Source organism: Dromaius novaehollandiae, chromosome 10 (assembly GCF_036370855.1).
Source record: "Dromaius novaehollandiae isolate bDroNov1 chromosome 10, bDroNov1.hap1, whole genome shotgun sequence".
NCBI classification, from domain to species: domain Eukaryota; kingdom Metazoa; phylum Chordata; class Aves; order Casuariiformes; family Dromaiidae; genus Dromaius; species Dromaius novaehollandiae.
The window spans coordinates 7280492-7401741 of record NC_088107.1 but is presented as its reverse complement, the minus strand read 5'-3'; the positions used below and the strand labels follow the sequence as shown (position 1 = coordinate 7401741).

At 43.0% G+C, this 121250-nt stretch overlaps 1 protein-coding gene across 6 annotated transcripts; it reads left to right on the top strand.

The window, feature by feature from the left end:
• Positions 1-57433: 57433 nt before the first annotated feature.
• CHD2 (chromodomain helicase DNA binding protein 2) lies at positions 57434-119464 on the top strand. Of its 6 annotated transcripts, none has more exons than XM_064517198.1 (39): positions 57564-58154; positions 58487-58620; positions 72915-73134; positions 76383-76469; positions 83011-83072; positions 84452-84574; positions 84890-85039; positions 85967-86100; positions 86755-86980; positions 87708-87808; positions 88486-88530; positions 88685-88860; positions 89560-89684; positions 90342-90558; positions 91191-91280; positions 92176-92366; positions 93420-93608; positions 94129-94291; positions 94680-94832; positions 95990-96061; positions 97274-97423; positions 98036-98184; positions 98690-98786; positions 99556-99648; positions 100112-100285; positions 101222-101397; positions 103001-103042; positions 104137-104276; positions 105040-105178; positions 105321-105471; positions 106804-106926; positions 107789-107917; positions 108655-108795; positions 109983-110117; positions 111490-111668; positions 112860-112959; positions 113738-113957; positions 114410-114659; positions 115489-119464. In XM_064517198.1, the coding sequence occupies exons 2-39, from the start codon at positions 58559-58561 to the stop codon at positions 115820-115822; spliced, it is 5508 nt and encodes a 1835-aa protein (XP_064373268.1). In that variant the 5' UTR covers positions 57564-58154; positions 58487-58558; the 3' UTR covers positions 115823-119464. The 6 variants fall into 6 exon arrangements, with proteins under 6 accessions (XP_064373272.1, XP_064373268.1, XP_064373269.1 ...); XM_026104372.2 differs by having other exon boundaries at positions 57567-58154; positions 113741-113957; XM_064517199.1 differs by lacking the exon at positions 76383-76469 and having other exon boundaries at positions 57565-58154.
• The last annotated feature ends 1786 nt before the right edge of the window (positions 119465-121250 follow it).

The following is a 121250-nucleotide window of genomic DNA, read 5'->3' as shown; positions in this document are numbered from 1 at the left end:
TCAGGAAAACAAGAGATTTAGTTATATTTCCCTGAATAATCTACTCATGTCAACAAGGGTTGCTAATAGATGCTCTGCCTGGGCATTTGGATGGAAATTAATATATTAAGGAGACAAGGCTTTGTGCGGTTTGCAGACATAATAGTAGCTCAGTGAATGGAAATGATACAGAGTTTTATTATAGAAAATTCTTGGTCAGACATGTTTATTCTTGCCTGCTGGAAGTGCTAGAGGACTTCTCTGTTGTTTTCTTTCTGGATTGCTGCAACCCTTATCTCTAGGGCTTCAGACAAAGCATGCCCCCATACACTGCACCTTCCTAGGATTTTTCTCCCCACAGCACAATCTTAATGAACATCACTTTTAAAGCTGAAAGGCACTAGGAGATGTGAGACTTCCAGTCTGCCTGGCTCTGAAATTCATTGCATTGACTTATTTTCACTTTGAGTTTCTAACCTATCCAGGTTCCTTTGCATTATCTTTCTGGTTTCCCTAGTGTTTGTGATCTCTTTCAACTTCATGTCACTTTTGTGAATCCCTGTCATCCTTTTGTTCAGTCTTCTTTAGTGTCATCAATAAAAATGTCAAAAAAGACCAAAGACCTGATCTCTGTGATGCCCTAATAAATGTAATTCTATAACACAATACCTATCTATTTAGTATTCCTTCTTGTTTGCAGCCACTCAGCTGTGATTCAGTCCATGGACTATTACATTCAGATCATCCAGAGAGGTACATTTTATGACATGATATTAAATGATTTACCAAATCCAAACATGCTCACAGATTTTTAAGATCAGAAAGAAGCATGAGAGTATCAAATCTGCTCCTTTCAATTCTCAATTGAGCCTGCTAATATGTTTCATTAAAGCATCTCTTCCAGACTGTCTTGAGTTGAAGACCTCATGAGATGGGGAATCAAGTACTTTCCTTCATTAATCACACATATTGCTTTTTTATTTATACCTTATTGTTAAACTTAATCTGGCTTTGCCTGCTAGCTGTTGTTTCAGTGTCTTTCTTCTCTAGAGTAAAGATTGTCTAGTATCCAATCATTTTACCATGTGCTTATCAATGTTTCATGCAGCCATTTTATTTTTCTCACTGACATTGCTCTTGATTCTGCAAGCTCTTCTCTTCATGTGTACCTGTGCAGAGTCAGTCAATTGCTGTAGCGAAGAGGATCTGCTTTCATAGGGCAATTTGCAGAGTCAGAACTAAATTCTTTAATTCTACCCATAAACAGATATGTCAACTCTGGCAAAACTTATTTTCCTGCAATTCTCACTACTGCTTGTGGGTTTCCTGGTGTATTTCGATTTTCACCTCTCCATATCTGACCCGTTATTGATCATACTTGGGTAGGTTCAAAGATATCTGTAAACAGTGATCCTGATTCTCTCCTCATGGAGCAGTGTGCAAGTGCAGAATAACTGCTTTGAAGTCAGCAGAGTTACGCTGATCGAAAACATGTATAAATGCCAGGGGAGATGGACGCAATCTCTTTCAATATCTTTGGAGCGGGTCATGCAGAAATAGCATCCCAAACAATAGCTATAAACAGCTGTTCATCCTGTGCCTCCAGTCATTCTAAACACACCTCAGATGTCATCTCCCAGCTGACAAGAAACCCAACTAAAACAAAAATGGATTTACCTAACTTTCTTCCCCATTATGTGAGGCTCATAATAAAAATGCAAAATGACCAGCTGTATTTCAACAGTGGAACTGAAGATGCTAATTGACTCTCAGGTCTCAAATCTCACTACAGCATATTTCCATTTGCAAAGGTCAGGGTCAAACCTGGTGTCTTTTTGCTCTAGAAAAGCTCACTAGAGGTTACATGGATCTCTCTCTATATGTATGTATGTATGTGTATATGTATGTTTTGGATTCAAAGAGGGAAGGAAGGGGGGAAAAAAGCAAAGACAGAGCCACAGGATTTATTTAATCGACAAAGTCTAATTCTCAGGTGGTATAATTCAGCACAGTACAGGGTAGTTGTTCTGACATATCAGTTGAAGACTGGGAGTGCTCTGTCAGGATGATCTAGGCTCCACTTTGTCCTGTTATTTCAGTCAACAAGGACTGTGTCATTCCTTCCTCTGTGGGAAGGACAGTGACTCACCTGCCATGACATGGATCCAGGGATTCCCCTGGGCCATCAGTGAAAGAGAGACTGGCATGCCTCTCCTTACATCTGTATCTGTGATGAACAGTAATCCCACAGGCAGGGAACTGAGAGGAGGTAGAGATATTTAAACATTTTCTTTACTTGCTAAACATACCTCTGAGTCCAAAGATATGGGTCTCTAGGTCCAGGCTTAAGCTTGAGAGCTGTAAATAAGGACTTGTAAGCTACCTTAAGCTTGTAAATCTCCCCCGCATCCTGAGAAATCAACTGACTTAGTAAGTCCTAAGAGAACGCACTTCGTTATGCTGATTATTCAGAGTCAAAAGTAAACTCCACCACAGCCTGCAGAGATTGGCCTTGCAGAGCAAAAAGAAAATGGGGGAACAAGCAGCCCCAGTAAGGGGCCTTGGGCACCTGAGTCACCGCCAAGGCAGTCAGCAGACCTAAGATCCTTGTTCTCACGAAGTGTAGCATTAGATGAACGTGCCCAGGAGCAGCCTGCAACGCTGTGCAGAGCTGACTGTGACTTCAGTTTCCTGACATCGAGGTTGCCAAGGAACTAAAGTCACCGGATCACCTCGACGACCATCTGCGTTGTTTCATAATGCATCAAATATGTCATGGATATTTATCCCCGGGGCCTCGATCTCGACACTTGCTGCTGCATTTGACTTGTGTGGTAGTGAAATGCCACAAAGTTAAACTAATTATTCCAAAAGCAGAGAAGGTTAAAAGCACTGCTGTGAGCTCAATGCCACTGCTGTGGGAGATGATTTTGCTGTTGGTTTTGGGCTTGACAGTGTCAGAAAGGCTCATGTTTTATATCTGGGTGCCCAAAACTAGGCTTCTGCATACATACTCAGATGCCTAAATGAATGCCAGGCTGTGAATTCAGGCTGTAATGTGTTTGCTGGGGCTCCTGTTGCCCTGCCATGCCTTTTCATAACGTGCTGGCTCTCAGCTTGGCTCACCGATTGTGTGGTTTCCCATGAATGACACGCTCTATGGGCGTTCAGGTGACGGAGAGCACAGGACCTGCCTAAAGTTTAGTGAGGAGAGCGTTAAAGGCATCCTTCCTTCCGTAGACATCCTTTCAGAGCAGAGGCTGCTGTGGGCCTGTGGAAGTGCAGGTTTCCCCAGGGGAAATGAAGCCGGAGAGGTGAAAGGAAGCAGCTACTGTGGAGTGAGGAAGAGGGAGACTGGGTCAGGCAGCAGCACTGACCCATGTCCTGCACGGGGAAGCTGCTACACAGCACATCAGGGGCTGTTCGGAGGGAAAGGCCAAGTCCTGGCTGACAAAGTTACATCCTGATAGTTTCTGTGATGAATGGGAGGTAATTTATGCAGCAAATGTGCTACCATGATGGAAATCACTTTGCTGGAGAACTCATGATGCTCCACTTAGGTCAGCTCATGTCATGTCCCTATGCCTCTCCCCTAGCTCCTGCAGGACACAGACACCAGAGCTTGCCCTCCCCATGCCCCAGGTGTCGTTCAGGTTATAGGAGTGATGCAAGCATCTGCAGGGGGTTAGCGCTGTTGGAAATAAACGGTTGTACAGAGCTAGGGGGGAGAGGGGAGAGACAACAAGCTGATCTGCCTGTGATGATCCATTTGTGGGCAGCTGAGAGTTGTTAGGGAGTTTCAGCAAGTTCCTTTTGTTTAGGGACTAAGTTTCAGAGGAGACATCTCTATTGCTGTGCAGGACCACATGAGATGTTGAAAATGGGAGCCCCAGCTTGCTGGCTGACCTGATTTCACTGGACAGTCTGGGTAGAAACATGTTTGCAGCCCCCATCAAAAAGCTGCTCTGACTGGAGGGAGATTGCGATGACTTTATGCTGCAGCCTGTGCCGTCTGGAGTAGGTAATGAAACTGCTAGTGAGCAAAGGGATGTAGAAGAGGCTATTTTCTGGTTCAGATTGTGAATAATGGTGGAAATTGCAACAGAGCAAATCCTCAGTGGGAAACAGCAGGAAGAATAGAGGCTGGAGAGTTCTGTGTTAGGGTGTGAAAACATGTTTGGGACCTCAGGGATAACTGTCCTTGTGAGCTTTTACTTCATTCTCCATCATGGTGCTGTAAAGAAACAATATGTGAACACTGATATAACCTGGGGACAGGGCTCCAGTTCTCAGTGAAGAAGGGGTTAAATCCAAATAATTTTATACCCCCCCCCCCCCGACATATAAAGAAGGGACTTCAAATTCAGGAAACATTTCTTGGAGCATTTGGGGATCACAGAATGAAACTTCCCTCCTTGCCGAAAGCTTTGTTGCAGTGCCGTGCAGGCAGGCTGGAAAGACCCATAGAGCAGCCTGTGACGGAGGAACAATGCCAGGCTGTTTTGGAGATTGGTGTTGCTGCAGCTTTCACTCCTGCTATATTTCAAGAGGCTTTTAGTAACTCTTGGGTCCTCTTAAAACTGAGATTGTCTGAGTCTTGGCAGTATATTTTGAGCGCCCAATTTGTTTCCTGGCACAGAAGCATTTGTGGACCATGATGTTTCTATGTCAACATGTGCTTGAGGAGGTAATTTTTTCAGCAGAAGTGGCAGGTGTTAGAATCCAGATCAGAGCTGTCTCCCCATCATTATTTTTAGTAAAGGACTTTTTTAATAAGCCATGTTGATCTGTTTTCTCTATATGGGATTAAAGGCACTTTAGGCTCACACACAGAATTTCACTTTATAAATCTGTGGGAGTGCAGATTTTCTCCACTCTTGTCCACTCTTGTTATATTGCCTTTGTGAAATGGGAATAATAAAACTTGTCTGCCTCCTGAAGGGGCAGAGAGAATTAACTCTTTGAAGTTTGTAAAACCATATAAATGCCTTGCTATTATTAAAGTTACTACTACTCGAGGCTATTAAACAGCTGCCACATTTCACTTCAGAGGAGGTTGCCTTGAACTGGTAGGTGAAGCAAACTCAGTATATCACAGGACTGTATATCAGGATGTTATGTTGAAAAAAAAGCTTGGGGATCTGTTAGGTTGAAAGGCACTATATAAATATGAGTTATTTGTAGAGAAGGATTTTATAACTTTATCATTCTCTTCTGGTATATCTCTTAATCTAAGGGTTTCAGTATCCTTTATGAACATTTGCTATGACCTGTATTAAGCCTCAAGTGCCTTCAGTGAACATATTTTACATTTACATCATTTTACAGCTTGAGACAATGCAGCAGGGACCTGCATTTTTTGCCCAGATCACAGAGTAAGTCAACAATGGACCTGATTAGGCTGCTTTGCTAATCAGTAATTCCTAGTGATTTGCAGCACAGAAAATGGAGAGAAGGATGCTGCAGCTTTAGGAAGAGGTGGCCTCTCAAAGCAGTAATGTTTTTGGAACGTTCACAGCTTTTTCCATGTCCTTGAAGCTTTTCTAGGAAGTAACTGCAGACTGATGGACTCATTTAACAAATGCAGGCTCCTGCTAAGTGGTTTTGGATTAGAGGTACAAGGGCAAGTCCCTGAGCCTAGTTTCTCTGTGTTTGATCCAAATACACCTGCTCCCATACCTGCCGTATGTACTGCAACAGGAATAAAAAAATGAAAACTTGTGAGTTTCCCAATTAATACAGTTATGGAGACTCAATGAATAAATTATGCAGATTTGGAAACTGAGGCAATGAGCTGGTATTTCAGACACTTAATCCTGTATTCAGAGTGACAGACTCTTTTGATTACTAGATGTAGGATATAGGCCCAGATAAGCATTTCTGGAAGGAAGGTGCTGAGGACTTTACTGTTCCTAGTCTCTGCATTTCTAAACTGGGAACCTTTGAATCTGCTTTGAGTTGTCCTCAGCTGAGCAAAAAGATTTTTTCCAACCTTTGACTTGGTGTTTCTGCTTGGGAAAAGGTGGGATAAGAACCAAATCTTGATGTGTAATTCTTTGCCAGTGCAGAAGGAAATTCCTGAAAAGTGACTGTTTTAGACTCTGTCCAGTAACTCCATGAGCTTTCAAAGCTGCAGAGCAACAACACAGCAGTGTAACTTTATGGTTTCTTCTCAGACAAAGGCTTTTCTCATGATATCCTTAAGACAATGTGCATGGGAAGTTAACTGCGTGTTCACGTGGGGTGGAGGAAAGCCAAGATGTCAGTTGCTTGATTTCTCTAATACTGACTTGTGCCCAGTTCTTATGTAAGCCAATAAAGGCAGGAGGGATGCATGCACAAACCCATGGCACTTCTCTGGGCAAGAGGTTGCAAGGCAGGTCTGTTTGACTCAGTAATCCCCTCCCCACTCTGCAGGGAGCTTTGTCTGTGCTGCTTCATTGCATCTGTACCTCTGCCGAGATTCAGCCTTCCTTGCCTGTCCTTGAGCCTCCTCTGCCACATTTCAGCGTGGCACAACCTGACTGGCTAGGCAATGGCTGATGATGCCCCTCTTTCCAATTCCTAGTGCTGTAACAAGCTGTGTGTGTGTCTGGCAGGGGAAGGAAAGCAGCAGAATTAGAGTCCTTCCAATCAGCTCTGCAACCTGCTTTCACGCAACCAAACCTTGTCTTTATCTTTGTGATATTTAAAAAACAGCAAACATTACATTTCCCTAATCAAGTGTGTCCTTGGCCATACCAGATGGTAAATTTGTCCAGTCTAGCTCAGGTTTTCCATCAGCTGCATGAAGGCCACTAGCCAATACATCCAGAGGAGACTGTTATTGCAGGGAATGGACTCTAAACCTCCTTGCAATGAAGCTGCAAAGCAAGCAGTCTTGGAACAGCAGGTGGGTCCCCACACAAAGCAAGCTGCCAGCCGCATTGTAGGGCCTCTCCTCTTGCCTGTGTAAAACTACACTGAAGTATTTTGGAAGGTGCCACCCTGCTCATGTCGTCTCTTACTGAGTGGAAACTGCACAGGGAGCGGGAAAACTGCATCTTCCCTGCAGAGTTGTGCTTGGCTCCCTCAGCCTTGGCCTAAGGCGACTTCATCCAGGGCTGAAGGGGTAGTTCAGCTGACGATTCTGTTTAATCATGGACTGCTGTTTAGATTGCCAATGAAGTATGCGCTGGCTGATAAATTACACATCAGACATCTGCAGATTGGCTGACTCATACAGCAGCCTGCAGCCACCAGTTCTTATATGATGGCCAGATTTTGGCTTTAGCACTGGATGGCTGTTTCCTCTATCCGCTTACCAAGAGCCCAAGATACTCGGCCCTTCTCTCCCAGGTTTCTATTTTGGCTGTTAAAACTTTTCCCATTGTGCTGGCTCACCGTTGCTACATACTCTGTTCTCTACCTGAGAAGGAGAAACTGCTTGAGGCAGGGAGAATGAAAAGCCCACTTGGCCTCCTGGAGGGATCTGGCCATCCTTAGCAAATTCAGAGAGCTTCAGGGCCTGAGCAGTCTGATGATCCTCTTCCCTCATCTGGGAGAATTCCTGTTGTTTGTGAATTTTGATTCTGTGTAACAGAAGACTGTACCAACATGTCATTTCATCCTGCTGTAACAAGCAGCAGGCACATTTGCACAGGAGTGCCAGGGTATGTGTGTGAACATACGTGCTCTCTGCTATGGCTTGGAACTGGAACAGCTAAAGTAGGCATCCACGGCCCTATGTGGTTCCCTGTGGCCTGGGTCCATTCATTAGTTTCTTTGCCAAGTATCTATTGATTTCAGACACACAGAATGTAGCCCCTAAAATGCATCTGTTGCTTTATGTCTTCAGAGTACTCAACAAGCATTACCTAATTAATCTCCAGTGTGGCCTGTAAAATGGGTAAATATTATTCTTCTTTTATAGATGGAGAAGTGAAAACATGAAGATACACTGGCTCTGTCAAGCTAACCTAGCAAATTGTGTTAAGGCCAGGAGTAGTGAAGAGTCCTGCCTGTTGATGGCAGTCATCATCTGTGCTGCCATAGGCATATGTATGTGTGGTGTCCTTTTCTAGAGGAATTAACAGTAGAGACCTGAGACTATTCATTTCTCATTTGTCATCACAGTGATATGCTGAGATGCAGCATGAATTCTAATTTCTAGCCCTGGAATCCACATGGGCTTCACCAAGCACAGAGTTACCAGAAGGGACAAAGAGGAGTGTGGTCCCCTTCCTCAGCATCACTTTATGTTACCTGCTCAGCTATATCTGCTCAGCTGCATTTACAGATGCCACGTGAGTTAGAAGAGGAAATTCTGTGAAACAGCCTCTTCTTTTACATCCACTTCATTTACAGTTGCTAAATAAATCAGATTTTGAAGAGGTATCTGAATTTAGGATGTTTCTTTGCACCGAACAACTGAACTTCCCAGCACTGCCGAACATTGTAAGCAAGCTTCACACTGATAGTCTGAGGAGTTTTGGATCTTGTCACCCGAAATCCGGTTGGGGGAAAGGTGAACCGTGGAAGTATTAGGGTACCCTGGATTTCAAAAGCAAAGAAGCTTCCTATTACTGTTTTCAGTTTGTATTAAAATTTTTCAAAATTATCCATACAAACAATATGTAGCTGACAGCACTGAGGGTGGAAATTATTTGCTTTACTTTTGCATGCTTGCATTTTGGGTAACATGAGTCTTAATAGGAAAAAAATACAACCTAAGAGCTTGACATCATTTTGCCCAGTTTGATGATGAAAAGTTCTTTTGTTCCTTCCGCTGCTCCTGTTGTTTTACACAGAGAAGGCTTCAGTAAACAGAGAGTGAAGCTGCACAGGCAGCAGCAGAGAAGAGGATTAAACTCCAGGAGGGAGGCACAGATGATACCTGGAGGTGACGTGTTTTGTACTGAACATTTCATTAGCTCCCACAAAGCTGTCTAGCTGACGCCTGTTCATTAGCTGCATACATCCCAAACCAATTGCCCATGTAGCTCTGCAAGAGATCCCAGCGCTTTATCCCAACGGTGCTGCATACAAAGCAGGAAAGCTACAGATTTCAAGCTAGCCCCTCAGTAGGAGATATAATTAGGGAGTGTGCTCCATCAATATTTCACCACATTTCTGCTCCGTGAGGGGACCGGCTGTAGGATGTTTCTCTGTAGCTCTCGTGCTTCTCAAACTTATCTCCTTGACAACTCTTTAGTTTAAACAAAGGTTATTTTGGAACTGGAGCTGTCAGAAAACAGCAACTCCAGGAAGAGTTTTCTTGTTAAAAAATGTTGGCTCGGCAGCACCATCTTCTGTTCTGCCCTTTAAGCAGCCTTAGATGTCAGGCTTTACAAATGAATGTGTGTGTCTTGGTTAGCTGGGGGCAAAAGAACAGTTTGAATAAGATTGAGTGAATGTTTTCCATGCTGAGAATCTAAGCCATAAAATAGATATAGCACAACAGAGAGGAAGTGTGAGTACAGCTATGCAGACCAAGGGGGTGACAGTAGGGTTGTGGCGCACAGCAGGGAGTATCCTTGATTATAGATGAACCTTGGGAGCAGGGTCAAATTACTGAGAGCCTCATTTCTGGAGCAGTCTCCCAGACAGTGTACCTTCATTTTGGTTGTTGTACTCTTGCCTACAGGGACCCCTGATTTTTCAAAGGTGCTGAGTCTTGTGGTGGCTTCAGGGGATTTCAGTGCCTGCTTCGAAAAATCTGTCTTGCAATTTCTCTGAGCCTCACTTTTCCCAGATGTGTAAGAGGGACAATATGATGTAAAATTTGCTAGGGTTTGAGGGGAAAATGTTTTTCCTTGCCAGAAAAGTTCCTTGACAGTTGCTCTTTGCTGGTGCTGCATAAAAGCCAGGTATCACCACTACCAGGCAGAATTGAAAGAGAGATCCAGGGAAATAATAGGAGGAAGGGAGGTGGCAGAAGGAAGGCAGGACGCTACCAGAGGCCTGGAGGAGCCAAGTCAGATTGGTGAGTTATGGTACAACAGTGAAAAAGGAGAAACTGTTGCTTGTCCTAGTTCTTCAGAACACATTGGAATTCAGGCAGAGATCTGTGGTATGTAGTTTAAATTAGGGGGGCAGTTACAGTCATTTCTCGTATTTACTTCAGGCTGGCTGTTGTCTTCTCTCGATGTTCCTCAGCCTCTCTGAGGTGGCAGCTCACGTCTTTTCACCTCCAAATGCAGATCTGCCTTTTCCATTTCAGTCTATCACCCTCTTTCTGTCTGAAATCTAATCTTCGTGACTGAGGTTGATAACAGTGACGAACCTTTCCTTTGTTCCTCCAGTCACCTTCACTGACAGTCATAGCCTTGTAACGTCACTCCCTCCAGTGTTTAGAGCGCTCCAGTAGCACCCATCAATGTAGTCTAAGCACTCAAAAAAGCTCTGTTGACTTTGTCTTTGCAGAATCTGGCCTGATATTGCACTGTACGAATACATATATGTAACTCTGCACGTGTCACTAGGTTGTGTGTGCTCATGAGTGTTTGTGTTAGAGAGAGAGAGTATATATGTATATATATTTACCTTTTACTTTAGTGTATTGTTGCAGGCCCTAAGCAATTAGTATCTGGACAATGCAGATCCTTGCATGACAAGCCTCACCCAAGAACAAAGTGTTCTTATGAAAAATACAACAAAGCCCTTAAATCTGAAATACAACAGCTTCCTTGTAGGAGACGCTCTGTGGCAGGATTCTGTAACATAGCAATCAGTCTCTTTTTAATACCCAGACCAGGGTAATGTAAGAAATACTTGGAAAGCAGCCACATCTTTCATAGCAGCTGCTGCTACATTTTTGTCAGGATTAAGTTCATTTCAATTATAGAAAGGCTTGTGATCACCTGCTAGGAGGTTTTCAGCAGTTCAGGAGGCCGAGGGAGTGTATAGCTATATGTACAGCTATATTTAAATACCAAACACATAGCATATTCTAGCATCATACCATTTGCAGAGCACTCTGCAGACATTCCCTAATTAAGTGTTTAAGTATAGATTCCTATTTCCTTTATGGCTTGGTACAAGTGGATTTTTTAAAGATCCATATAAATCCTCATTTAATTTGGAGAAAATTTAAAGGAACTGAGGAGACTGAATAAAACGGACATCACGCCGTGCTCCCTTTGTTACTGCTGCATTGCCCAGACTATGCCAGAAGAGGGCTAAACATTATACCTTTCGGTGTTGCTTCAGCCCTAATTTGCTTCATACAGTGAAACACATGAAAAGCTCTGCCCCAGTGTAAATGACAGTGCACAGATGCCAATGCACATGGGTGCTAGCTACCACCTCAAAAGGGAGAATTTTGTTTTGCACTGGGGTTCATAGACTATGCAGGCAACAAAAAAGTCAAGGCTAAGAAACCCACTCGGAGCCTGGAGCCCTCCATGCAATGTGTGGGGAAGACTTTGAGGGAGAAAAAGAGGACTGAGAGCTGTTTGAAACAGATTAAAAAATGAACGTGCACAAAATGATCACATTTTCACATTTGCACATTTTCAAATGGCCCCTCTGCCAACCAGCGGCCCCAAAGGTCTCTTCCAAGATGTAATTTGGCCCAAGCAGCCAGGGCATAATTGGCTGCAGTGTAAAAGAGCAGAAGCTTATGGGGATCCATCAGGGTTTTAAGTGTGCGTAGTACTTATGGCCTGTGCCGTTTCCGTCCCTGCTCCAATCCAGATATGACCACAAACAGAGAACTCTGTGGCTCCCAAAGCTTAGTGATATTAAAATGTTGCCCTTCTGTGCCCTCATCTGTGAGAGGCTGGCACAATTAGCAGCAGATGGTCCCACAAGAAATACCAATATCCTCATTTGACTATAGGAGAAGCCATACATGAAGAGGGCCAGAGCCATTCACCCACAGCTGCACAACAAGGTGGGTTGCTAAAACCCTTTGGTCAGAGCATAGAGCAGCTGTGTCCTTGATGAGACAACCCGGGCTGCACTCACTGCAGGCCTCTAGCCCACACTTCCAAGTCAGGCTGGTGGGCAGGTTGCTGCCACAGGGGGACCTTGGCCTCCTGTTGTCCATCATACGTGTGAGGAGGATCTCACATTCCAGGGTTGAGCAGCTGGATCATCACTAATGCTGTAAGAGGAAGATACTCACCCTTCTTCCTATAGCTGTCTTGTGATCATCAGAGACCATAATCGCTGCAAAGGTGGCAAAACTGCTGGTGAGCCATGGCCTCAGTGTGTGTCTGCCCGCTGTTTTCGTTCACGCCTGCGTCTGCCTAGCGCAGCATGTGATCTGCTTGGGTGCTTTCGTTCTCATTTGTCTCCTTTCTTTCTGGGGTTACTTGAATCAGACAGTGAGGGATCACTAACATTCAAATGTCACAAACCAACTAGTGACATGTTGCCCACCAAAGAGATGTTTGCTTGTCATGTCCAATCAGCACCATGAAACCATCATGGAAAATGTGCTGCAGCTAAAAAGGACAGAAAATAGAGAGGGCAGAGGACTATGACAGCTCAAGCAGAAGGGAAGCCTTTCAGGGCAACAGTGGCAAGTAAAGACCTTGGCAGCTGTGGGAAAGGACTCCTAACAAAAAGGTCTGGCACCTCATCTTCTGATAGCATAGCTGGCAGGCAAGTCACAACTATCATTTGACCTGGGGAATGATGTGATTTGACTGTCCTTTTAAAAATAAATTAGAGAATGGCTAATGCCAATTTTTATGAAGTATCAGAATGACAAAAGCTTCCCACCACTTTCCAAAGTGCTGCCAGGAGGTTATTCTCAAAGCAATTAATTTTGTCTAGATAAATATCTCCAGCCTCCAAGCCCTCCAAGTATCAGCATCATCATGCAGCACTTCGCAGACTAATAGGCATCAGACAGGAAGATTGGCAATGTGCGCCAAAGAACAGAGACAGAGCTGATGGTCACGATAGAGGAGTGGGAAGACACGCCTTCATTTCCACCCCTGCCCCAACCAACTTGTGTCATGCCCTGCCTCAGTTTACCCATCTGTAAAATGCGTGTAGCATGGATTTACCCCAGAAGGCAAAGTGGCAATGGTCATTGAATGGTGAGGCAGCAGCTATGGGTGAGTTGAGAGCTTTGTCTTTTGGATGAGCTCCAGATGAGTGGGTGTACAAGCCCTGGTGGGAACTGGAGGATTACATCTCTACGCTACAGCAGGGTGACTCTCATTGCTTGTAAACCCTGGGTATTTGGTCCTGCCAAAGGCTGGCACCCAAATCTCTCTGTTCTGTTGCATGTTGCAGTACAGCTGACAGACCAGAGTGTGGAGCTGCGTCTGGAGCCAGAGGGCATTCACAGAATTCTGCTCTGGAGCATCTTCTTCTTAGATTTTTAGTTCAGAAAACATGTCAAGCATTTTTGCTTTCAGCCTCTTTCGGTTATTGTCACTGTCTCTCTTTTTCAAGTTCCTAGGCAGTGGAAATTCTGTGTTACAGTCAGCTCTGTTGCTGCTCCCAAGTTGTTCTTCTCAGCTCCTCCTCCTCTGGCTCTCTAGTGAAGAATAGCGTTAACATGCTTTGCCGTGTTTTTGCAAGCCACAGAGATTTTGGACACCTGGAAAACAGAGCTTTTTAAAGTATTTCTTACCTCAATGACTTTTGTTTTAGAAATCTTAGACTATTGCCTACAAATCAGGCTAAAAGAAAAGTGGGAAACAGCAAAGTCCTCATGAAAGTATGAATAGTTAGTTGAAATTTCATGTGCAGCCAATCTCTGCTGCTTGGTACGTTTTACAATACAGCCATTCAGTACAATTATTTCAATTATTTCTCAAACATGTTACCTTTTCTAGAAAGCCCGCTGGCTTAGGTACCTATTAAAAAATGAGCATTTACCCTATTTATAGGAGACATTTTTACATAATGAAAACTCTGGATCAGATTTGATATGGCAGCCTCCCTACACTGCTTGCCTAATGATTTTGAAAAGTCTCCCTTGAGTCAACTGCTGCAATCGGTAATGCAAACATGCTGCCCGTAGCACAGCGCTAGAACATCTGCCTGTCAGACATGTGGCTCTCACCCTGGTAAAAACTGTCAGATAACCATTCCCTTGCAGCAGACAGTAAAATTATTCTAGGTTTTGCGGGCTTTTTTAGTGGAGTGACAGACACTCAATTGAATTGTTTGCCTGCTTGATGATTTCCATTGACAAAGGATAATCTCGCTGCAATAGAAAAGAAACAAAAAATGAGCTTTTGTTTTGCAAAGCCGCTGAAAATCTTAAAGGGAATGAAAATAAAATATCAGTGCTGTATTTTTTATATCCATTTATAATTTTATATTTCTAGCATCTCATGTTGCTATGCGCTTGATCCCCATAGATGCCGAGTGTTAGCAGTAAGTCTCCCAAGGGTGGGTAGGGGCTAAAGATAATTTTTAACGGAAGAGGGAGCTCTCTCTGCAGCAACTGCTAGGAAAACACTGCTTGCTCCAGGCAGAAAAAATATTAAAGGAAAAGACGTGCTCACCATTTTGTTCCTCATGTATTTTCCCATGTGTTTGCAAGGAGAATTTACAGGCTGTTGAATTGCAGAGATTTGTTTTATATATATAACAATGCTACATAAATCTAATAGTAGTACAAGGTTTCATGCAAAGTATCCTTTCATTTGGTCTAAGAAGAAACAATAAAATACAGGCTTAGTTGAAAGGCCCAGTTTTTTTGAAGAAGTTTAGCACAGGAAGGGAAGAGTACTCTTGTCACATGCTTTAGAGGTCTGTAAGTGAGAACCTTTCTCTTAAACTTTCAAGAACGTTGCGGAATACTGAAAGCCCTGTAAGATACAGCCATATGAGATATCTGAAATTTCCTATCAAAAAAATTTCCCAAAACTCAGATTAGATAAAAGTAGTGTTGCCCTTTTGACTCAAGCTGATAAGAAAAAAATGAGGACTTACAAGGTATTTGATGAAAGAGGAGAAAGTACTGGAGCAGTCACATATTTCTTTGACTCAGGGTCATATATTTACATGGAATGTACAAAATCCTTGCTTTCTGAGTACAGGAAGAATCAAGCATCGGGGGCATTTCCTTGCTTAGAGCTTCTGGCCCAGATCTTGCTCAGTTTTTCTCAGCATTGCACAGGAGGGCCTTCTGGAACACCCTTATTTCTCGCTTTCAAGAATAGTGTTTCTTACTTTTCAATTTGTCTCTCCCCTGCACATATGAGCACAAATGACCATACGTGCCAACATACACACGCCCTTTCCCAAAAGAGCAGCCAGCACAATTCCACTGTCTAAATGGTCCGGCTTCCCAAACTGCCTTGCACTTGCCATTTTGATGGGCAGGGAGATGTCAGTAAGTCCTTTATCTACCTCAGACCAAAGCTAGAGCTCTGCGGTGGTCGTTTCAACCACACTGAAACCCAACCAACAATGCTATATTGGGCCCAGTTTGCTTCGGAGAAGCGGAGCGATCATTTATTTCTTGGGGAGTTTTTACTAAATTCCCAGATTTTTTAATTATTATTTTTCACTGACCCCCCCCCCCCCCCCCCGAGTGCTTCAGCTGGGAAAGCTCTCCTTTCTCAGGGCATGTGTGTGCTCGGAGGGGACAGAAGAGCCGGGGGGGGGGGGGGGGTCTTATGCCACTAGATGGCAGCAGCCCATTTCCATCAGGACCTCTCCTCCTCCTGTGGGGCTGGGGCACCCCACTGGGGTTTCTAGGGCCAGGGGCCCTGGTGCCTGTCAAAGCAGCAGTGGGGTACTGGGAGAGGAATTTTGTTAAAGATGCTTTTTCATTATTCCCCCCACCCCGACCTCAATATCCCATGTAAGGCCCTTTGTGGAGCGCTGTTGCTGGATGCGAATGGTGCAAGATCCAGGGAGAAACAACGGAGGGCACAGTAAAAGGCAGAGGGATGTTGCAGGAGAGATCGCTGTCACTTGACTGTTAAATGCAATATTATGAACAACTGGCGGTGTATTAGGGTGGTTTAGTGTTTGATTTATCACGCTCTGCGTTTAAGGACTCCTAGCTGCTCCTGCTGGGTGATAAAGTAGTTCTCTCCCACCTCTGTTCTCTGTGATCCGTAAATGAATCTGTGGGAATTCAGCTTTATTTTCTCTCCTATTTTGTGCCTCATTTCCTTCTGTCCATTCAAATATCAGATGTAGTTTAATTCTCCTGACTGTTAACACACTGAGCAAGTATGACAGACTAATGCCTTTCATCTGATTTCTTAATTACTATTTTTTTTCTTTGCAATGGAAATTTCTTAACCCATGAATAAGAATTACCTTCCAATTTATGGCAATGAGCAAAGCAGTGCATGGCAAAGACATGTTTACTTTTTGCACACTGTATTATTTTTGGTTAGATTGCAGTTGTAACCCATATATATGTATTACATGCCTAGGTGCTGTTGTGATTGGTGCAGGAGAGAAAGCATAGCCAGAAAAGCAGAAGTTCATTTTTCTTCTTTTGGAAGGGCCATATCCTCACCTCAGAAAAGGAGGGATTTAAGTCTGCTGGTATTAATCTGATAAAGAACACAGAACATTTTTCATTATTTCTTTTTTGTTTCTTCTCTGTTGGGGTATTCTTGAGCACTAGGAAATTATGCAGCCAACAACTCATAATTTCAGCAACCTTTGGAAGCAGCTTATGCCTGCCTGTTGGAATAGTTTTATTCACTGACAGAATATCTCTGTGTCTGGACAACACAAAAGACTCTGATACATACCCTTAAAGCTGTGACTTGTGCTTCAATCTTATAAACAGATGGGGAAAAATAACCTGTAAGTTTTGTTTCTTAGCCTGGGAGAGCCATATTCACCTCTCGGCTTTGGCGCCAAATCCCTATCAGTGTAATGGCAGTTCAGGGCTAATTGATTATGTGTATGTCATAGTTATGACCAAGAGGCACATGGAGGTCCTGAGCACTTCGCAGTGACAACAGGACTAAGACGTGGACCTGCCTGTGCAAATCTCCCTCAGCTGGCAGCAGAGGTTTAGGGGCTAGAACAGAGCAGCAGCAGGTCCATCTTGAAGGAAGGGGGGCCAGTGCACCAGGTATTAGCCAACTCCTGGCTCTCAAGAGAGCTCAGTACAACCCCTCTAGTTCCAGTTTCCAAAGGTGCATGTGCAAAACCTGCGTTTATACACACAGGGGAGATGGCAAGAGATACCACAAACGTTCAGATCAGATCGGAGGCCAGGCTCCAAACGTGTCAGGTAACACATCACTGAGTGAGTGCCTTTCTCTTTAATGGTAGCTTTAGCTGAAGCTGGAACAGCAGGGATTAAAATTGATGCAGCTCTCCCACCAGGTCAGTGCTCTCATTACGTACACATTTAACAGGCATAAATTCTAGTGCTGAGCCAAAAACCACAGCACTAGATGTGAAAACAGGGTCCCCAAGAGCACTGCTTTAGGCTCTAGCCTGCCTTTGGTATTTACATTCATTTGTCAGGGTTTTTTTTACCCATGTAATGTGACAGTCAGCTTCTCAGTGGAGCTCAGATTTTAGCCCAGGTGCAAGTCATGGCAGTGCACTGCCATTTCCTGATCAGCCAAATGACTTGGTGTGCTGTAGCTGAAGAAACAAGGAAAACTTCAGGTCCTTGGTGGACCAGTTTTGCAGAGGAGATGCAAGCCCTGGTGTCACTGCTACAGTTCTTTACCAGCACAGTCATGCTGATGGAAGGAAGCAGGGGTAAGGCAGGGATGACGATGTTTGACCTAGGCACTTGAGGGACCGTTCCCATCTTCTAATGTCCTTAGAATGGAAGGCATTAGCCAAAATAGCAGTTTCCACCTTTAAAGTGCTGTGAGGGGTGCTAGATAGGAATTATGTGTATCCTGGAACAGAAGCAGCTTCCTCTAATGTACTCCTCAGATTTAACACCATAAAGCAGACAATTAGGACAGGTTTCTTCATGAGCAACAGAACAAGTAAAACGTAGCTTCCTGCAGATTTGCGTCCTACATTACTACAGGCTCCGCTGCAGTAATCTCTGCTCCCTCCCCATGTCTCCCATCACACCCACGCTAGGCAGAGAATATGTGCTGTGATTATGTGCACACTAATTGGCAGGCTAAAATGCACGTGCAGCCTGGCTGGGCAGCTGCCACCAAAGAGAATGGCAGATGGCTGAGCTCTGAGCCTTCCTACCCAGAGCACAAGTGTTTGGAGGATGGAGGGGGAAGGGGTTTCCAGGAGACATGCAGAAACTTCTCTTTGGTTCTTCTAGCTGTCTCTCAAATGTAGTTGGAATCGGCAAAGGAGCTCAAAATGTTGTAAGGAGGCACTGGCAGATTGTGCAACACTGTTTCCATAGGAAACCAGGACTACAATGCTGACCTGAGCTGAACTGTTTTTTATGGTTCAATAAAAACCCTCCCTTCTGCATCTTCTAAACCTCTTCAACATGTCTGAAGTTACAAATGTTATCACCTTGGAACAAGCTCCTTTTCAGTGAAGGCTGGAGCAGTTTCCAAATTTTGCCCTTTCTGGGGTGACACATAAATACAGGCTGCAGTTAGAAAATGTGTAAATATTGAAACCAGAAGTGGTGAAACCTCTTTGTGTGAGTGAAAGAGTTGGTAGGATCCTTCCAGTTCCCCTGTATCTGCTTGACCTTTAGGTGGTCATGGTTTACTCTGGCATGAAGAAAATGCAGAGTAAGCAATAGGCTCCTTCTTCTCCCGGGCTGATTTCACAGTGCATTTGGTGGGTGCTGGCTGAGGAGAGGGGAAAGAGCCAAGCTTACAGCTGTGGCACTATGGGGGTTGTTTCATGGTCAGTGTAAGCCAACCCGACTCCCTGGTGCTGCTGAGAGAAGGCATCTTGCATCCCTTCGCCCTGGCCCATGTGGTTTTGGGGCTGTGTTGAACTGGCTCAGGGAACCGATCCAGCTGAAAAGTAGAGAAAAAAAAGGAAAAACCTGCTTTGAGGCTGGATCTGTTCCCTGGTCTGGCTGACTTGATAGCAAGCATCTGCGTGGGAGAAGGGGCCACTTTCTCTTTGAGCAGCAGCTGACACGTAGACCCATATAAGCCAGTTACGAGAGAGCAGCCTGAAGCTGTAGCTAGACAAGCGCTTCACTGGTGCCAAGAGCAGTCCTGCCTTCCCCACTGCCGGCCGCCGTTTCCTAACACGGCACCGCCCCGTCTCATGCCGATGCGGTGGTGTGTGCAGTCGTGCAGTGAGCTGGACTGGGAACTGAGCTGGCTGAAAGCTCTTGATTGGTTTTCAGCTAAATCAGTTCCCTGCTCCAGCAAGCTGTGCGGCCATGTGAGCTGGGGTGCCGGCCCATGAGAGAGGGGAGCCCCACGAAACGTGTGACAGGGCGCTGGGAGGAGGACAACCATCTCACCCTTTCAACAGTACCATGGAGTTGTGCCCGATTAAATGATCATGTAACGGTGCCCTTCATTAGTAGGATTGACAATGGCAACTTTTAATCAAGTATTTGGCTTGCAAAAGAGGTGGAGGAGGGATGGGATCACTTTTTCATTTACCACCAATACCTTAAAAAAAAAAAAACTAAACAAAATTCCAAACGAAATTTTTTGTTGAATGCAGTACAGCAGCATTTTAAAAATTAGTGTGTGGGAGGCATAAGATATTTCTTAAATCCCCACTTTCTCTCCCCACCCATATGAGTCTTAGCATGGATCAGTTAAGCTAGTGATTGTTTTCCATATTGGATCTTGTGTGTTTCTGCCAGAATTGAAGTTTTATGTGCTATTTATAACAGCATTGGAGTTGGTAGAAAGGTGTTGTAATGGAAATGCTGACATAACTTCACCCACATGGCAACCTTGCTAAAGATATACACAGATCTGGGGACATGACTTGGTAGTTTATACAAGACACTGGGCTGACTTGACAGGAGGCCGCTTCAAAAATAACTTATTGTTCCAAAAATAAACACAAAAAGGCTAACTACTGGGCAGCAAAACTGCTCTTGTCTTTATTGAAGTCCCAGGCCAAAGTCCAAGGCTTCTCCAGACAACGCTGTTATGGAACGGGGTTAATTACTTGAGGTGTGTCTGGAATTGTTGGGTGTGATTTATTAACACTTTTTATCTGATATATGGGGTACCTGAAAGAGAGGAAAAACTAGTTAAGCAAAAATAGCCCTGCTTTGCTGAAGGTGGAGGCAAAGAGAGCACTAGACTAAACATGCCTTATCAATGCAGTGCCCTGCTGTCCCTGTGTGATTTCAGAGCAGAGCTGCTGGCTGCCAAAAGTTCCCCTGAAGCGAGTACCTGAGCCCTTCTGGGGCTGCATCTGGCTTGTGTGGTCACACTCAGGGTTTCCTTTCATGTTTTTCATGCCTGTGATCCCTTTAGCTCATGTGGAGCAAAAAACTGTTCACAGGGAGGAGGAACAAAGGCTGGATGTTTTAAGCAACGATGCTGTGGTCTTCATGGAGTTTCTGATTACATATTTCGAGGGAGCTGCCTGTCTCTGTTTTCCCATTGAAACACACGTTGTGCCACAAACCACATGATGAACAATCAGCAGAGCAAACTGACTGCAGGTGTAGGCAGCAACCGTTTGGCTTGGTGAAGTGCGCCTGGCATCCGCAGGGTACAATCCAGAAGAGATGTTACTGTGGAAAATAATTTTATACTTAACAACATATGAAAGCACTTCAACTGTGGACGTCATTATCTTGATTTTTAAAGAAAGGAAGTCCAATCTGACCTTTGAACAAACCTGAGCTTAGTTGTTTGTAGCTGGGAGAACTGTGCAAAAATCAGGAAGTTCTGAGTCTCATTTAAGCAGAAGTCCTTGTTCAAACCACAAAATCTAAAGGGAAGTTTAAGCCTGGGGCTTGTAAGAAGAATTAGTTATTTCTACATAATGAAAGTTTCTCTTTGCAATGCACCAGTGTTTAAACATGGAGGTGACACCTAGCCAGCAGGACCCAGAGCACTGGAAATGCAACAGATACTCAGGAGTCTCCCTATGTAAGGCAGAGTCACATGGGAGAGCAATGGAAGCATCACCAGAGCTGGAAAAATAAATTCAGTATGTGCATTTCTATACAGTTTGGAAAAACTGCATGGGTTACTTGAAAAATAGGATATTATTTGAACATGAGATGTTTTAAACTCAGAAAACATTAGGGTGAAAAGCCCCCATGTAAGCATGCCCAGCTGACTGAAGCAGCTAGCACAGCATGGCATGTCTTTTAGCAATGGATAGCCTTACCTTGGAGGATATATTTAATTAGCTGCTCTGTTCCCTGGACAACAATCTCCAGAGAAAGGCTATATTGGGGTAGCTATGGCAGCATTTACCACATGTCTGAAGATACAGGGTTCAACAGATGGTCATGGCTGTGTTTACCTCTTTTCTTGTGACAACAGTGTCCATCCACTATGTGGAGACCCAGATTGCAGTAGTAAAGTTACAAAGCTAATAAAGCTGTGACATCTTTGTTTTCAACTCCCTTGTGCATGTTTACTGAATTCAAGCCCTTTTGCTTTCTTTTTCTGGGCACATGGCCTTGGAACTGAAGTAGAAACTTCCAGCAATTCCCTCCAGCTGCTTTCTCCCCATACAGGCGCTGCCACGTGGGCAGGTCTGCACTTGGCCACCAACTCTCTCCAACATCAGACGTAACTCCAGACTCTGAGATCAGCTTTCAGCTGGAAACACGTTGGCAGTTCTTTTAGGGATGCTTTGTAGAAGCCTTGTGTATTGTTGAAGGATTTCATTTCTCTGTACGGCTTGTAAAAGGTTCTTGGAAACCAGAAACCTTTGCATTTTATTTGAGTTTGCTTATCTGCCAGAAGCTGTTTCAGGTTACTCTTTCCAAGCCATGCTAAATTGAACCCTAGGTAAGAAGGACAGAGCAACTGAAAGTACTGTGTATCTTTGCTTAGAAGTCATTGCTTCTAGTTCTGTTCCCTCCTTATAAGCTTTAATATCAAGGACTACAAAATGAGGTCAACCTCTATTAAATGTAATGACTTTTCCCTGTGGAGTTTATAATGAAAGCAGCTTCAAAACAAAGGTTTCCATTTAAGGGGGAGGGGGGTCTCTGTAACAAAGAAGTCCCCTAACTCAGTGAAGTGGCTTTATTTTCATTTGCTGGCTACAAGAAAATGCAAAGGTTTGGGTTGAGACTTTAACCAGTGGTGATCCAAGCAGAACAGAGAAGCCTACAGAGGACAAATGAAGACATAAAGATCAGGGAACAGCAGAAGACTAGAAGGCATGTTGCTGCAGGACCTGACCTAGAACCAGTCTGGCAAGCAACACCCAAAATGCAGGCAGCTCCAGAGAGGGCAGAAAGCACAGCTACATCACTAAAACCCACCGAGGCCATCATGAGCAACAGCTGCATGCAGTAAGAAAAACATGACTGCAGCAGGAGGAGCAGGGTTTCTTGTTCTCATTTCCTTGTGGGCTAGGCACAGTTGGTTTCCCATAGGTGCCCCTGAGGAACAGGCAGCTTGGCTTGTTCTTTGAGGTGAAGTGAAAAGTGTAATGGATATAGGAACTAATTCTGAAAGGTGAAAAGAGCAGTGATCTCCTTGTTGGGCAATTCCTGTGTCCAAGCGTCTGTTAGGCAGAAGGAACCCTGTCCAAGTGGTAAGTCTGTAAATCTCTAAAGCCTGTTTTTCACTCAGCAAAAATGTACTGGCTTGAATGAGGTGTTTAGTGTTATTACAGTTATTTGTGGGGCTCTCTAGATTTGTTTTTTTAAGATGGGTGGGCACAGTGGTGTCTTAAGAAACAAGTCTCTCTTTCACTTGAAACTGGAGATAAACATGGCCGCACTTCTAAAAAGTAGCTCTTGCCCCTTATAGTCTAATGACTGGCAATCAGTCTGCTCTTTCTTTAAAGGTGTCTTTTCTTCCTGCAGCCTTAGCAGACAGAGATTTCCTAGGCAGTTGTTAAAACATCAAGCCTGCCAAGCGCAAGAGAATTACTTTGGCTTCAGCTCTCGACTAATATTAACTGCATCATGTTAAGGTCGCCATGTCTGAGGCGGTGTTGAAAGCTGTTTTGGGACGGCAGCAGCCAACTTGTTCACCTCCTGCCTCTGCTTGCTCGGCTCTCCCCTGCTGCTGTTTAGTTCTCTGTTCTACATTTTTATCACCGCAGTCAGCTGAAATATCATGCAAATGATATCTGCCTTTATTAGCGCCCTAGCGCGCTAGTGACTCACTGCAGACCTTCTCACAGGAAACAAAAATTACCGAGGGGTGTGCTAGGAAGCAGGATGCGGACCAGCTTTCTCCAACAAACGAGACTCTCGCCCTTTAAGAAAAAGCCAGCAGTAATTTTCCATTACCCTGCACAGTCTTGCCTACGTGGCAAGAATTGTTTGTGGAGCTGGAGCATCATGGGTGAGGCGCAAGCCCTGATCTCGCTGCTGTTGCCTGGCTACGGCTCTTGGTATGCAGGCAGCGCGCCAGGCTCCTGGGAAGCACCTTTGTTTCCAAGAAGGCATTTGAATTCTGTTTTCGTGCTGAAGGCAGAGGACAAACGATGCCTTTCCGAAGCTGTGCTGCAGATTGGGGTTGTGAAATATGACGAGCCTCTCAAAATACTCAGTAGTAATAATAATCTGCTTGGTGTCTATCTCCTGTGATGAATTTTTGGTCTTCATACAGGGAAATACCTAATTATAAGGAGGTCCTATTGTTTGTTTGCTATTATACCAATCACAATGGTCGCTTTTTCGAGGCTGTGTTTTGAATCACTGAGAAATCACGTCAGCAAAATCTCCCAAACTTCCCCCCAGTTCTGTTGCTTCCTAATAAACTAGACTCATATTTGTTGTTCTGTAAGTTGATAAATAGATTATGATACATAACCTTTGGAGTCCTGATGAGTAAGTCTCTGCTGTAGTCCATGTAGGGTAGTCTGAAATACTTGAAATGCTACCGGTGAAATCTGTAGGAGCATGGAGGATCAGTTTTACATGCTTTCTCTGCTTACTGAGGCTGGGCTCAAAGTACAGCACGTAGCATTAGCGTGACTGGCACTTTCTTGACGTGTCAGACATGGCTTCAGTTCAGGGATATATTATTTGCCTCCACTAATCAGCTTTGTATTCCTCTGTCAGCAGCCTGTGTTGTCAAGGGCTCTCCCTGTACCAGCAGCCAACCCTGCAACACCCAGCGATACCCATAAAGCAACCAAGCCCTCCCCGTGAGGTAATGTTGCCATTTCTGTTCTGCAGCATCTCCAGGCCCTCTGGAGAGCTGACCCGCAGGAGGGAAGAACATGTACTTTTGGGGTGTCCATCTAACACAGGAAAGCTGAGAATTGAAAATCTTAGTATAGGTGGAACAAACTGAGTGTCCTTGTAACTTTACTTCAGAGAATACAAAGCCAGAAGGGAATTTTATGCTCATGGTGTGGCATCCTACATTGCACAGGCTAAGGAACCTGACCTAGAAGAGCCCCAGCACTGCTGCGTAGGAGGAGCATCTACCCAGCCCTTGAGGAGCTCCAACTGAATGGCAGCTTTCTGAGATGTCTCTCCCTGGGCCCTGTCACCCAGGAGTGCTTGCCTTGTAACCGCAGCTTTTCTGAGGTTTATAATTTAAAGATGTGGGTTCCTGGAGTTTCTCTTGAGGAAAACCAGGAATGTTTTCTGCCATACTGAGCCCAGCTTTCTGTGCCTCCCTTTCTTTTTGGTTCCATTTCCCTGCTTCCAGCCTTTCCACCACCTCTGCCTTATCCCTGCTGCCAGTGGCTCTCTTGCTGGTGCTGTGGGCACCCAGAAGCTCAGCTGATTCTCCCTGCCAGTTGGGTATCTGCACAGCACTGCCTAGGCCCTGGAAAGCCATACAGAAAGGCTGGGGCTGGGCATGTTTATCTTGGCTATGTGCTGTCTCTCACCTGGGATATGCTTGTCCTTCATCAGTGAAGGAGCAGATGCTGAGGACAGTGAGTTTCCTTATGCCTAGATTGATTTCCCCACCCCCTTCCCCCCCCCATATTAATTACTGGACTGTTTACAATAGCACCTTATTCGCAGTATACGCTGCTTGGTTCCCTTTGTTCAGTTAACTTTTTGACTCGTCCTGTCTGTCCTTAAATTGTATTGTCAATTACTGCCTCTTAGCAATTTTAGAAAATCTCAGTACATAAGATGATAGAGTTTGGCTGTTAAAAAACCAATTGTTAGTAGTGGCCCTTTTTCTTTTCATTGTATTTTTAGACATGAAAAGCAAAGCTTCTGAACTCCTGAGGTTTTTCAAGAACAAAAGCCAATATCACAGGTTTGTGAAGGAGAGTCCCTCAGTGAAGCAGTTCTGGCTCTGCTTGACTTTTCTTGGAATTTGTTCGGGGTAATAAAACGCAGAGGTTCAGATCTGCCAGGATGAGGGTTTGCCTTCATTGTTTGAGCAGATAGGAATGTGAGTGAGTCACTGCCTTGTTTGAGGAATGAAACCTTAGATCTATGTTTCTTAAGATTTTGTTTGCTTTCATAAACTGTAGTGTTCTTAAAGGCAACTTGCACTCCAGTGGCTTCTCTGTGTCTTAGTCTTAGCATCTGAATTCATACTTTGTATGTCCTTACTTTTTAAAGATGCATAAATGAGAATACATCTTCTAACGTGTGCTCAGAAATCCACAGGATCTAGCAGATCTTGTAAGTTCAAAGTATGCAAAACCACTTGGATCTGCTTATCATGTATTTCCAGATACAATCCCTGTTCTTGCCTCTCATTCTCTGAAGCAGAGGCTGGATGATAGTGGTCCTGTTACCTTGATTCCCGAGGACAGAAGTTTCTCTTTCTGCACAACCAGTGCTGCAGAAGTTTTTCCGGGTGCAGCTCTTCTACATCAATGTCACTAATTAAAATAGCAGCAATTTCTAAATACAAAATTAGAATGTCTTTGACAATTTATTTCAGGGAGGCAAGAAAACCAGAGAAGGAAAGAATGTATAGGAAAGACATACAGCAAAACAGAGCACAATTTTCAAACTCTTTTAGCTTTCAACTGTTATTAAATTAGGGACCTGTGGTCATTTTGCAGCCATCTGAATGAATTATCTGATTTCAGAGATTTTAAAAACTCCAAATGATTTTACTGCTTTTGAAAATAAGGTTCTCATTTTATGCAGATGCTTAAATATGAATTTAGGTCCTTACTTTTTTTTTTTCCAAACTGAAAAAAAGATGACTTTCATACGTAACCTGTGCCATTTTCCTTTACTGAAGTTTGACATCTAAAGATGACTATTTTTTTTTTCTTGTCTTTCTGCAATAGATAGGCTCCATTCTCAGGTGTGGGGTTTTTTTCATTTTGTTTTCATTTTGTTTCTTTTATGTTTTGTGATACAAGTCTTATCAGTTATTTCCAAATATTCATTATTTATTCCACAGCAAAGATGTGACTCATGTGACTATGTAATTATATCCAAACAAATTTGGGTTTCTTTTGTTGCAAAATGTTCTGGGGCTACAGATCTGATTTGAATGCATGATAAGCTCTGAGCATTGAGATTACAAGAAAAACTATCTACAAAATCCTAAGGATTAAGGTCATGCATGAGATATTTAATTCTCCCTCCTGCAAGGCTTGATTGCAACATGTATTCAGCTCCCACTGACTTTATAAAATAGGATAGCTTGAAAAATAGACCAGATTCTGTCAAAATCACTTCACGGCTAGAGAAGCTGCAAGTGCAGAAGAAATAGGAAACTGTGAAGAAAGGAAGAAGCAGGGATCAGGAGGGTCAAAATCCCTGCTGGCTGGCAGCTTGAAAGAGAGGAAAATCACTAAGACTCCTTCTTTCTTCCAGAATTTGATCCGCTATAGAATTAACTAAATCAGAGTGGGCAGTTCTTCCTCTTTATTACTGAGACTGTGGTAGTGTTTAGAAGTCACTGTCGGGACTGAGGCTCTATTTTGCTGGGTTAGCCGAAGAACCTGTGTCCTCATAAGTAAAAGATGCAATGTGAAGGTATAGGAAACTTGGAGAGCAGAATAGACATGATGGGGGAAGCACTTTTGCCCTACGGAAATTCAGACATAATGTTTTCCCCCAGGACTATATATTTTACCAAGCTCCCCCTTCTATCCTAGCAGCCTCACTAGCCTGGCTGTCTGAAACCCTTACTACTTGCTCTGTGGCTGGATGTTGGGGATGGACAATTACATAGCAACAATAAAGGAATATCTCAAGGAGTTACGAGAACAATATCTGCAATAGCATCATTTTGTGTCCTACACAGAATGCTGCTGTCAGTCCTGCCGGACCCCTAACCCACTGGTTATATCCTTCAGCGTGAGCAATCGGATGTAGATACATGCTTGTCTATGGCTGTATGGAGAAAGGAAGCAGCAGGAGTGTGATAGAGTATCATGCACTTTTCTCCCCCACCCTTTGCTGTTATCTACATTTGGCTCATATTTGCATGTTTCCCTCCACTCCATGCAGCAGAGGGTAGCACTGGGCTCAAACTTAAAGTATTTTTTGCTTTTTGTATGCAAATGTAACACTTCTGAAAGGTGCCAAATTAATATCCCTCTAGTTCGTAGATCTTGATGTGTGTCCCAAACAGGTAGTACACAGTGCAGTATGCACCTCTGTGCTTGCTTCCTTCATGTCATGTCTTGAGACAACATGCCACAAAGCCCTGCCTTGAAAGAAGGTAAAATTGGAATTCCTCTCTGTGAGCCAGAGTCCCTGAAGCACTTAAGTCTGCCACTCATCTCCGGTGAATCTGACAGTGGCTGTGTTTTTTAAAGAGCTGATGATTCTTTCTCTGATTGAAGTTGCTCTGAGATCACCAATTCTCTTTCCATAAACTGTTGAAAATCATCTGAGGGGAATGACTTCTAGTAACTGATTCACAAATGGTGTGTATCCTTATCACGAGCAAAGCACCCTGTTTTTTAACAGTTAAGTATCAATCAGCTGTGCACATTGCCTCTTGAAATAACCTGTGGCCATAACAGGTTATTCTGCTGGAGACATCTCTTTAGCTGCTTCCATCCTTCATGATGTGTCTAACTAGGGCATCGCTGCTGTCTGACTGCATGTCCCAAGGGACCCTGATGTTTGTGAAAGCCTGATTGGCCTGAGAAAGGGGTGGAGAAATGCAGCTCTGCACAGGATATATTTAGTGAATGCAGCTGTGGGAGGCAACAGGAACAAGAGAGCTCTTGTACTGCCAGAGCTCTGGCAGCTCACAAACCTAAATAATCTGCTATTTTCTTGGAAATACACTTTTCCCCCTCTACAGGTTGTGTGTTTTTTTTTTTGTTTTGTTTTTTTTTTTTTTTGGTAAGGTAAACTTACACTTTGATACAGCCAGAATTCTTCCCTGAGCTTAGAAATGAGATGTGTTACAGTGCCAATCCTGCTACCCTTCAAAAGGAGCAGCATGCACCTTCCACAAGTGCTGTACCTTATCCATGGCAAGGAGGGAGATTTGATCTCATTTTCATCCTTGAGAGAAGCTAGTGTTGTAGGAATATGTCCTTCCTGTGCATTCCAGTGCTTGATCAGGGCTGGAAGTAGTCCTGCAGCACTAGTATGGTCTTTTCCCCAAGCTAATAAACTCTGCTTCTTGCTAGGGCTGATGAGCCCGGGTGGAGAGCCTGCTTTGGGTATGTTAGAGCACTTCATCGTTCCATATAAACACTCTGCTGATCTTGCTGGCTTCCATGAAAGTGTGATTCAACATCCTCTTGTACATCATGGAATACAAAAATGGGCTTACCAGCCTGCCGTGTTGAGTGGGAGCCTGCTTCTGTTGCTCTGCTTTAGGACCCCATTTGTCTGTACTCCCTGACCATATCAAGACTGGTCCCTGTAAAAAAGGGACCAAAGAAGGGGAATTCCCAATGCATCGTCTTGTTCAGCAGTGCACAAGCCATGATCTGGCCTGCCTCAGGCCTTAAACATTTAGGATGAATTAAACTGTGGAATATAGAAAAGAACTATTTTTTTCCCCTTACTCTAATGCAGTTAAGAGGTCAGAACATCAAAACTGGTGCAGGAAGGTCTGAAGTACACCTTTGTGCCTGGGTGCAGTCCAAGGATTATGAAGATGTACATGTTTGGAGGGAGATGGACCATGCCATCACTTTCTTAGGGTTTACCACATGTGCATTTTAACCTGGTAACGGAGATGCTGTAGCAGCCCTGCCAGGAGAGGCTGCAGGCAGGACATAGTGGAGCAGTCCAGAGCCCAGTTCCCGGTTCCCTCTGCCATGGCAGCACCCTGCCTGTTCCCACCCTTGTGGTGGTCTGCACCAGCTTCTCATTCCCAGGAAAAGGGAGCGTGGTATTGACTTGTACCCACCCAAACTTCTTACTGAAAATATTTCTCCCGAAGGTGGCTTTCACAGGTTCCACCACAAGCTGGGATAGATCCTAAAACACATGCAGCCTTTGTTGGAAGTGTGCATTCCTTCTGGAGCTAGCTGTCCTGCCTTTGCACACTGACCCAAGTTAATTTATCAAAAGAGTTCCAGTGGTCAGTTTTAATATTGAATAATAAAAATACTTTAAACAAAAGTGTGGAAAAACATCAGTGAACAAATCTGCAGTGAGAGCAAGAGGCACTAGATAGCCAGTCTTTTCTGTCCCTATTCTTACCGAGTCTGTGCTTGTGACTCGAGTTTTCCAGCAATTAAATGGTTAACTTCAGGACTAATTGGCTCTGAGAGCTCCAGTCCTTTGCAACAGATTATTGGCATGCTGTTTAAGAGCAGCTTCCCTTCCCCCATCATTATAAAAACATGTACTGTAGCGAGAAACCGAATACCACATGGTGCGCTATACCGATCCCGTCAGTACTGCAGCTCAGGGTTTAGCACAAAAGTCCCTTTATATTTGGGAACTAGAGGGAGAAAATTCTAGAACGCAAGATCGCAGCGATACCCACTGAATCAGCAGATATATTTTCCGAGCGATCCCTGTACATGGCGTCGTAGCACGAGCCCTGCTGCCGCTGTGTGCTAGCGCTGCGCTGCCCACACCGAGTCACCACGCTCCGCAGGACTTCAAAATCACCGGGTGTGGAAGAATTTGGGTGTTTCCCAAAAGCTGCAGCCTCTGAGGCAGATGTGAAAGGCTGGACAGCATGCGAGGAGGAGAGCCCTGCATGCCCCTTGTTGTTGCTGGCTTTGTCAGGTTATGGCTTGGAGAGGGCTCTCTGTCGAGCTTCCCTGAGGCTGAATGCAAGGAGAGGAAAAATGAAGGCAAAGGGAAACGAAAAAAAATCAAGTTGCGTTTCTGCTTTCCCTGGGGTGCGAGCGTTTTTAGGCAGCTGTCTGTAGAGGCAGTCGCCATTTTGTGAAACAGAACTAACGCAGCAGAGAGACATGTTGCAGTCACGGAAGTTTCTATTTTAAGTGTTCCCTCTTAGTTTTAATCGAGAGGTTGCTCCTCCTTCACCCTCTTTCAGTCCAAAGGCTTTTATTTTAATCCTAAGGTAAAACAGCAACAAGGACAAGAAAGAAAATGAGGAAAAGGGGCTAAGTTCTCCCAGGGAGGTTGAAATCAAGTCTGTCTCCAGGAGACTTGGAAAATGTTTAAGGTGTTACTTGACTCCAGAAATATCACTAAGTCCATGGTTAAGATAAACAGCGTTTTAACGTGGCTGCGCACCCAGTTTAACATAGATAAAACCATAGCCGAGATGTTCAGAGAAAATGTAGTTTTTCAGTTGAGGATTAGGTATGTTTTTAAGCAGAGTATTTGGTTCTAGTAGAAGAAAGTGGCTGACTGATCCAGGCACGCAAAATACCAATGTTTTTTAGCTTGCGGTGGCTGCCTTGACTTCCAGGTGGAATTCAAGGTATTAGTTTTGATCTAAGATCTCGGATCGCTTTCTCTCTAGTACCACAGAACCGTTCATTTGATCAAGTGAGAACATACAGATTGCTAGGAGCAGGAGTCAGACTGAATCCCCTTCAGTATCAAATTCCCAGCAAGTGTTACTGGGCATTTTTGTTAAGGGTCTTCAGTGCTGGAATTTACTTTCTCCGCTCTTTTGGCTCTTTTGCTTTCAAAGTACATTATAAGGCTCATTTATTTAACAAGTCTCTGAGAGGTGGGAGAGGGAACATTAATGCTGGTGTTTGGGAGTACAGGATTTTGGTTTTGTGTTATTTTTTCTGGTTTCAGAGTCAGGAAAAGCTGCTCATTTATTTTTCATGTAGTTATATTTTTATCCTGGCTTCTTAAGGAGGCAGGGCTCATGAAATTGTGCTGTTAGAGACCTCCCAGCAACTTTGCATCTGATGTTCAGTTTCAAACAAATCTGAGTTCTAGAGTTTGTGCGCTTTTGGAGAAGCTGCCGCTTAGAGAGAGACAAATTGGTGCTTCCACTAAAATAAGACAGCGTGAGTTCAAAGGTTATCTTCTTTGCTTTGCTTGCCGATCAGGCAATCGCTGTCTGTGCACTGGCAGACCAGTCAGCAATGTATAGCTTGGCGACGTCCCTGCCAATGCCACAGTCTCTGCAACCGTGGCCCGAATTGAGGGTGGAGAGCAGGGGCTCCCAGGCAAGAGGAAAGTTCCTGCAACTGTCGCAGGGAGGACACTGGGGAGTAAGGTAGGGTACTAACCGAGTACGTAGGCTGACACTTATTAGGAAGCTAGGCCTTGTTATTTCAATTGCTTGCAAAACATGTATTAACTTCCAAGCATGCTATTCAAATCCAAAATAGGATTTCAAAAAAACATTAGTCATAAACAATACCACGGGTAAGTCATGTTCCTCCGTATACAGAGACGGCTAGGTACGTCAGGTTCTGCTTCGTTATTGCCGCCTCATTAGCTGCAGTTTGATTTTGCAAGGTGTTTGATCCCCTCTCTCTGACAGGTCAAAAAAAAGTGTGTTTCCTTTTCAAAAGAATTTTCTGAGACAGTGACTCCTTCACCACAGAAAAACAACATAAAGAACCACTTTTGCCATCTCAAGATCATTATCTTCTTGACTGTCCTTTTTTACTCTGTTATGGTTGCATTAAATCCGTAGGTCAAATAAGCCTTGATCTACGTGAATGCAAAAAGCACTGGTGTTCACCAGCAATGCAGAATACAAGTATAGGGCTTTTCTGTGAACTTCATGGGCATCTTTGGTGTGCTCTTGTGAGACTGTGCATTATAACAATAATATTGAATTATTTTATGCTTTTTATATATATAAATTACTTTACCAGCATATACTAATGTGCCTTTCTGAACCTCTTAATTAGATTATGTTTTCTCCTAAGCTTAATTCTGTTTTATTAACATCACTTGAGTAGTCTTTTGCATTTAAGTAATTTTTCTTTGACTTCATTTTTGGTTCCAATTTTCATTATATTAAGTGTATGTGTGTATGTATATATATGTGTGTGTGCATTCATATATATATGTACATATAAAGATAATCCTTCTCTAATATTTTGAATAGAAGAGTTTTATACAGGAAAAATGCTTTCCCAAGTATTCATTATCAGCACCTGATAAGCTGGTGAGCAGTACAGCATTTTAATTACTGGAATTTAAGAAAACTATCAGTGATTAAAGTCCCAGTACCTCACTCTTGTTCATGTTACAATTCTAAATGAATTTATCTCCTACACATGTAAACTCATGTTGGCCATGAATTTCTCCCACCACTAGCAAAGGTTCTGTAGTCATCTTTATCTTACATACTAGGTCAGAGTGCTCAAATGTACTGTTTAATACTGTTAAAATGTGTGGTTTGTATTACAAGAAAATTCTAGATAGGGAAAAGTTGGAAAACTATTTGCTCCTACTTAAAAGCATGACATTTGGTCTCTTGATAATCAATATTGTGCTTTATGGAAAGGTTTTAAAGGTATACTGAAGGATGAAGAACTTAACACAACTTAATTTATATGTTATTCCTCTTGCCCTTATTAATAAGTGAGGAAAATAAATGTTGGGGAACATACAAAAAGTACTGACACAATTATACCTCTTTCCTTTCTATGGACCAGGTTAGTTCATGCCATTTGCATTTCCAAAGTACTGATGTACATGTTCATACCTAAACTCACTTCATATGCTTCCAAATCCTTAGGACAACATTCCATTTAGATACACCAAGAAAAATCTGGAGTGATTCCATTGACCTAAATATAATTACTTGGAGCAGAATTAAAGGCACAGACACATAATTTAAGGCCCATGTGTCTGGAATAACAAGGAGAGATCAAAATCTCAGCTTTCAATATTAAGTTAAATGTTTCTAGACCTTAAAACTAGGCACATTTGTAGAGAGAATAACTCTGTTAGATCCACTATTATATGTTGAAGAAAAGAAGTCAAATTTTGAGCTCACAGAACCTTTTTCAGATCTTCCCCTGAAACTGCAATGTGAGTTGCAATCAAAAGTTTCAGACAGTGACCAAGCACTGTAGATATCTAACCCAAGATATCTTCTTTGCCTTCATTCTAACACTTTAATTACAGCAAAAGACATTGACCTCATTTTGCAGCAGGACTGTACCAACAGTGTTTTCTTGGGCTGTTTGTGTTTTCTCACCAACTCACCTTCTAATATTAAGTTTGACTAAGTACAAAAAAAATTTACTATTAGTAATTTCAAGCTGAGACAGGACTGTCACAATTGATGGCTTTTTCAGAGAGAGAAAGAGTATGTTTTGGCATGCAGAATGGTTGCCTGCAAGTGTTACAGCTGCTGATTCTCAAGTTTGGATGGACAATGTTTGATATGCACAAAACTGTTCTAGTCCCTAGTCTGATGAGCACTCCTAGCTGGATAAGTGTGTCTCTGACATAATATCACTCCATCAAAAATTGATTTGATTCCACATCTAAATAAGAGTTAAAAATATAATATAGTTTTGTTTTGAACCACAAATGCAAGGGTTCTTCTCTAGTTTGTATACAATACACTCCAACAGGGTGATTCAGCACTTCATCACACTAAATGTCTCTAAAATAAAAAAGTATATGCTTGTTGTAAGATTTCAGAGAAAAGCACAGTTCCTTTTCACTGTATGTGGCAATTTGCTGAATAATATATCATTTTGTCAACTGTTATATAGCAATCAATAAAATACCCTGTGGTGCTACCTGTACACAAGAGACAAGAATGAAGATTGTTATGGAAACAGACTCTTACTAAATTGTTTGACTTGCTTGAAATAAAAATCTCAATTCTATACTTGCATTTTTACAGGCAGGGGTTGTTTTTCTTTTCAACCTAGTCGTAGTTGTAATTCATCCAGTTCAATCTGAGTGAAATTCATCACTTCTGCAAAGCTAGTATGAAGATCTTGTGCTTCTGAAACTCCAGATTTATCAAGAAAGCAGACCTACTTTTTGTTATCTTAGTCATCTAAACTTTCTAGTCTGCACCAGAAGTCAAACTGACATTTACCAGAAGTAAAAATTATAGTTGTCTTCTTTGAGTCCTTGATTTTGATTTTTCCACAAATATGTGTAAACACACACGTGTGTGAAATCTGTTCTCCCTTTTTTATCGTGTTCTACAAACATTTAAGCAATCAAGCTTTACTGGCTCATGTTTATAGAAAATAAATTTCAAGGTTGGACAGATAAGTGGTTTTGAAAAATTAATTTAAAATCTGCACAAGAAGTAAGCATGCTAGAATTGCAAATGATTAGAAAACATCCTTCATCTCATTATCTAGAATTCCTAAAAATATACTTTTCCCCAGTAGATTTATAAGCAAAATATTCTAAAGATTTTGCCTAAAAATTATAGAATGTTCTCTTCTTTCTAACTCTTCACCTAAGAACAGTGTGGTATTTTGGAGAATAATATTTTTGTTTTGAAACACAAGGTTGGGCATGGCTCTCTTAATCTTTCCAAGGCTTTTTTTTTTCTCCTCTTCTCCAGACTCTTGATAAAATGATGAATATTTCCTAGCTCAGTAGAGCACTTATATGACTCTTCTTTACAGCTAGAACGGTATGACAAAAAAAAAAAAGTTTGCATCTTCTACCTTGTAAACGTCTTTAAAGCCCTACTAATTTGTCTAATCTTCATGTTTCTAGTCCCACAAGTTTCCAAAACAGCATATTTCATCAGTGCAGAGAAATTAAAGCATGTAACTCAAGTCGTAGAACCTGCCTTTGCATGCTGCAGCTATGGGTGTTAAAGTTCCTCGGAAGGTGCACGTTAGTTTCTTGTATTTAATTTCAAAGGTGATTTCACTAATATGCAAAGTTGCATCATTCTTTTTCATGCAAGGAGAAATGTAATAGCTTGTTATCACTTGTTTAAATACTAGTGTCTAACTAGGTACAGGCAAAATGGTCAACTAATATTTGTTCTGCTGTGTCTCAGTCCTTTTATAAAAGTTTGTCAAGCCAGCACAGTAGATTAATAGTTACCTAAAAGCTGATCCTGACAAACCAGATCATTCTGTAAAAATAAGAGGTAAAAAAGGGGATAAAGAAACAGATTTGTTGTTTCAAGCACCGGCTGTGTATTTTAAGTAATGTAAACATATTATTAAACAATCATCCAAATTTTTTGAGTTTGAGTCAGTCTTGAGTTTAAAACTGCTTCATAAGAAATAAGGGCTACTGTACCTTTCCCAATTTGCTTACACCTCTAAGACTGACATTTAAGGCAATCAGTATATGTTAAGTCTGGATGAAATGTAGCGTAAGAACCTTGACTGAGATGATTATTTCGTATGATTGAGATGGCAACAAGAACTAATTAGAAAATGGTCATATTTAATAATAAAAAAAGAACTTCATATTTCAAAGCTCCTTAAAAAAAATGGGCTTGATTCCTCAAGAAAAATACAGGACATCCTTTAGTCAAGCTAATACAAAGCACAGTAATTAATCCTCTTACTAGATAAGAGTAACTGGTCTTTTTGCTTTACTGGATTCCATGCGAACCTGAAATAGTGAGGTGGGTGGGCTTTTCTGTAGGTCTTGAATCTAAAAACTGAGTTCACGCCTCTAGGTCACATCTACAGAAACAATACGAATTCTTTGATATCTTATGACCAACAAGCTAAAATTTGCTTAGGTAAGATTAAATCCCACACGATACATCGGTCCCATTTCTCACTTCTCTTACGTCTTTATACTTTTATTGATACCTTTTTTTTTCCCTTTTGAAAACAGGAATAAGAAGTCAGAGCTGAATCTTGGTTAAAAGAGCTTCATTTTGAATAAACTGAAAAAGCACTGGACTTTGGCTTAGCAGACTGAAAGATTTCTTTTCTTTACCATATGTTTATGACACTGATGAGACTGTTTTTAATTATTCCTAGTAATAAATCTTTTCCTTTCTGCTCCGAAGGTTCATCATTCTAAATATGAGCACCATAAAAGTGCTAGCAAAGCCACCATATTAACATAATCTTAGTTTTCAGTGTTAAATCATAGAAACAAAAAGGGCATATTTAAAAGTTCTGAGTATGCGTGTGTGTATAGATGTGTTTGCAATTATTCAACACAGGCTGAAACAAAAGCCTGGATGTGAATTCTAGTCTGAGCTTAACAGGATGAACGGGTTGCTAGCATTGTTATTATTGCTTGTCTTGTGATGGTACCAAAAGCTTTAGCTAGGATCAGTATACCAAAATAATTATTACCAGTCACATAGGGGAGTTGGATCTATGCTTAGAACTTTGTCTTTATTTACATTTGTCTCTATTGACGTTACTCTGTCAGATTTGAGTCAAATCAATATTAGCCACTCTGAAAAGTCCACCAATGAAGGTAGTATTGATGTAGCTATATTTTTACAGTGTCTTTGTTCAGCTTATTCCAAAATCTCAGTTTTTCAAAAGTAAGATAAAAAGTGGATTTGCCTAGAATACAAGGTAATTTGTATTTGCCTGGACAATTACTGTGATTTTAGTAGTGAATTACTGAGGAAGAAAACAGGGGGAAAAAAAAGAAAAGTAGATCTTGTTTGTTTGTTTGTTTTAGTAACATATTACATGCTATAAACAAAAAATAGAAAATATGATTATACTGTATTCAGGTCAAAGTAACAATTTCTGTGAACACCCAGTTTGGAGGATTTTAAATGTCTACCACCAAATAGCTTGCTATGTTCAAAGAGCATCTGTTGTTGTTGCTTGCATGTTCTCTAATAAAACATTTCAAACTATTGTGTGTGCTTAGGGCCTAGAAAATTGTTATTGATTTTTTCTGAAAAGTGATAGAGTTTTGGTTGATCAGAAGTTTGGTGATATTGCACATCTCTTAATCTTGTTTACACTCTCGTTTTCCACTTCAAAAGGCAAGTACAATACTCAATCATTTTGTCAAATACTGGTGTCAAATCTCTGGCCTTTCCATTATGTATGTGGCTCGAAAGACCTGTATTCTAAGTCTTCACCCTTTATATCTCAAAGAACTTTGGTTCTTCAGACTTTTCGCTGATCATTTGGTATCCTCTGGCAGAGAAAGCATGTTGGGGCAGAGAAAGGAGGGGACGTTGACCTGTGAAATTACAGTATCCTTTTGCATATTGTCTATAAGGAATAATAGCAATTTTCCTGGAAGTCGGGAGGGAAGGAACATAGGTTGTAGAAAAATAATTTGGATGAGTACTAGAAAGCAAAGTTATGTGCCTATATCTGGAATACTAGCCACAGATGCAGTCTCCAAAAATATTTCCCGATTTAGCAATGGAAACATTAAGTTGTCTAATTATTATCTGACACGTGGTTCAAAAAACATGGTTGAAGTATTTAGCCTAATGATACACAAAGCAAGAAAAAGAAAGTGTCATCTAAAATAGAAGAAATAAACTGTATGGAGGAATTTCCTGGGCATCTCGCAGATGCCCAGAAATGTTGAATTTAGAGAGGAAAAACCTGATACAACCACAGAGGAGGTAGGAACAAGAATCTTGTGTTTATACAGAGCTGACCACAGGAGATAAAAATGTGAAAAAAAGGGAAGCTAGCACTGTTTTACTACTTCATTAGGAAAAAAGAATGCAAACAGATACAGTATTATTGGTACATAAACAGCAAAGTTGTCTGATGAGTGATGTGATTCTGGAGAGAGTGACTGTGCTTACTTACACGTACATATAATTCACTTGAAAACAAGAAATAGGAGAGGTAATGGATACTTGTATAAGCTTTTAAGGATCTGCTTTAAGCCTTGGTGACCAGCAAGCAATAGAACAGCATTAAATATATTACATGATGATATTAGACTTCCACTAATTTTTTGGTTACACATAACAGCAATGCAGTAAATGACTTTTAAAAACATTTTTGTCTGTAAATGTACATGAATAAAAGTTTATAAACAGGAATAATCTATTTTCTTACACAATCTGGTGTAGTTGGAGAAAAAACAGGTAAGAGCTTGAGCATACACTTTAGGTCTTGAGTTATAATCTTAATCATGGCTCTAACAAGACTATTCTTACGATGTTCAGATAAAGTGTGCTTGATCTTTTTTCTCTCCTTCATCTGTTTATTGGAAGCCATCATAATTTTTACTTTTTTTCCCCCTAGAACTGTACCTGTATTCTGGGAACAAACAGTAGAAAGTCTGGAAATTGCACGTTGGAATTCTTGTCTTTATCCTTGCTGTGAAATTGTTTCTCCTTGCTGTGAAGTTGCATCTTTCAATGTCAGTTGAAAATACCTACGTCAGTAGAAATGTGTTGCTGTGCCCTACTTTTATCTAGTTCTTGCCTCATCCTCGGTTGCCTTTGCCCTTTCTTCATTGTTGGTATTTTTCCAGGGAGCCCAACATCTGAGTTCTGTCCATGCAAACACCTTTGCATAGCTATGCTGAGTAGTTCCACAAAGAGGATTAGTATTTGCAAGAACCTGAACTGGGAATAAAGTTGCAAAACACATACTGCCCTCCATATTCTCCACAGAACAGAACTTCAGTTCTTCTTGGGAGGAGGCCTTTTGCTCCCCGCTTCCAGTGAGAAACACATATCTGCTTCTCTGTCTTTGGCTGGAGGTTCCCATATTGTCGTACCTTGCATGTACTATGCAGGCCACCAATATCACTTCTTTTATTACTATAGGGACCCTACTGCCACTGTCCTTGCTGTCCCTTTGTCTGATATGAAGGGGTCTGCTTTTCTGTGTAATTCCAAAGGAAATGCATCTCTCAGTTCAAAATCTTTTATCTTCAAGGACATAAGTGAATGGTTCTTTCCAGCTGACCAGATTCTTCTAGCCTCTAGGCTTACAGGACCTCAGTTCAGGAAACTCCAGCTGAAGTCCAACTGCCCAATTTTAGATTAGCTCCTGAGACGTTCCATAATATTCTTATTAAGCATTGTTGGTTTTATTGCTGCCATAACTACTCATATTATTATCTAAAAGAAGAAATAATGAGCCATCTTTCCCTCTGTTTTTAATATCACAGCTTTTAATGGAGCATGCTGTGCACATGAAAAATGAAGAGGAGGAAGGCAGGGGTATCATTCAAAGTGGCTGCTGAAGTATATAAATATTCATTATGTCATTCTGTCACGCTTGCTGGGTGTGCCTCTTAGAGTGGAGCATCATAACTGACTGGCTGGGGACAAACATTTATGACACTGACCAAGAATGTGGAGGATGCCCTGATTGTGCTGGTATCTGAAATGGTTTCCATGGCAGTAGTCAAAACAGGAGACAGCGTCCTGGTGAGGTTGGCATACGAGCCAGTTTCTATGGTATTGGCTAAAAAAAGCATGATACTTAGATTTACTTGGATATTTGTGGTGTTTTTCTGAGGCACTAATCAGGAGGAAGTGATGCCTTGGGCTGGCAAAGTGTTTTTTGTGGCTTTATCCGTAGATGGAGATTATGAGCAGGTTGAAGGTGTAGAAAATGGAGAAAGTGCAAGATCATTGGCTAAACTCAGGTCAAGAGAGCAAATGTTTTTGTGACATGGATGCAGTTAGGTGTATTTTCAAGCTAGTTTCTGTGGTACTTGATGAGGTGGGGCTAATGGAGGCTGGAGGATGGGCTATGGCAGTTCCTTGGTCAGGCTGGCATATAGGTGGGACTACTGAGAACAGGTATGCTTTCTGGCAGTGCAGGGCATGATGCCACATTTGACTGTTAAGTGAGGGTGCTTTTTTTTTTCTTCTTCTTACAGGCCAAATTAGAGTGGATGAGTCTTAATACAAATCAATGTGTAAAGTTTTAGTGCAGTTTAGCAAGGGATGCCTTGGGCCGGCTAAAGCATGAGGGGATTTTTGAAGTGTGGGCTAAAACAGAAGGCAGTACTTGGACCAAGTGGCTTGTGGTTTCTGTTACTCTAAGTTGGGTGGCAATTTTCGTGTGAGGCAGCCACCCAAAGCGGAATGTGCCACTGACAGGAAGGAGCTTTCACATCTGGTCTGTGTGTGAGATTGTTTTTGTGGTCCTGGCTAGGACCAGAGTGGATGCTTATGCAAAACAACTTGTGGGGTGGCCTCTGATGCACGCCGGCAGTACCAGTTTGAACTGGCAGGCAAGACACTGTGCAGGCAAGGTGGAAGATGGGCCAAACCCGCAGGTCACCGTCCATCTGTGGCACTTGGTAAGGCAGGTCAAGGCTGAGATGAGGTTGGTTGTGTGCCCGGGGTGAGGCTGGGTGGAGCTGGAGATGCCCCAGGCAGGTGGGGCTGGGGAAGCCGGTGGCAGCCCAGGGCCTGGGGGCGCCGGTGGAGCAGTTGTTCAGCAGCGAGGCCGCCCCAGACCCGGCCCCCCGCCCCTGAGGGGAGGCTGGCGCGGACGGGGCGCGAGCCCGCCGCGGCGCGGGGGGCGGGGCGGGGCAGCCGGGAGGAGGGCAGGAGCCAATCGGGAGCGGCCGGCGCCGGTCGCCAATACTCGGTGGCGACCGTTGGTGCGGGTGGGGAGGGGGAGCGGCGAGGAGCGCGGCCAATGGGAGGCCGCGGCCGCGGTGCGCGCGGGCCCGGGGTGGGGAGGTCGAAGGAGGGTGCGGCGCGGCCAATGGCAGCGGCGCGCGCGCTCGGGCCCGGAGGGGAGGGCGCCGCGCGGCCAATGGGAAGCGGCGCGCGGCGCGCGCGCAGAGCGGGGAGGCGCGGGGGGAGGGGGCGCCGTGCGCGGCAGGCAGGGGGCAGGGGCGCAGGCCCGGCCCCTTCCCCGCCGCAGTGAGTAGTGAGCGGGCGGCCATGTTGTGCGGGGGGGAGGGGAGGAAGGAGTTGAGAGGAGACGGGAGCGACTCTCTCACACACACGGCACAAGATGGCCGGGGAAGCAGCCGCAGCCGGGCTCTCGGGCACCTTCGCCGCCGCTCGGAGCGGGGAGGTCCGGGGAGCGCCCCGGGTGCCGGGCTCGGGGGCCACGTCGGGCCCAGCACTCTGGGGGCTTCGGGGCGACAGAGTGCGAGCGAGCCGTGCCGCGCGGGGCTGCCGACGGGCGAAGGGCAATGGCGCCGGGCTGCGGAGCGCTGCCCGCGCCGCTCCCGCGCCGGGCGGGCGCGGAGCCGTCCTCCGCCGCGGGCAGGGCGAGGAGGGGAGCAGCGCCCCGCTCTCGGGGCCCCCATTGCCTGCCGGCGGGCTGCTCTTTGCCGGGTAAGTGCCTGAGTCTCCTCGCTTCTCATTGTCCTTTGTCCTTGGGAGGAAAAACAAAATGTCCTTGGAGCCGGGAGGGGGAGGGGGCGCCTGCCTCTCCCGCGCCCCCCTCCGCTCCCCGCGGGTGCCTGGGGGCCCCCGTTCCTCGCCGTGGCCCCTCTGGGGTGCGGGGGGCGCCGCGCTGTTCGGGGAGGGAGAGGTCGGCGGAGGGGAGCCGCGGAGGGAGCCCGACTTGGCGACCTCCCCGCTGACACCGAGCCGCGCTCGGTCCGCAGAGCGCTCCCCCCCCCGCCCCGGCTCATGCAGCACCGAGGGGGCTCCGCGCACCCTACTCCCCCAATGCAGCACGGAGGATGGGGGCAGCTGCAGGCGGGCTCCCCAATGCAGCAGTGAGAAGGGGGAGCTGCAGACCTGCTCCCCTCCAGTGCAGCGTGAAAGGGGGGCATCTGCAAACCAGCTTATAACTCCAATGCAGCAGTAAAGGGGGGGGGGGGGGTGTTGAAGGCTGTACTACATCATCAGTTAAATGTTTACCCCTAAGCCCGTATCTGTTTAAAGAGCATTTGTTGCCCATTGCTGCTCAAGTGGGGATATGTTTTCGTAGTTTGTAAGAACAAAGACGCCATGTCCTTTTCTCTAAAAAAATAAAACTTGGTGTTTTTTTGTGGGGTGTTGGCTTTTAACTCTTTCCAAACCAGTAAGAAAAAACAGGCTGCGGATGCGACAGCTCAGTACTTTACCTAAATAATAGATTAAAAAATCTACTTCACTTGAAAAACAGTAGTTCAAGAGTAGAACTTTAAAGAGAACTCTGAGAATTATGTACAATATGATTTTGCGATTAAAATGGCAATACAAGAACTTGCAAGTTTTTTAAAAAAACAAACTCGGTCATGCCAAGTCTACAGTTTAAAGTTAGCAAAATACTGCAGTTGTCATTTAGACTATACTACAAGAAGAAAAGATAGTTACTTAAATATGAATTACATGATATGGAAACTAATGGATTTGTGTGTGACCTATTAAAGCCTTTTAAAAAGCATTTTTTGGGTGTCAGTTGTGATTTTAGTATTCAGTTTATGTATTTTTCAGGGAGCTTGCAGTCATTTCTATTTGTATAGCATTTTTATCGTTGTTTGCTGGTTAATAATTTAGAAGTTGTACAACACGTATTGGAAGACTTTCTAAAAATGAAAGTTTAAATGGAACGCCTGATGTTTGTTTTGCATTGGCTCGCATTCAACAATTACTAGTTTAGGGGTAAAATTCAAATTCCAAATATTTATTTTAAAAGTCACTGTAGCATATCGGGAGGTAAATATAAAGTAATGAACTTTCTATTTAATTGGAGATTATGTATAGCCGTATTTGTTGCATTTCTCTGGTGTAGACTTGTACCAGATTATAAAACTCCGTGCAGGTTTTAAATATCAGAATTGGAGGTAAATCTACATTTTTCATTACAACAGTGAAAGTTGGCTTTTCTAGAAATATATTAAGTGTAAGCTTGAGCAACCATTGTAGATCTATCACCTTTATGCAAAGTGTTCGGCATCTTCGTTTTAGATTTGAATTAAAATGATTTTATAACCTGAGCAGTAGTTCTGCAGTGTAGAGCAGGTTCTGACATACATAGTTTGCTGAAAAGAAAGTTCTAGCTCTAGGTGGGTGTCATATTTTTTTTTTTAAAGTATATTAGGGAGTAAATTTTTTAAATAGCTTTGGCTTGTTTCAGCTCCTGAATCTAAAACAGCAGTTAAATGTTGCTGAAAATAAATTGCTCTTAATTCTGAATATATTCTATTTAAAGGTTCTGCATTTATATATATGTTAGTAGGTACTGGAATTTTAATTTATATTGGGATAACCTTTAATATAAAAATAGTTTTAAAATTATCTACATATTTATAGAATGATTTCATACTTCTTTTAGAGCATGAAATTGTGGTGATAGTTACAACTGCTGCAAAATTAAATATGTTAAGCCTTTTCACAAAGAGCAAAAAAAGTTGGCTAAAGGTAATGCAAATATGCTATTCCTTGTGTTAAAGAGCATAGTTTAGGATCTGATTAAAGGTCAAAGATGCCGAAGGTTTTAAAACTGCATTCTAAAGGGCAAAAAAGATATTTGGGGAGATCAAGTAACTTGTGACTTAAAATTCACAGAAGCCGATGACAGAAGCCATTTTAAAAGTACTTTGCTATCGCTGGAGGTATTATTTAATTTTGCATAGCCTACTCCTAAAGACTTTAATATGAAAAAAATACAAGGACTAAGGGATATTGTGTGATAAAGAAGTTACCCTTGAAAACAACTTAAATTGGCTAGATACTTGATCTTGTGGTCATTCAAAATTAAAGTAGTGAGAGATGGAAAAGCAGATCACAGCTATACATACAAAAATACAGATCATGCATGTTGTATGTCAGTCACTCTTCATCTCCAGTGTTTTTCTTCAGCCAAATATGTACAACCATCTATACTTTTATTTTTAGAGCTGAGTACCAAAGATATGGTTACTGCTGTCCCAAGTTTTTCCTAACTCGATAATTACCTAAAGATGAACAAAATTCAAGCATCTGACTTACTCTGCTGTTTTCAAGCTAAATGCCTAAAATGTGCATACTTTTTTTCCTTTTTTTTAGGTAGAATTCTGTGAATAATACCTTATTTCCTGACTGGCTTCCTGAAGAATCGTACCAGAAGAATCGTACATACCTTGCTTTCTTAGGTGAGAGTGGTTATTATAACTTGTGGCAGTATGTTCATGTCCATGTTTATTTTTTGATCTTGGGGTTTGCTTTTTTGCTGCTGTGCAGACAGAAAAAAACTTAACATTTTTAAATTGGAAGAGACACATTTTATAAAATTACCTTTTTTTTAAAGCCATTTGTGTGGTTTTTTTACAGATGTTGACAGCCTTATAAAAACTAATGTGACGTTTATGCTGCTACTTTTGTATCAATTTTACTTTTTTAAGGTTATTTAAAAAGTGGATTAGTGTATATACATTTGCCTTGCATTTGGTGCGAAATTGCTGTACATTCACATAAACCAAAATGTTTCATTTGCCTCTTTTCACAAATGAAAACATGCATTGAACTTTATAAATTGTTTATATTTAGTACTTAATGAGTTTTTAATGTTAACACTTGGGCATATTGTGGAGTTTATATGTGACAGTAAAACTCTAGACTCAGATGTATATGCATAAGAAGCTTTTGGGGGCCTTTTTCTCCTTCTGGAGACCTGAATGCTAATACTTGGCAAATAAGGCATTACTTTCATTTGTACTGTAAGTAAGATTTTTATCAATCATAAGACATCTTACATGTTTTCAAAAAAGTTTATTTTAGTTAGTAGCACTGCAGGTAGAATCTCTATGTACCTTTGTTCTCTGAAACTTTTTTCCTTTAAAGGCTGGCGCTGGATGTTGTTGATAAGTTACTTCTGAAGAATCAGATGGCTGATCGAGTAAAAGACCATGATCAGAATTCTGTGCTGTGCGTATCAGGTATGTTTGTTTAGATTTTGTTATCCTAGGAGGCATATTTGAGCAAAGTAAACATTGCACATTTAAACTACAAATTATTTTTTAACCTTGTTGAATTTTCTTTAAGCCTTAGCGTATTTGAAAACTTTTAGTATGTACTAAATACAGTAATGCTAATGTGCCTTTACACGTCTTAGGATTTTATGGTTGCTCATAAGTAAAACATACCATTTTAAGTATTTGAAATAACCCTACCACACAGTGTAAAAATAAAGGTGTGTTTATTAGGATTGCCATCCTACTAAGCATGTACAGTCTAATCAAACATTAGAAATAAATTTTCCTCAATTCAAGTCATTGGTTCAAAATATTGACTAAGTGACTTCCATAAGCTTTTCCTTTGTATTTTTACGTTAAACTGAAAACTCTTTTCTACCTAAATTTTACTCTTTAAAAAAAACCCAAACCCACACCTAGTCAGTATGAAATATCTTGCTGTCTGTCTTGCAGTACAAACAAATCAGCTTTCTGTTGTCTTTTGTCTTTTTTTTTTTTTTTTTTCCTTCTCTCGAGGCTTACTTTAGTGTTCTGTATTTAAGCAGACTTACAGGTTACATTTGAGTCATACTTTCATCACCATGTAATTAAAAGTTGGAAATCTTGTCTGTTTGTCTTAACTGGTTCCTTTTCGCAGGTTACCATGCTAATGTACTTCAAAATAAATTCAGGACATAAAAGTTTAAGGCATCTTGATGGAGACAAGAGTATAACGATTCTCAAGAATACTCTTGATAACTTTCTTCTGTAATTTATTTAGTTTATCATAACTTAAAAAAAAAAAAAACAGAACTTTTGATCCCCTACCTGAGTGTAGGTACTCTTTCTGGCTTTGGCTTCACATCTTCCTACGACAGAAGTCATAGACCTGTTTTGATTAAGCTTTTAAAAAACACATCTTTGGATTGTAACAAGCCTTTATCTGCAGTGAGTTACTTACTGTTAGAATGCAAGATAGAAAGCAGACAGTATTTACAAATAATAGACATGTAGCATATAGCATGGATGTCCTGCAACAAAACACAGCTAATGATGAATGAATGAGGTTGTTACGTACATTTTGGAACTTGGATTTGTAATCGTCTGATGTGAAATTTGAGAATTAGAATTCTGTATTAGAAGTGATTTGATATCTTTGAAAAGACCAGCAGAATGTGTTTGAGATCCCATACGATCCTTCAGTTTGGAGGGTCAGAATCACCAGATGTATTACAAAGTCTGTTATGATAAAGCCAAGAGTAGACTAATTCAAATAAAAGCATGTACTCAAACCCTGATAGTGATGGGACTAAATTTGTGAAATTCAAGATTTGTATTCCTAATGTTAAGTCCTTAAAGTTCTGAAATTACCAGTTCTAATTGACCTGCTCATTAAATATATATATATACATATATATGGTGCTCATGAGCTGAGTCATCTTGACTGAACTAAGTATTTTATGATGCATATGAAATGGAACACTTTGATCTTAATGGTCTTACCTGCTTCCTATGTCATCGTGACACTGTTTGTGCTGAACAGATACTATAATAAAAGCAATTTTAAATGTTCTTTGTTCCTTTTGTGTGCTTTTTAGAGCCTTTTCTTGTAGGAAGAACATCTTTTCATCTGCTAAATGGCTGCTTGCTCTTCAGGTTATGTAGACTTTGGTGGACTAGATGCACATTAATGCACCTAGCAAAAAGGGAGACTCAAAGGTTTAACTTTCTGATCACCCTACAGCATATTAATGTGACATAAAATCTGTAGGACTGATAACCTATGTGGAAAATCATTGGGGTGGTGATGCTTCATGTCATCTTTGCCCAAATAATTTATCCTGAGAAAGAATTCACTGTCAAGTAAATAGCTTTAGAGCAGCTGGCCTCACCTTGTGCTATAAAAAAGAGAGATGCTTTTCTGATTCTTAAAACTAGCAGTGCCAACTTCTAAGTGAAGGAGTCATGGACCTATGATGCAAGGCATATTTTCTGTGGAATGCATCGTTCTGTACTCATTTCTGAATTGGAGAATGAGTTGTCATAAATGTAAGGCCCAGCTCTAAGATTACTTGCAAAATCCATGTTTATTTTTAAGTATGGGATAGCTTTTTTTAATCGCATAGCTGCAAAAATTACTGCCAAGTAGCCTGAAAAAAAGATTTTAATTTGACCTATAAAAAATCAAATGTTAAACCAGAAGTTTAGATATTAACTTGAAAAGCTAAAATTGGTCAGCTGAAACTAGCATTTACTAGCTCCTTGTTTGTGGCTCTTGGCATAAGGTTCAGCATTTGTGATGCATTTTATAGTTCAGTAATAGATAAATGTGGTTTTGATATTATCATTTTATTACTTTGTCAATACTATTTTAACTTGGACACTAAAAATGCAATGGCATGTTTGAAAATGGTGGGGAAAATGATCACTGGTGTTCATATGCATGAAATGTAACAGGTTATTACTATCTTTGTACTGCTTTGACAAAATTCTTTTTTTGGTTCATCCATTCACTCCAGAGTAGAGAAGTTTTACTACTACTTAGCAATATAATTCTGACAAACATTAGATTTCTTTTTCAAAATTTTGCTGAGTTGAGACGAACACTCACTGATCATCTTAACAACTACTTCTTTTGGCAGAGGAAGCTGTTCCTCTGTGATGATGTAATATAATAATATATTAGGTATTCTCATTAAAGTTTCTGTGAAGTTATAATACCGGGATACTAAGTCTAAATTAAAAAAAACAGGAGCAAACTTGAACCTAGCTCAGGTATGCCCAGCTGTGCTTCCAAACACTAGAAATGGCTGAGAACTGTATGTTGAAAATCTTTCATCCATTAGCTTCACCTGGTCTTCATATATTGTAGTTTCTAACTCTCCTTTTCTTTTGAGTAAAGTGGTACATGTAGGAGAGAAGGGATGTAAGGGGCATGAGTAAACCTCTTTACCTGATTCATGTCTCAAGCTTTGTATATGTTCTATATGTATGACTGATAGATGGCTCCTGAATGATCAAAGTCCAGCAACCATGTTGTATTTCTGCTACAAAATGCCCAACCACCATTTTAAAGTACATCACTTTCCTTGCTTCCATTTAATAACTGTTGTTGGGTTGCATTTTAAAGGCATATTTTAAACCTGTAAATTTCATGTTCTTTTGGATAACTGACATGTTCATGCCAGTTTACTATCGTAAACTTTTATTTCGCCTTTCTGAAGGCGGCTTTTTCCGTTTTAATTATCTCATGTAAGTTAATGTCAACAAAGTAATTACCATTCTTTTCACAGCTTTGTCTTTGCACGTCTGAGTAACTATCAAATTAAAGAGTTTAGAAAATCATACAAGTATAATATCACTGAATATGTTAATTTTTACATATTTGAGGCTATATTTCTGTACATCAGCAGTTTCTGAGATTACAGGAGAAGCAGTTTGCTTATATGCTAGGTGGATAACTTGGACGGCTCATGATAGTGGGTTATTTAATGCAGATGAAATTTACAGTCAAAAAAGGAAGGGGTTTTGGTGAGTTGTTTTAGGTCTTATTTTAATCTTCTATTACTTGTGCTTGAGGTGATTTTGATTAAATGTTGATGTGACTCACCAATAAACACTTTCCAAGTTGAATTTTCAAATTTGGAGCTTGACCATATATTTATAATTATGGGCTTTAGAATAAATGACTTACGGCAATGCGTTAAACAGTTTTGTTGTGTCTAACTGGTATTATCTCTAAGCAAAATGACTATTTAATTTTTTTTTTTGGTGGAGTTCATATGAGTTATTTTCAGCATATTTTGTGTACTAGATGCCTGAGTGGTCTTTTCATCTGCTTTTTTGTTATTTGGTTTCCCAAGGGATTCAAATGCAGGGCTGGGTTTGGATTTTTGTGGTGTTTGCATAGGTTCTTTGATAACAGGTTGTTGAGTGGTATTTCATGTTCAAGTTTTTGATAAAAGTGTGTTCCATACCATGCTGTGATCTGTTGGGAATGTTTTCATTGGAGGGTAAAGGTTTTGTGCTAAACTCAGGCTAGCGTGCTGGTCTTCTAGATATTTAAGTTTTTTAAATTTCATTTTAATTCAAGTATTTTAATATATCGTTTTCCCTGCAGATGTGTTGAGGAGTTGATTTACTCAGTATAAACAAAATAACTGCTGTTGGTTGAAGCGCTGGTAAGTTGTTACTCCTAATAACATTTACTTTATAGCTTTTTAAAAAAAATATGGCTATAATGTGTAACTTGCTGAAGTTTTTGGCTGAATACATCGTGAAATTCCTTAAAAGTCTGTGTGCGCACATGTGCGTGTTCCTAAAAGGCTCGCTTCGAAGGACCACAGCAGTGTTCTTGCTGGGCTGCTAGGAAACAAAAGTTATACTTGGATAGTACTCTCAACCTGTCTTGCTTGAGAACAGCTTTCATATCTAGTTGTAGTACTCTGGTCGTCTTCTTCTGTGACTTGGCTCTATACTTTATGAGAACTACTAAATCATATATATTGCTTGTTCAGAAGGGTTTGGTATGCAAATATCTGTCACTGCAGAGAAGTACTACATACTTAAAATTTAGATAGCAAATGGTGTGGAAAGTCTCTTAGCAGCGTGAATTCGTTTCACAAGCATCTTGTGTTGTCTTTTTATGCTTTTGTCAGCATCAGAGAGGGTCTTTGAGCAGATAGTAACCTGTCTTCATAGAACTTTCTCTTCTGTGACTGTTCTCTGATATTTCAGTTTGTCTTGATTCGGTGTGTGTTAACTTTACAGAAGATGGTATGTAACACTGATACAGTTTGTCTTACTAAACTCCTAGCTTATATATCTCATTTAGGAATCATTCCCCGTATAGTCAAAATGCAAAGTAGGCAGGCTTGAGTGGCAAAATTCATTCAGTTCTACAGGATAAATATGGAGATAGGATTGTCCTGAGTTTCCTTTTCTAAAAGTAATTCAGTTTTGATAATCTTTTGCTGCCTCTAGCACATTCTGTGACTCTCTTGGGAGTTGTCCCTGGGAAGACTCAAGTTCTCTTGTCTTCCTATGTGTTTAAAATTCAGACTCCTTGATCCTACACCTTTAATTAGGGCATCCATTGCGTTTTGTATACATGAAGTGACTTTTTTCAGTGAAAGCTCTGTATTCCTGTAGAACTGTGCTTCAAAATATGTTTTTCTTTAAAAAAGACAGTTTCTTAGACAATCCTTTCAGTTTGATATGTAGCCTGATTGAGTAATGCCTTCCTTAGGCTTCAGACCGCTTGGAAAAAATGTTGGTCCAAGATTCACGTGTTCCATCATTTCAATCAATAGAAGTTAGTGCTTTTAACTGTTTTACAGCTATTATGGTAGTAGAGACCTCCAACAAACATGCTTAACTTGTAGTACAAAATGCCTTCTATGCTGCCTCAGGTGCTAGGAAAGCAGCTGCTCCCTGTTTGTAATTCAAAGTCCATTACTTTCTTCTGATTCACACACACAATATCAAGACTAATGTAGGGCTCTTTTTAAAAGGATAAAGGAGTGTACGTAGATAAGGTATAAACCATGCTAGAACGTGCTATCATAGCTTTGTACTGCTTTTTGTTGCTTTCCATTTTGAATCGGTGTATGAGTATCCAGTCTTCAAGCAAAACTGGAAATTACGAACTTTCAGGAATGAAGTTCTTGTTATTATGTGTACGTGTTCTCAGATTTGGCAGTCTTTGATTAGCATGGCTCATCCTTTCTCTTGTGTTCGAGAAGTTTTATTACTGTGCTCTTTTGGAGGTCTTGAGGTATTTTTTCCAGTGCAGTGTAGAACAGCCTATTTCTTACTACGTTACAAATAACCTTTACTCCTTCAAACTATTCCTCAAAACCCTTGCTATGCTATCCATTATAGGCCATTGTGTTGCCTTTCTTCCCTAATCCCCTTCCATAATCTCTGAACAATAGGAACTCATGTGACTGATTAATATGCTCCATTCTTGTATTATCTTTACCTGTTGTTTCCTACATCTTTTTGTGTGCTCTTTTCTCTCCTTGGATTGTAGATTAGCTGTGTCAGATTCAAGTTTCTTGAGCAGGAATTGATGACTTTTTGGTTACACATTCAGTAATTCTTCCATTCTTTTCTATTTTATGATCTTTACCTAAGAGATTGGGTGAATGTGAAACTCTGAATCCTCTTAGAGAGGAATAGTTGTCTTCAGAATGTCTGACTCCAAAATGCATTTGAAAAAACATCCGAATGTATGGGTCTTGAAAGATTCTAGTATTGACTTCTCTGGTTAACAGCATAGATCATGTTTAGTTGAAGTAGTGCTTTTTAACTATGAACTTTTGGGATGAGAAGGAGGAAATACTTGAAATCACCAGAAACTTTTTGAAGTTGGTGTATTTACTTGATGTGATGAAATTTACATGGAGATGTCTTAGTTTTGAGCCCAAGTCTTTAGGATTTAGAACTACTTGTTTGTGTTTTTTAAAACTCTGTCAGAAAGAGTGCATCTGTGAATAAAGTCCTTGGTCATACCTTACCTGAATTTAATTTCTAAATCTACAAAATCTGGTGAATACCCTTGCTTAGCTAAGAACACCTGATCTTTACATCAGCTGTTATGCCTTCTTTGCTGTGCTTAGTGAACACCCAGTAGCAGTGAAACTGGGTTTATGACTGCCCAGAATACTTGTCCATTTTTTAAAGTGCTAAGCAAAACCTGATTACTGACTTTTGACATCAATAAAGAACATAACTTAAACTAGAGGAAAAAGCAGGTATTAGATATCTCTCATTGAAAGTAAAATCTTAATTTAATAAAATTTGGGCAAACAAAACCTGAAGTTATATACTTCAGAACCTCATTCTGTCAAGTCAGCTCCCTCTGTTGGAATTCTTTGAAGTAGTTTTCCTTTACTAGCATATGTAATCTTGATTTTTTTTTTTTATTTTATTTTTTTGATATCTCCCCCCACCCTCAAGTTCAAGCTTCAAAGCATGAGAGACTTCAGTCTGGAAACCATTGTAAACGTAGTGGTGCCTTACGCACTTGTACTGATGCGTAGTTGTTTTACATGTTGTGATTGGCCTTCAGCCTCATACTTAAGAAATACAGGGTTTCAGTAGACACAAGATTCCTGAGGCCATGTTTTTGACCATAAGACATGTCTTTTGTTTCTGTGATGTCTTAATAGTTAGAGAAACAAACAAGTAATACAGAAACCTGAAGCAAAAGCTTTGTAAACTCAGATGTTTCAAAACCGTCCTCTGAAGTCTTTAGTCATGGTGGTGAATGGCTTCTGTCTGTTGATACATATTGTTGATATGTTAACAGTGTTTGGAAGGAAACTTACAAAGTATTATGTTGACTACCCAGGTCCCTTATTTATCATGGCCAAAATAATGTTTGGAAACAAATACAGTAAAGAGTAGATAATAGAAGCTTGAGGAATAGGGTGATGCCTAACTGATTTTTACAGAAGGAGTGAAATACTCATGTCATCTAGCAAAAAGAGGGATGTTCAATGTCATTGCTTAGATGTAGAATCATTGCCTATGTCTTGGTGGAGAAAGAGGTATGCTTTTGCCAACATATATTAAAACTTTTTCATAAAATGTGTCTTAAACACAATTCATAAGTAAACAAGTTCTGTGAAATCTTTAAATGCAAATGTAGATTTCACGTGAAAAAGTTTACTGATTGCTGTTAATACCTTGACCATTACTCTAGCATCTTTTTGATGTATGAAACACTTCTGTAACAAGGGCTGTGGTAGCATGCTCTCATTTATAATATATCACCAGTACTGTTTACTACTAATTATTTTACAAGGTCAAGAGAAGAGTTTAAAATGAATGCAACAGGGTTATTTGTAAAGTTTTTGGTACAACCAAATATAGGTGAACCTAGTAGAGAAACTTACCCTAAATTGTTTTTTAGCAGATCTCTTTAGAGACTTAAGACAGAAGGCTAACCCAAGAGAAATAGGCCTTTGAAGGTGGACTAACAAATAACTAAATTACATTTTTTGACAGCTGGGGAGGGTTCAAGCCAATAATTAAACTTCCTTATTTCTTAAAATAGCTATAAAAATGATCTTTAAAAGTATTATGTAGGGGTTTCTGCCACACCCTTGCCAATACTCTTGAATGTTTGATTGTGACAATAATGGACAACTATATGGTGGTTTATTACTCAAGTTTTGGTACCTCATTCAAGACCTTAGCATTGAAAAAAACCACCTCAAGTGTTGATTTATCTTCAAATGCTGTAACGGGTTTAAAATTAGGCCAGTGTATCCAGTAAGAACTAAATCATTTTTTCAGTTTAGTGTGTTTGGGGGGAATTCAAAATATTTAATTCCTACCTGAGGATGAGTTGAATGATTGAAACAAAAAAATCCCTGCAAAATTGAATATTCAGTTTCTGATTTTGAAAATGGAAAGATCCTATGATTGATTACTACTACTACTGCTTTACATGTTGCGCAGTGTAAAAGCAAAGTGAACTACCAGATCCTGCGTTTCGCTTATATATGCTGTATTTCTTTTCCAGTGTAGTTAAAACAAGGAAGAAATCTGTCTATAGAGGACTATAAAACATGACATATATGGCAGTTACGAAAGGCAGACTGAGGCTTTTTGCACAAGTTCCATTGCTGTTTTCCTGTATGTGACTGGTTGTTTTGAAAAGAGAATGGGTAAACTTGAATGATGAGAGAGAGACCACTAGATGGCTCCACTCATTTTTCCTGTGCTGTGGGTAGTTTCTGTATCACTCACTCACTGTGAGAATAAGCCCAGGTTATCATGGGAAAGAAATAGTGGTGGAGTTGGCAGACTAAAACGAGGTTGAAGCTTATAAAAATTCAAAAGAATAAATCATAAGTTAGAGTGCAGATACCCAAAATCATGAAGAAATATTTTTAAATCTTCTTTTGTATGTCAGTGTTGTCTCTTCTACAGTTAGTATTGGCTTTAAAGTAACTTTCTTACCATTTAGTAACTTACTGTACTTGATTCTTGCATGTTAGGAGGCATAGTATTTTGTTTGTATTCTTAGAAAAACATGAGCTTAACTTTGGAATTTTTAATTCTTGGAAGAAAATGTGAAGATGGGGACATATAATTTGTATTTCCCCATATGGAAGTCATTTGATCACTTCTGGTTTTGTCACTCACTTGTGGGCTTGGTTGCTGCTATGTGAAGAGTATAGTTGGACTATGTGATCAGTATTATGGTGGCCTTGCTAAAGGCAACTAGTCTAACTTGTTACCATTTTCAACTGACATCTGACATATCTTTTCCCACCAGTAACTAAGTTAGTCAGTTTGTTTATAAACATGTTTGCTATTACACTGTGTCTTTCATGAGGTAGAAACCTGAGTTAAGATGGTGGGAATCTCTTGTCTCCAGTTACCATCTTCATACAGGAAACCAGTTTTCATGTCTTTGCTTTGCTTTTAATGTATTTCTGTGGTTGAAGGAGAGCATGGACAGTAGTTAAAAACTTTGGCGTAATTATAATAAACTTGATTTTCCACCAAGAACTGAAGTGTCAGCTTTAGTAAATGGGTCAGTCCAATAAAGATGGTTGCCAGAGCAAATAGCCCATATTTCCCACTGTCGATTTCTCTGGTGTTCTTTCACTATGAAGAATTTTAAAATTGAGTTTATGGAGCCTGAAAGCGTTCTTGAACTTCTGATCATTCCTCCCCTACTTCTTTATAGTTTTGATTAAAGTTTGTGTTTTTGACTCCTGTACTGCTGATGTGACCTTGTTAGTTTGTGATAAAAGTAGGTGTTCTGGGATATGTAATACTTAATGAAGCATAGTTATATGCTTACAATACATCTTCAGGGTACAGTAGTTTAATGTCTTAGTTTAAGGATAAGATTATCTGTATTCCAACAGCATTTTTCTTTTAATTTTCCATAAAGAATCCAGTCAGATGAAGAGTGTCAAAAGGAGTCTACGAATGAGAGATCAAGATGGCAGTTCCACTGTTGATTGAGAGGTTGAGGAACTGGACTAATGCATGAGTGCTGTGATATAACTGTCCAAGAAAAGGACGTTAAAACATGGACTCCCGTGTTATTAAACCAGAGAAGATGTGGGTTCTGATCATCCTATCAAAATGGACTTTGCACTTGAATTAATCAGGGGACTGTATCAGTGACTATCCAGTGATGGATCTGTTTGAGGGTTGGGTGGCAAAACTTTGCTCTAAGGTGATGTATGCATAACAGGGAAATTAAATTGATAAGACATGTTGCTATCCCTTCGGAGAAAATGTAATGTTCTTTTTTTAAAAAAAAATACTTAATAAAAGGTTTTCGTTTCCTTTACGCTTTGTGTTTGTCCTTTCTGGCTGAATTTTTTAAATTGTTTTGATATTGGAGTGTATTACCTTCTTGGATGCTATTAAAGTAAATGTTTTAGCTGATAAGCTCTAAAGGCAAGGTAAATTTTATGAAATACTTGATTTAAAATGCTGTGGTTTTTATTTAAAAATTATCTTCACTTTGCTACAACTTCCAATGATTTTTTAAATTTCTGGCTGGTTCTTTCAGGTGCTCAATGTTAGTTTTTGGTTTTGGGTTTTTTTTTGTTTTTTTTTTCTTCAGTTTGCTCTGTTAGGGTATTTCTGCTGAACTTTCTGAAGTTTCTTTAAGATGGAATTGATACCAAGTGAAGGGTGGGCAAATATGACAATAAAAATGCATGTTCAGGGTCTTCTGGAGAAATTTTCCTTAATTATTGCTGGTATAGCAGAGGTTTTCTTAACCATTTTTTGTAACCTTTAGGTATATTCATTAGGTTGTGTATGTGTACATAAACTTTAAACAGATTTCCTGGACAACATACTTCCTAAACAGCCTGCTCTATCCTAAAATTGTTTTCTACAAGTGTCCAGTGTACTTCACAGCCATTTGATGTAGACTTAGCTGCATGATACTGTATCATGTGTTTGACAAGAAAAGTGGAGTAATTTTTGGTATTACTACAGATAACATGTTAACTTTTACAAATGAATTTTTAAATGGTTTTAATGTTCAAAAATTGGTTTCAAGCTTTTTGTGGGTCAAATTCTGTGGATCAAATAGTTGAAGTTATAGGCCTTCGTATGCCATTTTCACCTGGCATTCATAGTCTGTCCTCTTTGTCTTATGCTAGAAGATGAAGAAGACAAACCTGGTGCTTAGATAATCTAGATCTCAAGGAGGTTTCTTTTAAAAAGAAAAAGTAAGCATTGTGTGTGTTTAACCATTTGGCTTGCTCAGTTTTTATATATGCTCAAGTTTTACCGTAATTAATTGTTCATAACTGTTTAATCCAGCTGTTCTGATTATACACACTTGCCTACTCAGGCTTGTTTTTGCCACGTGTTATATGGTGGAATTGGATACTGGGACCAGCCTAAAGGGTTCCACATTCAAATGAGTGGATTTCCTTAGTGTTGTACAAAGTTGTTTGGAATTGTCTTACGTTGTGTTCTCAATTTTTGTAATTTGGGTGCAAGGGGTCTTCTATAAGTAGTCAATAAACTAAAATTCTTTAAAATAGACTCTGTCAATGTAGCACACCTACTTAAACCTCTTTTGATTTGGAAAGGTGATAGGTTGTTGGAGGGTATGGATGGCAAGCATGTGGAGTAGGAGTTGAAAGGGAGTATCTTGGTTCTGCTGGTCGAAGCCAATGTTCCCAAGTTGTTGGGACACTGTGCCATTGATGGTCCCTGTCGAAGTCCAAACTAGTGTGTTACCCCCTTCTTCCCCCAGCTTCCACTGTCTGCTTCCACTATTTTCTTGTGATGCTTACCAATATGCAAGAAGTCCTTGTACTTTTAAGTATTTTGTTGCTTGTGGGAAGACAAATGGTAGTCGAGATGCAAGAGGTATGGGGATGCTTGGATCTCCTTCATTTTCTCCATGATATGTCTTCTCGATGTTCGGATGTTGCATGTGAGAAATTGCTTGGTTTCGAAATCTGGATCTTGGCTATTACATGGCTTTAAAGAGTAATTTGTCATGTTAAAATCCGTTAACCAGCATTAATGGGTTAAGAATGAGAATTAGAAATAAGCCTTAATGGTGTCAAATTTCTTTTACGGTAGTGCCTTCCCTTAACTGATTAAAATTGTGCAGTTTTTGGATTTTTGTTCTCAAGCAAAACCACTAGGGAGGCGCTGTGGAGTTGAAAAGGGTTATTAGCAAATGTGGGGTTTTCTTAGGAGTGTGTGATGCTCTTGTTTCAAGCTTTAGCTCTAAGTATTGGGTGACAAATGGAAGAGCTATTGTCTGGTGATACTATCACTTAATTAAAAAAAAGCTACCCCTTGGGTGGGGTTCACACCCAAGGTGGGTTATTACTGATTGCATGGCGATTAGTTCCACTTCCATTCTTTCAAAATGGCTTGTAACAGCACCACTTCCTGTCCAGGGAGGAAGTAATTTTAGCCCAAGCCCTGAAATATTTAGCAAATCTTTAAAACAAAAAGAGCAAATTACATTTCTTTCTGGTTTCAAAAGGGTGTCTGAGCCACATGGGGTTAAGGTGTCCCCTCAGCTGGGGTAGCTGGAAGGAGCCAGGGCTGTGGGGGGTAGCAGGCACCCTTTAGGTGGAGGCTATCTCTTTTTTTGGTAGAAATGAAGGGGTGGGTCTATGGTACATCACCTGAGTTGTGGGGTAAATGTAGAGAGTGTCAATCAAAGGCAGAGCTCAGAGCTGGGAAGGAGCTCTAGATGGCGGCTGTGCCTTAGAGAGAGCGCGCTCAGCTCCGTGCCTTCCCCAACACTTTACGCAACTTTCCCTAACTTTCGGGCAGCCTCAGGGGGCCCCCACAGCCCCTTGCCTCTCCTAGGCACTAATCGGGGGCCGAGCGGACCTTTTTCGGGCAGAAAAGCAGCTTTTTAGGGCTCCCTTTTCGTGCCTTGCTGGAAAGAAGAAGCCGTGGAGAGAGCCCAGGTCGTTGTTTTTCCAGCTTAGAAGCCATGGCGTACCTCCATTTTTGTGCGCTCTCCTAATGAGCTTTTTCCCCCGGACATTTTTGTACTAATTATCGCTTCTTTTGCTTTATCGGCAGCGTATTTTTGGGATTAGAATATATATTTTTTGTCATTATCTGAAATTCGTATTTTATCATTCTGAGTCTAAATATTTTGGATCTAATGTTTTTCCACTACCCGAAACTAATATCGACTTGATCCTGGCGGCGGTGCATGGATCAGGTAGGTGGGCAATTAATATTAATAATTTTTAGATTTCTGCCGTTTTGAGTACTTTGATTTTCGACCGATTTGAGCTGTATTGGGATGACGCAATAAGATACAGATTATTTGCATCCAGTGTTACTTTGGGAAAGTTTGCAGGATGCTCTTCTACCGTGTTTATTCTCCGATTTTTCTTTTAAAAACGATTATTTGTTTTAAATCTCCGTTTTGCCGTGTTGATCAGTGTTGTGTATTGTTATAACAATATCATTGCAGCGTCAGGACTTTGTTCCTGATAATGAAAGGCAGTGAACGAACTGGGACCTTACCTTTCTTTCAACTTTTGACAGTAAATACCTGGGCACAGGACTTCAAAGCAAACAGACACCCCTGACCCCCTCTTAATATTTAAGAATAAAAAGATGATGAGAAATAAGGACAAAAGCCAAGGAGAGGAGGGTTCAGTCCACAGCAATGCATCGAGGTATGATCTATCAACTTACTTTTTTTTTTTTTGTAAAACCTGTGAATACCCTGTTTACTTTGACAGCCTTGGGTTACTGTCAGTGCTTAATACAAAACATTTTACTGATTTTGCTTCCTTTTTAAGGAATGACCTTGAGATTGTTAGCATGCCACACCCTAATTTTTTTGGTAGCAATTTCTGAAAGTTGTGTTGTGACTTAAGGGCCCATGTCATAGTCAAAAGGTAATGTACCTTTATTCGGGAGAGCCCTTTTCTCTGTATTATGTTTTTCCAGCTTTTGAATTTCAGTTTTTAGGTTTTTTGTGCTGTGAAAAATGACCTTGTCGGTTTAGCCATTGCTGCATTGCACCATTTTACATACAAGGCAAATTTTTCTTTGAAGAATCTCAGAAGTCTAAACTTTAACTGAGGGCCATACAGAAGCCTGGTGTAGTAGTAAATTATAGTAAATAGACACAAGAAAAAGTTACATGAATGAAAAAAAGCTCATTTTAAAATATAAACTGGAAAGTGCCTGTCTGTCTGATACCCCATACTTCAAATTTTATTTGAGCTTGTAGAACTTTGATACTGTTTTGGTATTTTGGAATATTTTGATACAATTTAACCAGACTTTCCCCTGCTGGTGATAGTATTTCATATTATAAAATATGAACTGGGATTGTTAACAAGAGGCTTGAAATGCTTTGCCTGCTTGTTTAATATATTTCTGCTCAGAGTGTTTTTATTTACTTTTGTCAAGTAATGGGATTCTTTACAGATTTTTATAAACTTAACCTTGATGTGGGAAAAGTACGAAATACTGAAAATGTTTACGTTTGTCAGGAATGCAGAAGTATAATTACGAAATTGCTCGTTTTGTATTTAGTGGATTGGTTTATTCAAAAATTGGAAATCTGAAAATATGCATTATTATTCTATAGTTTGTAAACATACTGAGTTTCTTATTTTGTTAATTTTAATTAAATCATGGCCTGTTTCTTTTTTCCTCTGGTGTTTTCTTCGGTTATTTCTAAGTAATATGAATAAAAAGAGTTCTAAACTGTCTGTATCAGATGTGCACTATATGAGGTCTGCAGGTGTTTGAATAGTATTCTTGATGTCCACCAATATTTAACCTTTCTTAAACACACTAACTTTAAATACTGTGGGAATATATACATTAATATATTATCAAATCTCTGGAACCTTCTAAAGTGAACTTGTATGATATTCTGGATATATTAAAACTGCAGTAAAATTTAAAATCTTAAAGTGGATGTGGGTAAGTTTGTTTAATGTGAAGTGTTTATTAACTAAATTAGCTCCAGGGACTTTTGAAACATTATATACAGCACCTGCACAGAGCTTGTATAATAATGCAGTTTAAAAAATGCATCACATTTTCAAACCTTTCTGGTTTTATATTACTGAAAGTAATGCACCTTAAATAGCTGCAAAAAAAGTCAAAACCTTTTTATTCAACGTTCGGCTTATTTAAGTCTTTATGCTTCTTTAAAATGTGGATTATCAGCGAAAAGCAACAAGAAGTACTGTTTGTTAAGGAAATCTGAATTAAGGGAGTTTATTGGTGTTAAAAACACTATACTAAATATGAGATGAAATTGGAGACATCTAGCAGTATTGCTACAGAAAAGACCTTTGATTTTTTTGTCCTAGTGGTGTTATATTTGCATAGTCTCACACGTGCAGTTTTACTGTTTTCTTTGAAAGGTTTTTAGCATAATTGATCATTTATGTATAACACCTGTTGTGTGAGGTGAAATGTTACCCTTTTCTTCCCCTCCCTTCACCATTTTTTCTCAAAATAAACTTGCTGTGAGTAACATCCACTCACCTGAAGTGTGGGAACAATTGAACACAGGATATTTATAAGTGAGCCCTGTCGAGCTTATTTCTGAGTTGTGAGTCAGCTGAATGTCGTAAAATGTGTTTTACTTCCTGAGGTTGACTTTAAGTTGTAGGGGAAATGATTTCTAGGAAGTAAAGCCACCAGTTTGCTTTACTGTAGCCCTGAAGTGCCTTGATGTCTGCACATAACATGCTGCTGGCCAGTTTTCTCCGCAGTTGTGGGACTAGCTCAGAATACATGTCAATATATGAAGTCACATTACATTATCTTTGATTGGAGGCTTGAGTGATGGAAATGGGTGGATGAGGTACATATGAGTGATGCCATTTATCTGAGCTGGAGAAGCAAAAGGTACAGGACTGAAACAATGTGTTAAAGTGGAAGAAGTACCATATCTGTATAGTACATAAGTACATTGGCTGGGGAATATGCTTGGAATTGACTCTTACATTTCCAGGCCTAAGAAAGCAAAAAAACAAAGCAAAACAAAAAACCCCCACACATGCTGAATAAGCAAACCATGTTTGAGAATTGTCTTGAAACAGACATTATTCTTGAGGGGAAAATGATGTTAACTCTCTACAGTAAGTTTAGGGGGTTATACTTTCTTATGGCCTTTCCAGTTGAGCAGCAACAGCTGTCTTTTGCTATATTGGTAGTACCCATAACAGTGAGTCTCCACAAACTTACAACCTGCTGATTTTGTGTATCACCACCTAGAATAAAAGTTGGGTGTTGCAATTACTAATAACCACCTGTGTATATGGGACTTCCATTAAATAATTGAACAAAATCCTGGTGTGTTTTCTAGCATCTTCTCTGTTGCATTTTTAAAAGGCAGATGATACAAAGAGCATTTAATACATCCTTAGTGCAACCCAACCTCGTGTAAACTTCAGAAATGCTTGAAATGCAGGTTAAGGTAACACTTCTGTAAGCCTAGGAGTAGAGCTTTTGCACAGGATAATAAGTAACACAAGGTAGATACATCTATGTATTTTCTCCTGGAGTCCATTGAGGGTCATTTGTTGCAGTTGCTCTCCTACAACTCCAAATCTGTTACAGAAGGTGCAGAGCTGAGCAAACCACTGTGTTTACGTCCAGCTCTCAGCCTCTGCAGCACTAAAACAGCGTTTGAGGAAAATGGTGCTGACGGAACAGATTTCGGGCGGTTTTCTGTAAAGGGAGCTGGAGGTTTGAGGTCTGAAGTCTGAAGCGGTGTTTTTTCTCTGGGCAGCTGCCGCAGCCTGCCAGGCAGCTCCGCAGCGAGTGCTGCAGCCGTCGCAGAGCGGAGCACGCTCGTTTTATGTGGCAGCCATTTTATGGAGATGCAGCTACACGCGAAAGGGCATTTTGCGCGTGTGTGCAGGGGGGGAACCACGGTGTTAAAACAAAACCTGCCATCTCCGGCTGCTGTTGAAAGCAGAGGGCATCTCTTTTCGCTGGTGGCAGCGCTCAGAAAGCAGCTATTCCCCGCGAAAGGAGGGAAAAAGCACTGCAGTGCCTGGCATTTTGGTGCGGGTCCAGTGCAGTCACAAAATGGCTGTTCCTTTGTGCCGCATAGCTGACAGACATACTGCATTGCACTGTGTGCACTCTAAAAACAGCAGGAAGTTGCTGGTGGGGAGTTCAAAGGCCACCTCGCGCTCGCGGGGCCGGCGATTGGCTGCGCGCTCGCTTGGCAGCAGCGGGGCCGGCGGCGGAGGCAGAGCCCTGCCTGCGCGTGATGTCAGCACACGCGCGGCCTCCCACTGCTGCCGCTGCGCTGCGGACACGCAGCCGCCCGGCGAGCCGCCACCAGCCTCCCTCGCCGCTCCTCGGGCGCTTCTCGCTCTGTTCTTGCTCTATTCTATTTTTCTTCTTTTTTTTTTTTTTTTTTCTTTTCATAGAGCAGCGGCTATTTTCAGAAGCAAGGTGGCAGCTTGCAAGTGATCAGGGTTATTTTTGGTGCTTTTTTTTTCTTCCCCCTGAGAAAGCTTTATTTTTTTTTTTCTGACTTTATAAGAAATCACAGAGTACCTAGCGTTCCTGCAACAACTGGCCAGTTTTATAGCGTTATGGCTTTCAGCATCGTTCAATCAGTTAAACTCACTCTTTTAATGGGAAACACGGTCTACTTTTTGCAGCTGATTTTATTTGAGCTGAATGGAAATGTTGAACATGATTATTGAAATGTCTCTAGCTACCGATTTCCCCTTTACATCCTCCAAGCTGGCAATCCGTGTGTGGGGTGTGGTGTTTTTTTGTTTGTTTGTTTTGTTTTGTTTTTGCTATTAGGGCTATCGTTCACATATCACACTTTGCAGTTTCATTTACACCAGCGGTGTCTTTGAAGAGTTTTTTTTTTTTCTTTTTAAGTTTTAACCCTTTAATTATCCTGAGGCTTTTTTGAAAAGGGAAAATTCTTGATCAGCGCAGCACAAAGGGAATAATGTACGAGGAATTCAGCGAATCATGATGTCATCTGTGTGGAACACAAAGGAGACTGTTGTTCTTGTTTTGCTTTGTTATTGCTGTTCCACATTACCCTTTCTAAGGAAATGTCGCATCTAATTACAAATACACAATTCTGAGACTTCAGAAACTTCTCTGTTTCCTGTTGCTATTGCTGCCAGAAATGTATGCAATGTATACAATGCTATTAAAAAAAAAAAGCAGGGAGGGGAGAAGGGAGCTAACCAACCTCAAGAAGCTAGATTTACTGAGATTTTTAAACTCTGCTGGATTGTGTCTTTTTAATTAAATTTTATGCTAATTAATCATTCTTTGTGTTCTCTAAACGCATGACTGTGTTTTACTGAATGAAAATGGGAATAAGGAGCTCACCTGGATAATTCTGTAACCCAGCAAAAATGCTTCTGTGTATCGTGGTGGCTGAAAGTATGCTTTTGCCTGGATATTATTGTACTTCTGTACACATGCGTGCACACATACTCCCACAGCACTCTTGCCTAAATTTATTACTGCCTTCAGCCAAGACAAACTGACATGGCTGAGATTATAGATTAGAGCTGGCGTTCTGCTTTCTGTTGGGTTGCTGTTTCACCTGCTGTACAGTGAGAGCAACAGTTGTCCTTATCGGAGCCTTACCCCGTTTCCTATATGAGCTGAAGCCAAATCCTCCCACAGTTCAGGGAGAGTATTTTGTGTTGCAGTGAGACAGGGGTCATATCCCAGCTGATTTTAGCAGTACATAGGGCACAGCACTTGGGAGAGCCCTGGTCCTCACGGCCTTTGGAGCAGTGCAGCTCTCAGCGTTTGGTCTAGAATAACCACATAGGTCCAAGAAACTTGCATTAAAGCAGACATCTCTACTGTTAACTTCAAGTTGAAGTGAGCTTCGAGAGTGCTTGGAGGGAGGGCGAGGAAGGTACTAGATGCTTAATACTGATCTTTCAAGCTCAGCGTGGGGGAAAAAATAGGTCCCAACCCTGTTGCTTCAGCGTTTCTCTCCTACTCTCTGAAAGCTATTCATACGGTTAACAGGTTACTAAATCGTGAATCTGTTGAGCAGGGATTTTTGCAACAGCATGTCTGACTGTTTATGCAGGCCCATTACTGCTAGTTTTAAGGAGCAGATTAGGGTACTAATAGCAGATGCAGTGTGACTAGCCATGTGGTTAAGCACCTGGGATTGAGAGCTGGCTTGTAGTGTCTGAACTGAAGCTCCTGATGCCATGGCCTTGCTCATTTTGATCTCAAGACAGCTAAAGCAAATCTAGTCTGGGAGGATATGGCAGCCTAGGCTGTTGAATCTCCTGATACATCCGGAGATGTGTATATATACCCACTATATCGTAGTGTCCCACTTTGTTGCAGACAAAGCAGTCCAGATAGGAATCGCACCATTAAAATAGTCTATCAAGTTTTTGGAGATCAAGGAACACTTCCAAATCTCCTGTTACCAGTAGCTGAAATCCAGCTCAGGAAGGTGGTAATAATGGATGAAGAAAGAGTCTCTGCTGTATTATTTTTCCTTCAAGGAAAAGAAATACAAGCAGAACAGCAACGGGGGGAGGGGAGAATGGCCTGGATTAGGAACATAATTAGGTATAAGCAGCCTTCTAGCAAAGGTTGTACTGGCCTACTGACATGGTGTCTGTCATAGGCTTTTCTGCTGTGTTTTCATTGAAAGATGTGTGCTGAAATGCCATTTGAAGATGCTCTTTCCACAGGTGGTGGTGTACTTGTAAAGACTGCCTTTAAATTCTCTAAAGCATCCTTGAGTTGACACCAAAAGAGACTAGATGAAAAACTCATGTCTTTAGTGACTTGTGGTGAAGCTTTTGTAGATGTCATGCTGTTAAAGTCTCCTTTTCTTGGAGCAGGGAGTGTCTTTAGGATCTATAAGCAGCAAAATATGGCTGAGTCTTTCCAAATGTGCAGTAGCTTTTATTACATCACTGCTTGTGCAGCACTGCTGCTAAATTATAATTTTCAGTATATGAGTTGCTTTAGTACTTACCTGTGGTTGAGATCATCCACATTATAGCATGTGTGTTCTTCTGGTCTTGGCCTGTAAGGTTTAAAAAAAAAACAAAAAAACTTGGATTCCCTTCTGGTGTTGTGCTGGTAACTTCTCACATGGGATTTCATCTTGGCAGGGCTTCTGTGAAGTATATTTGCCAAGTGCTGAATACTTCACAGCAGCGATACTGAATGCTTTATTGCTCATGAACCTTTACCCCAGCCATAAACAGGTCTGTTGCAACGTGAAGAATATGCTCATTCCAGCTCACCTAGTTCCTTAAAGATGTAATTAATTAGGTTTCTCACAGGTTTTATTGCTAGGTATGGATGGCTTAATATAATTGCTAATATATTAATTACAGAAACCATTTAGACTCTTTCCTGGTGAGGAACTACAGAGCTGATGCCAGTTGCAGGGCTTTGAATGCAATGTGATGTCTATAGAATGAAGGCTTAATGATCAATCTTAGATCTGTTGTTTAAAAACAGGTTTTAACAGTCACTTGGCATAAAATCCTCTGGCCAGGTCAAGTTCCCTTCTTCTGAATTTCAGGTAATTTGGAAGCAGGAAGGAATTTGTCTATCTTTGTGTTTTGTTAATGATTGTAGGTCCCAAATTTCCATGTTACTGTGTTTCTTTAATTTAACTGTTAAATCTCAGAAGAAATTTGCAAATGTTAAAAGAGAGGGAAAAACTCTTTCTGTGCTAAGTTAAACCTAGCTCATGAGTGCAGTCCAGTCTCTCCCTGAAGCATCTACTTGTTCTTTACAAGAAATCTGGTGCTGACTGTGTACAGAGTTCCCTTTGTGCTGGCCGTGGAGCTGTAGCCTGGCTGTGCTCCCATGTGACAAAGCAGAGGCTGTAGTTGGAATGGATGAGGGGCATGGTGAATTAATCCCTGCCCCGTTATCTCAGCCTTACGGAAATGTGTGTGCTATTCTCCTCCAAAGTGTGGACATGCTCCTTTCTTTATGCGGTTATTAGGATGTTCTCAGCAGTGGGTGCTGCCTGAGTGGGAACAGCAGCAGGAGCAAGCCTGAGTCGTCCTGCAGCGGTTTGTGAATGTAAAGCGTTGTAACACATGGCCACATTCCTGGGGAGAGAGAGATCTGCTCTTTTCAAAGTCCTGAGAACTGCAATTGTACTTTCCTTTCACTGGGAGGGAAGGGAAAGGGTGCTGCCTTTGGAGCTTCTCAATGGCACTCCTTAATCAAGCAGACAGGTTTTGACTCCTTTTGTCACTGTGCTGGATTTCTTTTATTTCTTTTTTCCTTCTCCTGCTAAACATCCCAGGCATTTTCAGCCTCTGGCTCAAAGATCAGAGAGTGAGAGAGCCCGCTCTCCCAATCTTGAATGAACTGCTAGTTTTGCTTTATTATGCAAGCATAGTGTGGTGTCTTTGTAGTGGAAAAAAAACTTGGAAAATGCTTGTCATTCAAGATAGGCCAGTGTGCTTTACAGGGAGCTGCAGCAGAGCAGTGAAGGATATATTTAGCTCACTCTATGCTCAGGATTTACTCTGCTTTTGGAATTTAGGAATTCTACGCTGGGGACAGCAGTGATGTTGGCCAGAATATCTGTGCAAATTTCCCTCCACCTCCTCCCCTTCCAGTCCTTTGAGTTTGACTTGAAACTGGCACAAACCAATTCAGATGGTTATTTAGATAGGATACCTGCTGAGTGCCTAATCCCTTGTTTGTTACAGTAGCACCGTGGCTCTACTGTTTCTGTTGCTGTATAAATGTAATTAACACACACAATTTGCAAGCAGAGTTTGTAATCTTGGGTGGAAAACGTGTATGTTCTCCATGGTAACTCTCTCTTCATTTGCCAATTTCAGAGAAAAAAAAAGTTACCTATCACAGAAAACGAGGTTGGGGAAATATTTTGCTGTCTCTGCCTGCCCCTTTTAATCTCTGTCCTTTGAAGGGCATGTTGGATATCTGGCAGGAGCAACCTTATAATCCTGGGGACCATTTCTGCCCCCTGTCAGCCAGCCCACATTTGGCCAAATACACGTTCAGAGTTTGAGGCTTGCTTCTAAACTGCATGAAGAGTCTGTCTGTGTCTAGCGTGTTCTAGTTTCTTAAATTCCTATTTTGAGCCAGCTCATTAATGCAAAGCTAGAAATGCATAGGGTGTAAGGGTACTGCTAGGTAGAAGAGCAAGATTTTTTTTTTTCTCCCCTCCCTTCCTCCATTTCCATTTTGCCTACAGGAAATAAGCTAGGGAAAGCTCTTTCATTAACTTAGCCTTCTCAACTATTACCACCAAGAAAATATTTGCCTTAGGAGACTGGCAAGCACCAGTTACTCTTTTTAATGGACTTTCGGGATAAAGTAGAAAGCTCAGAAAACTGGGAATGAAATTGTCTTCTGTATCACAGTTTGTACCATTCACTTAGCTCTCGTACAAGCCCAGAAGCTCCAATGGAGTTCTCATTCCTGTGTTGTCTGTGTATTACCCCTTTTTCATTGAATGATCTGTGGTCAGAATTGGTCTACTGTTCCTCTCAGTTGCTTGTTTAGCTTAGATGTGAGGTTTTCATGGTTTGGAAGTTTTTCATTTCTACTCTTATGTCTCAACTGCACACGTCAGCGTTAACTGATGATATTTGTTTATTTTCAGTAAATATAGATGTTGCATATGTGTTTATATGTAACAATAGGAAACACCACATTTATAGATCCACCAGACTGACTTCAAATGAAATGTTAAAGCTGCATGGGATCCAGCTGGGTCACTGGGTTAGCATCCTCTGGTTCCTCAGTGCCCCTTTACTTGTAGAGCAGTTCATGTGTAGGTCACTTTGGGAACATAAATCTGACTGAATAGTTTTAAATTGGTGGTCTGCATTGGCTGAGCGGATCCTTGCTTTGAAGTAAATCCAGGGCCGCTTCCATGAATAGTGCCACTGGCGGACGGGTGAGGCTGGTAGCCCTTGCTGGAGAGCTGTGGGGGATGAGAAACCTCTTTTATTCGTAGAGCTGGATCTGGCGGATACGTCTGGTCTGAAACATTTATGTCTGGATAAAATGAACTGTCCTGTTCAATTCAGGCAGTGTCAACTCAGCTGCCCACTGCTGCGCTCTTCATCAGTAATGAAATCATAATTATGAATGAGTAGTAAATCTGGTGGATTTACCTGCAATTTTAGAATGTTATTGCAGCTAGCAGGTGACCCCGTGCTTCTGCCAAAGGTTGTCATACAGCAGGAAAGGCTCCTCAGTCTGCAGCAGGTTTTTTGGCCCTGCCAGTGACAGCAGATTTCCCTGGTGCTGAGGACCCGAGGTGGCCAGGCTGGGCTCCTGGCTTGCTGCTTCCCCTTCCCCTCTGCAACTCCTCTGTTCTGCCAAACTTCCACTGCTGTGGTCTGAGCCTGGCCCTACTTCTACTCACTAAGCCAGCAAAAAACTCCCCTGCAGTTTTTCTGGGCTCTTCTGCTGATGTATTAGTAAGTTAAAGTGGCTTGTGGAGGAGTCCAGTGAGTGCTGAAGCTGGCAGAAGGTGTGTACTGTGAACATGGGTTGTGGAGGCAGGATGGATGGGAGCAGGCGCGGGTGCCTGCCAGGTACCTGCGTTTTGCCTTTTGGTGGCAGCAAGCTGAGATGCGGATGGGCAGCTGGGCATCAGTTTTCTGCAGGACATGGGAAGCTTTGTCTGCCGTGCATAAAGGTTAAGTGTATATTTGCCCAAGGGGAACAGTAAACTTGGATTCAGATACTGTCCAGCTCTAGGAGTCTACACCAAAGACCATTTTGAGTCTGCCCCGGGGGTTATTCCATCAATGGGGAATTCGAGCTAAGGCTGCAAAGCCCAGCAGAGCATTGCTGTTTGGATTCAAAATGGTGATGTGGTATATTAGTAGCGGTTTTTAAAGCTAGATTGGGCTTGGCTTGTGGGAAGATCTTGGGCCACTAATACTCCCTTACTCTACTGGCTGAAATCAAGATCTGTCCATCAAAAGCCAAATTTGTAAAGTTTCAAGCAGATTGCTCTCAGTAAGAGCCATTCCTTTGTCAGCTTTTAATTCCAGAAACACATTTCTGGTCATTTTCTGAGGGACTCCAGCTTCTCTGGCATCTCCTGAAAACATAATGACTGTTTGTGCTTGCTTGTTAAGAGCTTATAAAACGTTTTGTTAATGTTAGCCTGGAAGATCCCTTATAAAATGAAATCAGACTACTCAGATGTGAAATATTAAATGCTAATGCAGGAGGCTTCAGGCATGCTGTAATTGCCTTGTAAACTTAGGTGCCTGATGGTGAAGGGTCTTATCGCTGCCATTCAGCTAGTTATTTCTTGGAAGGAATGTTTCCTTCTTGGTAATTTCTTTTTTTTTTTTTTTTTTTTTTCCTCCCCTCAAGTCAGGAGCTGCTTCTTAATTAAAATAGAATTATAGCCTGAAGTACTTCTTAGAAACAATGGGAACATGTTTTGCTGAGTCTTAGTGGATCTGAATTTTTATAGGAGTTTCTCACTTTAATAAGGGAGTTACCAAAGGTCTAACCGTAGTCTTGTTGGTGTTCATAAGTGTTTTCCTCTACTGAGTCTGGAGGGTGTTGGGTTGATTGAACAGTGATTTTGAGACATGCTAGCTTAAAGCTTAGTTGAAAGTAGGTCTTTTTTAGATACTAGTGTCGTTAAAGCAGGGCATATTCCAGAAATAGATTTAGAAAGGAATTAAATCTCAGGTTATGTACAACGATAAGGATTGATTTGGCGTATAGCATTGCTAATCATTTCTACCTTACTGGCAGGTAGAAGAACTTCCTGTTTGTCTCAGTGATGTTTAGGAAGGACCTTTTGTGGAATTATGCTTTTTAATTCTTTTTCTCGTTCTGCGTTTCAGTGTAGAATTAAAGGCAAGCACATAGGCTTTTGTCTTGATAACAGGATTTCTAAGGTTTTAACAAAAGGAATTATTTGTAACAGTCTTCAAAAGGACGTACCGTTTCCCATCTACCGTTTCCTTCCCTAACAGGGCAAGTGCATGTATATGTATGTGTACATGCAGATGTGTGTGTGATCTGTCACTAGAGAAATCATCAGATGATGTAATTCACGTCTAGGAAAAAGAGTAATGGCAGTACCCAGATAGGCTGTGAATAATATGTATAAATAATGGATATTCATGTGTAGAAATTGTGCAATAAAGCTTAGGGCTGTGAGAAACAAAGAGCTCCAGAGTGGGAGGAGACCAATAATTACTGTCCAGCCTTTAAACAAATACTGCCAATACCGTCTGGCTTCAGTCTAGCCTGTGTTGTTATAATTTCTTCCAGCTATTGCTAATAAATCTGCTTGAAGAAAAAGTATTTTCTTCTTTTGCGTGTCCTTGGTGGAGAACTTCAGCTTTTGGATTATGAGACACCAACCCAATTCCACCAAAGCCTGATGTTGCCACTTTGTATCGTGACAGTAGAAGGTTGGATGTCTCCAGTTCTCATACTTTTGTGAAGGTCAGGTCCTCATCCTGATACACGATGGGAAGGCAGGCTGCTTATGGGAGCCTCCATAGGATGATGTGGAAACTGTTCTGCTTCCCATGGAAATGGAGTCCCCAAGAGCTATGGAAGTATAGTTTCCGGGAATGTTGTGGCAATATTTCCTAATAAAAATCCTTCAGTTTTCTTGAAAAACCCATAGAAGTTCTAAAATTTCCCAACAAAGAAGTTTCAGCACTTATTTTAAGTAGACTCAGTTGCAAAATGATGTGGTTGAGTGGCACTTTGAGAGCAAACGTCAGCAGATTCGTGGATGTATTGAGAGAGGAAACATCAAGAGAGACCTCTTTATGGGAGAGGTGGATGACTAGGAAGAAACGCAGCTGATGCTGGCAGAAGGCATAGCAAAACTGGTAGTAGAGAGCAGAGAGTAAGTCTGCAAAGGGCCTTGGTGGACAAGCATAAGGAGTGGGAGCTTGAGTGATAGAAATTGGAGAGAACGCGAAAGCCTGCAAGAGAGTGCAACGGGGCTGGAGTGACAGGCTGCAGCGCTGTGCACTGGACTGTGCCTTCAGTTTGTATGGTTAAGAGTGGGACAAACGTGAGATACCAGAAGGCCTGGAACAATGGTAGTTTAACTTGATTTTCCAGTTCTCCTAGGAGAGAGCAATATGATACCTCTATGTCTTTTGAAAGCAAACAGGGGCAATGAAAACAGCAAGCATCAGGGATAATTCATCCTCACCTCTTTACTGAAAAGGCATCACTTCTGTTGCTTCAGGTTTTGAAATTTTAACTCACAGCTGTTTTTCCCCTTCCCTGCAAATACGAAGTTCTTCCATTTTAGGACTTGCAGACAAACACAGCAACAGCCTCCACAGCAATGAAGCCATAAGATGGTGGAAGAGAGATTGCTGTGAAATGGCGGCTGGGAGCTTGGCTGCATGCCCTGCACTGAGGGATTTCTGGATCAGGCTCCCGCGCTCGGCTGCTGCCCTCTGCCCGCTCCGAGGAAAAGCGCAGCCACGAGCTCCCGCGGCTCTGCGGGAAGGCAGGGACCAGCTCGACTGAGGCACTCCCTCCTGGGGTATTTACTTCTGTAGGAAAGCCCTTTTAGATTTTAAAGGGATTTAAGAATGTTTATCTGGGAGTAGAATATTTCTTCCCATGGTGTACGTTAGTCCTGTTTGCACGTGGGTATATTTACAAGTACTGCTTGACTGTATCAGAGATGCCTACGCTACATACATTGATTTCTGCATTTTTTTGTTATGTAATTCATACTTTCACTTTTTTGTTTGTATTTTTTTCTTGAAGTGTGAAATCTGAGTGGAGCCTTTGCATTTTGTTACTATTGCAGTTGTATAAACGGCATAATATTAAAAATCTGTTTTCCTTCTATGAAGTTTTTCTGACTCTTCTTTTCATGATGTATTTGGGAGATAATATGAAAGCATCTAGCTGCAGAACAAGATCTCGCTTGAAAAGAAATGCTCCTTGTTCAAGACGTTTACAGTCTCATTATTGCTGCGCTCCTTTTTAATTTGTGACGCAGTGGGATTTGTAATGCTGCCTTCTGTTTTCCTTACTAGCATGTAGGGTGTATGTTGTAATGAGTTTTCCATTTTAACTGAATTTTAAATGGAAAAAGAATATATTCTGTTGGAGAGACTGGTGAGAGGTAACTGGCCACCTAAGAGAATAGTTCACTTCTAAGACAGTTTGGCCTCCCTTTGTTTTGTTTTGCTGAGAAGCTTGCATTTTGAGTATGTAAATATTCTGTGTATTAACCTATTTTAATGTAAATACGATGAACAGCAAAAATAAGAATATACCTATTTGACATTCAGCTCTCCTGTTGTTGCACACTGTAAGCAATGCAGTCTTCACAGCATTGGTGTAATCCTTTAAACAGAAACTCCCTCAGCCATGTACCTGTATAAGCTCCTTTCTGCTGCTGAATTCACTCTTTCTACAAGAAACGTGGTATTTACCAATATGTACCATCATGCATATGATATTTGGTGCTGGTCTCTTTCCAAAATATGATGATGGATTTTTTTGAACCACTCCTGTAGTACTCTCTAGGTAGTGAACAATCTCACCAGAGCAGTCCTCACCTTTACTGTGAAGGGGAGAGTCCCTGGGCACTCCAGCCCCAACCTACATTGCCCTTTCTTGAGCTGAGCAAGACAGCTCCTCCCAGGCAGACCTGTGCTGGCAGTGCTGTTAATGCTGCTCTTTATGGCCCTCCTTTTGTTCTGGTTGATGAGCAGGAGACACAGATGTGGAGCCTGTGCTCTCTCCCATGCATTAAACGCTTGTCCTGTCCTGGGAAGGAATTGCATCTGCTTCGATACGACAGTGCAGGGTATCTGCATTGGGCCGTGTGGTTGACACTTCCACGTAGGTTATTCCAAGCCTTCTGTTGTAGCTTGGGTGCAACGCAGGTTTGCTCGCTGCATATGTCAAAGCTGTGGCAGTACAGTTAAAATGTAATCTCTTCTCTCTCTACCATCAGTCACTCGGCATCCGAAGAAGCCTCTGGCTCTGACTCTGCGAGCCAGTCTGAAAGCGAGCAGGGCAGCGAGCAGGGCAGCGAGTCAAACAGCAGCTCGGAGTCCTCCGAAAGTCAGTCTGAATCCGAAAGTGAATCAACGGGTTCCAAATCCCAGCAGACCCCTCCTGAAACCAAAGAAAAACCGGCCTCTAAGAAGGAAAGGATAGCAGATGTTAAAAAGGTATTGCCCCTGCCGCTCTGCATAGACATGTGCTACTTACCTCTCTGCCCACAAGCAAAGGCAGATTAACAGAAGAAAAAAAAAAAAAAGCAGGTTAACAAAACCATTTTCGACTTTGTTACTATTTTGCTAGCCTTGTGAATGCACATGGACCAAGAGCCCCCTGCTCTGGCTTCCCCAGGTCACTCCCTGGTCCTTTGGTCCGTGTGTGCAGTGCTTTGTTGGTGTGGTTTTGTGAGCAGGCGCTCGTGTGTGTTTGCTGACCTGACAATCCTTTGGGTGCTAGATAGGTAGTGATGGGGCTGACTGGTGCGAATGAGAGGCAGGTGCCTCTCTGTCACCAGTAAATGGCCTTGTCATTTCACCTGTTCCCTCTTCCTCCATCTTTCCATTTGTGTCTCCTGTCTGTCCTCTCCTTTAAGAGTAGTAGAACTTCCTCATGGAATATAACCAAGAAAATACATGTCTAGGAATCAAGTCAGTTTGGTTTGTTTCCATCACTGCCAGTTGCTTCCAGGAAAAAGAAAAGTGATTTAACTTTTATTAATAATATCTAAAACAATGATTCTTAGTTGTGTTTTTTTCTTTCCTAGTCACCCTTAGCAGCCCCTCTCTCACATAGCTTGGTTCACCCTCCACATACTGTTATGGGAGGAGAAAGGATTGTAGCTGTCGAATGTGTGTGGTGTCCTCTTTGGTGTTGCACCTTCCAGAGCAGAAGTTGAGCCTTGGTTACCTGCTTTGCTTGAGCGATGGAGGCACCTGAGTAACACAGTGCAGTGCAGAGTGAGAAAGAAGAGCCCAAATGTCCATTTGGAAAGAGGAACTTGGTGAACTGAATTTAGGTGGAGGGGGGAAAATCAGATTAGGTCAGTTATGTTTTGTTCGTGATGTGTAACAATCCTGGTCTTCTCAGCTGTGGTTTGCAGCTTGTTCATGAATGAGTTTTTTGAGAAAGTTGCTATGTATGTTAAGACTGAGAAGAGCAGTGCTTTAAGCCTAGTTTCCCTGGAGATCTGCAAGGTCAAAACAAAGGATTTTGTTACTAGCAGCTATAGTTCTGCCCCGTAGAAATCTTTAGGCTGCCTGCTCAGGTCATGCTAAATCTCCCATGTTCAGGCCAGCGAGGAAGGATGCATTTGTCAGGGAGCTGTGGTAATGCAACATTCAAATTTGTTTTATTGTTAATAAGTGGGAACTGAAGGTAGTTGTCTCTTCCTCTGTGGGCTTCTAAGAGCACGTCCCTGAGAACAAAGATTAAAATTATCCCATGAGGGAATGCATCCACATACAGGATGATAATTAGTGTGAATGAAACATTTAAAGGTCAGCACACCCTCTAATCAGAAAGCCTCTGTCTTCCTTAATTTCTCTGTTATTGGGTGTTGCCCTTAATGAGGTCTAACCACTTAGGCATGTTGATACCTGTTCCCCTTGAATAACCAATGTAATTAATTGTTATATTGTTGTTTAGATTATATTTCTGTCTAGATACACCCATAAAGATGAGGTTAATTTGTGTTAGGTGCTGTTCAGATTCATCAGGGGAGTCCCTCATCCAAAACCCATACCATTTAAAAGACTTAAAAAACCAAGTCCTTAAATGGTTTGGGGAGCATTTAGGTTTATTTTCTTTGTTGGGGTGGAAAGTGAACAAGCTCTGAATTTATTTCTCTGTACTCGCATGCCCAACAGATACACACTTCAGGAGTCTGTCCATTGTAATGTTATCTCCTTACACCTTTAAAGGTAGCAGAAAAAACTGCAGCCTTGCATTCATCATGCTTTTAACCTCAAGTCACTGCTATATCTGGCAGTGGATTTTGGTTTCCTTCTCCTGCCAGTGGTCTGCAGAGACACTTGGGGACTAGAGGGAGGGGGAAGCAGAAGGAGAATGGATAGGTTTAGAAATCTCTAGAGGATAAACTCTCCTGAGGGACGAAGCAGAGGGTTTGTCAGTGTGGATGTGCAAGAGGCTTGTCAGTGGTTCATATTTGCCCTGTAGAGCTGCTGATGTCCTGTGCCACCAACGCAGCTCTGCATCCATATCCCTCAGTTCTCATCGGTTCTTGTCTCCTCCTCCTCCTCCTGTCCATCCAGAGAGAACAGATGCATGTTTTTGTATCCGTTGTAAACTATTACAGGCCTGGTTACAGCAAACATGGTTCTCAGAGCACAACCATTCCCAGTAACCGGCTCTGCACATCCATGTGTACCGCGCTGCCAAACCGCATTCGCATCAGTGCATTCAGGAGAAGAACCGGCAGCCACGCCGCCTTGCTGTGCCGGAGTACAGGGTGCCTGGGGTGGCAGGAGGCATCAATGGGGCAGTGATGTGCAAGGTGCCCTGTGTCCACAGGATATTGCAAAAAGGGACTGGTCCAGACTTTACCTATGTGTTGTTGGTGGTCCAGCTATGCAGCCGAAGCCAGTTTGAGGAGCTTCTTCCGGGAAACTAGCGTAGCAGTCTCTGCCTGTAACCAGGACAAAATACTGCTAAGTGCCATGGTATAGCACCTGTAGAGTGACTTCTACCCCTGGCACAGGGGAGCCAAATTAAAGCTGTGGAGTGGGTTGCAGGAGAGGCTATATTGCAAGTGCTGTGCTGCAGCGTGAGAGTAACGGAGTTCCCTTGCCTTCCCCCAGGCAATCAGAAATCCGGCTGCCCCCCTTATCACAGGCCGGAGGGGATTCCTGGCTCCTGCCTCTGCCCCCTGGGTCCATTTACCATCCAGGCTGGGGTACAGACTTTTGAAGTTGCTGCTAGTGACTATATGTCACTGTGCTCTTTGGGTAGCTGCTGGGGTTTTCCCTAAGGAGGGAGATCAGGGTGAAAGCTGTTGGTGACAGTGGATCGTCCTTTTGTGTTGGTGGGTCCGTTCTTTCTGTGTGCAGGGTGTTGCCTCCTTAACTTCTGCACTTACCTGTTGCCTGCAGAGACTGGGTGTTTCAGTACCCTGTCCTTCAGCCTAAATGAGCTGGGAAGTATTTCGTAGTTTGGGAGAAAGATGAGGCAGTATAAAGATAATGCTGAGATGAAACATGCTGCTTTAAAGCATTACCAAATAGTCCAAAATAATCATAATCCTTTTCAGTCAGGTTTCTTAAGTGCCCACCTGCTGGTCACTGCTACTAAAAGTCTGTAATGGTTCTACATTGATTTTTCAGAAACGCACCATCAAACCTCTCTAAAATGACAGAAATAATTGGGGTGAAGCAGGCCTTCTGATGGTCTGTTTATTTTGCAGATGTGGGAAGAATATCCTGATGTTTATGGGGTTAGGAGGTCAAACCGAAGCAGACAAGAACCATCGCGATTTAATATAAAAGATGAGGTAAGAAAAAAAAAAGATGAGGGATTACTGAACATATAAAAACAAACAAAAGCACCCAAAAGAACAAAGGCAGTTGTCATCTGTATCGCCTTGTAAACACTGAGTTCTAGCCTGGTTCACGGATGTTGGAGCTTACAATTAAGGTCCCAGTCTCCCAGTTGGATCCACTTGGCCTGAGACCTCTGGAGTCAGTGGGACCCTGCGTGGGCTATAAGATCTGCATGCACTGATCTGATTGCTGGAATGGGGCTTAATGCAAGTCATGCTCTGCTGTAGAAACACCTACTGGAGAGAACGAGTCTGTGTAAAAAATAAATAAATAAACCAACATGAATCCAACCAGGAATTAAGGAAACTTCCCAGAAACACCTCACAACAATAAAACGGTCATTGCTGTCCATCCCAGAATGGATCACAGTGATAAATGCATTTGTGTGTGCGTTCAGCTTTATGCACCGTCACTTTTCTTTGGTTGAATATTGGGAGTATTTTGTGATACAATTGAACGTGACAGTTGTTACAGCCTGGCAGATAAACCTTTAAATTATTCCATTTATCAGAACTTTTTTCTGAAAGTTTAGGGATTAGCTGCCTTCATTTACATCTTACAGACTTTGTGCATAGAACTTTTCATCTGCAGACCTTCAGGAAGGTTAAGTAGTTATAGAGGAGGGGAAGTAAACTAGAGAGGGGCTTAGCTTTTGCAGCTTGGGATTTAAAGGTAGGCGCAAAAATGTGCAGCTGGGAATCTGAAAATAAGTAGCCAGATTTTCAGAGGAGCTGGAGCCCAGTGGTGCTCCCTGAAGATCCGGCTATTTGTTCTTTGGTGCTGAAACACACATTTGGATGTCTCACAGTTGCACACACAGGTTTGTAGATCTGGACCTGACTCGGTGAGAGTCACGCGGCAAATCCAGGAGCAGAATCCCGGTTTCCGGCTCCTTGCTCCAGTGCTTTATCATTTAGACTTGTGTCACCCGCAGTGCCACCACCCAGGTCCCCCGTCCCAGACTCCTGTGCTGGATGTCCCGCATAGCAGCAGGCTAGGAAGGGGCTTGTAGCACATCATTGACTTAGCTTTTGTTTTCCTTTTCAAGTTCGGCAAAGCCCAGACTCGCTGGCCGCCTCTCTGTGCGATGCCCCAGCATGCACTGTGCTGGCGATGTCACACCCATCACAGACCTCCGCTGCAGACCCGAGTGCCCTGTAGCGGGCTCAGGTAAGTCCCGTCTTTTTTTGTTTTACAATATTACGTGGTTTTGCAAATGTTGTTTTCTTTTTCGATATCTTCATTTCCTACTACTTAAGGTATGATAAAGTAAAAAAAAAAAAAAAAATCCGAGATGTAAAAACTTTGCTATACCACAAAATATTGTAAAAAACAAAAAAAAATCCTTTGAACAAACCCAGTTCCACCATCATGCGAAGCAAAGCCAAAAATAAGGTCTCTGACAAAATTGGTCCCCTTTTCCTCTTTGCCCCCAACACAGCACTGACTGATCCCTGTAGGGCAACTCCCATCTGCAGCAGAGTCCGGTGGAGGGTGTGACGTGTCAGGAGCACAGTGCTGGGGCCTCGCAAAGAGCAGGAGATGGAAAGTCTTGATTTTAGAAGACCTAAATGCTCAGGGGAGGAAATAGCATAGCTCAGTCCTGCATGGTGCTGAGCACTCCTTGAACCTGCTGAAGTTGGCAGGAATTCACGGTGCTGGGCACCTCCTAAGAGTGCTTTTTACCTTTCAGCGTTATTAAGCCTATCATCAGTGGCGTGCTCTTGTCACTTGCCCTTTGGGACTTCCAGCACAGTGTCTAGGAGCTTTTAACTGCCTTCTTCCCTAATAATTCCCTTCCCTGCGGTATTGGTGAAAAGCATTGCTCAGGTGGCGTTGCAGCCTCAGAGCGAGAGTTACCCAGGTTTCGGCGTTTCCGACCTCCCCACGTGCTGCCCACTGACTTGCTCTGATCAGGAGAGAACGTTCATGTGCGTGTAGGTGGTGGTGGTTCATTTTTGGGGACTCTGTTGAGACCACCAGTTTGCGCAGGGTTATTTTTGTGTTTGAAATGATTGCCTTCTGGGAACTGCACTGAGGCCGTCAAATGCGTTGTGTAAGTCTCTGAACAGTAATCAGAGATGATGAAAATTTCTAATCAGTGCTGAGGTGTGGGCTTGGAGATGGGGAAGTGAAAGTGCAGTTTTGCATACGGGTAGAGAGTTTTTCAGAAGACCAGAGCTGTCTCCAGGAACTGGAGCACGTGAATTTTCAGTAAAAACAGTACTTGCCCTTGCCTTCCTTTTGCAGTTAATTAATCAGCTTCAGGTTTTAGTAAGGGGAAGTGAGATATTCAGAGCAGGTGCCTTTCAGAATATTCTGAGGCAGTCAAGAAATAAATGTGCACAAAGCAGATGTAATCTTTTTGCCATAAAAAGGATGGTTTGTGGTTAGAATAAGTAAGAAATTGCAAATTGCATCTCTTCTATGAAAGAAAGGCCACGTGTCAAATGCCAGAGGTGCTCGCAGAACACATTTGCTTTTATTAAGAGCAAAAAAAAACAGTTCTGCACATTTGCATTTTTATTAATGCTCTTTCTCACATCTTTGCTGAAAGTTCAAACGCTTCCAGTATTACCAGGGGAGAGAAGACATAAGAAGACTAACCTGGTGAGCTAAGATTCTGCAGCATTTCTGGAACAGTTCAGAACAGCACCCTCACGAAAACCAGACAGCTCTCAGAGTTAAAGAAACAGGAAAACAATTCAGGGACGTTCATTATTTCTCAGTGCTAACACTAGACTTTGGCCTCTGTTAAGCCTGAAACGAACGAATCCTTATTTTGACCTTAGTCTGAAATATGGTCTTGGCTCTGTTTTAGCAAGTTTTTCTGTCTCCTAGCATGCAGTGTTAGTGCAAGAGGCCTGTCTGGACCATGCCATGCTGCCTGAGTCTCCATTTCTCCTGCCTTGGGCTAGCAGGGAGAACACCTTTGGACAAGCTGTAGGACCAGAGTTTTAACGCTGCTGCTCTGTGTTTCTTAGCCAGGTGCTATATAAACAGCATTCTTATGTTTTGTATAGCATTGGTCCATGGCAAAATACAGCATAACTAATCTAGTAAAAGTGTATCCTCTTTAAATGCTAGGAGAGAAAAAGCATCAAGTTAGATGGCAGAAGGAATCAGGCAGGGAGAAGAAGACTAATCCCTGGGAAATTAATCATGACAGGCCAGTTCCTAGGCTAGCCGGAAGAGTGGCATAGGGATAAGTTGGGCATGTTTGTGGTGCCCCTCTTAAGGGGTACAGCATAGGAGGTTTAGTATGGGAAGTGGGAACTGGGGAAGGAAAGTCATCTTCCTCTTGGCTGTTCAGGCAGCAGAAGCACCCCCAGAGGTGCTCTCTGAGCCCTGCTCTGTGCTGCAGTTTTTCCAGCATTGATGTACAGGCTCCAAGAGTGAAAAATGTTCAGCTGACCTCTGTCACTGAGCTGACAAAACCCCTGGGTGGAGACCAGAGACAGTTTTCATCAGCTTAGTTCATGTCATGCAAGGAGGTGACGTTATTAAAATAGAAGGTGCACGTGCTGTCCCAACCAGTGTGCTTCCTCATGACCGTGGCAGGCTGGAGGGTAGACCAGACCTGTGGTGGGGCCTCGCCTGCTTGCAGCAGCTCTGGACCTGGCATGTTCCAAGCCTCTGGTTATCATCTTTACTTCCTTAACCGAGGAATTCACCACCAGCCAGAGCTTGTGGATTTATGCTGATAAAGGGGTGTTAAAAGCACAAGCTCTGTTTGTGCTGTAGAGTCCAGGGCGGAGGTGCAAATGCCACCCTGAGGCTGATTTGAGCAAGTCAGCAGAGAGTTCTGCAGCTGAGTCCTGAAATGTGGACTTAAGTGGAATTAAGAGGTTGCTAAAATGTGCTTATGCTTTTTTTTTAATTATTATTTATGTGTAAAATGGTAGGAAGCAGCTTTTCAACCTGGGCTGGAGCCCGGCAGCCCGAGGTCAGGATGCCAGAAGGAGCCAGCGAGGAGAAGCGAGCGTGTGGTAGGCGAGGACGAAGGCTGAGTCACCAGGCTCGTGTGCGCAGCGCCGCAGCTGCAGCGATTCCCGGCATCCACGCAGGAGGATGTGGGAGCACAAGGCAGGCAGATGACTCAGGCCGGGGACTGGCTGTGTCAGAGGAGATAGAGCTGGGCTTGACATGCGTCCAGACGACACAATGGTGTCTTTGAAAAACACAACTGAAGGCAGCTGAGCTGGAGTCACAAGTTAATTTTTTCAAGGCAGAAAGAATGAGGAAGGGATGATTAGACATTAAAAGATAAACATCAGCTATGTAGAAAGAGTGACTGAGCAAGAAGAATAAGATGGGTCAGGAAGGTGAACAGTAGAACCCCCAAAAGTGGGATTTTGGCAAAGAGGTGATGTCAGAGCTTCAGGAAGGTTGTATTCGATTTTCTCCGAATCTGATCTTCTCTGACGCAGAGCAGAAGAAATAATCCCTCTCTCATTACTCATGGTTTGCCAAAAGACAGCAAGAAGTAAATGTGTATTGAGGAACAGCTCTTGAAAAACATTCCAAAATTTGGGTGGCAAAGCAGCATGCTACAGAAAGTGGCTAAGAGATTAAAAGATGAAAAGAAAATTGAGGACTGCTAAATGTTGCAATTCAAAACTGAAATCTGTGGGAGGCTTCTCTTATGATGTAAAGGTGGGACTCTCAAAATTGTTAGCCAGTCATTTGCTTCCTGGAAACTTGGTCTAAGAGTGCAGAAAAATAGATGCATGAACAGACATTCACAATAAGGTACAGTGCAACAGGTGCAATTGTGCCACATGTAAATCTGACACTAAAACACAGTGAGATTCAGCAAAGATCTAACATGGCATCCATTACTTCAACTTATTTTAATGGAAACACTGACAGGGGCAAGAAGGGAATTTCCATTGGTGAAAGGGAAGTTGGGAAATGGAAATAAAGGATATAGGAGAAAGCAGAAGTGTAGGGGCTGTCTCTCCTGTGCATGGGCTTTTCTCGTTGTTAACGAGAGTAAGTTGCAGCTTACACCATTACACTAAATTGTTGTATTAACGACTCTAGGTTGTAAGTTCTGTTAGGTGTTTTGAGAAAGATGGGTGGATGTGCCAGAGGCGGAAACTGAAGTACCAGCATATGAATGATGGACACAGTCTCAGAGCTAAAAGCTAGGGTCACTTTTGGCTTTCTGAATAATGCAGCAAGAAGCCGTATTAAACAGAAGATTTCAAATGAGGAAGATGCCTAGAGCAAGCAGTCCTTGAAGCTACTCCTATCATTCTAATACTATTTTAGAAATCTCATGTTGGCTTCTTCAGCTTTCTCCCTGCTGGTTTGTGTTTTCTATGGCAAGTATATCAGGAGAAGTCATCTGTTCACATAGAAGTGTTGTATCTGTGATTACCTGTTTTCATGACTGACTAGTTTTTTTAATTAAAAAAAGGGGTTGTCTCCAAGATGTTTTAGTTATCTCAGCCTCTAGGAATTAATGACACCTACATTTAAAATACTACAGCAAGTAGTTTGAATATCTCTAGATATATTTAGCCAGAGGGACTTGATTTATGGAGGCTGGAGGATTAACAGGCGTGAAAACAGCAGAACACAGTTCTAAGTGAATTCATCAGTTATTTTTGCTGGGAGAGGAGAAAACAGGAAAGCAAGGACACTCTTGTGAAAGAGTAATGTCTTTTTATTAAAAAAAAAGGTCTTCCTTATGAGAAGTTTCTCTAACGAAAACAGAGATTATAATGCGTTTGTGTGACTGCAGAAGCTAGGCCTTCTGCAGTCACAGGAACCAAGCCTAAAAAAACCCTCAAATATTGCAGGAATCATATTGAAATGGCAGGTGTGGGTATTCATGAAAATGCATTCTGCCCCTGCACTTTCAGTTAAAAGCCTTGTAACATAGCTGAGCCTTAGCCTTACAGTGGTTCCAGAAAGTGTGAAAGTACTGAATATCCAAAAAGCACAAAGTCACACTGCCTTATTCTCAAGGGTAATGTAGAAATAATACTCGCGTTACATCGCAGGGCGAGTTAGGGGTGGCTGAGCCCCAGGACCCAAGTGTGCAAGGTTTGGTGGGTCAAATTCACCCTGCGGTTTTGTAATCCCTGGGGTGTTGCATGCACTGGAGAGAGGGCAAAATGCCTGCCTGGCCAGTGCCACCACTGCGGCGGCATCTGCCTGCTACCAGAGGTTGGTACTGAGATACGTGGGTCGTAGCCAAGCTCAGTGACTCCAGTACAGACGTTGTACATGAGCTTTTCAGCCTTTCTGTTGAGCTACCTTTTCTCACACTGAGAAAGCAGTCGCGTTCGTCCTGCAGCCGCTTGCTGGCCGCTCTCGTGGCTTGGTTGCACCAAAGCATCGTTCCAGCGTTGCAGGGAAAGAGCTGCCAGGCTGTTCCCGAGCTCAGACCGCGTGCATGCGTTGCAGCCACTTCCTTGAGGAGACAATCCAGAGTGAAGCCTACAACCTGATTTTTTTTTTTTGTCTTTTCAATTAAAGGCAAGTAGCGAATCTGAAAATGAGAGCCCAAAAAGAAGAGGCCAGAAACAAATGAAAAAAACGTAAGTTTCTAGGGAGAGGTTTTTGAGTGGTATCACTTTGTTTTATTTTATTTTGTAGAAAAGTAGTTTCCTGTTATTTGAGGGGCATTGTCAACATGGAAAGCTTGTAAAATAAATTATTTAATGTTTTCAGTAATATTCTGGATGATTAAAACTGAAGTATGAATGTAGATCTACAGATGGATATAACTTCCCAACTTTTCTGTTGCTTATTTCCCACTCTGCTTGTGATAGGGAATCCAGACAAGTCAGATTCAGTTTTTGTTGTCACTCTTCTACTTCCCCATCAGGTTATTTATCCTTCTTCAGAGATGCCTAAAGTAATTAAATCCCCACTTCTGCTCCCCACCCACCTTTTTTGATTAATAGAGATTAGAATGACAAAGTACTATCTTTTTTTATCTTTTATAATTCTCTGATAAAATAAAAGACCTCCATAAAGGATATTTTGAATGTTTATTTGCCATAACCCTGTTCACTTACAGTTGCATTCTACTGCCTTTTCCATCTGCTAAGTACCTTTTAGTTTTTCTAAACACTAAAGTGAACTAAAGAGAACTTCAGGCTGCCTGCTGGAGAAAACTTAAACACAACAACATGCCACATGCTCCAGCTGCCTTTCTCCTGTTTCTTGTCATTTGATTTTTTCATTCAGTTGTGTATACTAGTGCAAAACAGGGAAGGTAAAGGGCAGTGAGGGCTATGGTAGTACCGACCCCTTCTAGGCAAGGGGAATAATCACTGTGGATTCCCCCCATACCCCTTGGAGAGAAGGGCTCCTTCAAAGGGCATTTGGGAGCTGAAACTTTGCTCTGGATTGCCCACGTGGAACCTGCTTCCTTCCATTGATGATAAAGTGTGATTTGGCTTTGAACCTTGAAACTTTAATGGCGTAAAGTTAGATGGCATGAGGCTTCCTGCTCTGTTTTCAGCATCACAAGGCAATCACATAAGTGTGCATGTTATGGCTTGTCCTCCCCGAGTGAAAGCTTAGCACTTTACAGAAATATTGTCTGTTTATGTAGAAACCACCCTTAAGATTTTTCCAACTCATCTCAGAAATGCAAAAGTGGAAATGAAGAATAAATAAATAAGAGCACTCGCCCATCCAGTTGTAAGAAGTACAGCTCTGCCACATATACTGTTTTAAGAACCACACTCACTCAAGAAATAATGCAGCTATGCTAACTAAAACCTAGGTGATGGAGGCATACTCCTAAAAGCAGAGAATCACAAAATCCCTAATGTGTTATCCTCAACAAATAGATTGCAGTGTTGAACTTTATCCCATATTTATGGCCTGCTAGCATTAACTTAACTTGGATATCTACTTAGCCAAGCATTTGTGTTGAAGTATGATTGCCTATTTCTGACCATAGAAATAAATGGAAAAGAGAGGTCTCTGGTGAAGAAGAAGATGAAGATGGAGGGGAGCAAGGCACCAGTGCAGAGAGTGAGCCTGAACCAAAAAAAGTTAAAGCAAGAAGACCCGCCCAAAGGAGGTAAGGAGTGGTTGCTTCAATCTGTCTTTTACCGCATATGTCTTTTCTACCTGTGTTGGGGCAGAAAGGCAGTCTCTGCCTATGAATTTGCCTTTTCTTTGGTCTTACTCTTGATTATGAGTCAGTGGACCTTGTTGCTCTCTCGTTTACCCATTTCTTGCTCCAGTGAGTGATGCAGTGCTTTCCATGGTAGTTAGAGGAGACTAAATCTCTACGAACCTAGTATTTGAGATACATGCTTTCTTGAAGACTTGTTAAAATGTACCTTTATGTAAAATACACTCTATTATAGCTCTTTATTAATACTTATTTTAGAACAGTGGCCAAAACCAGTGTTAAAAAGCCTCACAAACCCCAACGTGGGAAGAAGAGAAAGAAACAAGACTCATCTGAAGATGATGATGATGATGAAGATGATGAGACTCCCAAGAGACAAACTCGACGAAGAGCAGCCAAAAATGTCAGGTATCAAGAAGTTTGGGGTTGCGTGCTGATGAGTGCTGGCAGGCTGGGGAAGAGGGCACTCGCTGAATTCCTTGCCGAACTCACTGATGCCCCATGTGACCCCAAAGAGAGACCCTCCTCTATCCCGTATCCACAGGCTGAGATGTGGTTCTTCTGACAGATTCACGCTACAAACATCTGACTTCCCTATACCTAGTTTTGCCATCTGTAAGGCGAGGAATATTTACCAGTCTCTCTTAGAGAAGTGTGAGGAGATTTGCTGAATGTTTCTGAAGTGCTCTGAAATGAAGTTAAGGATTGTAAACTTTTAGACTGAAATGAATGAGAAAGAGCAGCTGTGCCAGACTGGACCGAACATCTGAGAGTGGCTGATAAGTGATACCTTGGGACAGGGTATTGAGACATGGTAGAAGTAAAGCATTATCCATTTGCTAATATACCTTCCTACCTTTTGGCAGTCACTTGAAAAGGGATTTGCACAGAGCCACTTAAAGGATATTTTTTTGTGGCTACATGTTCATCAAAAGTGAGACATGCAGTTCCTAGGGCAGTGTAGGCACCTATGCAGTCTTTCAGTGCTCTGCAACCTTCACTGTTAAACAGAAAATAATCTTTCACTGGACAAAAGAGACTTTCTCTGTTGATGGTCTTATATTGCTTCTGCTGCAGGGATTGTTCCACCTCCTCGTGAAGCATCTGGTGTTGGCCGTTTTCAGAGGCAGTATATGGAGTAGATGGAATATTAGTCTGATATGGTGTAGCTATCTGTGTGTCTTGGGGACAAAGATTGAATGGCAAACTTAAGAAATTCGTGTGCTGAACATGCACTGCACCCTAGGATAAATGCTCCATCCCATGCCATTCTGTGTATTTCTGGGCTAGGAGAAGTCAAGAGCTTTTTATCAGTTTGGTTTTGATCTTGCTCAGTTACAAAGAAGATGATGATTTTGAGACGGATTCTGATGACCTGATAGAGATGACTGGGGAAGGAGCTGATGAACAGCAGGACAACAGTGAAACTATTGAGAAAGTCTTGGACATCAGGCTTGGAAAGAAAGGAGGTGCGTAGTTCTGGAAAAAGCCTTTATTTCTGATTTCAATCATGCACTCTCTGTTTCTCTTGAGCTGGTGCAATGCTTTTGCAACTTGGAATCCTCTGGTGGGGCCCAGGGTTATTTCAGTGCTCTTCAATCTTTCCGCTTTGCCGCTTGTTTATGTTTTCTACAAGCTTTTGTAAAATCTAGCATTGAAAAGCTTAAACGTCAAGTTTATGTGCTTGGCAGCTTTCCTTTAGCGTGCACGCGTTTTAAAGCTGCGTTCATTGTTCTGTGAGTTCTTGCTTTTCTTCTCTTTGAAAGATGAAATAGATCTTCCAGTAGAGTCAGTTTTCATAGCTCCATTGACAAAGCAGTAATGGAAATAAAGTGGATGTTTTGTTCTCATACCCTTACAAAAGTGTTTTTGTAAGACTGAATGATCTCGTACGTTTTCAAGGGTCCTTTGAGCGATATTTAAAGAAAAGGCATTTATGATAGATTAAAAAAGATTCTGTTGTATAGAAAACTTTTGTGTGCCTGTCTCAGAGAGTCGAAGAATCTGTAGGATATTCTTTGTGCTACCACAAAGGATATATTGGAAAATAACTCTGCTCTAATGCAGTTCATGTCCAGTGCTTGTTAACAAAGGTACCAACTGCAGCCTGATTTCTTTTGCAGCCACTGGTGCTTCCACCACAGTGTATGCAACTGAAGCCAATGGCAACCCGAGTGCTGACTTTGACCCTGAAAAGGATGAGGGAGAAGTTCAGTACCTGATCAAATGGAAAGGCTGGTCATACATCCATAGCACATGGGAAAGTGAAGAGTCCCTGCAGCAGCAGAAGGTGAAGGGCCTGAAAAAACTAGAAAACTTCAAGAAAAAAGAGGAGGAGATCAAGCAATGGTATGCTTCACTTCAGCCAGCGATTTGGCCTTGGGAGAATCTCTTTTAGCCAGAGCTTTGCATAGTCAGGACTGAAACCATTTGATTTCTCCTTGCACACAATATTTCATCCAAGGCAACTGTTTCAATAATTGAGGAAGCCGACAACAAATAAACGATGCATAGATTCACCTTGCCCAGGAGGTGGCATGAAGGCTCTCAGGCAGCAGTGAAACCTTGCATGCAGGACTAGGCAGCTGTGTCAGAAAATGGGGCTCATCGCAGGGCAGCCTGTTGAATTTTGCTTTGCAGGCTGCATTAAGGCAGCCTTGCTAAAAGGAATTATGGGCTATTCCACATGCAAGTTTTTGTATCAGTTTATTTTTGACTCCCCTGAGAACTGTAAAGGTAGTTAGAGCGTGTTTCCAAACCCATGAATTTAGAGTAGCAGCTTCTATCCCTGATTGCTTGATTCTGATTTTGAGACCGGTTCTTGCAGCAGAATAAAGAGCCATCTAACAGGGAGAGAATATGAACATCTATGACATTTGCTTCCCAGTAATGGGAAGAATTTATAGAGGCTTCAAGAAATATGTCAGATAAGCGGTAGACTGCTCCAGAGACTTGACTGACCCACAGAATGGTATAGCAAAGTAGAACTTCAATATGTGGTCTCAGTGAGCATTGTATGCCATTACAGAATTATATGTGCTTTTTGTTTTTGTTTTTGTTTTTTTTTTGTATCAAGGCTGGCCAAGGTATCACCTGAAGATGTGGAATATTTCAATTGCCAGCAAGAGCTAGCTTCAGAGTTGAACAAACAGTATCAAATAGTGGAGAGAATAATTGGTAAGTGAACAGAACACTTTCCCAAAGGGGTAAAGTAAAATTTGGGAATTTTAATCTCTGACAACAGCAGAATGGGTATATGGCTTCCTTTTCTTCCTTGTCCCCCAGTATCCCTGGGGAATGAAACTGATGTCACATATTGTAATGTGTGAAATTTGGGGATTAAACACTAGAAATCTGGGTTTACAGATTTGCATCTTCAAGCAGTATTAGTCAGTCACTTACCCTCGGCTTCCTTGGTGATCCCACCTGCCATATGGAATAATACATCCAATGGGACGTTGAACTTACAGCTGCTGCTGAAGTTCTTTGACTTCAGTCCTTTGGATGGAAAATGCTAGCAGAAGTACAGGCCTGGCTGCTGTGACGACCACTATCCGTGACATTGTGGTTAAGGATGTGGTTAGGCTACAGGGCTGCTCAGGGGTTAGAATTCATGATTACTTATTAAAAATAAAAATGGGACTTAGTGAGCACGCCAGTAATATCACAGTAATGTCAGAGGTGTTAGCATCCAGTTGCTTTGGGAATTGGGCTTGGAAAGTTGTTTGATCCATTTCCATAAAATTTTTATCAAAAATGTATGCGGTGTGTGGAGATGACAGGCTGTCTGCTCTGCTCCCCCTGCCGGCTGCCAGCACGCTAAACCCTTTCTTCCCTCGTGTCTCTAAATACAGCTGTGAAGACCAACAAGTCTGCAACAGGACATTCCGAGTTCCCAGGTAAGGGAGCCTTTTTTGGCCCCTCTGAACTTTTCCCATTAGCTGAGACCTGTGTTGTGGTTGTATGGGTGGTGCAGACTGCCCTTGTGAACCACGTGTGGTTCAGCCACAGAACCACATTGCTCAGGGTTGGGCTTTTGTGCATACTTTGCAGCGAACAGTCGCAAAACATCCTCAAATGACCCTGAATACCTCTGTAAGTGGATGGGGCTGCCCTATGCAGAATGCAGCTGGGAAGACGAGGCTCTGATAAGCAAGAAATTTCAGCACTGCATTGACAGCTTCAACAATCGTAACAACTCCAAAACTATTCCAACCCGGGACTGCAAGGTTTGCTCACTTCTCTCTTGTTGCTGGGTTTCTTCAGGCTGGGTAATGATGATACAGATAGTGGGAATGTGGAGTTTTGTCAGGATAAATTTCAGAGAACATCTTTCTCGTCCTTCCTCACCACTGTTGTTGTACAGTGCTTTAGGTAGAGGTGTGAACCCCTTTTATTTACACTGTCTGTTATGAGAACAATTATGTTCCCCTGGGGAGTGGGAGGCTTGATTAAGCCTTTCAGAGTGCTTCATGGTCCTCAGCAGGAGGTGCTGCAGAAATGCAAAGTTTTAATATTAGTTGAATGAAAAAAACAACACATCTATGAAAAGAAGAAACCTACAAGATGCTAATACAGTGCAGGAGAGGAATGGAGAAAATGGGAGAAAAAACAGAAGCAAAAAGAAAGCGAGGGCTGTTCTATCTAATGTGTGTTGTGTACAGCTTACTGCAGTCTTGGGGGGGACTCACAGCCCTGATCGTCAGAGCTGGGGGCAAGCAGACAAAACATGTCTGTGATCTGCTGTTGCTGATGGGGGTGGACTGGAGCACTGCCGAGTGGTTGTCTAAAATGCAGACACAAGCACTGACTGGAAAAATGTGGATGGACATTTATCGATAAATAGATATGCATGTTTTTTTCTTTGCTGAGTTTTCAGCCTTACCTTGTTTTTGTCTTCAGTGGGCTTAAGGAGTCGTCTTTTTCAGGTATTGAAGCAGAGACCTAGGTTTGTTGCCTTGAAGAAACAGCCTTCTTACATTGGTGGTGAGAACCTGGAGCTGCGAGATTACCAGCTGGAGGGCCTCAACTGGCTCGCTCATTCATGGTGCAAGTACGTACGGATGCTATGTGATGCTCTGGTCAACAGCATGAACAGGCCACGTTCGTTTTGTGTCTCCTGCTTTTGTCCCAGTAAGGTCTGGCGCTATTCTTCTCCAGTGAGGTCTTTACTAGCCTGCTTCTGCAGCTTGAAGGATTTTGAATGTTATCAGGTGCAGTTGCATTGCAGACATGCCAAGCAGGAACTATCTAAATCATGAACTTAAGAAATCCTGTGTGAAAACAAAAAGCATTTTTCCCATCTTGGCCTGGTTGCATTTTGTAATGGGCTGTTGTGTAGGCCTAGAATGTATCAACCCTGATCTTGCGCAGCCCTAACTGAACAAAAAGGCCCATTTCTGTCTCAGCGTTTTACATACTCCTTGAAGTCTTTGAAAGACGTCCTTCTAAATTAGGCCAGTGACTCCCCGCTCCCTTTGCCTTTGGTTGCTGGTTTGGAGTGTTCATAGTCTGTTCCTTTTTGCAAGCTGTTATGCCAGATATAGTCTGGATGTTTCTGGGATCCACTCAGCAGTGTTGGATGAATTTTTTTGCATTGCTCCATTTATGTCTCTGTCATTGGTTGTTATTCATGCTGGTGCACAGTAAATCAGTAGTGGCACAGACTTGTACACAAACAGGATCTATGTCTTTTTGTCTTCCTTCTCAGGAACAACAGCGTGATCCTGGCTGATGAAATGGGCCTGGGGAAGACTATTCAGACGATATCCTTTCTGTCATACCTCTTCCATCAGCATCAACTGTATGGTCCTTTCCTGGTGGTGGTGCCCTTATCAACTCTGACCTCATGGCAGAGAGAATTTGAAGTGTGGGCACCTGAGATAAATGTCGTCGTTTACATCGGAGACCTTATGAGCAGGAACATGGTACGTAATCAAGAAGCAAAGTGTGGGGGGTTTGGTAGAGCAGCTGGGTGCAAAGCAGTAACTTCTGTCTAATAGGCAGTGTATGTAATGTACCATCTACTAGAGAGGCCAACTGATAGCGCTGTGGGCAGGTCAAGCTGGTATAACTGAGCGCTTGGATTTAACTCACTACCACAGGGTCTTCTCTGCTTTAGCTTGTCCCTTAGAGGCAGCACAGGAGTACTGGCTTCCCTCAGAGAGTTTGGAAATCCACTGCTGCACTGGGCTGCAGTAAGGATTGCAGCAGTGCAAAAGCGTTTGCCTCATTTCTTTGTTCTGCGTGCTCAAACAATGAGGTCTACAAATGTGATTCTAATGGTGTCAGTACTGAGATGATGCATTCGTTTGACAGATGATGGGTAACATCACTAGAACAAGTTGTTTGAACTTTATTACTTGCTTAAGGGCAGTTGACCCATATATGCACTAAAGTGAGCTGCTCCTTGGGCACACTGAATTTCATCATACAGTACACTGAACAACAGGGTTTGATCTTGGTTGGAGTCTCTAGCTACAGCTTTACTGAAATAATGATAGTTAACTCTTTCCCTGGAATAATGTTGGTTGAAGTTAACATTTGTCTCCTCACACAGATACGTGAATATGAGTGGATTCACTCTCAGTCTAAAAGGTTGAAATTTAATGCACTTATCACAACATATGAGATCCTCCTCAAAGATAAGGTGGGTAATGGTCAAGGATGTTTTATTTAGACTTCCCTGGAAGTCTGGGCTTGCAAAGGGGGAAGCCAGCCTCCAACTGGTGGGTTTCACTTCTGTTTCCTCTGTGCTGATGGAGAGCATACAGCTCCTATTTGCTTTTGCTTGACAGTGATGTTGAGGGAATGCAGGACACCCCTCGTAGTGGTTTCACTGTGGTACCACAACAGTTGCATTGTTCTGTATACTTACAAGACACCAGGCAGGGCAGTAGCTGGGCTAGCAAAGAGAACAAGCACTGAACTACTGGCCACAAGGTGAGCAGGGTGAATTTGGATTTTTACACGTGGACAGGATAAATCTGTCTGTTTAGGAGGTGCTCGTCAGCCCTGTCAGTGCATCACTGAGTCCTAGTTGAAAACAGGGAGCTTACAAAAAAATAAATCACAACTCCCAGGTTGCCTTAACTTTACAGGCTTGTTCACCTGCTCTGCTAGTGCTGCTGTCCCCACCAGCCCGGTGGGGCTAGGCACGTAGCAGGATCCTGTGGGCGCAGAGAGAGGGCAGGCTCAGGGGCTGGAGGAGGACTGTACTTTCTAGAGAAAGAAATGGTCAATTAAAATAGACATTACTGCTGAAAGGCTATTCAGATATGCCAGGAGCATTACACAGCGTGGCTTTCCTTCAGAGGGAGACAAAACTGATGTGGGCATCCTGGTCCCAAAAGTTTGTTAGCAAGAAACTCTTGTGAGTCCAGCTTCTTTGGTGGTTGGTCCAGCGTTGGAGTTGGAGCAGGACACCCTGGAGCTTGCACCTTGCAATGCTTTCTGGCCACAAAGAGAGATCATATGCTATGCGGTGGGGCTCATCTGACCCAGCATCTCCTTGGGACCTGTTTTGTTTCTTCTTTTTCCTTCAGGCTGTTTTGGGAAGCATTAACTGGGCCTTTCTAGGCGTGGATGAAGCCCATCGGTTGAAAAACGATGACTCTTTGCTGTACAAAACTTTGATTGATTTCAAGTCTAACCACAGGCTGCTGATCACGGGCACCCCACTTCAAAATTCCCTCAAGGAGCTTTGGTCCCTGCTGCATTTCATCATGCCGGAGAAGTAAGTCTCCTTTCAGGTCCTTCAGAAGGTATCTCTGTGTGTCCGTTCTTGTCCATCAAATAGACCTGAGGAAGTTCAGAAGAGCAGAAATCCCTGAGTTAAATTCCTGAATTTAACTCAGTGGAGTCAGAGCAATGTAAGGGAGAACACAGTGGTGGGAAAAAACAAAGGTTAAGTGACTAATACAAGGCATATTTCTGGCAGCAAATTGAATGGGGAAACCCAATACATGCCTTTCAAATCTGTCTACTGTCTTAGAGCCATCTCCAAAGAGCTAAACTTTTGTTTTAAGCAATCTCAATCATTTCTGAGGTTTCCAGTACATTGCGGTTCAGCTATCCTCACCAGCCATTTTATGGCAGTCTCTAGGAAATGTTGCTCAAGGATAGCACTGTCTAGCTGATTGTGTGTTGACATTAAAACAAACGTTTTGTTTTCTTTAAAACAAAATGGACTATATGCCTTGCTAAGACTAAGATAGGCATGCCCCAAGACTTACCAAAATGATGTTTGACTGCAACCCCCCCCCACCAGTTTTTTTTTGTTGGATCATGAAAAGAAGGAAGGAAAGATTAAACTTCTGAGTAGAGGACAAAAGCAGATTTTCACATTTCAATGGGACTGTTAGAAAAAACAGCAGTTCCAAAATGAAGGAGCCTTCAGAGCAGTGTAAAACAAAATCTAGTTGTCAGAACTCTGCCTAGGGGAGGGTCTGTGGAAAATTCGGAAACTGCTGCTGTATAAACACTGGCTGGAAACAGCAAAGCAGAGTGCTGGATAACCTCTGATTTTTCCATCCTAGAACTCAGTGTAGAGCAGTAGAGCTCAAAAGATAAGACGCTTGGAAGGTACCTAAACCCAGAGAGTTTCTGCTTTGCCATGAGTATGTTCGATTAGCCAGAGCAAAGGGAACCTTTTATGCCCTGTATTATCTCCCACAAATTGATGATCTCTTACCTTGTTGTGCAGTGTGAGCTGATCTCTCAGATCCTGTTTAGTGCAGTAAGCCCAGAAATACTCTGATCCCTCTCTGCTCCTCATTTCTGTTGCTAGGTTTGAGTTCTGGGAGGATTTTGAAGAGGATCACGGGAAAGGTAGAGAGAATGGTTACCAGAGCCTTCACAAAGTCCTGGAGCCGTTTCTCCTACGCAGAGTGAAGAAGGATGTGGAGAAATCTTTGCCAGCCAAAGTGGAACAGATCCTTCGTGTGGAAATGTCTGCCTTGCAGAAGCAGTATTACAAGTGAGTTGTTTAAGTTGATGGCAGTGCCAGCAGAAATGGGCACGTCTTTCTGTGTGCCTTGGGAATATGGTTCAGTATCCTGTGTCCTTCCAAATGCAGTGTGACAGCCATCTCCTGTAGTATCAGGGACTTCCCAGTAGGAATTTAAGCTTGTATGGCATCTTGCCCTTGTGCTGCCCATCTGCAGGCCACTGGGCTTGTTTTTTAAGAGTGATACAATTTAGCTGGCCAGCTCTGCAGGACAGCAGCTTTGTATTTTTGCGGGGGAGTAAAGTTCCTCACAAGTAGTGGTGCTGATTAATGTTAAGAAGTAATAATATCAAGAAGAAAAGTAAGATCAGGGTTGTTTCTAGTGAGGAGAAGAAAGCAGTATCATATAGAAGAAATGAAGGGAGGTAGACGTGGTGGGATGGGGACTGATGCCTGAACAAGATGTTCCTGAAGTTTTTTTCCTCCCAGGCTCCAGTGTGCCCACTCTGCACTGTGAAATGATTTGAGCTTTTTATTTTCCTGCCTACAGGTGGATTTTGACAAGAAACTACAAGGCTCTTTCAAAGGGAACAAGGGGCAGCACATCTGGCTTCCTTAACATTGTGATGGAGTTGAAAAAGTGCTGCAACCACTGCTACCTTATCAAACCTCCTGAGGAAAATGAGAGAGAAAATGGCCTTGAGACCCTGCAGGTGGGCAATGCCTTTGGTTACCACTTTTTTCCTTAACTTTCCCCTTCCTCCGGTCCTCCCACCAAAATAAGATCTGGCAAAGCTTAGCTTCTGCTGCTTCTGTCCACTGGAAATAGTCCTCACAGCTGAGCTACTGAATCTCCCGCCCTCCCTTTCCACTGCAGGCAGCACGTTGTGGCCATCTAGAGTAGGAGGTGTATGCAGTGTAAGATCCATCTTGGATGATTTATTTTACGTGTGGCTTCTGCTGTGTAAATTCAGACGATTTGATTAGAGAGGTATGGGAGAAGCATGATCCCAAAAGAACCAGATCTCTGCAAGGTTTCTATGTAGTGTACATCCGGGTAAGGTTGGAAAGCATCAGCTGGAATGACTGTTACTTCTTCAGTCTCTGATCAGGAGCAGTGGAAAGCTAATTCTCTTGGACAAACTGCTGACCAGGCTGCGTGAGAGGGGCAACAGAGTGCTGATCTTCTCCCAGATGGTGAGGATGCTGGACATCTTGGCAGAATACCTGACTATCAAGCACTACCCCTTTCAGGTGAGAAATGTCAGTGGGGAAACCTGTGTGGCTGACTTGCAAGTTCAAGAAAATGCAGTGGGAGCCTGGGTAATGGCAGTCACTTGGTTTCCCAGAGGCTGATGGCTGGGATTGTAGGTGGCACTTACTGAAATACACTTGTGGGAACTAAGAAGTTCCTTCGTTTCAGTGTGGCACTTAAGGAAGGGAATGTATGAGAGGCAGAAACCAGATGAGAACGTGGGACCCCTCATTCTGTGTGTGATGCTGCCTCTTGGGCATGGCACTTCTCTCTTTGCAGATGTTTCTCCTTCTGTAAAGTGGGGATAATATGTCTTTTAAAAGTTATAGATGAAGACTGCTTTTATAACAGCTTGAGTACTGCTGTCAATAAAGTGAGAGTCTAAAGGAGGAGGAGAATCCTATACAACGGATGTAAATGTTTATTGATGGGTATTAATTATTAAACTGCCTTGTGATTTGGATCCTGCCTACCAGAAACACCTTGTACCCATGAGCCGTGTAGCTGAGATAACTGATGCACACATGCTAAAGGCCTTTGGGTGCAAATGTCTCTGCTTCTAAGAGCAGGCTGGTTTGTGCAGAGAGCTCTCAGCACTGGAACTGGCTTCCCCTTGTTGGCTCCCCAACACTCTTCGGGGCATGCTGATATCTGCATCTCTGGTTGGGGTGGCTAATGTGCTGTGCAGCTTGTTTCTGTCTGACTTATTGCTGCCTTGCCTGCTTTCTTGCTGTTTCTTTACTTGGTGCTAGTGCCTGAAGGTTGCTGTGAGGGATGCATTTCCAGCAAACAAGCTCAATCAGTGAAGCCCCATCTCTGCAAAACCCTTCCTCCAACAGGCCCCTGCTTTGGCCTCGGTCTGTTGATAAACCCTGAGGAGAGGATAGCAAATACGGAGATCCTGGCTGGGAGCCTGTAACGAGAGCTGCAGTGTCACCCACTGTGTGACTGTCGCCTGAACATACCTCCCCTCCTGCCCTCCCAACACAGCAGGTTAAAGCAGTGCAGTTATTTTTAATTGGCGGTTATTTTTAATGATTAAATGCTCCAGGCTACAGGCAGGGCAGGAGACTGTAGAGCTCCCAGAAGCTGGGTGCAACAGTTCCTCAGGGCCCCTTTACCTTCTCTCTTTGATCATTATTGTTGATTTTTCCAGCGCTTGGACGGCTCGATCAAAGGGGAGATCCGAAAGCAGGCACTGGACCACTTCAACGCCGACGGCTCTGAGGTACAGCAGCTGGGGCTTTCCTGTGCGTGGGCAGCGTCTGCCTCGGTGGGGGTCTGGGTGGGATGCCCAAGCAGTGGGCGTTTATGGCTGAGCTGCAGACTGTGACTGCCAAAAGGGGATTAGTTCAGTCCATTTCTTTTTACAGGGCCCCAGATACTTCTAAAGACACAGATGTAGAGGGTTTTGCAACTGTCCATGTTGCTTATTTAAAACCACCCCCATCCAAAGGACAGAGCTGAAAGTCAGCTCTCCAGAAAGCCCCAAAGAGCCTGGCAAGAGTCAGAATTTAGCAATTCTCTCCCCTTAATCTGGGGAATGAGACAGTTGCTTAAAGACTCCTCCGGCCTGAGGCTGGATTTGGATCTGAAATGGCAGAGGCAAAAGGGAAGTTTTACATGTGGGCAGGCAGCGTAGTCTGGTGTTGGAAAGTCTAGAGGACAAATAGGAGAGGGCATAGAAAGCTTCTCATCTGCACTTGCTTGCTGACTCACAGTGACTGGTGCAGGGCACTTGTTTTACACACAGCCCAATCATGATAACTATCCATCCTCACTCCATAAGTCTGGAGTGGGGGATTCCTGGCTGACAGAGGAGACACAGCCGGGTGCTTCATGGCAGCAGGAAGGGTAACAAGTAAAAGTGAAAAAGAGACAGCAGTGCAGGTGGCAGAGAAAGGGGCAGGTATGCAGGACTGTCTGTAGAAATGGCCCTTTCTCCTCTCCTGGAGGCATCCGCGAGGGCTCAGAAGTCCTGTCTCTCTCTTGTTCCCTTGGGCCATGGCTCCAACAGCCTGTGTTTGGAGCTGGTCTCACCTCCAGCAGGCTTCAGACAGCAAAAAGAGCATGTGTTTGCCTCCCGCCATTGTAGGTAGTGGGCAGCGTGGTCTGACCTTCAGAGGCACCTTCCAAGGTGCCCTTGCCCTGTTTGCATTCCCGTGCCCACAGCCACGTGCTCCAGGAGTAGCACACCTTTCATCCCTGTCACCAGCTCCTGCCTGACAGCACTGCCTCACCTTGTGCCTTGGCTTAAAGACCAGTGGTACTGTGCTGGCCTAAATGAACAGACTGTGTGGGAAGAAACTCCTTTCTTCTGCATCGTAAAGAAGTGCAAGTACAACGTAGCTTCCATCCATTTCCTTGCGTACCTTTGAGGCCACCATTGCTATTTTTTGTCCATAGTTATAAACTGGTGTAAAACTGTGTTTTTTTCCAGGATTTCTGTTTCTTGCTGTCAACACGAGCTGGAGGGCTGGGTATTAATCTGGCCTCTGCTGATACTGTTGTTATCTTTGACTCGGACTGGAACCCCCAAAATGATCTTCAGGCTCAGGCCCGAGCTCACCGGATCGGACAAAAGAAGCAGGTGAAAAAAGTTACTTAGGGCTTTTTCTCTATGTCTTCAGCACGTACATTTAGCTTAGCCAGCGTGAAGGTTGCCTCCTCACTAGAGCTTCTGAAAACATGGTCTTTTTACTTCCAGTCTTCACTCCAAAGAGTAGCCCCCATTCGAGGGAAATTCATTTAAAAGCCAAGAGGCAAAAAATGAGCCCAAAATTGCAAGATGCCAGGGCTTTTTGTTGGCTTTTGGTCCTGGGATGGTTCCAAACTAAGAAGCCAGCCAGAGGAATCACAGTTCTTTCCTGCCCTGAAAAAATTAGAAAGTAGAACAGCCATCTTTACTGGGATTTTATTATGTCAGTGAAAAGTTTGGTGCTCATCTGGATGTAGAGTGATTGTTTCAGAATATTTTTACTCTGTCCTTACACAAACTGCAAGTTCATTGTTAACCAGTCTGTCTTTAACTGGTCCCCCTGAGATATAAAGAATGTGCTTTTTATTCTAAAAAGACATATCTGTGCATGAAGAGACGATGTCAGAAGACCAGTCTCCTGGGAAACAACTCGGTGATGGATCGTTGTGTCAGCAGATTATGTTCAGGTCCAGGAAAAAGCTCTGCTCTGTTCTTGCCCTTCAGGTGAATATTTACCGACTGGTCACAAAGGGAACGGTAGAGGAGGAAATCATTGAGAGGGCCAAGAAGAAAATGGTCTTGGATCATTTGGTAATCCAGCGTATGGACACCACTGGCCGGACTGTTTTGGACAACAACTCCGGGCGATCCAAGTGAGTGACTGTAGCAGAAGGCAGAAGTGTCAGATAATGCAGGTTGCAAAGCCAGCATCATCCTTCTGGTATTTCCCAATATTTATTCAATTGTTGGAGTACAGGGCTAAAAAATAATGGGAGCTTCCACTGATTTGGCTCATGCAACCGTTAATTTGGACACACAGACTAACGTTAGTCAGAAAATGAGAACTAGTCCTGATGCATTATCTGTTTTCACTCCCTTTCCTCCTAGAGACCATCCTGTCAGTGATGTCACTGAATAGCTGCAGTTTCACAGTTACCTCAGACTCCCCCCATTTCCCCTCAAAAGACAGAGGTTTTTGCCTTTACAGTAGTTGTCTGTGCTCACGCAGGAAAGAGATGAGGGACTGAGTGAAAACTCTTTTAGTGCTAGGTAAAAAACTTACTCCTTGTTTTAATTAGGAAAAAACTTTGGTTTTGTGCTGTAGCAAAGCTGGCTTAAGAGCTCCAAACTCATTTTCATGATCCCTTCTTCTTGCAGCTCAAATCCTTTCAACAAAGAGGAGCTGACAGCTATTCTGAAGTTTGGAGCTGAAGATCTCTTCAAGGAGCTTGAAGGGGAAGAGTCAGAGCCTCAGGTAGTTTGAAATTGAAATAACATGGCTGTTTGTAGTCCTCGGTAGGTCTGCATAGGGGATTGTCTGTGTTTGCTCCCTCTTTGTACTTGCCCTGTGTATGAGAGAGCAGGTCAGTGAATAGGACATGTGTGAGCCCAGAGAAGCTGAAGGAAGAGAGTCGTGGACTTGGGGGGGGGGCGGGGATTGAGAAGAACCCTCTTGCTGTGGGTTAAATATTAAATGTCACCAAGAGAGTACCTTGAACCTCTAGGATTCATTAGTTAGTTGTAGCATGGCCAGTTGAAAGCTCTTCTCCCTGCCTCCTCTGAGCACTGCTTCAGCATCCCTTTTTTCGGTTGTTCTCATGCAGGAGTCAGCACAGTTGAAGATGAATAGGTCACTGTCTCCTGCCTCAGTGCAGCGTTGCTTGACAGCTTATTATTGAGTGCTTTGAATGAACTCTCTTAATGGCCCAAGTAGCAGAGCTTCCCCTGAGGGAAACAATCCATAGCTAATACGTCTCACTGTCTGGAAATTTTTCCTGCTGCTCAGCCGTGATGTTCCTTTTCTTTTAAGCTATCACCCTTATTTATACTCTCTTGTACTGCTTGAGATAGTTCATCCCTGCCTTGGTGATGACACTCTGCAGATATTTGCACTCTTTTACTTAAGTCATAACAGTGTAACACATGTTTAGCTATCACACCCCACAAGTCCTTTCTTGAAACCTCCTATTTCTTCCTGGGCTTGGCACCCTCCGGCTTTATCATTTGTTCTTTCTGACTGGTAGGAGATGGACATTGATGAGATTTTACGTCTGGCTGAAACACGAGAGAATGAGGTTTCCACCAGTGCCACCGACGAGCTCCTCTCGCAGTTCAAGGTACAGAGCCTTGGTCCCAAGGCGGGTGTGGGAATGTGGCTGTCCAGAGCACTCCCCACGTCTTGCCACAGAGGTATGGTTGGTGATGGACAGGGCAAATCAGGCCAGTTAAGAGGTGATCTGCACAAAGCAGCTTTTTGAGGAGTTATCTCTGGTAGATACTCATTTGATTGTAAGTGGTCTTGAAAGCTGTGAATAAAATACGGGCCTTACCAAATTTGGAAACAAAACCAGTAACTTAGGCTTAGCAGTACTTCTTAAACTGCACGTACTTCCTCAGGAGCTGTTAGCCCAAAGACATGGCAAGGAACTAGGAATGGATTGACACAGAGTTCAATTATAAAGCAATTATGGAAATGTTGGCAAAATTCCTGTGGGGAAGAAGCTGAGGCTTAGCTGACAGCTCTGGGGTATTCCTGCCAGGGGAGAGAATTTCTAAAAGTGTTCTTTTTGCTTATAAAAGGTGGCCAACTTTGCAACCATGGAGGAGGAAGAGACAGAGCTGGATGAGAGGTCCCAGAAGGACTGGGATGATATCATTCCAGAGGAGCAGAGGAAGAAGGTGGAGGAGGAAGAAAGGCAGAAAGAATTGGAGGAAATCTACATGCTGCCTAGAATCCGGAGCTCGACTAAAAAGGTACAGCCCATCTCAAGGAGCTGAGAGACAGGCAGCGAGAGCTGGCAAAAGCAATACTCGAGGGAAGCGTTCTTGCCATCTGAGTGCTGCTTTCCGTCCTCCAAAATTGGTTCGGAAGAAAGCACAGAGGTAGCACATTGCTCTCTTACTGGCATCGTGCTTTGGCCCGTGGTCTGTAACGCAGTGTAAGAGCACATGCTGGATTTGGAACAACTCATCTTGTGTTAACAGACAAAATAAAGAGAACCTGTAGTGAGCACAGGGCAAAATACCCAACTACATGATGCAGATCTTACTGCAGTTTATGCTCTCTTGTGGCAGTGTCTTTCCTTGGACTGTAGCTCCCTGGTCTGTTTTTGCCTAAACCTGGCTCTTGCAGGCAAAAGAGAGAGTGTCTTCCCAAGTTCATTTTTTAAGTGACATCATCTACCTAAATCCAACAGAAATCAGAATGTTCAAGGAAATTACTGAGACATGGGACTTTGAGGGGTAGTTCCCAGTTTGTGATAAGCTGTGGAAAAACATTAAAGTGAAAACTAGAGAGAAGGAGGATATTTCATATCTGATCATTCCAGATTCAATTCTGAGGTATCCTTCTGGTTTTCAAACATCCCAGCTATCAAGGAGCTTAAGCACATGTGGAACAAAATCATGGAAAATCAGTGTGTTTTGAAGTGTCTTATACCTTAGTAAAGTAAAACACGATTGTGAAGCTGCTGGCTGGAAGGCTGTAAAGGGAGGATGGCTAACTACACTGGAGCCTTAGCTAGCCAGAAACTGCAAGAGGGGTGGGTGACATGGGCCTCTGCATCTCCAGGAAGAGATGCCAAGGTGTTTACAGAGTCTCAGCATCCAATAGTGCCAGTGCACGGGAGGGACAGAAAGTGTTGGCAGATTAGCACTTGTTACTTCCTTTTGTCTTTCTGGTACATACAGGCTCAGACAAATGACAGCGAATCAGATGCAGAAACTAAGAGAAGGCTTCAGAGATCATCTGGATCAGAAAGCGAGACTGACGATACGGATGATGAGAAGAGGCCAAAGCGCAGGGGGCGGCCACGGAGCGTTAGGAAGGATACTGTGGAAGGATTTACTGATGCTGAAATCAGGAGGTGAGTGCCTAGTGCAGGAGACTGTTCAGAAAACAAATTTAGAAATCCCATGCAGGTGTAGAAAACTCCAAATTAATCTAGGAGGTGTTCAGCTGTAAACACATCAGCAGTTTTGGTGAGGCTGGTTCACTGGGACAGCTTCTCATGTTCAGAGTTAACTGCCTGGGTCCATTTTCTCCCAAAGCATTTTTGCTTGGTGAATTGCTCAGTGAATCTTGCATGTGTTGTTGGGACCATTTCTAAACAGAGGGGGAGGAGAATTAACATTTCTTCTGCACATTTGTATAATTCATTTTGCTACCGTCTGATGACCTTGACATTCAGATCTGTGCAAAATCAACTGGATTGTCTTTAGTCAGGCTGCAGTGAGACTAGTTCCTTCCTAAAATTAATCCTTGTTGTAACTACCCTTACTGGGCTGAGTGGGTTGAGCTAATTCCATATTGCACGTGAGGGAGCTGGGCTGCCATGAGATACAGAGCTGGAGAAGCTGAGGAGTCTGACCTGCCTGATATTTTTCTGTCAATAGTCCTGTTGATTTGACTTAAGTGAAAGGCAGGCTCTGTCTGGCAATATAACCCCGTGAGAAGAAGCGGTCCAGTTGATCAGAGTAGTAATGTATCCTTTTCTGCACTGTGTCCCTCAAGTCAGTTGAGGGGGCTGAATTCCACAGCATTGTTTTCTTCTCACATCCTCTAATCCCTGAGTCTTTCCCAAAGGTCTTGTCTTATGGCTCTGCCCAGAGATTCAGCCAAGGATGAAAAAGGGAGCTTTGTGAGTTTTCCTTGGCTCTCTCCATCTTTGAGCTGATGTATTTTTAAATAGGAGATTGTCAGACTTCTCACATTGTGGTGGCTTCCCCATATCCAGCCCTGAAGCCATAGAGAAGGAAGGAGATGTTACACTGTGAGCTATAACAAACATGTAGGTTATTGTACACTAGCAGAAGGAGGCTGAAAGAGCACAAAAAGAAAAAAAAAAGAAGGGGAAGAATTAATACTTGTTTAAAAATAGTCTGTACTTGAAGCCATTTGGTCTACTCCCAGTGAAAGGCATTGTTCAGTTGCAGCAGAGGTGTCTGACTCTTGCCCTAAAGCTGTGTTTTAGCCATGACAGTGATTTTCACAATAAAAAATAAGACTTAAAAATAAATAACAATCCTTGCCTGTAGACCTCTGTGATTGCTCTGTATTTGGCTCTTCTGTGATGCGTTGTTACGCTTACAGCCTGAGCGTTAAAATTACTAATGACATTGATTTAACACTACTTTTCTCCTTGGCAAAATGAAGTTAATAATTACCAATACAGCGTGAGCCAAGGCTTTCTTTCATTATGCTAAAAATATGACTCTCTTCTTTTTTTCTCGCCTGACAGACATCAAATATTCACAATAATACTGCGTTCTTCTCCAGCAGAGGTCACAAAACTCTTTGCGCAGGTTAATGAATTAAGCTTTCGAGTCCTGAGTGATTCTTAGCTAATCAGTCTGTAATGCCAGGTTGATAACAGGGCAGGCTGTGATTAATAGTTCAAGTGTATTTGTGATACTGAACCCACATTTTTACAGCTGTTGCTTTGGTTTCTGTTTTCTTTTTTTGCTTAGGTTTATCAAAGCTTATAAGAAGTTTGGACTGCCTCTTGAACGGTAAGTACCAGCCTGGCTCTGGAGAGTTATCACGGGGGATGTTGTATTTCTAAGCACTGTAGTACGCACACTGCTATGGGTGTTTGATGCAAACTCCCCAAACGGCACAAACCCTGAGAGGTTTGCTATCAAACAGTCAGTGAAAGGACCTCTGCACTGAAAACACAAGTAATGCCCAGGCGCGCCTGGAAAGCGGTAGCCCTTACTGAGGTCTGCAAGCTGCGGCTGCAATCCCTGCGTAGGTGGTCTGAGAAATGACCTTGTTTTCTCAGCTGATTGTGCTCTTCTGTTGGGAAACACAAGGCTTGGGCATGGCCTTTGGCATGACTGGTTCCAGCCAAGCTAGAGGGACAGCAGATGTCAGCTTTTGACCATTGTTAAATGGAGTTAATACGGAACTGGGAAGGCATAAAGGAACACTGGGCAGTCAGAGCGGGAGCCAGTTGCTCCCAAGACAGACAGTTTACACCTTTGCTTTAACAGCAGCAAATCCAAAGGGTTGGATCTGTTGTGCTTATCTCTACACTGTACTGCAGTTGTTAGGCCACAAAACAAACTAAAACTGTCTTGCGTCCTGCCCTGACTCGAGTTATGCAGGCTTCCTACGTTCATACATATACTGCTTGTCTGTGGCTCAGGCTGGTGGTTGAGTGCAGTAAAAGTGCAGCTGGGGCCTGCGCATCCCCGCAAGTCTGTGACAGGCAATGCTGGGGCTTTGAGAAGTGCTGCACAGCCATGCAGCAGTGCTGTAAGAGGAGGTGGGATACAGTGTCTGCCTGTCCGCTGCACTAAAGGTGAACACTTTGCTCCGTATTAAGAGGCTGTGCTGGCCCAGGTTTTCTTTATCTGCAGTCTCAGAGTCTGCACTTGACCGTGGTCTTGTGTTCATGCAGAGTAGGTAACTGGGGGAGTTTGGGCATGCATGAATTCTGCCCACAGCAGGCAACGAGGTGGGGAGCTGTGGTTCAGCACAGTATGCAGAGTGCACTGCAGAATCGATTATTAAAAGCTATGAAATGGTTGCTCAGGGAGCATCTGGACAGAGATGTGGTGTATCAAGTACAAAACTTCCAATTTTTTTTCCTCTTTCCCAGGCTGGAGTGTATTGCTCGGGATGCTGAGCTGGTGGATAAGTCTGTAGCTGATTTGAAACGGTTAGGGGAACTCATACACAACAGCTGTGTGTCAGCAATGCAAGAATATGAGGAGCAGCTGAAAGAAAATCCAGGTGAAGGTAAGCAAGAGGGTTATGTGCTGCTGTTATTATGCTTTTGGGGGTGTTCCATGGAGTTGGTGAGACCATTCCCATACTGGATGGAGTGACACGCCACATGACAACTTAAGCCAAAGAGCAAGCACACGCTTAAACCATCTCATCTCTGCCCGACAGGTATCACCAACAGAGAGAAACCCGCAAGTCTTCTGCTCAGACTGGAGAATGCCATTTTGGTGCATTAGTGTCTGCTAAACACGAGTTTCTGAGGGGAGAGGCTGAAGCTGTCAGCTTTTTTAATGCCACAAGGCAACCAGAACATACTTTAACTGCTTCTTGGACTGGGAATCAAACTGGTGCTCTGTACTCCGTGGTAGAGCAGGGTCCACAATTAACAATCCTCTGAACTGCTGTTGTCAGCCACTCTATGTATGGCTGTTCTGTCCTGTAGGTTTCCAGGAAGCAGCGTGGTTTGGAGATGCAGAGATCTGGGCTGGATTTTCCAGCTGCATCTCTGCCTGTTGTAGCTGAACAAAATTACTGAAGCAACAGCTCCAGTGTACTTAGATGTATTTTTATGAAAATGATCCTGGGAGGTGTTTGAATTGCAAAACTAAGCAACTTAGTGAAAGGTAACTTACTTTTTGGACCCACCTTAGCAGACAGGCTTACGTTTAAATAAAAGATTATGGGCAAGCTGTTGATGTCTGTGTCTGTAGACCTTTTCCCAGAGACCCTTCATTCTGTAAGAGTGCTCTAAGTTGGCATGCTTGTTGTTGAACAGGGAAAGGACCTGGGAAAAGAAGAGGTCCTACTATCAAGATTTCTGGTGTCCAAGTCAATGTGAAATCTATCATCCAGCATGAAGAGGAGTTTGAAATGCTGCATAAATCCATCCCCACAGACCCAGAGGAAAGGAAGAAGTGAGTTTGAATGGCTAAGCAGGCAATGCAGAAAGAAGCTCAGGGAATTTGGATTTTGTGGTGGAAAGGGACTAGCCTAGATATGTGGATTTGCTTTACCCCCCGGAGCATTAAAAGTAGCTCATGTTTGAAATGCCTTCAGGTACCGCCTGACGTGCCGTGTCAAAGCTGCCCATTTTGATGTAGACTGGGGAGTGGAGGAGGATTCTCGCTTGTTAGTGGGAATTTACGAGCATGGTTATGGAAACTGGGAGCTAATTAAAACAGATCCGGAATTGAAGTTATCTGATAAGGTAGGTTGCTTTGCATGTTGCTTGCATTGGGTCCATGACAGTGTTCATAGAGAACATGTTTGATTTGTCCCAGAACCAGATGTTTATGTTTGTAAGCACGCCAGAAATAATGATAAATAGTAATGAGGAAAACAGTGACCTCTGTGGAATGCTGCATGCTTGATGGAAAGCAGAGTTACGTTATTTGATTGGCAGTAAATTTTCTCTGAACAGTACCATATGAACCACACTGAAATGATGCAGGAGGAAAATGGTAACGCTGACAGATGTGGTTACGTGCACAGTACAGAGAGCGCATTGCATAATCATGACTTGATGTTTTCTTGAGCATCTCACAAGAACTTGAGTTTGAATCTCTGTGTGAAAAGAATTTTTCACGGATTTGACACTGCTTATGTCACGATTGGTCTGTGTTAATTCTGAGGGCATAGTTACATGACTGTTTGGCTAGGGCAGCAAAGCCAGCTGGAAAGCCTCCATTTAGTTCCTCCGTCCCTCAGCCATTCCCATAAGAACTGTTTATGGGGGCCATGTTGAAGTGATCCAGGTTAAAAATAAGCCACCAGCTGTTTTGTCAGCACAGTGGACTTGCAGCACAGGGCTGGGGAACATCGAGGCTCTTTAAAGATCAGCTTTGCTGCCAACACACTGCGTTCCCATGACATCCCCTCTAGTGTTTTTAGAAAAGATCGGACTGTGGCTGAGAGCCTTCCAACATGAAGTTCAGAAAGGCCTTTTACAGTGGAAGCAATTGCCTGAGACACACCACCAAATTTCCAATAAACTATGAAGGTGCCCCTGGGTGGCAAGTTGAGAAACCCTTCACAAAGTGGCAGCCTTGCGGCCTTGTTTCCCAGTAAGCATTCTCTGGCTGTGTCATTACTGTAGCAATGTCTCAGACTACCAGAGGAGACCAGCCTGCTGAGACAAGGCTGTCACAAACAAATCTGGCGTGTCAAGATGGAGAGTGAACTCAGTTTTGCAATGCAAGCTCCCAGTGTATTTTGCATGTTTCTTGTTTTTCTTTTTGCATGCTTACTAGAAAGATTCTTGAGAATCTAGAGTGCTGCCATGGAGTCCTTTCACTTCTACAAAAGCCCAAGGGTAGGGATCCTTGCAGTTGCTAGGAGCTTTCCTTATGGCTAGGACAAGCAGAGTGTCTATGGGATCTCCGCAGGCCTGGAAGAAATGCTTAAGCCTTCCTGTTTCCCCAGAAGATGCAGCATCTCTAGCCCTTTGCTGGCCTGGAAAGACTGCTGTTAATGTGTATCTCTTCATGTTGAGGTTTGATAGGTGCATGTGGGTGTTTTTTTTTTTTCTTCTTTATCAAAGATCCTACCTGTTGAGACAGATAAGAAACCTCAGGGAAAACAGCTCCAAACCCGGGTTGATTATCTACTGAAACTGCTGAAGAAAGATCTGGACAAGAAAGAAAACATGAAAGATGGGGAAGAGGTGAGGACACAGCTACTTGCTTCTGAGGATTTCAGGATGAGTGGTTTGTTGATGGTGGGGGGTGGGACAGGCTGTATTCCTAGCTCGCTGAATAACTTCTGCATGAAAGACTATGGATTTGTCTGTTGTATGACCACACTGTGATACTGAAATGATAATTGGTAGAGGACAGATAATCACTACACTAATCGATGGACTTCAGCATGACTCTCTAATCCTAAATTTAATTTTCCGCTTAGACACTTAGAAACTAAGACAGTGCAAGCTGAGTGTGCTTCATGTACAAACCACTGCAGGAAAACAGGGGATGGTCATGCCTGTTTATCAAGCTATTTCTGAGCAGTGGATACCACCACAATTTTAAAAAGCTTTTTGAAAAATAGGGGAGTAAACAATGCTGGGTGCTGACTACTCTCTCAATCCCCAATAAGGGGCACTTCAAACTCTAGAAATGGCATAACTTGACCTGGAATATATTTTTTGAATATATTCTATCTTCTCTTTCTCCCACTTGGAAGTTCCTCCATTATTCATTCTGTTAAATCTTTGTGAAATGACTGGTGACAGTGGGAATCAGGTGGCTTTCTGCCCTGTCACCTCAGTGTCGTCATTTTGTATGCACCAGTTTGTAGATGTTTGGGTTATTCCCTTGGTCCCTCAGATCTCACAGACAGATCTTCTTTCTGGCTGAAATTTGATCATCTAATCTCATGTGACCCACTAGGCTTCCCTGGGGTTCTTCAGGTTTCCTGCCACCCTGCAGGACCTGCAGCTGTTCATGAGGTGTTGATGAGATGGGGTATGTCTCCAGGAAGCAGCTACAGCTCTTTGCTTGCTCTGACTTGTTCTGTGTTTTATCCAGGGCAAGCTGAAGAAGAGGAAGCCACGGGTAAAGAAAGAGAACAAGGCTCCCAAAGTCAAAGACGAGCATGGGAATGAACTCTCCTCTCCTCGGCATTCAGACAACCAGTCAGAAGAGGGTGAAGTCAAGGTGAGTTGACTCGGTGGGTAGCAACTTTTGGGAGTTTCTTTAAGCTGTGTTATTGCTACAGAAACTCAGCTTGAAAAGCACCTGTTGCAAGTGCCCTATGGATTCACGGGGAGCTGCAGAGTGCATTCCCACAAGAGCTTGGCAGACTCACAGGAGCACATGTTCAGTTGTTGGGCTGAGAGGGACCACTCTTTTGAGTTAGCGCCTGAAGTGGTTTTAGTGGATCCTAGAATAGCCACACATATCCATATATTGGCTTGGAGGAAAGGTTGTCCTAAGACAAAGTCTTTTGGCCTTATAAAGGAGAGAAAGAATTGTTTCCCTCTCCTTTTCAGTACATCAGCCGGTGGTGAAGCTGGAGTTTACCAAGGTCACGCTGTTGCTTAGAAAAACTTCTCTCTTTGAGTGGTTTGGCTTATAGCCTAAGGCTTTTTGTTCATGCTCTGATCAGTATCTACCTTAGGGGTAGTTACTGTGCGTTCTGCAGTGCAGCTGGTGTAGGACAACAGTGCTTGTCTGGAGTTTGCCAGTTAGTTACAGATTGGGGCTGGTCTAATTTTTATGCCCTTCTGTTAAGGGTTGGGTGGATGGGCTTGCTGTCTGGTTAATAGGTGTGCAGGCAAATTTGGATGGACCTCAAAAATCATCTGCTTTTCATGGATGCAAGTTTTATGGGAAAAAAGGTGTATGTGAGGAGAGGGACTCCAACTTTGACTGTGCTGTGACTGCTCTTCTAGGAGGATGGCTTGGAAAAGAGCCCAGTGAAAAAGAAACAGAAGAAGAAAGAGAACAAAGAGAACAAGGAAAAACAGACAACCACTAAGAAAGAAAAGGAAAGTGATAAAGAGAAAAAGAAAACAAAAGACAAGAAAGAAAAGGTATGCGATACTCTCATGGGTAGTCTAAGACATAGGAAAGTCTCTGATCAGAGGGGAAGCCGTGAGACTTGTGATTTATTAAAGGCCCTGTGAGAAGAGACATCAGCGAAGCACTCTGGGGTGAAGTATTATCCCTTTTCCAGGTCTCCTGAATTTCTTAGTGTGAAGAATTGCAATGAAGAGTGGAAAAGGCAACGTGTCCTAAAGCTCGTGGAATGAGAGGAGAAAGGAAGAGGAGATTTATCAGACTGCCTTTAAAATACAGCTGTCCCTGTGACAGTAATGTGACAGAATAGGTGATGCTAAGGAAGAAAGGGAGAAGAGCCTGGAGCACTCAGTTCAAAGTGATGTTCAGCTGTGATTTATTATGGAGTTGGCAGCTGCTTGTCTGTGTTCCCCTCATTTAAATTCACCCAGAATAACCTAGCTACCTAAACCATTAGGACTGTGAGTTGTCATTATGGCTGTTGAGGACTCAACAGAATGAATGTTTCAACACCAGTGCTATGTTGTGGACTAAAATGTCCCTTGAGTTTTGGGTACAGTTGCCCTTAGGCTGAGTTCAAATTGGGAGAGGCAAAAGGCTCTATAATAATTACCTGAAGTACCTGTCCAAAGAACAGGTATGTACTGTATGTCCAGTGTGTTTTGGCCTTGAGGTCATAAGTACAAACCAAACTTTATTTCATATGCAGGGGAAAGTTTGCTTTCCAGTGTTTTTTGCCTTGACCTCTAAAGGACATAGATAAGTCACACAGGTCAAAATTTACACTTATCAGGCCATGGTTTGAGGTTGCTTTCCAGAGAGTCTGAGGACTAGTGATGTCACATGAAGCTGCAGGTGCTCATAAACATCAGACTGCTCTGAGCACTGTCCTTTGCAAGGGACATATATTCTTTAGCCTAATCTCTCTTCCAAGTCCTCAAAGTTGGTTTTTCTCTGTGTAAGTATAAGCATCATAGTCATGTCCAAAATGTTGGCTCTGACTTCTCTGTGCTCCCTCAGGGATGACATAAAGCTAAACAGAGGCATTACAGCAAAACAGTTTGAGATCTTGCGAGGAAAGCTGCGGGAGCAGTGCCGAAGATTTAACAACTGCCAATAACAATAGTGTGAAGGTTGTTGGATCACTTGGGATCCTGCAGTCTGGCTCATCATGTGATGTGTGTAATTTGTCCTTTTAAAGCCTAAAGGTGGTGAAACCAAATCTGGAAGCAAAGGGAAGAGATCTCAAGGTCCCGTCCACATTACAGCAGGGAGTGAACCGATCCCCATTGGAGAAGATGAGGACGATGATCTGGACCAAGAAACATTCAGCATAGTGAGTATTTCCCTGGGGGGACAGGCGGACAGTAGCAGAGAACCCCAGCAAGGTAGCCAGAGTTTGCTTGCACGTTATCCAAGGCCATGTGTAAGTGCACAGCACTGGTCCATACATCCCACTCTGGCTGGGAGAGAGCCTTTCCTCGTGCTCCACTGTGATTCCCTCTGGCCAGTCAGAGAGCATCACAAAAAAACCCTATACAAGAGTTGCCCACCAGATTCCTCTGTGTCAACCAGCTGGCTGCTGTCGGTGGCACCTCAGCTGGAAGAAATATCAAAGCTCTTCCAGCTCCTAATTTCACAAATCAATTGTACTGTTAAAGGGTTTGAATAGCTCCAAAGTTTTGCCTTGCATTAGAGCCCACATTCATCCCCTCCCTCTGCCAGGGATGCAGGGGAGGGCAGCATGCCAATGTAACATACTGAAGGGCTCTCTGCCTTGAGCTGATTATTTCCTACTGCTCATTTGACCACCCGGTGTTAAAGATGACCCTGTACCCTTTTGTGGGAGTCTCTCCCACAGCAGCCAAGGAGCTACTGGGACTGTGCTAGGCAGGGGAACACAGGAGGATTCCTGAGGGTGACCTTGTATGGCTGTAGTTGTTATGGAGTTGTCTGAACTGTAAGAACTTCCCTAGCTGTGTAAATGCTCCTGCGACAAATATTTCTGCATGGCTTGTTGTGAAAATAGCCTTTTAGTAGAAGTTGTCATGACAGACTCTCCTCAGCCTGACTTGCAGAGGGAAGAGCAGAACACTCAATCTCATCAGTTTTAAAAAAACAGTTCTGTAATATGAAATTTAGGACCCACAGGTTCTGTGTTACCTTTGCCTGCTTTTTTTCTTTAATTTTCCCTCTGGGGTGTATGAAAGACCCAGTCAGGCAGTAGACATATGTCATATTTACTGTCTGTGTAAAGTGTTCATGCACATAGAAAAAGATGGTGTTTTTGTCACATGTCTCCCAGTTTCAGTAAAAGCAATAGATTAAAACAAACACAGATTTGGATGGACAGGGAGGTTATTGAGTAAGCACTCATTCAGCTGGGGCTGTTTGGCGTGTAAATGCTCAGTTACGCTTCCCTGCCTGCCGTGGCAAGCAGGCTGCGTGCATTTACTATTTGTGAAGCAAATTTTTCACCTTTAAAAGGAGGGCAGTGAAGATTGGGAGCCTCTCATCTTTTCTGAATTTTATGTACCATGTCTAACAAATTGCTGTTTTCACAGCTGATTTCTCCTTGCCTAACAGTCAGATAAAGCTAATACCTCGTGCTAATGAACTTTTTTCCAGCTCTGTCTGGTTAACAAGAGAACAGAGTGTAGAGCTCTGTGCCAAATGAATCACCTTCTGCTCTCTGTTGCTTGTTCAAGTGCAAGGAAAGGATGAGACCAGTGAAGAAAGCATTGAAGCAACTAGATAAGCCTGATAAGGGACTGACGGTTCAAGAACAACTGGAGCACACACGCAACTGCCTCCTAAAAATTGGGGACCGCATCTCTGAGTGCCTTAAAGCTTACACTGACCAGGATCATATCAAGCTATGGAGAAGGTGAGGGATTGTTTTGTTTTCTTTGGCTGGTTTGTGATATTTTACAATTGTACTTGAAGGCTGCTGGGTTTTATGTGCTAAGTGTGCTATTTTGCTCTTATTAACATGTTCTTGTGAAAGAAGTGTTGCACTCCCTGGCCCACTCAGTCCTTGACCAGTCTCAGACAAGGGCTTTGTCTGCATCAGCAGACCAGCTGTGCTGGTTTTGCTTAAATTGATTTCCATTAGTTTAGTTCAACCAGTGCAAAACCCTTTATTTTACTCTGAGAAGCTCGGTTCAAAAGATCCTGGAACATCCTCTCCTGAACTGTAAGGAGGAAGTTTTCTGCTGAGGGTCGAACTGATTTGATGTTGGTTGGAAAGCAGGCCTTTAAATAGTTCAGCCCCTGTGCAGACAAAGTATTGGGCACTTCTGCATGTTCAGAGCTGGGAAGAGATCTCTGAACCATGGGCTAGCCATCGGCATGATTCTGCACATCATGCGAGAGAGCAAGCGGAGACGGGAAGTTGAAAGCTGCCCTGCTTAGTGATTAGGCAAAGTAAGCAAACGTGTCAGCGGTGAAGAGGCTATTGGATTTTAAGTCTTCCCAGTGCAACAGTCAAAGGTTGAGTTAGCTGCAGGCCCTTTCTCTTTAGCTTGCTGTTGTTCTTTTATCTTGACAGTTTCCCATATGGGATGAAGGGGGTCCATCTCCTCCACTCTCCTCTTTACAGCCTGTACTGTTTTGCAGCACTTAGAAGTCATTGCAGTGTAAAGCCTGAGAATGTTTTAGAGAAAAGGCAACTTTCTAGTTGAGCTGCCAAACTGTACGTAAGAGTCCTGAGCTTGATTCTCAGCTCGGTCAGAGACTGACTGTGAGACCTTACGTAGTATTTTTGTCTGTTGGTTCCCAGTCAGTAAAGTATAGGGGATGATTTCCTTTTTCCCATCCTTGGTCTTATCTGTATGATATGAGCTTTTCAGGGCTGGGATTCTCTTGTGCTCTGTTTGAATTGGAAGGACCTCTGGGTAGGAATCTAACCATGGGAAGTTCTGCCTCCACCCAAGGAGTGGCAACACAGTGGTTTGGATGGGTACAGCTAGGTCATCTGCTGGAGGAACTTCACCAACTGTTTTTAGAAGACCAGTGAGGAAGATGGCAGTTAAAATGCTCATTTAGCAATTAATAGAAAATGTTAATGTCCTTCCAGGAACCTATGGATATTTGTGTCGAAGTTCACAGAATTTGATGCCAGAAAACTGCACAAACTCTACAAGATGGCTCATAAGAAAAGATCACAGGAAGAGGAGGTGAGATGTGATGTGTGTTCCCTTAGTGAGGAAGAAGTCATGAAGAGCAGAGCTTTTCCTGCTCTTCTCTGCCCTAGCTTTTCCGGTGGGATTTGTGTTATTGCGGTTCCTCCTTGCTCTGGTCCCAACAGGACTCTGTGAATTTGACAACCTCCTTGTAAAGCTTTGGGTCAGAATCTAAGGCCTGTTTTCCCCTGAAAAGTCCATTAGCACTGCTCTGACCCTGTGCTTTGCAGGACAGATTTTTATGCTCTTTTTAAGATTTGTTACACTTGAAATATCGATACCTACCATCCCTTTATCATGGGCTTTCTTTATTGTCATTGGCATGCTGTAACTGTTTTAAAATCCAAACAACCCTGGTTGTTTGTACCTCCCCTCTTATGTGGAATTTCTCCTCTCTCACCTGAAGACACTGGTCACCTTTGTTAGTTTTCTCTGGCTATTTTGACCAAGAAAAAGCATTGCTTGGTGTGGCACATCATGTTGAATTGACCATGAGAGTGAAGAGGCTGAGAGTGCTGCCCTGTGGAGACAGGATATAGAGGTAGAGCTGTGGGGGCAAAATTGTGCTTGTCCTCCCCTACACTTGCACCATTGCCATTGGTTTCACACTTGAGCAGAGTTAATTCACAAAACTCTGATGAAGAAACAGGTGGCTCACAGTGCAGGGAATGTCTAGACAAATCCAGAGCGTGACAGACGAGGCCATTGCTCACATAGTCTGAATCTTTTGCTGGAAAAGCAGTCGAGCTGTAACCCTCTCCCTTGCGCCTAGCAGGAGCAGAAGAAGAAGGAGGACATGTCTGGCATGAAGAAGCCGTTCCGCCCAGAGCCATCAGGCTCCAGCCGCGATTCTGTGATGTCTCAGTCTCACGTGCCTCACAATCCTCATTCCCAGAAGCTCCACATGCCCCCTTCCCATGCCCAGCAGCAAATGCACGGGCACCCGCGTGACAACTACGGCCATCCCAACAAGAGACATTTCAGCAACACAGGTGAGTCCTGCACTGGGAAGCTGGAGAAAACTATCCCTCCTAATCTAATGGCTGTTTGCTCCTGGACACAAATCTTCCAGGTCTTGGGTCTGGTCAGGTTTAAAGACATAGGTCTCTTGTTGGAGAAGGGTATAACAAGATGATGGGACAGAACATGTATTTTCACTGTAGTTATTGCTGGACTAGAAAACATGATGATGCAGCGATGAAAAGAGTATAAGAACAGGACAGAAAAAGATTTGCTAGAATAATGATAAATTAAAAGAATAAAATTGGGTCCACATCATTAAGGGAGAGAAGGCTAAAGGGATACAGTAATAGTTGTGAAATTTGTAAAAGGTGCTGCAGACAAGAAGATAGTAAACTGTTCTTACTTCTTTGAGAGTTCAGCAAAGAAGTAATGGGCTTAAATGATGTACAAAAGACTGTTGTCTGTGCTTTCCTTGTTGCAGACCGAGGAGACTGGCAGAGGGATCGAAAGTTCAACTATGGTGGCAACAGCAACCAGGTGTGGGGTGGGGAGCGGCATCACCAGTATGAACAGCACTGGTACAAAGACCACCATTATGGGGATCGGCGATCTCGCGGAGAGCCCCATCGAAGCTCTGGGAACTACAGACCAAATAACCTCTCCCGCAAGAGGCCATATGAGCAGTACAACAGTGACCGAGACCACAGAGGCCACCGCGATTATTATGACAGGTAATTCTTTGTCCATCTCAAAAGCCTGGGAGGAGTTTGCAGCAATGTCCCCAGCCACAGTGGACTGGCTTTCCTTGGGGCAGGCAGGTGGCAGAGGGAGACAGGCTGTGGATTCAGCGTTGGGAGTTTTGAGTCTCAGCCCAGAGTCACACAGTGAAAAACAGAAGTTCATTTGCTGTGTGAGGCCAATATAAGCAGCCCAGGGATGCAGGCACTGGCCTGTCTTAGCCATGTTAGGCTAGTGGTCTGCCTGATCTTAGACCCTTTGACCCTTGTGAGCAGCAGCTCAGCGATACATAGGATTATTGGCAGTAACAGTACCATTTGGGCTTGGCATTAAAGGCAAGGTCAGTTGAGTTTGCTTGCTGAATTGAGTTTGTTCTTCTGGGCTGTCATTGACTGTCACTGGGCAAAGCTTTCATTTTGCCGTAGCATCTAATTGTTTCAGACTTGGGATGCAGCAAGATCCCATATCCTCTTGTTAGGTCTCAGCTGGGTGATGATGATCCCCTTTCCCTGCAGTCCCAGCCAGGCACCATGACTTTGTGCTCCCTCCTTTGTGCTGTATGCCACCTGCTCCGCTAGCAGCCACTTAGGCATGCCACCCAGCAATGGATGAAGTGGTATGCAATCAACTAGATTAGCCTGATAGAGAGGTAAACATGAAGGTTTGATTTACTAGTAGTTTATCAACCTTTTCTAGGGTTATGAACTCGCTTAACTGCATTGTCCGGGGACAGAAATACCCATCCTCTGGTCCCTCGGAAAGGGAAGGGCTATATGAGCACCACGGAGAACCAATCTCCATTCATTCATTTTCTCTCTCCAGGCACCATCATGATTCCAAGCGTCGACGATCGGATGAGTTCAGGCCTCAGAATTACCACCAGCAGGATTTCCGACGGATGTCTGATCACAGGCCGCCCATGGGATACCATGGCCAAGGACCTTCGGACCATTATCGGTCCTTCCACACAGACAAATCAGGAGATTATAAACAGCCTCTCCCTCCACCTCACCCTGCGGTATCGGACCCTCGCTCGCCCCCGTCTCAGAAATCCCCTCATGATTCCAAGTCACCCCTCGATCACCGGTCACCCCTGGATAGGTCGTTAGAACAGAAAAATAATCCAGATTATAACTGGAATGTACGGAAAACATAAAGTGACCAAGAGGGGAAAGTGTACGTCTGAAATATTTGGTCTGATGCAACAGCGGCTGGTTTCTCAAACCAGTAACCAGAAACTCTGAACATGCTGCTATCATCTTGCTGGGTCAAGGAGGATTTTGGGGGAGCAGGTGGAGGAAGGTTCTCCTTAGCTCTCAGTTCTGGTCTGGATTCCGGTTTCATTTCCCCCCTTCTCCAGTTGAACGTTGGAACCAGGCTTGCTGCCTGCTGGGAGGAACGGGTGACATCCTTTGCTTTGGTTTTGTTTTCCCCGGTCTGATGGACCTGAGTGAATTCTTCCCAGCCGCAGAGTTTCCCCAGAACCAAGAAGGCGGATTGATGCTGCTTAGATTGTGCAGATGGCTGTATGCCTGCTCTGACTTGATGTTACATGACAGATGCTGCTTTGGAATTGGGGATAAACTGGTTGGGCTGGGCTTTGCATGTAACCAGCATAGGGCAATGGGAAGATATATCCAAGGAGAGACAGGAGAGTCCTTCAAGAGCCAATTTTCCTATTGCAGGGTTTGGCTGAAAGGGGGGCTCAACGTCTCTGCAGAGTGACTCCAAAGGAGTTGGACCCATGCTGGTGACAATCCATCGCTTTCCTGGCCAATTAGCATTTCTTATGTCTCTATCCATTTCAAGAAACTGGCTCTGCTTTGAGTGCCATTGTGTCCCCGCAACAGAAGAGGTGCAGGGAATCCTCCACCCACCTCCAGGGCTGGAACTGGGTGAATCTTGGCTCCAGGGGGCTTGAGGTATGTGAAGAAGAGACAGGCTTCCTTAGTCAAGGCTTAGTTCACTTCTAAGCAGTAGGAAAGGAATTGGGGTGAGAACAGTATTTCCCAGTGGATAAGGCTCAGGAATTCGTAACAAATCTCCTCTCCTGACACTGGCAGCTTGGATGGTCCAGGAATTAATACAGACCATGCTGGCTGGAAGCAGCAAGGTACCAGTGCAAAAGATGGCTCTGGGCATTTGGGGATCCTGATGTTCCTAACCTCCCTGCCACTGAAGTGCCCCAGTCTTTGTGCAAGCCATTTCTCTCTGTACTTCACAAAACAGTGATCACAAACCTTTACAGCAACTTAAGGGAGGATAGAGCAGAGTTAAATAGGAATCCAGTGGACTGATCACCGTCCAGCGAATGATCACCTCCCTGCCACTGTTCCAGCAAGCAGCAGTAACTCTGAATTGGTAAAAGTAGCTGCACTAAAAGATCTCCTGACTCTCTCAGTTGGAAACATGCCTGAGGGCCTAGCACCTAAGTGAAGAGAGGGAGGAGTTCAGGACTCTTGGTACTTAAAAATTCCTGGAGCAAATGTCTTAGGAACCCAACACAGGCAGAGGGAGAAGAATGGTTTGCAGTCCAGCTGAATGGACTTCAGAGCAAACATTCATCCAAGTATTAGAATCACAGTATATTATGAATTATGTCCAGCCTGGAGACTGTAATATGGTGATAGTGGTTACAGCACTGATTGCTGGCCAGAAGTAGACTGGGTGATTTTTTAGGCTGTAGCTCTTTATTAATAGAGTCATGTCCCTGGAGCTTAAAAAGCTGCTGGGCTGCCCAGAGCATGGTGTCTGGGGATGCGTCTTGTTTCCTGGAGCTCAGTATTAAAAATCAGGCTGGTTCCACACTGCTCCTTTTGGTAGGGGGCAAATGTTGGGCCTCCTTTTAAGATGCCAGTATATGACCCTAATAAGCTGTGATGTCCTTTCCCTGAAAAATGGAGGGGAGATAGGTGTTCAGGGCTGGCTTGTCTGTCTTGCAGCTGTTGTGGCTACTGCAGCTAGCACTTTGGAAGGCCGCACACAAATCAACACTAATAACCCCTGCATCTCCCATCTGCTTGGTGCTGAAGGAGTTACGTTCCTTGAAATCCGTTGTGATCATGGCATGCTCACTCTGTTCTGAGCCCACTGGTTTAGCTGGCACATGTCCCGTTAAACCCTTCAAGAGAGCATCCATGATTTGCTGCACACGGAGCAGTTGCACGATTGCCCATCGTTGTGCCACAAGAAGAATGGCTGCATGCTTGCATTTTGCTCTCCAGCTGGAGTTTTCTTAACCCCCTACTGCAATACTCAAAAAAAGGGGTAGCCCTCTGACGTATGTCCCATCAGTGAGAATTCTGGCAAGCAGGAGACCTCTTGGGGCCAATCTCAAGGTAGATGTAGAGAGACATCAAATCATGGCTCTGGAAGGCAAGGAAGTGTTCTGCTCCCTTTTTCTTTTCTTTTTTTCTTTTTCTTTTCCAAGCTTTGCACCGAACTTACCAAAAGCAGGGCAGTTTTGCTTCTGTAGGAGTGAACCCGTAAAGGCAGCAGTGCACTGCCCTGAAGAAGTGTTACATGTGTATTTGTGCAGTAGGAGAAGGCAAGTCTTCCATGGTCTCTGTTGGAGTTGAAAGATGATAGGAGGAGTTCAGATAATGTGTTTCCGCTGCGTTTTTTACTAAGATGTGTTGACAGGTGCACCTGCTGCAGTGTTCAACAAAGAGGTCCTCTCTTTTCAGAGGTATTAGCTTTTAATGTGAAGATGGAAGAAACCTCCTCACTCAGAGGGGCAAAGAGGAATTGCTCTTTTCATTCACATTCACAAAGCGGTGCTATCATGATGGAAAGTTTGTGCCATACAGTTGTAGCAAAAGGCAGTACTGGCCAGACCAGTGTTACGGTTGGTGCAGGAAGACTTTGAACCCCAGCAAGAGGTATTTTCTGTGTCTATATTTGAGGGGTTCTGCTTGTCCTGGGTTCCAGACATGAAATTTTGGGGGGTTTCTTTCTAGAAACCAGGGCAACAGCAAAAGCTTTATCCATATTTGGTCCCCCTGCTGTCACATTAGCTTGATGCTAACCAGTCATGTAGTTCTGTTCTCTCATGGTGAGTGGGACTTCACTGGGTTTGGCCTTAAAGAACCTGGAGAGCTAGACTGGGGAGAGAGTCCTCCCCGAGCACACACCTGCATTTTATGTCCCCTCAAAATAGGGACCATAACCAGATGTAGTACTTGGATGTGAATGGGATTGGAGGGGACAGGTCCACAGCCATAACCTTCACTAGGGTGTTTGTGGCAACATCTGGTACAGCTGTTCTTTCCAAACCAGCTGCAGGATTCCTCTAGCCTCTTTGCAGGAAAAGTTGCAAGCAGCAACTTGTTGGGTTTTATTTTGTTTTGTTTTAAAAAAAAGATTTTTTCAGCCTGGCCCTTTTGGAAATGGTGTAAAGTTATGAATTCACATGATGGAAGTCCTGCAGAGTGAAAGCTGCTGCAGACAGGTGATGCAGTGCCCAATTGAAGTGGATACTTAACAGCTCTGAAGTCCTTCTGAACAGTTTAAGTGATCCACACAAAAGTACTATTCTGCTTTCACCCATTTCCTCCTGACCTCCACCTCCCCACCGGGGAGAGAAGGACTCTTACTGTAAAATTGTGGACTTTTAAACCTGTTGACTAAAAACAGTAATTAATATTAATTTATATTTGTGAAAAAATGCCACTGTCCTAGTGATTTCTGATGTAAATATGTTGTTTATATAGTATGTATTAAATTTTCCTACATTGTAAAACTGCTGTACTTTTGATTCTTGTATATTAAAAAGTGTTACTGAGATTTTCAGAACCTCGCCAGCTTGATGTGTCTGGTGGTGTCCTATAGTCCTTTGATAAGTTACAGCCAGGCTGGAAACTTGGTGCATGTACTGTGAGCACAGAGTGCTTAAAACTGGAGATGTCAGGGGATCTCAGGACCCATCTCCTGTAAGCCATGCGCATGCTAGGATGGGTATTTTCACCAATGCAATTCAAGTTCTCAACTCAAGTTCTTCTCAGCTGTTTTATATAATTACAGTCTATGGTGATAAAGGGCTAATACAGACTTCAGAACTGCTTCAGAGGGGAATTTCCACCTGAGTGGGAGAAGCCATGTGTTTCCTCCCTCATTGCCACCAAGATTTCACCAGGATGGGACTGACTTTTATAATATGTTTATCCAGCATCCATCTTCTGGATCCCTGGGGCTGCATAAGCTTTTTGACACTTTCTTGAGAGAATTCCCTGTTCTCTGTGGGGCAGGGTATGCCTCTCTCCCTGCGCCGCGGGGACTGCAGCACATCAGCTTTGAGCTTCACGGGCTGTTAGGCAAGGAGCGAATGTATCCTATGTGCTGCAGCCTGTGAGCTGCTTCGCTGTGGTCTCCAGCAACTTCGTCCTCCTCCTGTTTAATCTGAGACACACATGCAGCCTGGGCCCCACCAAGACCCAGCGCGGGGATTGAAGCCATTCCTCCTAAGCTATAAGAGCTCATTGTAAAAAGGGCTTTTACTTTTCACACCTGTAGCCACTGGATTCGGGCCTTTCCAACCTCCCTCGCTTCTGAGCGGAGCCAAGTTTCAGCCAGGAGTGAGATTTCACAGCTGAGTTATGTGCCCCTGACAAATGGATTTCCTAATGGAAAGACTGACCCAGCCGCTCGCTCCAGCGCTTTGGCAGGGAGCAGCGTCTCCGCTCGCGAGAGGCCCAGGCGGGCGGCGCGGGGGGCGAGCCGAGCGCCCGGCCGTGCCGGCGCCGGGTGTGCACGTCCCCACGGAGGGGAGGCCGTGGCACGGGGCTCCGCGTTCCCCTGCCGCGGGAGCACCCTTGGCTTTTTATGCCTCCGGAGGATGGTGTCCAGGATAGCCCGGCCAGCGCTGGCTCTGCCAGCATCAGGGTGTCCAGCGATGCTCTGGGGGTCTGTTACAGGCAGTAATGGGCCAACTTGGGAGAGGAAGGGGAAAAAATCCCACTCTTAGATTTAACACGTCCCTGCGCAGCTTGGCTGGAGCAGGAGCTGGTGCTCCTCCATTTATCTTGACCACTGCCCGGGGGCTGGGGGTGACCCAGGGTGCTACTGGCCTCTTCCGGGCGTTTGTGCCCCACAAGGCGAGCGTGGCCGACGGCCCTCACGTCCCCTAACAGCCAGGGCCGCCTGAAGGGATCTTATTTTAAGAACAAGTGCTGCAATAATTGAGTGTTGATGATTTACGGTAGTGACGACCTCTCCAAGTTGGTGGCAGGAGCGGGCCATGCCTTTTACTGGAAGCAACCTGCCCAGCTTGCCGGGCCGAGATCCCACCACCCTGGCACCAAGCGTGCTCCTATTAATTATGGGCAGCAGCATGGCTGTTCTTGTACATTTCCAAGGCCACCACATGCTTGCCCAGCCTGGCCTGATCATGGAGGCTTGGGGGGAGCCAGCCAAGGCAGCCATGCCCAGGGCACATGGCTTTATGGGTCCACCTGAGACAGGTGATCTCTCTAATGCAGTGTGGACATCATCTGCTGCCCATCGGACAGCTGGAGAAACACCAGCCAGCCACAGTGGAACGGGTCAAATTAAATCCTGAGCCCCTGCAGGGGCCCCATGGGGAAAAA

What these genes read in the sequence shown, in the direction of transcription:
- CHD2 (XM_064517198.1), top strand. Translation starts at nt 58,559, where the DNA reads ATGATGAGAAATAAGGACAAAAGCCAAGGAGAGGAGGGTTCAGTCCAC. An exon ending in ACCTTATGAGCAGGAACATG is followed by an intron (nt 90,559 to 91,190) that starts GTACGTAATCAA and finishes CTCCTCACACAG; the next exon opens with ATACGTGAATATGAGTGGAT. An exon ending in AGCTCCTCTCGCAGTTCAAG is followed by an intron (nt 99,649 to 100,111) that starts GTACAGAGCCTT and finishes TGCTTATAAAAG; the next exon opens with GTGGCCAACTTTGCAACCAT.